At 44.5% G+C, this 144179-nt stretch overlaps 2 protein-coding genes across 4 annotated transcripts; both read right to left on the bottom strand.

Annotated features, from left to right (window-relative positions):
- Positions 1 to 6905: 6905 nt before the first annotated feature.
- Positions 6906 to 95265, bottom strand: TOP1 (DNA topoisomerase I). Of its 3 annotated transcripts, XM_073309736.1 has the most exons (21): positions 95080 to 95265; positions 94310 to 94334; positions 64635 to 64737; positions 43804 to 43930; positions 43195 to 43250; positions 39522 to 39617; positions 38084 to 38159; positions 34016 to 34116; positions 27357 to 27472; positions 24513 to 24634; positions 22713 to 22835; positions 20915 to 21102; positions 20053 to 20197; positions 18810 to 18953; positions 16936 to 17121; positions 15030 to 15098; positions 14088 to 14202; positions 12728 to 12855; positions 11001 to 11095; positions 9728 to 9877; positions 6906 to 8346 (listed from the first exon to the last, which is right to left on the bottom strand). In XM_073309736.1, the coding sequence occupies exons 1-21, from the start codon at positions 95110 to 95112 to the stop codon at positions 8244 to 8246; spliced, it is 2301 nt and encodes a 766-aa protein (XP_073165837.1). In that variant the 5' UTR covers positions 95113 to 95265; the 3' UTR covers positions 6906 to 8243. The 3 variants fall into 3 exon arrangements, 2 of the variants coding, with proteins under 2 accessions (XP_073165837.1, XP_073165838.1); XR_012154700.1 differs by lacking the exons at positions 6906 to 8346; positions 9728 to 9877 and adding an exon at positions 11206 to 12141 and having other exon boundaries at positions 10995 to 11095; XM_073309737.1 differs by lacking the exons at positions 34016 to 34116; positions 38084 to 38159; positions 39522 to 39617; ... (3 more) ...; positions 94310 to 94334; positions 95080 to 95265 and adding an exon at positions 33619 to 33820.
- Positions 95266 to 112554: 17289 nt separating this feature from the next.
- Positions 112555 to 134452, bottom strand: LOC140897163 (uncharacterized). Its single transcript, XM_073309549.1, has 3 exons — positions 134343 to 134452; positions 131795 to 133055; positions 112555 to 113011 (listed from the first exon to the last, which is right to left on the bottom strand). Exons 2-3 carry the CDS (start codon positions 133021 to 133023, stop codon positions 112555 to 112557), a joined length of 1686 nt encoding a protein of 561 aa, XP_073165650.1. The 5' UTR covers positions 133024 to 133055; positions 134343 to 134452.
- Positions 134453 to 144179: the final 9727 nt, after the last annotated feature.

Raw genomic sequence — 144179 nt, forward strand, 5'->3', positions numbered from 1 at the left:
CCTCTTGCCCCGCCAGGTGCTGGGTGCCTGTGGGTGAGAGAGAGACAGACACCTGGCCCCTGCTGCCAGAGTTCTCACTGATGCTTGAGTGCCGAGCTTCCAGCTTCTCCCCACACCCCACCTCCTAATTAACTGTCTCCTCCCAGCTGCATCACTACTCCTTCTCCAGCTCAGAAATTAAATTATGCATCCCCTAAGTCCCCACATCAGTTCTCCCCCGGCCCCAAACCTGCTGCTCCTGTAGCGCCAGTTGCTCTCCTTTCCCTGCCCCCAGACATAGGGTTGCAGGGATGAGGAGGGGGAAGCCAAGAGCTGACGTACCCATTGTCCATAGGAGAGGAGGACCGGAGCTGGCCTGAGCGACTGGGCTCTGTCTACTCTCCCCTCCCCTCCTGTCAGAAGGGAGTCAGGGGCTCTGTCTCTCCTGCTTTCCCCACAACCTCCTCTTGGCTTGGGGTGGGGGAGCTCTGCCTTCTTCCTGCAGCAGCTCTGAATGGTGGCTCTTCTCCAAGAGGTAGGCAAACGCAGACGACATCCAATCAGAGGGAGCTTTTCCCCTAGGCAGGGCTGCAGTTCAAGAGAGGGCTGGAGCTTCTGGCATCATAGCTAGGCTGGGCCCCTTGAGAACTGGGAACACTGTATCTGCTTGACAGCACATGGCAGATGGAGGATGCTGGTGGGGTGCACAGAAAACAGAGCAAGCTGGTTCACACAGAGCCCCAGGGGGAGATTTTCCAAAGCTCCCGAGGGATTAAGGAGCACACGTTTGTTAGCCGACGGCCAAGGATGTTTGGTGAGGTGCCAGCTATGCCCGTTTATACCATCCGTGACTTTAACCGCTAGGACGCACTGTCCCTTCACGGCGGGCAGCCCGGGCTAGGCTGACGGATGCCCCAAGGTCCTAACCACCCGTGACTTTAACTGCTAGAGCTCAGAGCTCCTTCGCAGCGGGCAGCCAGGATTGACTGACAGGTGCCCCAAGAGTTTGCCCCGTGGAGGCGGCACAACTCAACGCTAGGCTCTTAGTACTCTCACCTAATGGCCAGGCTTTAGAGCCAAAACGGCTGAGGTTCTTTAATTGTGTTGGCTGCTTTACAGTAAACCAGAGAAAACAAGTCAGGCTTATGCACAAATGGTTACCAAAATTTATTAAGCTAGATTCTAATCATGTGGTTACAAAATTGCTAGTGCCTACTTATTTAAATGTAGAGATGTTACACACACAAACAAGTTACAAAACTGAAGCCACAATCCCAAAGAAAGAAAACAAAGTATAGAGCTCTATTTCAAAATATGTGTACACTAAAGATAGGAGATCAGGTGTGGGTGCTTCTTACCCTCCTTGCATCTCTCGATTCCAGCGGTGCCAAGCCAGGATCGGTCACTCAATTCCACGGAAAGACGAATAAGGGACAAGGCGTAGGGACCCTCTTAGCTGCAGAAGCCTTGGGAGGCTGTCACTTATCTGACCAGCAGATAGATAGTGAAAAGCACTCAAAAATCATGGTGCTGTAGGTCCCCTACTTATACCTCTGTACTCCTTTATTCTCTTTCTCCTTTCTTATGCCAAATTGAGGCTGGTCTGTCGGGGTGACGCCAGCTTTCGCAAGAGTAGTTTACACTTGCAAAGGAGAGAAACAATAAGTGTCGACTACTGGACATTTCTTTTATCAGGGTAAATATTTTCCCAACTAGGATGTTGGTGTGTGTGCATCACGCTATTTAGTTGGGGCTAAGAGCCATGTCTGTCACAGGGCCTCTGCCTGCTGTGAGCTTAATCCTTGTATCTGTTCCCAGAGGCACATTGTAGCAGCACACCTGTGCTTTCACAGCTTCAAAGGCTGTGCTGGAATATATGTTAAGTGCCCTGTTCCTGCTTCCTCCTGTGTTTCCAGCAATGCTGGTCTGAAGGCGGGGGGGGGGGGGGGGGCTGGCTGTCTGGCTACAACGTTGCATTGACATTTAGTGGGAACTGGGCTCGAGTCCTTTAGGAACTTTGGAAAATGCCTCCCCCAAATGTGGAACTAGACAAGTGCCTCGAGTCACTTTGGCCGAGGGGAAGAGCACACTGCCTCCTGCTGGACAAGTTACTTCCAATATGCTGTGTCCCGAGAATGGCAACAGCTCCCCCCACCCTGGTGCACCAGGGCTCAGAGAGCAACCTCAATGACACACGTAGCTGCGGGAGGATGTGGGAACTGAGCCATGGTTTAGCCTTTGGATGCAAGTCACTTAACCTCTTTGGCCCTGATGCAAAGCCAACTGTCGACAGCGAGAGTCTTCCCATTGACTTCAGTGGGTTTTGGATTAGGCCCTGTGGGGCAGATTTCCAAGTGCTCAGCATCTACCTCTGGAGACAGATTTCCGAGAAGCTCTCCTATTTCTAGAAACACTCAGCCTCCAGCAGCAACCAGTGTGCTGAGACCTGTGTCTAAACACCCTCCCCTTATTTAGCTGCCCAAAAGGGAACTGAGCTTTTGAAATCTGGGCCAGTGTCTCTCTAGTTTCCCTATCTCTGAAATAGGGATAACTGTGTAACCACATAACAGGGATACAAGGTGGATTAATCAGCATTTGTAACAGTGCTTGGAAGATACCAACTGTCAGGGATAGTTCTCTAAATAAGAGGGTCACGGCTTGGTCACTCACTTGCTTCTATTATTTTGGATGCATACAATGTCTTCTCCTCCCCTGACCCTAAAAAATAAATAAATAAAAAAATGTGGTCCTTTGGCAACACTGGGCTTTCTTCACCTGTTTCTAAACTAGCAAAAGCCTGGCACTTGCTTTCATGTCCAGATACAGTTTTGTCAGCAAGTTCGGCAGGAACAAGAATGGGTCTTGCAATCAACAGCCATACACGCAGCAAGCGAAGGTCCAAGATATCACCACCTACAGTATATTTCAGTACCAGAAGTTCACGTTGCCAAGATCTGCGTTCAAACAATGGGCTAGTATCACTTTAAATTATTTCTGAATAGACTCGAACCCCTTGTGTTCTCTCACTTGGCAGCACTGATCACATCAAGTATCATGTTTCATGCTGGAGAGGCCTTGGAGCTTTGTATTTCCTGCTTGCTTTCGAGCAGACAAAAGAAAGAGGGAATCCCCGGTGAGAAGCGCGGTTTCCCTGAAATATGGGGGATGTGCTCAGTAACCTTAGGCACCAGAAAATAATCCACTCCAGAGTCCTCAACTATTGGACAAGGGGGGGGGGGGAGGGTCTGCATATACAGAAAGGATATTTTTATCCCTCCATATTGTTCCAAACATGAGCAAGCCAGAAAGGCTCAGGAAAGCTATTTACAGAAATACGGACGTTCCAGTTCTCTTGGCATGCATTTTCTGCAGCGTGTGTTTGGTTTAAAAGGAAGCCTTCCGAGTAACCTGAAAGTCAAATCGCTGCAGCTACCTACAGACAGCAAATCACAGCAAACAAAAAAGCATGTCTTGAAATATAGCAAAGAATAATTCAGACAGGAAGCCATGCTTTGTCCTCAGGCTGCTGAAAGCATGGACTTACTGAGGGGTTATTCCTAGTAGAACACACTGGATGTTGAAATTGGCTATACTCTGACTCACAGTGTTTGGAAAAAAAAACAAAAAATCATTAGGGTCATTCAGATTTGATGGAAAATGCCTGCAGCCTGGAGGATCATCTGGGCACGGGTGGCATGGTCATCAAAACCAGTGGGTAGCCCCAAAATCATGATGCTTTCCCCACAGATCTTTAGAGCACTCACAAAAAGCAGGAGCATTCCTGTAGAGTATTCCTCCACAATACTCTCAGGGCCCCAGCCCCTCGCAGCAGGCAGCCTGTGGGACAACCACACCTCGGCCAAACCCTGGAATACAAGTGGCACAGTACAGAAGGAAGCCCGACTTTAACTTACATGGGGAAACCCTCACACGTCTTCCTTGCCTCCCCACCCTTCCCTCATGAAGCCAGAAGGGTGTCCAAAAGGGAAATGATGCAATCCCGATCCAATTCCCCCCTGCCTTGGAGTGAAATTTGTCCAAAGCTCTGCTATTCAGCAAATGGAGAAACTGAGGCACAAAGAGGTGAGGACACGGCAAATCAATGGCTAAGCCAAGAATAGAGCACCAGGTCTCCCGACGCTCACCCCACAACTCCACCAACAGACTGCACCATATCAGAGCCTTCAGCATTTCTCCTGTTGTGAGTTCTGCACTGGACAGACTGGAGCAGGTGCTCCGACGTAGCTGGGCTTAGTCCTTTCTCTGCGACACCCCCCCGAATCACACTGCTAGTTTTATCACATCCATTCAAGTTGCTGCACGTTCACTATTTCCTCCCACTAGTAGGTCTCTGAGTGAGTTCAGCATTGGGAAAAAGTGCCAGTCTGGAGCCCTCTGTCCTGCAGCCAGTGGCCGGACAGGCTTCCAAACATGGGGCACAGCCCAAAGCCTAGTGTGTAGGGAGCAGCTGTAGGGGTGGGAGGGCAGATTGGCTTCCTTAGCCTTTCCCCCCGCCCTGAAGCTGCAGATCATATATGGGGTGCAGTGCTGAAGACCATCAATGCAGAACTGGTTGAGACCATCACCAACTCAAACGCTAATGAAGTGGGGCAGGTGGCATTTGCTGGCCTGAGGAAAAATAAGGTACAACTGGAGTTTCCTGAAGTGTCACTCAATTCCCTGTGCTCTGAGCCAAGGGTGGTAAGTTCAGGTCCCACGGATAGAATGGCGGCTTCTATCCAGGGCTGACGCTCTACAGCAGGGGTGGGCAAACTTTTTGGCCTGAGGGCCACATCGGGATTCCAAAACTGTATGGAGGGCCGGGTAGGGAGGGCTGTGCCTCCCCAAACAGCCTGGCTCCTGCCCCCTATCCACCCTCTCCCACTTCCCGTCCCCTGACTGCCCCCCTCAGAACCTCTGACCCAACCAACCCGCCCTGCTCCTTGTCCCGACCGCCCCCCCCCCGGGACCCACCCCCTATCCAATCCCCCCCAGCTCCCTGTCCCCTGACTGCTCCGACCCCTACCCAGACCCCCGCCCCCCTAACAGGCCCCCCGGGACTCCCATGCTTATTCAACCCCCTGCATCCCCTGACTGGCCCCCACCCAGAACCTCTGCTCCATCCAACTGCCCCCTGCTCCTTATCCAATCCCCCTGCTCCCTGCCCCCTGACCATGCCGCTCAGAGCAGCATGTCTGGCAGCTGCACTGCCCGCCCGGAGACAGCCCCACCGCTGTGCTGCCTGGCAGGAGCTTGCAGCCCCGCCGCCCAGAGTGCTGGTGGCACAGCGAGCTGAGGCTGCAGGGGAGGGGCCGGGGGCTAGCCTCTCCGTCTGGGAGCTCAAGGGCCAGGCAGGACGGTCCCGTGGGCCAGATGTGGCCCACAGGCCGTAGTTTGCCCACCTCTGCTTTACGGCCCTGCAAGAGCAGAGTGTGCTGCCCTGTTCTTTGAGACAAGGTGGATGCCCCCTGGTATTTGTTTCCAGTTTCTCTCTAGAGGAAGTTAAGGAACCGAAGGGACTTTTTGTAGAGGGCCAGGAAATCTCCTGTCACCCGGCCTACACTCCTCTTCTACTCCAATAGCTTAAAGCACCCATGGCGGCATGAGCCATTGCTAAACCCATAATGGCTGCTCCATTCCCCAGCAGTGCACCACATCTCCCATTCGACAACTCACTGCTTTCCAACACTCCCACTTATCTGTTCCACTCCCCTTGTATAGCCTGCACACAGACAGGAAAGCCTTCAAGAGACCAGCCTCATCTTGAGACTAAATCTCCAGAGGACAGCCCTGCATTGTACAATGAACTCCCACTGACCGCAGGGGCAGCTCTGTGCGTGGAAAGTTTGCAGGAGTGGGCCCTTGGAATGGAATGATCATTTTTAACCAGACACTCATGTTTTCACATACATACAAATACACTCAAATCCAGGCAAATCCAGTCTTATAGCAAGTGTAAGAAGGGAAGCTGTAGGAGCCATCCAGCATGACGGTGTACAGCAGGTTCAGCCTTGGTGAAAGTCAGATCATCTCTCTGTTGTCTGTCAGCATTACCAAGACTGGAACAGAGGAGGAACAGTCGACTGAGTTAAAATGAAGTAATAATCCTGTATGGCCACCCCTTTTTCTTGAGTCCCCACCCTCCAACTGGACTGCAGAGTGCTGTACACTCCCCCCACCCCCAGCACTGGGATGATATTCAGCATGCCGCAAACACTACACAACAGCTAGGAAGACAAGTGAAGACTAGTTAGCTAACACAATGCACAAGGAACAGTTTATAAAGGCAGCACAATGACAGAATGTCAAGGCAAACACCTTTGACTGTGGTAGAAAATTCGACGGGATCCAAAGACCACTCAATCAAAATCTCAATTTTAGAGCTCATCAAAAATCTGGCCCTTCCAGGCACACAGTGCCCCTAGTACCACACCAGGCCACAGTTTCAGAGGGTAGAGTGCCACCTACTGAATCACCAAAAGCACTTTTTGTAACACATGGTTTTCTTTGAAGCTCTCATATCCATCTACTGACCCAGCCTAAGAACTATGTTTAGTCTATGAGCTGCAATGAGATTACAGCTTGAGGTGTTTTTTGTGTAATGGCAGTGACCCATTGTGCTAGGTGCTGTATAAATACAGTGAGAAAATCTCTGTCCCCAATCTAGACAGACAAAGGGCGGGAAGGAAGTCAGAAGTACGGGTGAAGTGATTTCCCCAATGGTTACACACTAGACCAGTGGCAGAGCTAGGAGTACCCCACAATTGTCCTGACTCCCAGTCCAGTGACCATGTTATGGCAGCTTGCACATGTTGAGGAGGAGGGATAGCATGTTGCTTTGTTGCACCTAAGCCACACCGCTCACTGCTGGAGGCTGCTGTTGGCCCCCGTGGGTAGTTGGATGGAAGAACACACAAACGCCAACGTTCGGTTAAGTTGTAGGAATTTATTTTAAATAACCTACAGTTGATTAAAAGGGAATTCATGATAAAAATAGAAGATACTTGTTGAGGAAAGACTGCGGGAAATGGTCTTCTCACACACACTAAGCTAACAATGCCTCTAAAACTAATGATTATAGCAAAAAAAAAAAAGGTTTCACATTAAAATTCTGCTTTTTAATTTTTAAAATTTTTGTACACAATTACAAAAGAAAAAAATAAAAGCCCTAAAATCTTGATTATTTTTCCTTTTTTGGACCAATGCTCATTTCCCTCGAAATTTATTGACCTGTGAAACTTCTTTTTACACAATAAAATCTTTCAAGTAAAAGAGGGGAGGGGGGTTAAAAAAAAAAAGGGGGGGAAGCAAAGAAAACAGTCTGCCAAACCTAAAAAGTGGGTATTCTTGAAGTGTATAGAGCATGCTCAGAACAAAGGATGATGGGAAAATTGTTTGTCACTGATTTCATTTCTCCTCAAATTCCACACTCATCCCTCCCCCCCACACTCATCCATCCCTCCCCATTTCCCCCCCCAAATCTACACGATCTTTAAGATCAAGAAGAAAAACGTTTAAATATTTTAAAATAATTAGAAGAAATAAAAATTCACATTTAAAAAAGAACACTCAAGTCAGGAAGCATCTTCCCATCATGCTTTGCTTTGAACAGATGTGGTGGGTTGTTTTGCGTTTTTATTAAATTCATGTTCCAATGCCACGATTGTTTTGAGTAAAACCAACAAAAAATAAAATAAAATAAAAGCAGGTACCTCCATGACCATCGTGACAGCTGTGTCAGGTGCGTTGGGTTTTAAAATTTTGTTAAATTCCTGAAATGGGACAGAGGGAGGGGCAGGGGTTTAAGGAGTCCATTTTCTATTAAAATATAGAAGTTATTGCAAAACCCTAACTGTAAAAACGCACCAATATAATTGGATTTTGTATACAGTAGCTAAAGATCCCCCAAGCTCTTCAGTGTAATGATGAATTTGCCTGGTGGAAGGTTGACAAATCCCCCATCCACTTGCCCTGCCTCGAGAGAAACAAAACAAAACAAAACCAAACCAAACCATACAGCTAGAATTTGGATCTCTGAAACATTTTTAAATAAGTTGTCCATAGGACAACTGGCTCAGCTCCTTTATAATATTTCCAGGTTTATCTTTTCTCAAAGATGTTGGTTTCTTTGTCTGATGCTCGCTTGCCCCTCCTTACCCCCTCCCCCACAATTAGGACAAGTAAGGCTCACAGTTTATCAATCTCCCTAAAACCAGGCTTCCCCCCACCCCTTTTTCCATAAAATCCAGCTCATTAAAAACAGGTTAAAACTCATAATCTTCGTCTGCCATGTCAATTGCCCAGGCAAATTTCTCTCGTTGGGTTTTGTTATAAATCTTCTCTACAGGAATCCCCCACTTCTTACACCTGAAGGAGAGAAGGAGACAAAAGTTAGTCACCCATGCTCACAAACATGCTCTCTTAATAGGAGCACCTGTCCGAGGATCATTATTCTTTTCGCTCCAATGCAACATTTTTCCTGTTCTCTCCTGTGCCCTCCTACTCACTGGCTCACACAAAGCTGGTCCCCCCCAGGTTGGATCCTCCCACCAGTCTTGCCAATTCTTGACCAACTCAGCTTGCTGCGAGCTGTCCCACTCCTTAATATTTGCAAAGAGAGGCTAGGCTAGGCTAATCGGGGACAGGACTCCATTGTGCTTGGCCTGGTACACAAAAGGTATACGACACAGTGCTCGTGTCAAAGAACTTACAACCTGCTACTCCTCCTTCCCAATCTCACCCACTACCCACCCCGCCTGCTGCAGATTTACCTCCCTTCCCACAGTCCTCGAGGTCACCAACATGCCAAACTCAAGGGCATAGGCACCCTTATATGTCCCCATCACTGTTATCACAGGTCACGTTTGAGACATTACTGCACAACATCTTTCCGATGCCACATGGCAGGCTCTGCAGCTAGCAAGTCCAAGCTGTTTTAGTCACTCGGAGTGATTACTTTGGGATGGGATTTAACTCACAAGGATAACGCTCAAGTTGCAAACCATCCTGCAAGTGCCAGTAGCAAAGGAGATGTTAGGATGGCTAATGGAGATCACAGGACAGGTGTATCTTTGCTAAGAACCATCCAGGCTGCTGAAGAGTTTTTTATCTTGTCTATATGGATGCATTGAAAGCATAATGGAAATCTCTTGGCACCAGCCACCTCTTCTCAAACAGAAGCCTTTGCAGTAGGAATTTCTAATACCGTAGGCAATTTAAAAGGCTGAATTCACCATTGACTGCAGAATCCCCAACTTCTGTGTCTGACAAAGGTTAGGTTGAGACTGTCCACATCGCAAGCCACTTCCCATACAAAACTGGCATGATCGCAGTGTCTGCTCAGAAGGGGCTCAGGACTGAAATAACGAGCAGGATGAGGTGGCTGGCCAAGAGAAGAGAGATGTGCTAGGAGAGCTGAGGGGGAGGGGAAGGAAGTGTTCACAGCATGCCTGTCTCTAGCCTCTACAGATGCTAAATTAAGACACCAAAATGTAAGAAGCAACAATGTAACAGTCACTGCCCTTTTGGTCCCAGAGACACTGTGGTTCCTGCTGGAAAGTGCTCTTAGAAAAAATGACTGAGGTCGGTCTAAAATACAAAAGATTCAGAGAGTCTGAGATTTCCAGGAGGGTCAAGCTACTGCCTGGAAACGGATTACTAGGCAGAGCTGTGCTAAGCCTCCCACCACTCTGGGACAGTGCACACAGCACAGGGGCAGGCGGGAATCCTTCCCCACATGGCAGCTTACCAGGCAACTGAGATCCTGGGATCCAGGTAGTTGAGTTTGGAGGTGCCCAAGGCAATTTGCTTGTTCTCCTCTCTGTCTGTGGCCTGAACCTCCAGCTTCATCAGCTGCTCCTCAATCCTCTGCACGGCTTTTTTCTTACTCTCCACTGTCCTGTGGATGAGGAAAGAATCAGGGAACTGTTCAGAAAGAGCTAGGCCTTCGTGGGGGTGCATTATTATCCTATGGGGATCCAAAGGGACCCTAGTAACTCGCACCTTCCCTGAAAAGATCCAGTTCTTGGCAAATGATACCAGTCAGCACTGAGGTGAAAGGTGACAACACTTTAAACAGTTCAATACACGAAATCAAGAATCTGGTATCAACTAAAGCTATTTGATAACGTTTTAAGGAGGCAGAATGCAGTTCCCCAAGTTGGAATTTGTCCAGGACTCTAGCGGTAACATTCCTATTCCCGTATAAAGAGAAACCCCAGTTTAAAGCCAGGCAGTCCACTCCTGCATGAAGTGGTATGAGATCATCTATTAAGCACAAGAGTGCAGTATTCAGTCTGATCTGAAAGAGGGTCATTTTTCCTACTCTGTTTGTAGAGTACCCCCTTGAAAGTCTAAGTGCAAGTGTACGCTCCTATCTGGTTTTTGCATTCAGCACCCAACACGCTGCTCTGTAGTTTCTACTGGAGCAGACACTAAGATACCAACCATCTCCTACTCTGTGCACCAGAGGGAAAGCACATTGCTCAGCAAACTGCTTCCTGGGAGAGGTAGGTAGGTAGGGCCTGTGTGGCGGAGCAGAACAGAGAGAGGTTTGGACAAGTCATAACAGAATGATTTCTTCACAAGAGACTGAAAATTAACAGAGTGAAGACGGCCCACTCATAGGATGTGACCTCGGGATTCTGAGGAGTGTTCTGCACTCTCCTGTCACAGACATGCTTCCAGTCTCTCACTAAACCATCAGCCACATGCTGAGCTCATGGAAGCTTTGCGGGTGAGGGTATGTTTTGTGAAAAGCAGAGATCCATGCAGCTGGCTAGTGACCACGTAAGAAGCGGCAATGACAGACTACATCGTGCTCCTCAGCTAGGTGGCCATTTGCTAATGCAGGCTCGAAAGCGTGGGGGGTGGGGAACAAAAACTCAGAGGATCATGGATCTGGAGGGAAGGGGGGAGGTATTTAAAGCAGCACCGCTGAAGTAACAATCCCGTTTGGGGCTGTTGCCCTGCGCTGCCGCGTGAGACCTCTTACAGCTTATCTGCACTGAAGCCAGACTTACTTTTTGGACTTTTCATCCCTCCGGACCTTGGCATCAGCTTTGGCGCTTTTCAGTTCTCTCCTGGCATCGGCTAACTGGTCCTTCTTGGCATCAATCTAGAAGAGGCAAAAACCCAGAGAGCAGGGTGGGAATTAGGAGTCACACCCACAAAGTGTGAACGACTACAGAAGAGGGGTTCACTGACATCCAGGTCAACTGTACAAACCTCCTAGCAGATTCGCCACCTGTATCGAAGGGCCTGGGATTCAACCGGTGAAGTATACGTCTGAGTGGGACACGAGCCTGGGGCTTTAAATAAAACCTCACACACTGGGCCTACATTTTCAAAAGTGACCAGTGACTTAAGACACCATAATGGTGTCTAATTTGCTATGCACTTGCCCTCTGACAATCAAGCCCATCCAAGGTGAACACTGGAAAATGGAGTCACTCCAAATCACTAATCACTTTTGTAAAAATTGGGCCATTGGTATTTCAGATGTGTTGTGCACAGAGACCAGCTTGGGGACAGTGCAGAGGGGATTATCTTTGTCACAGAAAGGGGTTCCTGTGGCATTAGGAATGTACAGTTCCAACCAGAAGGTAGTAAGTAGGATAAAGCCTCTGGTTACTGCTCAGGAATTGGCATCTGAGCAAGGGAACTGAGTGGAAGTATAGTAGGATTTGACAAAGCAGAGCTGGCCAATAGCCCATTTAGTCAGTTAGCCTCTCTGAGTATGCTGGATGCAAACCAATAAAAATTCATCTAAATATACCATACAATCCCATGGAGGGAAATTTCCTGACCCCGGCTTGTGATCAGTTTATGCCCTGAATCATAAGGATTCCATGCTCTTGATATTTTTTGGAAGATTACAAGCACTGAATCTAGACAGTCAGTCTTAGCTTGGGATCTAGTAAGGTTTAAAGATTCCCAGCTCCTTAGTCCTCAACTGCTATTTTGAAACTCTCCTCCTCCTCCCAATGTAACAACTCAAGTCAGTTGTAAAAATCAGGGGTGGGGGCAGCCAGGTTAGGTGTTACAGAAGCAAGAGAACACCCTAATGCTAAAACAGAACACCTTATTGAGAGGGTTATTTTAAAGTCAGGCTGTGAACAGACCTAGCCACATTTTGACCTCATGGCCTTCGGCAGAAACAATCTGTAAAGGAAGAGGTCGAGTTAGAGGAGTAGAGTGCACTGCACGCAAAAGCTGAATTGATACAAAGGTCTACCAGGCCACTCTGAAAGGAGTAGACACCTGCTCTGGTTTCCTTTCAGGGCCACAAATCAGAGAAAAGGACTGTGGTTTTAAGTTAAGTGTCCTCAGCGTGCAAATCAGACTTTGCTGAGGGGAAAATGACATGTTGCAAGGAAGATATTCTAGGGACTTTTTTGGCTTAGAAAGCCAGCTCATGACCTAGGCACCTGGTTGGTTGGCTAGGGGGCAGAAAGTTAGCTGAGAGGTGGCAGATTTCGTTCTATCCAAGTGAAAAAGGGTGCTTGTGTCTCAGACAGTCTGTCCTCAAGTGGAAGATTTCTTTTTAAAAACCAGAGGACTCGTTACAAGACAGAGTGGTTTCAGACCCAGCCACACTAGCACTCCATAGGCAGTGGAAAGTGGACTCCCCTTCAGTGGGATTTGCTACACCGCAATTAGAAGCAAATGATGATACACCCACAACCAAAAGGAAAAAAAAAAAGTGATTTCTAGCTCTGCCTTTAATCGAAAGGAGACTAAAAATTACCTTGGTTTGTAGATTCATCATGGATTTCTCAAAAGTCTTTGGTGGCGCCCTCTGGTGGTTACACAAAATAGCAACAGCTCTGTTGGCACGATTATAGGAAAGGATCTTTGCTGGGATGTTCTCATCCGCTGAAACAGTCGAAAAGCAGGTGAAACGAGTCTGAGAGGTTGAGCAGCCACGGGCATGCGCCGTTGCTTTTACCGATTCATATTCACTAATGAGGCTAAGTTAGTCTGAATTCATCTCTAGTATGCCAGCCCCATTTAAATCCCAAACCCAAATTTTATTCTGGGACCAAGGAGTTAAAGATGCCATTTACTTCTCTTTGTGTACCACAGTCATGAGTAATTTCAGCAGAGAAGAGCTCATCACAGTCAACAATGGAGAGGGACAACATATCTTGCAGTCAGAACAGAGTAAGTCAGGATTGTTCTTGATAGTACGTAACCTTGGGCCTGACACTTAACCGTGCTAAGCCGCCATTCCCCCTTCTGTAGGAAGGACGGTATCTCCTTGCCTTAGAAGGAGGGCTGAACCCATGTCTTGTGCAGCATTTGGATGGATGGCGTTACAAAAATGGCCAAGTACTAATGTTGGCCTGCACGTCTGAAGGGGGGATTTTCCAGGACACAGCCACTCTCCCTCTCTTCCGACCTCAAAGGGTCACTTCTAGAATTTTAAGTTTCATAAGATAAAAGACACCCATCGAGACAGTGGGAGGCAGGTAGGTCCTGGAGACCTAGCTGTGCTGGCTGCAGCACACCTGGAGATGATGGTATGAATGCACCAAGATGGCTGTAGGCCAAGTCTGCATCACCCCAGTCCTGGAGTCACTGGCCCATCCTCAGTGCAAGCCAGTAGCCACAGGGCTGATTTGGCAGCTGTGGATTGGCTAGATTGCAGATCCCTCAACAAACTCTCTCATGTCAGCCATGCCTCTTATGTTGGGGGCTGCAAGGGGAGTAGCATAGATCTAGAATAGCCAACCCTATGCCACCTGGCATTTTAAGGGAATCCCTAGGAAGCTGGTAAAGTCCTCTTTGAGGTTGCCTTGTGCCACTACAGTGGGACAATACAGCCTTGTGAGGGACCAGAATATACTTTCCCAATAATCTAAACACTTCAAGGGAGGTCAAACTTTGGAACTTAAGCCGAAAGAGGGGAGAGTTTTTGGGGAAATCCTAAGCCATGTTTCATCCTAAATAATTTGTCCATCCCGTTCCTAGGGTTTTGGGCCTCATTATCCAGCAAGACCATTTTGTACTCACTGAGGCACCCCGGGGATCCACCCCAAGGCATCACCACCACACAAATCATCACCACAAATGAGGCTAGGTGGTCCCAGACAAACAGCACTTACGGGTAGTGAGTTCTTTTAGCTGTTGCTGTAGCGTGATGGAGGCATTGTAAGTACGGAATACCTTGGCTGTCAGGCCCTCCATAAGGTCTTGAAGATGTTTATTTAAGATACTGGTCTAAGGGAGCAGAAAGAGTTTGAGGTTTCAGTCACTCCAGCATTAGGACTAGAATCCTTCTGAATATTTTCATCCTTGCTAGACTCACAGTCTTGCCATTGGACCAGAGGTTTAACTGTGAATTTCTAGGTACCCACACTATGATCCAGGCAAGGAGAATATGTAACCTATGCCTGGAACCTTGCCATGTCTTCCTTAGGCCAATATAGGAATAATGGAATATGTGGTAGCTACAACTATTGACAAAATGAACAAGGGGCTGGGGCGGAACTGGGCTGTAGATCTGCATTGATGAAGACTAGGGAGGAGGAAGAACCAGCATCTGATGTGATCACTTGAATGAATGGCAAAGCAATTCTTCTTCCTTCACTGTTATACTTTTGGCCCCAATATGTGGGGGTGGGTCTGTCTCACCTCAGTAGAGGCACTCAGCTCCTTCACAGTGTTTAAGCTGATCTGAGTGTGTGTGTGTGGGGGTGGGTAGCAAGGCTATCACCTCACACGTCCCACGCCTCCTCCCCATGCTTAGGCTGCTGTTGCATAGCAACAAGCCCTTAGTCGGAGCAAGCCAGTCTGCTTAAAGACTAAGATTTTAGACCAGTCATGTAAATGGGCACATCCCTATGGAGACAAATGGCCATTGCCTCTGTGCCAGTCTTTGCCAGGCCCACTGGAAGGAGACAGATGAAATCGAGGCCTTCTCTGTGGCAGTACGATTTGCTATTGGCTGGCCAAAACAACAGAGCCATCGTACCACATTCGTCTAATAGCATAGTAAGAATCACTAGGGTTAGAGTAAGGAGCTCTGAAGCAGTATTGCTGCTTACATTGAGTCTGTCAAAGAGGTCATCCTCAGGCTGCTTGTTCTCCATGAACAGCTGTAGATTCTTAAAAACCTACAAGAAAGGAGAAGGGGAAAAAATACTTCACAAGGCAAAGCAAGGAGACTAGATGGCCCTGAGGTTTGGGAATGGGATAGAGAGCCTTTTGCTTCTGGGTTCCCAGTTCAACAGTGCCTGAAGGTCATTACCTTCTAAAGGCTACCTGGTCATCCATGTGAGAAGAGTTGGATCCCATTCCAAGTGGACAGGTATCCACATCCCAAGTCACCACTGAAGCTTGTGCTAACAGTCTCTGCCCTGGCAGCAGAAGAGCCAAGGAGTGAATGGCCCATCTCACACCTCTGAGGTGATCCCTCTAGGTCAGAGCTGAGGGAGACTCTACTACCGCCGTTGCTATTAATTGCCCTGGTTAAAGAGAGAGCCAAGCTGGCACTTTTCCCTGGCAGAACAAGGTTACTCTCGGAGCATCCTTGCTATCCAGTGTGCACCCTAATCCTTCTCCCATTGGGCAGAGTTGCCATCTCAGGCCCAAACAAGTGACGTAAACTGCCTTGGAGCCCTGATACAGCCACATCCCTTAGTTGCATTTGATGTTTCATATAACTACACCACAAGCAGTTACACTCAAAAACAATCAAGGCTTCCTAGATTATGCAGACAGACCATGAATCCCTGCTCTACATGGCTCTGAAATCACTTGAAAATTCAACTTCCAGGCTTTTCAGCCACACATTTTGATAACAAGACGACATCTAATACACAGAGATTTCTATTTCCATAATAATCAATTCCCCCACTGCGAACTCTTAAAGAACACACCCCAAGAGGGACTAATGCCAATGAATTTAGTAACAGAAAAATAGATTTTTCTTTCTTAACCCCTGTGACACCCTCATTTCTATAACAGCAGCAGTTTGAAAAAAAAAGTCAACATTTACTGCTCTTCGCCATTCAACTTGTCACAGCATTACAAACACTGTATTTTACACACTGTGCTATGTGCATAGTTAGTGGGCCAGATTCCTATCTCTTACACCAGAGTAAATACAGCATAAATAACTCCCTGGATTTTGTTTAATGCCTCTGCTTATACTGAATGGATGGAGATTTATTCTGGAGCGATCCAAGTAACAACAGAGATAGAACTGGTGGACTGAATATAAACAAAGCAAATAAATATTGCATGGAACAGGAAGGTCTCAGTCAGCAGGTATGTACTTTGTACAATAGTTCTTAGGTCAGGCATACTTCAGCGAAGCTGCTCCACTGATTTACACCAGAGTACCTGAGAACATGGCCTAGCCCACTGAAGGCAAACATTCAGACGTGAGCTTCAAGAAAAGCAATCCCTAGTATAATATCCAGGCACATGTCCATGATACTTGAGGCATAACTCCAAGTTTGCTTACTGCTACACTAGTAACAATGCAGCCCGGTACTGGCCACCCTGTGCCCTTCATGCTGCTGGGGAGGTTTGGCTTTTGCACCTGTGGATATGACTGTGTCCCAAAAACGTCTACCACCGAGAAAAAAGCAGGATGCTAAGGCTGCAGACTAGCAACCCGTCCACATAATGGCTTTAAAATAACCATTGCTGGTCACATAGGTATGGCATGGATTAAATGGCCACCAGCTCAGAGCATGGAGACCTTAGAAAAGGAGAAAACTTCAATAAAGGTGGTTACTTCACATCAGAACCAGGCAGGTGGCAGCCTTACTCCTCCAAAGCACCCACAGAAAGGGAAGGTCAGAAGATAAGCGATCTTATTTTCTGCCTTCACATTTGGATAAAAAACGACGTACAGGAACTGCCACTTCTGGAGATTTTCCACCAGCCAGTTCCTCCTTTCCTTGCAACACTGCACGGGGACAAGAATGAGAAACATCTCACCCTCTTCTCAACGGGGACTTTGTTGTAGTATCGGATGGAGTCTTTACCGAGGAAGTCAAATTCAACCATGTATTCCTGGCCATCCAACTCCGGATGCAAATTAATGTGTTCCACTCGGAGGGAGCAGCAGCCAACGGTGTCCGCTGTCTCCCCTTCTTCCTTCTCATTACCAGCTCTCAGGGCAAGCTACAAATTGAACAAGAGAAGGGGAGGTGGGCAAATGGAATCAAAATAAGAGGTTTAGCATTTCAAACTGCTCTGGTAATTTATGGATTGTGGGGTCCTCTAGGAGTTTTGTCTGCCCAGTAACCAGGGTATTCCGATTTAGCGGGGTACAGTGTGTGCCTGATCCTTGAAGAGAAGGGGAGTACGGACATTCAGAGAAGCTAAAGACAGGTAACTCTCAAAAGGAGAGGTTTGAAACTTAGATTACTGACATTAAAATATAAATAGTTGGATACACAATGAAGTGCAATGGAAGTTATATGCCTGGAGCCAAAAGAGGGAGAAGACATCAAAAGATACATCAAAATCAGGATAAATAAAAAGTTGATTATATTTTAAACTGGATTTTTTATATAAATTAAAACATTAAAAAAACCCTGTTTAAAATTAAATTTGACATTATGACAACCTATGGTAAGCCCTAATTTACTATAATTAGTAAAATTATTTAAATAAAAAAGAAAGCTTGTGCCTTAGTTACTTTTGGTTTCATTTTAGCTAGCAGTTGCAGAGAGAACATATATTAGTGTTCTTCATTTGCACTAGTTTATTCAAAGGTGAGAGACACTGACAAAGCTGACCAAACAGGAAAGCTTTTCCTCTTCCAATATAGGCATACAAACCAGGTGGGAGAGGATGAAATCTATTAATGCTAAAGACATGGGACCAGATTTTCAAAGATATTTAGACACTTTAGGATATAGATAGGTTCCCAGTGGGATATTAAGAGCAAATAAGCAGGTTTAAAAATAAGAATCTGCATAAGTGTAGATTGCGCTATATGATAGCTTAAATAAATGTATATAGCTATAGCGTATCCTCCTCATTGGCCAAAAGTACCACCACATTTAGAGGCTACATATAATTGCAAACAAACACGTTTTAATATTACCTACCAAGGAGAATGAACCTTTCTTTAGGAAAATAACTAAAAAGTACACATGCAAAACAAGATTAAAAGCAATTATTTACAAAGTTTCCTGCTTGCTAATTTAAATCATGACTAAAATTATTGTGATTTAATTCAATCCACACTGATCAAAATGAGTAATTAATTGGTCACAGAAGCCACACAGCAGTGCTATCACTATTTGGGACACAGTTTTAAATACTACAATTACGTAAACTTGGTGACGGACTACAGTTTTCTTAAGTGTGGCAAGAGGAAATAGCACAGTTCACGTCGGAGTCGTGAGCTTCATAACTAAGTGGTAATAAAAAGCAGAGCATTTCAGTAGGAGTCAGAAACCACTGGAAGCCAAGGGCCATACACCCACCTGCAGAGCTCCCACTGATCCAACTGGGGGACTCTGGAATTAACCTAATTGTGACTTTTGTCTGAACAAAACAGTATTGCCCAACGTAGCCAGGTTCAGTATGGCAATTTATTGATCTGGATTTCCAGTTAATTGGGAGGAAGTGGAGACCAGAGTCACTCCAGGAGAAGACCTCTGGGTCCTCTGAGGACTGGACTTCTAATAGAATAACCAGTAGTTCTCTCAAAGCCCTTCAACTCCCTTATTTAATTTGTGAAGTGGGTGAGCGTTTCTATCAGAATTTTATTTGGGTTTAGGGACAGGTGCCCAACAGCCCAGCATCTTTATTCAGAATGAGGCAGGAAGAGGAAACTGCCAGAAATCAACCCTCACTTTATCAATGAAGTACAGTGCCACAGCTCTCTGTCGCACTTTCATCTCTTTGGACTTCCAGTCTTCTCGATATTGATTCCGTATCTTATCCACACACTTCTTCAACCTCCGAGCCGTCTCGTATTTCTGCCAGTCCTTCTCACCCTGCAGAGACAGTCACAAGAAAGTCAGCACACCTGAAAGTGAGCAGCAGAAGCAGAGAGAGTTCCTACTCAAACCTATGTGCACAAAATCACTGGGAATTCATTGCTCAAAGTTCTGCCTGAACTAAGTTCTCATGCAGTTGCACATCTTTCAGTAGCCATGACATCAAGTGCCTGCACAGAAGTCAGAAATCAGATGAGAGAGGTACTTGGTCTTCCAGGCCCCTCAATGTACAAAGGTACCCCCTCCTCTATTAAGGAGATTGCAATTTTCTTAGCGGTCCTCTTCTCACAATTAGAGACCCACTCAGTAAAGCCATAAAGACAGCAGAGTGAACTCATTTAAAAAAAGATTTGAATAGCACATTAGATGTGTGTGATGATACGGTTACTATAGGTCAGCAGAAATGATGTCCCACCACACACTCAGGTCAAGACTCTTATTTCGCTCCAGGGGAGCCACCGACTAAGTGTAGTGGCTCTCTTAAAAACAGGCAATTTTCCTGCTGAGAAGGCCAAAAAATCTGTTCTACTAAAAAAGGAAATCCAATTACCTTCAAAATCTCATCATTTGTTTTACATGATTTGACAATTACCAGCTATCCGTGCCTACATAGGGGTTTGTTCTTCTCAGAACATCACCTTCGCCTCCATCTTGCAGTGAAGTTACATAACTGGATTTATGCCTTTTCAATTGACTGACACCCAGCACGTAGTTAGGAATTCACTGCATGATCAGGCAGGAGACACTGGGGCCAAACTTAGAGACAAAACTGGCAGAAATTTTCTTCTACGTTTACTCCAGAGCATGAAAGGCTCCCAACTAGGACGGGAACATCCTTTCATCCAGAAATCTGAAAGTACTTCATAGATATTATTCAACACCCCTACAGAATAGCTATTACTCCCTATTTGGCAGATGCGGAAACTAAAGCAAAGTGACTTGCCCAATATCACACAGTGAGTCAATGGTAGAGTAAGAAAAAAGTTGGTCTTGCCTCCCTGTCCGCTGCCTTAACCACTAGATAGCCACACTCCCCCCCTTAAGAGAGTTGGTTAAGATGCAGCATGGCCAAGCAACCTTCCAAATAAACCATTACCTTGATTCTAGAGCTGGGGTTCAACATGATATATTTAATAGATCCTTGGATGTTTTCTGTCCATGACACCAACCAGGTCACCTTGTTATCGTGCCGGACCTCCTTCCATTTGTGACCTGGAGGAGGTGGGGGAACTTTGGAATCCCTGCATAAGGTAACAAAAACAGCGAGAGGAAAGAAGTGGTCTTAATAGACCCCAGGTGACAAAATATAGATGACCAGCAAAGATTAAAGTGTTGATGGACAGCAACAAATATTAAACAAGTCTCTCTCCCTACTCTAGTCTGGGCAACTGCATTTCTGTAGCGGGATAGTAAGATGAATCAAAATGAAAGTCAAAGATCAAGAGATACACAGTCATGGTTATGCTTCTTATGGAATTATTCCCTTTTGTTAACTATTGTGATAAGTAGCATTGTTGGGAAGCTCGTTGCTTTGATTTGGGGATGTTTCTGCAGCTTCACTGGTCTACATGGAGAGGGAGAAGTCTGAAGACCCTACACATTGGTCTGTTGCCTCTTAGGAAACAAGAAAAAGTGGGAGATCCATACATAAAATAAATACCCTTTGGCCCCAAGGGAATAGAACGTAACAGGAGCTGCCCTGCACTGTAACAGCAGATGCTGGTGTTGATCAACACTGAGGTGTGTGGACAGAGCTCTGTGTCTGTCTTATGTAAAGAATGGCTTGTAGACAACTGATGCTTTCGTTATACTTCTCACCCTTCAAAACACCTAAAATGACCAAGAAACCCAACACATGAACTTTTGAATGCTTAGATGCCATGTCAAGTTACATATATGATAAAAAAAGGTTATCCTAACTAGTAAGCAAAGCAAGGTGCAAAGCATCCCATGCTCACTTGCTGCAATTAATGATGATGTCTTCTGGCATGATCCGTCTCTTCAGCATGCCCATTTTGGGATGGTTGCCACGCCCTCTGAAGAGACCAGGGGGTTCAATCTTGAAGTTGGCGATCCTCTCCTTGTGGTTATCCATGATACAAAAGCCATATTCTTTTAGTAACCGCTCATTCTCCTCTTTGATTTTCTAGGAAGACACAAAGCAGGGGGATTGCACTGCACCCAAAGACACCAAGTAGCTCAGTGACAGAACGAAGCAAAATTAATTTATTATTTGTATTGCAGTAGCACCTACAGGCCCCAATCCGGACTGGGGCTCCATTGTACTAGGTGCTGTACAAACACTGAATAAAAGGCAGTCTTTGCCCAGAACAGCATACAATCTAAATGGCAAGACAAACAGAAATAAAGTCAGGAACTAATAGTGAAGGCTACGATTTTGTCACAGATGTAACTGAATTCATGACTTCCAGAGACCTAGTGACTTCAGACCGTGGTGACTGGGAGCTGCAGGGTCTCCCCACTACCCCTGGGGCGGGGGACCTTGGGGCTCCAAGCTGGAACCCCCACAGCTACCCAGCCACTGCAGGCAGTGTGGGGACTCTGCAGCTCCCCATTTTGTTAGGGATATTTTTAGTAAAAGTCAAGGACAGGTCACGGGCTTCCGTGAATTTTCTTTATTGAAACTGCAGGACCTGTCCGTGACTTTTACTAAAAACATCCAAGACAAAATCTTAGCCTTACTAATAGGCTAATGTAATACATGCAACATGTACAATTTTTTCTAAATTTGTAATTACATTTCACTTGTCTCGGACCTATTTCCCCAAACCAACTGCCTCTCCATTCCCCTCTGTCCATGTGCCACAAACATCAAGTTTAAGGACTTTTGATCCACTGCATTTAACATCATGTTGTTTAAAGAAACAAGCTTCTCACTTTGAGACCTAATAACACAAGGTTGAAAGGTATGAAGAAATCAATCAATGCATCCTTAAATGAAGTTGCACCAACTGAGAAGTGGACCAAAAAAAGCCCCTTCTACTCTATTAGTTATCTGGGGTGGGGTGCGTGTCAACCAATATTTATCAAATAAAAAGCTGAAAGCCAGAAAAGCCAGGCACATGCTCTTTTCCATATTGGGAACCTTTGAATCCTGACACCATGGGGTTCAACTGTATTGGGAAAACCATCCCCCATCCAATTAGAGGAGCTCTGAACCTCACCACTTAGGACAGTTAAACTAGAATTACATTACCCAAGGCACTACATGGAACCAGATTTAGATCTTGTGACAAGTTTCTAGTTCTTACTAAAGTGGGTATCTAGGGGTTGTGTGGGAATGGAGGGAAGACATGCAGATACTCCTTGAAAAAAAACCAAACTCTTTGTCCTAGTAACACCGTGGTGCTGAAGGAGAAAGGGCCAGAAATGTTTTATCATCAGAAAGAGAACTGCAGTAGGTGGAGGTTTCTTGCTAAACATTGCTCTCGACATATTACCTATGCAGACATGTTAGAGGAACATAAGTGACACAAGGAATCTCAGGGATGTTACTAGGAAACAAGCCGCTGGCCTCTTAGTCATCACATTAAGATCAGCAGAGAGACAGACTTTTAGCTAGAAGTGCAATACTTCTGCCAATCCCCGCTAGGTGGGGAAGGTTCTAGCAAATCCCTTCAGCGTGAGAGGAGTGACAGACTGCGCATAGATGATATGGCCAGAGAAACGAGTAAAGGATAATGATAAAAAAACACCTAAATGGCTAGAACAGTCTTCTACAATTCCCTAGAGTACCTGTTTCTCTTCCTTGGACATCTGTTTCCTAGCTTCTGACTGAGCTTTGAAATACTGGCTCATCTGGGAGAAGTCACACTTGTTGAGGTTGGTGATGGTACTCTTTTCTTCTGAAGTCATTTCCTGGGAGGATGAAAGTAGAGCTTGAAACCTTCTTATAGTTAGAATAAGGATATTTAATTGCCCCTCCCAGCCCCTAAAAAGGTATCAAAGGGCAAGTGCCGCTAATAAACACAGCTTCTGCCTGTCTATCAAAGAGCTGTCAACTTCTAGTAAGTACTCAACCTAGTCAGGGAGAATGAGAAAAGGATGAAGAGGGTATATGTGGCACACAGAACATTAAGACTGTGTCTGATCTTTGCACGCACGGAGTGTATATTCTATTACACAGCAACCTTTCAAACCACTTAGCCATTCAAGGGTTGACGACGTTACTGGGGGAAGGAGAGGCCGCCAAGGTAACCTGGGCCAGCTGCCTGAATATGCTTATTCTCTTGGCATGCTTATACTGGTTGGGGTGGTGAAGTTCCTACTTCGCAAGACTGAGAAAGGGGCTAGCCTCTGATACAAAGGTAGTGATGGCTCTTCAATTCCACAGTTTCAGTGGGGCAAAGATTCATACAATTCCAAAGCCAGAAGGGGCCACTCTGATTGTCTACTCTGACCTCCTGTATAAAACACAGGCCACAGAACTTCTCCAAATAATTCCTAGAGCAGAGCTTCTAGAAAAACATCCAATCTTGATTTTAAAGTGGTCAGTGATGAAGAATCCACTACGACCTTCGGTAAGTAGTTCCAACGATTAGGAACTTTCATTATTAAAAACATGTGCCTTATTCCCAACCTGCATTTATCTAGCTATGACTTCCAGCAATTGGATTGTGTTATATCTTTCTCTGTTAGCCAGAAGAGCCCATTATGAAATATTTGTTCCCTGTGTAGGTACTGCTAAACTGTAATCAGGTCACCCCTTAACCGTCTCTGTTAAACTAAACAGATTGAGCTCCCTGAGCCTATTGCTATAAGGCATGTTTTCGAACCCTTTAATCATTCTCCTGGCTCTTCTCTGAACCCTCTCCAATTTATCAACATCATTCTTGTATTGTGGACACCAGAACTGGACACAGCCACACCAGTGCCAAATAAAGAGGTAAAATAACCTCTCAACTCAGTATTTCCCTGTTTATGCATCCCAGGATTGCATTAGCTCTTTTGGCCATAGCATCACATTGGGAGCTCACGTTCAGCTGACTATCCACCATGACCCCCCCATCTTTTTCAGAGTCACTGCTTCCCAGAATAGAGTCCCTCATCCTGTAAGTATGGCCTACGTTCTTTGTTCCTAGATGTAGACATTTACATTTAGCTGTATTCACACACATATTGTTTGCTTGCACCCAGTTTACCAAGCAATCCTGATGCTCTGTATCAGTGATCTGGCCTCTTCATTATCTGCCACTTCCCCAATTTTTGTGTGATCTGCAACTTTGGCAGTGCTGATTTTACATTTTCTTCCAGGTCATCGATAAAAACGTCATGATCAGCTCAGCCATGTCACATCACATGCAAGTATGACTTGCAAAAGTTCAACCCTTGTTCGTTTAAGAAATATTTACCAGGAGGCCCTTCTTGGAAAACTACAGCGTAAACAGGAACTTTCAGTGCTGACATCTGAGCCAGCCCTTTGGTCTCTGCCTCGCACTAGCATTTTGTGCACCAAGTCAGAGTAGCCCATTTCTCTCTCTAACACTCAGGAGAAAATGGCCGTGTAGGCTGTCATCTCAGTCCAGGGATCCGTACCTTTCTCCAGTCTTTAAAAAAGTTTTTCCTGAAGATATCCTTTGTAGTGTACTCATGATCAAGCATTTTTGCAAAGAATGTAGCAACTTCTTCTGCTTTGGGGCTCAGCTTCATTACTTTACCTATGAGAGAGGAGGTTTAAAAAAGGTCAGCTGAAGATGTTCATCCCCTAAATCATTCTGTTTTTTGCACTGTGATGTTTCAAGAGATCTTGGAACCCTTCCATGCAACTGTGGACTGCTGTGGATGTACAATACACAGCCAGATTAGCCACCCTATGGAAGTATACAGTTTGTCCTAGTATTTCAGCGAGGTTTTGTTCAGTGTGCTGTATAGCACCACAAACTAGTGTCCCTTGACACTAAGTATGGGATGCAAAGGGAGTAGAGAAGAATGATCAGACTATTGAGGCCTAAAATTTGACTTGCATTAAAATAGTTATTATAACATCTAGATCATATGATATGATAATATGGCTTTTATTCAATTCCATCTTCTGCCTCTCAACATCTTTACTAAGCCAGGAGACAACAAATCATTTAGCCTTCCTATTCCCCTCACACACACACACACACACTGTTTAAAACAGGTCAACTTCCTGTCTATGAATAGGCAGCTATTTCTAGCCAGGAACAGAGGCAAATCTCTGCCAAAGCACGCGCCAGTGACACCCACAAGTAGGGTAGTAAGTGGTGCCAAACACTCATCTCCCCTCGCACAGGAAGGTAAGTATGTGCGAACTCTACCAACCAATGGAATGAGAGATTCAGGTAACATGGGAATACACTCCAGTCTCTCCAACTCCTCATACTCAAAATAGAGTCACATTTAGTTCTTTCAGTGATCGGTGAGGTCATATTTCAGCTTGGTTGCAGGATCACAATAGAGCCTTTCCTCAAAATGAAATCACTGTGAAGAAGAGATCTTTTGGGAGTGAGGAAGAAGAAACTGCTGAACATTCAAGGTCTACCTTTTCTACTGAGCATGCCTCTTCAGTCCCAGATCTCATTGTTGACATCACATTATGCTCCGGCGCTCTCTGAGAAATATTTTGAATGCATCTCATGGATACAGCTAATAGCGAGGAATATTTTAAATCCCAATTGCTTGTTGAAGAGTCAGCACCAGTGATTTTTTAATTGACTCTTTTACCTCACAAAAGTCACTGCCAGAACTGTTGATGTTAACTGTTTATTAAAATACTGGGGAAGTAAAATGTAGTCCTCTTGATTCACTAAGTGAAAGATTTACATTATATGCAAAAATTAAAGTGAGGAAACTATCTGCCCAACCTAAAGAACTTAAGTCAACAAAACATAGCAAAGGAAGGCTCACTTAGGCCAAAGATGATTGAATACGTCACACTAGAAACTAAGATACCAACAGGATTGCTGTTAATTTAATTGTAACAAATATACACTGTTTGTTTACTTATAGCAGGAAGCAGCAAAACAGAAGGTTGTAAAGGAAAAAGGGTTAAGGTTGAAAAAGGTGCCAGTGATCAGCTGGTAAGATGTTTTGGGGGTTAAATCCCATTAAAAATTGCTCAAAAGTTGCCTACAGTTGGCACAGAGTAACTACTGGCCTCGGTTGTTATTTCGTAAACAGAACTGCAGAAACAGACTTGCTTGGATTGAATTTCATCCCTCACTTTCCCTTCTTTCAAAGGCTTGAGCAGTCTTCCTGTGATGGGACTACAACTTCAGTACTATGGAATTTATCAAGAGCCCTGAAGTTAGTAACTCTGCTTAAAAAACAAGAGCAACAGGCTACTTCGGCGTCCACAGCTCCTTTACAGGAGTCTGGTGCTGCAAGTGACTGGGAGCTCTAGCAACAGCTCAGGCAGTAATTATGGACACCCTGTCAGATGGAAGCCGGCATTCTGCTGCAAAAGCAGGACTGGTCCTGGGATGGACTCCTCTACTCAGAGGAAGCTGGCAGGTGGTTGACCAAATGTGGAGTACTGAAGGCTAGAAGTTATTCTAGGGTAATCTCTGAATTGGACAATGTCTCCTGAGCACAGACAGTAGGATGCTGAGCAGATCTCTCACAATAGCGTGTGTGTGAATTCAACACCTCATTTTCCTAGAGATGGTCTTTGGGGTGGCTTGGACATTTGTTTGAACGTGTTACTGATGAAAAAGAATCTCACCACTTCTAATTTTAAAACTTCCACAATGTTTCATGGGAACAGCCCACTGCTTCTGAAGCAATTTTACAGACAGATGCCGCTTTAGAGTGAAAAATTCAATTTTCATCCACTCAAGTACCTGTCACTTAATCTAATCCCTGGTTAATATGTTCCTCCATTTAATATGATCATACCTGCAGGAACCAAATCATCATTTATATTAAAATAAGTTCTGCCTTTTATTCCGATCACTTCAGGCAGGTGTTATAGGAAAAATTAATTGGATATAGAAAGCTGCAATTGAATTAATAATAATAATAATTTTGAAAAAAGAGACCCCAACACTGAATGAGAAGGATGAGGGCCCAAGGAAGACCAGCAATAATGAAAAATAACTACAACAACATGGTGCCTTGGTCAAACGTCGTCACTTATGGTGTAAGCATTATCACATGCTACATGAGCTGTGACATGTACCCTTGTGATCACAGTGAAAATAAATACAATTGCTTATTTCAATCCAAATAGATTCTAACAGAGGTTTCCTTGTTTCTATAAAGCTTATTCCTCTTTTTATGATCCCTGGAATTTGCTTATAGAGCAAATAATTAGCCTGGACCACCACCTCACCCCACTACTTCGCAAGAGAACCCTCATCTCCTATTCAGGATGCCACAGTCTAGCCCAGTAAGCGTGAACCCTTAACAACTTACCATCATAGTAGAACTTGACATTTTCAGGCAGAGGTTCATATGGCGGAGCAAACACAGGACCTTTGTGCTCTAGGAATTTCCATTTAATACCTTCAGGATAGCGCTCTTCCTCCCACCTTTAAAGAGAGACCGACAAGCTGATACAAACTCACCCTCTAGCCATCATTTCAGTGTCTACACGGGAGGGTGACATATAAAAACAGTAAGCAATCACTGCACTGCATTTCAGAGTTCACAATGAGCAGTACACAAGCAAAACCTAGAACACCAACTGCCATCTTTTTGAAAAGCATGGAACAGGCTCCAGACACAAATTAATGCTGTTATGCCAGAGTTATATTCAACTGAGTTGCAGCACGGATGAGATTAGCCCATCATGTTCTTCACCAAACAAATGCATGCATGTGTACTTAAGAAAGGAAAGGACTGAATGCCAGGTATAGTACAGGCTTCTTTACAGCAAACTGTCAGTTTAACGAAGCCCTCATCTAACTTCCAGTCCAAGATCTCTTCAGAACAAATATGGACAACAGCAGCAAATTACGTGATCACTTTCTGATGTGGACAGATGTTCCAGTAAGGATAGACATGACAAAGAGAAATTGATTTTCACTTGTGACCTAAGCAAACTCAGGTGTTTCAGAGAAGAAATACTAATTAATTAATCCCCTCTGTCACCTCGCGCTCCTTTCCTTTTTTTTTTTTCCTTCCATAATAAAGAGAACATGTTCTCTAAGGCAAGCACAAAACAAAGGATAAGGACAAAGGTGCCCTAAGGCTCCTACTGCAATAATTAATTAGGTCCCATAATAACCATGAGGTAGGTATTACTATTTTCCAGCTGAAGAAATTGAGGCAGAAAGGTTTAGAGACTTTTCTGGTGTTAATCAATGGCCAATGACACATCCAATAACAAATTGAAGAGCCCCAAGTCCTGGCTTCCCAGTCTTTTGCTCAAACTACCACACCACACTCCTTCCATACATCTGCACTGATCTTTTGTTATAGTGGTGTCATAAATATAAAGGGAAGGGTAAACCCCTTTAAAATCCCTCCTGGCCAGAGGAAAACTCCTCTCACCTGTAAAGGGTTAAGAAGATAAAGGTAACCTCGCTGGCACCTGACCAAAATGACCAATGAGGAGACAAGATACTTTCAAAAGCTGGGAGGAGGGAGAGAAACAAAGGGTCTCTGTCTGTCTATATGCTGCTTTTGTCGGGGACAGAACAGGAATGGAGTCTTAGAACTTTTAGTAAGTAATCTAGTTAGGTATGCGTTAGATTATGATTTCTTTAAATGGCTGAGAAAAGAATTGTGCTGAATAGAATAACTATTTCTGTCTGTGTATCTTTTTTGTAACTTAAGGTTTTGCCTAGAGGGATTCTCTATGTTTTGAATCTAATTACCCTGTAAGGTATCTACCATCCTGATTTTACAGGGGGGATTTCTTTACTTCTATTTACTCCTATTTCTATTAAAAGTCTTCTTGTAAGAAAACTGAATGCTTTTTCATTGTTCTCAGATCCAAGGGTTTGGGTCTGTGGTCACCTATGCAAATTGGTGAGGCTTTTTATCCAACATTTCCTAGGAAAGGGGTGTGCAAGTGTTGGGAGGATTGTTCATTGTTCTTAAGATCCAAGGGTCTGGGTCTGTAGTCACCTAGGCAAATTGGTGCGGCTTTTTACCAAACCTTGTCCAGGAAGAGGGGTGCAAGGTTTTGGGAAGTATTTTTGGGGGAAAGACGTTTCCAAACAGCTTTTCCCTAGTAACCAGTATTTGTTTGGTGGTGGTAGCGGCCAGTCCAAGGACAAAGGGTGGAATATTTTGTACCTTGGGGAAGTTTTGACCTAAGCTGGTAAAGATAAGCTTAGGAGGTTTTCATGCAGGTCCCCACATCTGTACCCTAGCGTTCAGAGTGGGGAAAGAACCTTGACAAGTGGCAATAAAGTAATTGTTACATACCACTGGGACAGGATCTCCTGCTGAGAAAATAGTCTATTTCACCTTAGCATTTATGCAGCAGGGGGACACTATTATCCTGTCACAGCATTCGATCTCTTAATCACCCAGCCAACTTGCTGGACAAAAAAATGCCATGTTTCTCCATGCTGCTCCTGATTCCTGTATCCCCAGGCCCCTAGCCAGTTTCATGCTGGAGTGAGTCATCAGCTGGGAGAAGACATACATGTACTGGCAGCAACGCAGGAAATGTTGTGCACAAATAAGTGCTGGTTGCTGCAGCCCTAATTAGATAACAGGATCACTGTATAAGAGACAGGTACCATATAAATATATAATAAGGCTTCTCTCTGAGGGAGCCCTAAGTGCTTATTAGCCTATATCCATATAGTGTGACAGGGTCAGGCCAGATGGCTATAGGAGAGTAATAGAAGGCAGATATATTAGCCCCAGGCTAAGTAGGTCCCCTTTCTCTGAGTAAGGTAAAAGGGAAAGTTCCAGAACAATCAGGAACCTTCTGGAGACCATTAAGACAGGCTGATTAGAACACCTGCAGCCAATCAAGAAGCTGCTAGAATCAATTAAGGCAGGCTAATCAGGGCACCTGGGTTTTAAAAAGGAGCTCACTTCAGTTTGTGGTGTGCATGTGAGAGCTGGGAGAAAGAGGTGCTTAAAGCTGAGAGTGAGAACATGGACTGTTGGAGGACTGAGGAGTATAAGCATCATCAGACACCAGGAGGAAGGTCCTATGGTGAGGATAAAGAAGGTGTTGGGAGGAGGCCATGGGGAAGTAGCCCAGGGAGTTGTAGCTGTTGCACAGCTGTTCCAGGAGGCACTCTAAACAGCTGCATGCCACAGGGCCCTGGGCTGGAACCCGTAGTAGAGGGTGGGCCCGGGTTCCCCACAAACCGCCCAACTCCTGGTCAGACACAGAAGGAGTTGTCCTGGACTGTGGGTTCATGAAAATGCCCAAATTGAGGCCTGCTGTGAAGCTCAAAGGCAAGCAAATCCACCCATAAGCGCAAGATCCACCAAGATAGAGGAGGCACTTTGTCACAATAGGCACGGCTGAAATGCAGCCACAGCCAGAGAGGAGACCAGGAATCAACTGGGACATAGCACACTGCTATGATAGGATGATACTGTTTTTGGCCAAAGCACCTTGACCCACCTTTACTTTTACAAGATGTGCAGTGAGATCCTCTGTGTCCAAGCAGAGCAGACAGAATCTCAATTGTTATAAGCCTCAGAGTAAAGACACCAACGAACCGAGGGCTTCCGTTCATGACACTGCAGTTTGTACCATGTGGGTGTGAACTGCAGGGTGGACAAAAGTGCTACATTGTAACTGCCCCACATGTACGCCGCTGGCACGAACTAAAAGGTAAATTTTAGTTCATGTCAATTTAGCCCTCTAGGGCTATGTTAATGTGAACTAGGTACCTCTTAGTTTGAGCCAGTAGGCTCCACATGGGGCAGTTACAGTGCAGCCTTTTGGCAAGCACTGCAATTCACACCCCACGTAGTCCGCAGTGCTATGCAGTGGAGACAGCCTATGTTTCGCACATCTCGACGTATCCAGTTTGCAAGAGCAAAGGCTGAGCTGATCACTTTGAGACCCGAACCTGTAGTACTAGGCGATTTCTAACCTGAAGTTTCCAGCACGGAGAAAAAGGTGACTCCTGAATAGTGGCTATTTGGCGGTGAAGAGGGAAAGAGATAGTCTGCCATGACTAAGGCTATGATTCTGTCACGGGTGTTCTTAGTAAAGACATGGACAGCTCACAGGCAATAAACAAAAATTCACGGCCCGGAACCTGTACCTGTGATTAAATCTTAAGGGGGACCAGGGCCGCTGTGGCAGGCTGCCTGGGGACTGCTGCCCAGGCTGCCGGAGCAGTGACCGATGTGGCTGTCCCCAGAGCTGCTCCAGCAGCGGCTGGTGAGGCTGTGTCCCCCGGGTCACTTCAGCAGCAGCCGGTATGGCTGTCCCCCGGGCCACCTGAGCAGCCGGCCCCAGAGCCAGCTGCTTGGGCAGCCCTGGGGTAGGCCAAACTGGCCCCTGCAGAAGTCATGGAGTTTGTAGAAAGTCACAGAATCCCTAACTTCTGCGACCTCTGTGACAGACACGGAGCCCTAGCCGTTATTGTTGCAATACTTTAGGATAGATTTGCTACTATTACTTTTAATGTTTGTTTGCCTCACTAGTCCCCTCACCAACACCGCTCCTGACATTCCCTTGTAGAGATTTTGTACCACTGAAGCCATCCTACTCTCTAGTGATGTTGGAGGTTAGATTCATTGTTTTGTGGGGGCACTTCTCCGGTTTGGAAGTTGAGCTGACTCCAAAGTGGTTGTGCCTTCAAATAGGCTGTTCCATGCTAGAGGACTTCAGACTGTAATTCTGTGCTCTAGAATCAAATTCATGTTAAAGAATGTGCTTCCTCTGACTAAGTAACTCAAAGACAGCAGCAAAACTATTCAATCCACATTCCAATTAGGGATGCTCAAGACTGGACAGACATCGCTCTTGAAGCAGGGGCGTGCAACTAATGGATAGAGCACTTGACTGGGACCCAGGAGCCTGGGTTCTATTTGCAGCTCTGCCACTAACCGAGTGACCTTGAGCAAGTCATTTCACCTCTGTGCCTCAGCTTCCCTGGTTGTAAAATGGTGATGCCAATCCCATAATCACTAGAATTAAGATGCGCAAGAAGGCAAGCACTAGAGAAAACAACACAAAGAATTCAGATCTTCAGAAAACTGACTGGCATGGAACAAAATCCCTTGAAGAGCTGAGTCTGAAGTGCTACAAGATGGAGATGAAACCCATTTCACAAAAGACATGCTATAAAAAGCTGCAGATGGACCAAGCAAACACCAGCAGAAGGACATTCCTACCAACTGCCGGGTTTTGCACTTTCAAATACAGCTTTGCTCAGCAGTCAGCACAATTTGCTGAGCTCTGGCACAGCTAACTGGAATTATGCTGCCAAGACAGGCAAGTAGAAAGTTCTGTGGCCTTCCAATAAAGGCTTCCTGACAATACTGACTATGATATAAAAGGGGGAAATTAACTAGTAGGATACAGAGACAAAAACCAGGAAGGTTTGCTTGAGATAAAGGCAGAAGAGAGGCTTGTTAGGGCAAGAAACCATTTCTGGATCACCAGTTCTTTATGTACTAATGGTTACATTAAAACTGAAATAGATGAAAGCCAGACCAGAAAGAGGTCAGGAAGCTAGGAGGGAATTCAGAGAAAAGCACCAGCATGTTATGGAGGGGCTCAAATGATACACTTAGGATGAAAGAGTAAAACCTAAACATACAAGGACATTTGGTGATCAGCGTTGCATTTGAAATCATGACAATTGGAGTCAAATATTTGAAGGCTGTAAACACTCTGAGGAAGAGGAGTTATTTTAGGGTGATGCAAGGCATGATGGGGTGAAACTGAGCAATGCAAGGTGAATACTAAGAGGGGTTTCCCAACAAGGAGGTCTAATAAAACAGCACAATAACCCCTCAAAGGGAAGAGGTAGATGGAAGCTCCGAAGTTGAGTCATTCGAAGGTCTTACAGAGTGCTGAGATGACAGGAGTCTGGAAAAATATTTGCATTTGAAGCCAAGCTGTATTAAACTGTAGGGAATGATGAGGGCCAGTCCTCAAATACATGAATATTCATTACCCTACACATACTCTGGGGGACAACACTGGATTGTATCTGAGATGCCAGTACAAAACCACTCGTAAAGAAAAATTCATCCGCTGAGTCATCAAGCTGACAAGTTCTTCAAGGGGAAAACAACACAGGTGCCTCTCATATCCCAGAGCCAGATAATTTTCTCCCTCTTGCACTCAAACTCGAGAATCCTCATTTATTTGTAGATCTATATTTTTAAATGCCAATGTCAGTGAACGTTGAACTTCAGTCACTCCAGTTACATTACTTTTTGGATTCTGCGCAGGGGAAAAATGCTTCCCATTCAAACTGTATTTCCAGATTTGACAGATTAAATCTTAAATGCTTTTAAAAACCTCAAATAGAATGTGTTGATCAGCTTTCATTCATGTGTTCTTTAGGTAGTATCCCTTTTGTGAAGGGAGATTGTTGCACAGCTGAGATCAGACTGTAATAAACGGAGGTGAAAGCCAAAATTATTTCAACTGTATCCTTCTAGTTTAAGGAGTTCCCAGGATCAGGTTTGCCTTTGAAGTGACAGTGCTTCGTCTCCAATTAATATACCTGCACATAACCAAATAAACCTAAATCATCAATAAACGGAGGAGCTTTCATATTGCCTCATGATGGAGGAAACGCCTAGTGTCCGATCACTATGGGTAGCCTCTGTTTTACAGCAGGGAAGAGAATGGATCCATCAGCTTCTGGATCACTTGTTCCAGGATAGGAAGGAAACTAGTTCATTTTAAGGCAGCTCAGAAAAGCTGAAAAATGAATATCGTAGCACTTGAAGTTCTGATTTTTTCAACGTAAAGAATGAATATTCTGAAATGAGATTTTAAAAATGTTATTGAAAATTAAACCACACATTCAGAACACAAACCTTGATATGTGCCAACAGTAAAAGATAGTGGATCTGCAGGTCCCTGTTTATTTAATCTCTAGTCAGAGCACGATATAATGGATTTGAGGGTAAGCAGAGAATGACAAAAGGTTAATTTATCACAGAGATTTTACCATTTCCACTTTTGCTCTTCCTCTTTCTTCTGCTTCTTTTTCTTGTTGTCTCCTTCAGGGACTTTCTTATCTTTGCTCTTAGTTTTCTTGGCTTTGTTGTCCTACAAAGGGAGGACAAGGAGGAAAGGCAGAAGGATTATTAAAACACAGCTACGTTTTATTCAACAAGATATTTTTAAAATAGAAAGACTCTTACTTAGACCATGTCTACATTAGAAAATTTGCAGGTATAGCAATGTCGAATTGGGATGTAAATTTCTGTGACATTTCTGTGCTCTTGAAAGCCCTAGTGTATACATAGTTATACTGGCATAAAAGAGTGATTTTGCCCATAAACCCTACCAGCCCAAAGCACTTTTCTGCTGGCAAGTTGCGTCTACACTACGGTTTTCTCTGCTGGTACAGCTATTTCAGCATAGCTTTTAAGGGTAGACTACACCTTCAAGAGCTAAGCACACCAATTGGAACTGCTCACTCAAAAAATACATTTCACCAGCATCCCTCTGCCAGCAGACTGGGATCCTGGAGCACTGTTCCTGCCCAGCAAGTAGCTGAAATCTCGTCATTTTAATAGCTTCTATTTCCTTTCCAAACAGGGCAGGACCTCAGGGCCGATCTACAATGGCTTTTAAAAAGCACTCGGCAGCTGCTTTGAGACTGTTACAGCTAAACCATGTACCAACTTCTTTGCCTTTGAGCTGTATCACATCATCTGTGCCAATACCAAAAGTTAATAAAGCTCCTTTTTCCATTGATAAATGCATCTGTACGGAAAGAGGGGCGTGCTACATGGATTAGTCTGGGAGCATTAGAGCTGATCTACACTTACAATTTAAGTCAACATAGCTGTGGTGTTCAGGGGTGTGAAAAGAAAAGGAGTACTTGTGGCACCTTAGAGACTAACCAATTTATTTGAGCATGAGCTTTCGTGAGCTACAGCTCACTTCATCGGATGCATACCGTGGAAACTGCAGCAGACTTTATATACACACAGAGAATATGAAACAATACCTCCTCCCACCCCACTGTCCTGCTGGTAATAGCTTATCTAAAGTGATCATCAGGTTGGGCCATTTCCAGCACAAATCCAGGTTTTCTCACCCTCCACCCCCCCACACAAAAATTCACTCTCCTGCTGGTGATAGCCCATCCAAAGTGACAACTCTTTACACAATGTGCATGATAATCAAGTTGGGCCATTTCCTGCACAAATCCAGGTTCTCTCACCCCCTCACCCCCCTCCCAAAAACCACACACACAAACTCACTATCCTGCTGGTAATAGCTCATCCAAAGTGACCACTCTCCCTACAATGTGCATGATAATCAAGGTGGGCCATTTCCAGCACAAATCCAGGTTCTCACACCCCCCCCCACCCCCATACACACACAAACTCACTCTCCTGCTGGTAATAGCTCATCCAAACTGACCACTCTCCAAGTTTAAATCCAAGTTAAACCAGAATATCTGGGGGGGGGGGGGGTAGGAAAAAACAAGGGGAAATAGGCTACCTTGCATAATGACTTAGCCACTCCCAGTCTCTATTTAAGCCTAAATTAATAGTATCCAATTTGCAAATGAATTCCAATTCAGCAGTTTCTCGCTGGAGTCTGGATTTGAAGTTTTTTTGTTTTAAGATAGCGACCTTCATGTCTGTGATTGCGTGACCAGAGAGATTGAAGTGTTCTCCGACTGGTTTATGAATGTTATAATTCTTGACATCTGATTTGTGTCCATTTATTCTTTTACGTAGAGACTGTCCCGTTTGACCAATGTAAATGGCAGAGGGGCATTGCTGGCACATGATGGCATATATCACATTGGTGGATGTGCAGGTGAACGAGCCTCTGATAGTGTGGCTGATGTTATTAGGCCCTGTGATGGTGTCCCCTGAATAGATATGTGGGCACAATTGGCAACGGGCTTTGTTGCAAGGATAAGTTCCTGGGTTAGTGGTTCTGTTGTGTGGTATGTGGTTGTTGGTGAGTATTTGCTTCAGGTTGCGGGGCTGTCTGTAGGCAAGGACTGGCCTGTCTCCCAAGATTTGTGAGAGTGTTGGGTCATCCTTCAGGATAGGTTGTAGATCCTTAATAATGCGTTGGAGGGGTTTTAGTTGGGGGCTGAAGGTGACGGCTAGTGGCGTTCTGTTATTTTCTTTGTTAGGCCTGTCCTGTAGTAGGTGACTTCTGGGAACTCTTCTGGCTCTATCAATCTGTTTCTTCACTTCCGCAGGTGGGTATTGTACTTGTAAGAAAGCTTGACAGAGATCTTGTAGGTGTTTGTCTCTGTCTGAGGGGTTGGAGCAAATGTGGTTGTATCGCAGAGCTTGGCTGTAGACGATGGATCGTGTGGTGTGGTCAGGGTGAAAGCTGGAGGCATGCAGGTAGGAATAGCGGTCAGTAGGTTTCCGATATAGGGTGGTGTTTATGTGACCATTGTTTATTAGCACTGTAGTGTCCAGGAAGTGGATCTCTTGTGTGGACTGGACCAGGCTGAGGTTGGTGGTGGGATGGAAATTGTTGAAATCATGGTGGAATTCCTCAAGGGCTTCTTTTCCATGGGTCCAGATGATGAAGATGTCATCAATATAGCGCAAGTAGATTACGGGCTTTAGGGGACGAGAGCTGAGGAAGCGTTGTTCTAAATCAGCCATAAAAATGTTGGCATACTGTGGGGCCATGCAGGTACCCATAGCAGTGCCGCTGATCTGAAGGTATACATTGTCCCCAAATGTGAAATAGTTATGGGTAAGGACAAAGTCACAAAGTTCAGCCACCAGGTTAGCCATGACATTATCAGGGATAGTGTTCCTGACGGCTTGTAGTCCATCTTTGTGTGGAATGTTGGTGTAGAGGGCTTCTACATCCATAGTGGCCAGGATGGTGTTATCAGGAAGATCACCGATGGATTGAAGTTTCCTCAGGAAGTCAGTGGTGTCTCGAAGGTAGCTGGGAGTGCTGGTAGCGTAGGGCCTGAGGAGGGAGTCTACATAGCCAGACAATCCTGCTGTCAGGGTTTAACTTGAACTTCTGGTTTAACTTGGATTTAAACTTGGAGAGTGGTCAGTTTGGATGAGCTATTACCAGCAGGAGAGTGAGTTTGTGTGTGTATGGGGGTGGGGTGTGTGTGAGAAAACCTGGATTTGTGCTGGAAATGGCCCACCTTGATTATCATGCACATTGTAGGGAGAGTGGTCACTTTGGATGAGCTATTACCAGCAGGATAGTGAGTTTGTGTGTGTGGTTTTTGGGAGGGGGGTGAGGGGGTGAGAGAACCTGGATTTGTGCAGGAAATGGCCCAACTTGATTATCATGCACATTGTGTAAAGAGTTGTCACTTTGGATGGGCTATCACCAGCAGGAGAGTGAATTTTTGTGTGGGGGGGTAGAGGGTGAGAAAACCTGGATTTGTGCTGGAAATGGCCCAACCTGATGATCACTTTAGATAAGCTATTACCAGCAGGACAGTGGGGTGGGAGGAGGTATTGTTTCATATTCTCTGTGTGTATATAAAGTCTGCTGCAGTTTCCACGGTATGCATCCGATGAAGTGAGCTGTAGCTCACGAAAGCTCATGCTCAAATAAATTGGTTAGTCTCTAAGGTGCCACAAGTCCTCCTTTTCTTTTTGCGAATACAGACTAACACGGCTGTTACTCTGAAACCTGAGGGGTGTGAAAAAATCTGCCCCCCAGGGGCACCATCGCTATGCCAATATAATCCCCGGGAAGACACAGCTAGGTCAATGGAAAACTACTTCTGTTGACCTAGCTACTGTTACTCTGGGAGGTGAAGCTCCTACAGCGATGGAAAAAACCTTACATCACTCGAGACTGTATGTACACTACAGGATTATACCAGCATAATGTCCCACAGTGTAGACATGACCTTAGAAAGTTATCTTCTTGAATGAGTCTTAAAAATCACCCATTTATTTCAGGGTAGAAACACTCCTTAAATTCCTATTTGGGCTAATAGGACATCAGACAGATTAGCTTTCATTGTTCTACAAAATACCACAAGCACTCCATTCTTAAATCCAGAAATTATAACTTTTTTCTCACAATTTACCTCTTCCTCCTCCTGTTTCCTCTTCTTTGATTTCTTGATATCTTCTGTTTTGATTTTTTTGGGTTTATACTCATCACTGTAAGAGACACGGACCAGTTAAAAAAAATCACTTCGTTTCCTGATATGCACTTACATATAAGCATGAAGGCTACATGTGCAAATTCACAAACACCTCTGGGATGGACACCCATGCTCCCCATCCTCCCAAACTTACAGTGGGGTCCTCACTAAGTTTTTCAAAAGAAAGAAGAGCACTTTTTTGCTGGAATGGATTCAGAAGCTCTGCCCCTCACCATACAGCCAACAGACCCCTAAAATGACCTTTACAAATCTGAAACTGTGATGTGAAAAATCCTCTGAACGTGCAAAGATTTAGCGAACTTCACTAACTCCAAGTGAGCCAATTCCCAGGCATTAGTGGCCACCCACTGAGAAGAATACCAGATAAAGACTGGAACACTTTACAAGAGACTTTTTTGGGGGAAAAAGCCCATCTCACTCATTTTTCCTTGTCACTGCTAACAATCAGATGTCACTTCACTCCAATCAGCTCACTTCTTGAGTACCAGTTCGTTCAACAATGCCACGATAGTGTTAGTGGGGTCATAATCCTTCCATAACAGACACTGGACTGGAAAGTCACTAAAACTTATCAAGCAGAAGGCAATGGCTGACTTTATAGAAGAAAAGTTCTAACGTCACGTCCATCTTGCTTTTGGAAATTGACAAATACTACACAGTAACAGAAGAAAAATGGGACTGTGGTAATCGTCATTTACTAAGTATGGAAGCATGACTGTGCTCCTCAACTCAGTAGCAGTGATAAGTAATGGCAGTGATTTACTCAGATGGGTCACAATAAGATACAGCTGTGCTTTGCAAAAAGCCCATTTTACTGTGGGACATCACATGGCCTGTAAGTCTTAGGTGTGCATTTTGATTAAATTATTGGGATAACTCACAACATATTTAGACCCTTTTAAAGGGGAATCCATGCCAAGCAGCACAGGCGAAATTAGGGCTGACAAAGCTTTTTTTCTCCTGTGCAGTCATTTCACCGCGCAGCAGAAATTACTGCAGCCACTTAGTGAACGATTATGCCCCTCTTACTCAGATTTACGTTTTACATTCTTAATACCCATGTCCCTTTTCTCTGCCTGCTTTTTGATTTTGTATTCACTAGTTTTGCAATGCTTAACGGCACCTTTTCCTCCTCGACACAGAGCACACCAAAGGATACTTTTGCAAAAGGGCTGCATGGGTACCAGATCAAAAATACACCTAGAACATTCGTAGATATTAAGCATAGCAAATTTATCTTCCAGAAAAAAAATCTGGATCTAGATCCCCAGTCCCACATCCAACTTGTTCATTCTGAAAGGCCCAAAACCCGTCTAAACCATTCTCTTCACACAGGCACAGTACACAAGTTACTTACTCGTCCTCCTCCCGAGGTCTCTTTAGGGGTTTGGAGTCCTCCTTGGGAGATGCATAATAGCCATCATCATCAGGTTCATCTTTAATACGTGGCGGACTAAGGAAAAAGGCAGAGTGTTGTTTGTTTAAATACAGAACAATTAGTCAAATAATTTTTTGAAAACAGAACCGATTCAATGTAAGAAGTGAACTGTAAAGAGATACTGCTGGCTGGTCTTGGAGTGCAGAGTTCTGTATTTCTCCTAGCACCTGCACCAGTGTAGGGAGCTACACCCCTTACACTGTCTGGGAGTATGCAATTCCCCCCACAATTGCTGACTCTATCCAAAAGACCTAAAGCAGTGCAAGGAATGCAGCAATTTTTTACGTGTTAAGGTTAGGGTTCTAGGTTACTCTGAGGCTTATATTTTAAGTAAACACAGTGCAGCTTCCAAAAATTTACAAATGTATTGTTTAAAAACTACTGAAGTCTATGCATTTATGCTGCGAAACAGGGACATCATCAAGTAACAGAAGTCCAGAGTCTTTGTTAAAAACAGTATCTCAAATGAAAAGTTTGATTTTAAAAACAGCATTTGCAAATAGAACCTTGCAGCATTATACTAATTTGTGAGAACTAGATATGATACAGATGAACAACAAAAAATTACACTAATTAGCCTATTTTCAATATCTAAGCTGCAGGAGTGCAACATGTGCATGCTCTCCCCACGCTCTCAAACAGACAACATAAATATTAAATTAGGCATAACATTTTCAGTCTTAATGTGCCATAATGCTAGGAGCAGAAATAATTTTAAGACATTATTTTAAAAGATATTGTCCTTTTAATGAACTTGTTTTTAAATTTCAGTCTTTGCTTTTGTAAAAAGCATTTCACTTATCTTTATAAAACAAATAAGCTGCAAAAGGAATCAGAAATCTAACTACTTCTGAATCGCCCTAAATGCAATTCTGGTCAGGTAAGCAACTCTAAGAGCAACATCTTGAGCTTTCTTATTCACATTCCCTGAAATGATTTCTGTATCAAATTAGCTCAGTTTCCAAGTCAACACTCAGATTTTGTTATTGGGTGGAATGGGAAAAGAGAAATCAAGCAGCAGTCTGCATTGTACATCACCCTCAGAGAGAGACATTCTGGAATCTTAATTTAGCTGGCAATTGTGTTGATGAGGCAGAACAGGACAGTTTGCTCTTTCACAGCTGTATAGCTTCTGTGCCGCTGGCAGATGTAACTCAGAAGACAGAGAACAGATATGTGCTGTTACAAGGAGCCATTTTTATGGCATTATTTATAACTAACCAAGACTTAAGCTTCCAGACGTTTGAAAAGTATCACCATAGGGAAAAAAAGTATTCGTTTACCCTGTACAATTTATTCTCCCTGGAAATAGAGCTCTGTGGCTTTTTATCATCATCACTGTTATTAAAATGTTGTCTGCTTTATACAAGGAATCTTCATGCAGAAACATCTCCAAGCAGTTGGCAATAGGAAATGAAGTTTGAGACAGACAATGCAAAATGGAATAAACGGGGTACCACATTGTTCCCGAGAACACACATCTAGCTTGCCAAGATGTAACCCAGGCCATAATGCTTCCCCCTGCATCCTCCAAATCTTATTTTGGGTAATTTAGATTTTTTGGAAGGTGACATACTTCTAGTGAGCTTGACAATGGAACATTTCAGTGGGAGAAATATAAATTACTTCCCTATTAGCCTGTTTTGGGTTACCAACAGTGAGAGTCTGGGAAAAGTCTTGAACTGGCATGAGGAGGTAACGATGCACTGGTTACACAAAGTGCTGCAGCTGGAACCTGTGCTGAGCCAATTCCGTTAGTATGGGAGGGCCAAGTGTTTCCAGCTAAGGGCTTGTCTACACTTGAAACGGTACAGTGGCACAGCTGCAGCTGAGCTGTTGTAGCACTTCAGTGCAGATACTACCTATGCCGACGGGAGGGGTTCTCCCATCAGCATAGGTAATCCACATCCCTGAGAGGTGGCAGCTAGATTAATGGAAGAATTCTTCCCATCCACCCAGCGCTATCTACACCAGGGGTTAAGTCAGCTTAACTATAGTGCTAAGGAGCATGGATTTTTCACACCCCTGAGCAACACAGCTGGGTCGACCTAACTTTTTAGTGGAGACCAGGCCTAAAACACATACATTCAGTGAAACTATGACAGTGCTCAATTGTCTGACTAGAATCACAGGGTTAGAAGGGACCACAAGGGTCAACTAGTCTAACCCCCTGCCAAGATGCAGGATTTTTTGTGTCTAAACCATCCAAGACAGATGGCTATCTAGTCTCCTTTTGAAAACCAAGTGAAGGAGCTTCCATAACCTCTATAGGCAGCATGTTCCATCAGAAGGAGTTAACAAAAGGTACCGTGCGCTGTATTAGGTTTATGGCAATTGCCACTGGCTTATGATAATTACGGTTTGCATTTCCAAGATATAGTTCTGAAAGGTCCTTGGAGAGGGGCATTTCTCTTTCCTCTACCAAGTCAGAAAAAAGCGTTAAATGCAGAGTCTACATGTTCAAATACTGCTACTTGAGAACTGAAACTACTGTATCAAGAAGAGATACTCAAAATAAGCATATGATTCTAATCAGGTAGAGCACAGGCAGGCTCCTTCTCATGACCCTCCCTGCCACAATTCCACTTCAGACCAAGGTGAGACTGGGATGAATTCTCAGTAGTGCATAAAACTAAAGACAGCCCCCCCCCCCCAAAAAAAAAACCCAAAAAACAAAAAAGGGGGAGAGGGAGGGAGGGTTTGAGGTTTCCAACCCTAGATATAAACTACTTTCAAGGCAGCAGATCTATTTCAATACACAGCAGATGGTCAGGCACCCCAAACTGAAAAACAGTCACAGGACCCAGATTCATGATCTGAGAACTGGATTTAAAGGAGTAAACAAGAAATCTTTATTGTTTGTCAGATGTTAAGAAATAAATGGCACTTCTATTAAAAATTCACAAGTAAATGAACTACAAGTAAATCTAGTGGTGATTGGTACAATTCAATATTCATGAAGTCTAGATGGTTCTTTAAGGATTAGGAAGTCAATAGAGTAGAATAAGTGACAAATTTTCTCAATTTTTTTTGTTAAATTTTAACTAGTGGCCATTTGCTATTTCTTTACAAACTAGGGTTTGAAATCCTAGTCCCTCGATCTTGCTTTCAGATAAGCAAGTACCTGGGGCGTAGCATTATCAACCCCAACTCCAGAAGACAAAATGCATAGAGAGTCAAATGCTTGCCACGACACCCACTTTACAGCAGAGTAAGGACTTCTTCTAGCTCCCAGTTAATACCATTTCCAGGAGTCGGTTCTGCCCAGGGCAGAACCTAGTTTCCAGATCACTGGATGATAGCATTCAAGAATCCATGGTAAGGAACAATCCTGAATGCATAGAATAGACCAGATGTCCTAACAGGTCTTTTCCCATCACTGACTTCTGGGAAGTCAGCCAATTACCCAAAAGTGCATCCATTTGCTTGAGATGGGGGCTCTTTATATGGAGGAAAGAAGTCACTGCAATATCAGAGCATCTGTCTCCACAAACTGGGTGGGAGGGGCCATAACAATTTGAGGATTGGGAAACAAAGCAAAACCATGACAAACTGCTACATCAGATTACAGACCCCAGACTCACTTTCTTACCTGGAGAAACCATTTTCCTTTTCCTTCTTTATTTTTACATCACCAGAAGATTTGCTCTGAAAGAGAAAAGGGGACAGAGAACCTGCAGCAGGAACAAGTGCTCATACTATTTGTAACTTAGTCCTTTTAGCACACCCAGGATGCCTACATCTTTGTTATCAGCTACATTCTGGCCTTCCATTAGTGTCAGTTGGCAAAGGTCAAGTGTAGTTATCAGTACAATATCTGCTACATCTTATACTGGGAAACTGAAGCCTGCTGTTGCATAGAATGAACTTAATCTAAATTGACCTTTGACAATTATGAATCTAAACTTGACATTGATTTCAGAGTGGAATTACAATAGGAAAGATGTAGAGCAAGAACCTTAGTGGTGTAAGTAGGCACAGCTCCATTGATTTCAGTGGAACTGTGCCCATTTACACCAGTTGAGGATATGGCCCCTAGAGACTGTGGCTTACAAGATATTGAGCTTTAAGTCTCAAACTTAATTTGGGGTTAGTTTCCACTATTAGGTAACTAAAAACTAGAAGCAGTTCTTGTGTCTTCATGTAGTGCAACAGTTAAAGCAGAATTGCCCCTTCCCACCCACATTAAAGAACTACCTACCTTTTCTTCCTTTCGTTTCTCCTTGTCTCTATCTTTGTGTTTGTCTTTGTGTTTCTCTGAGCTGCCATCTTTGTGTTTGGTTTTCTCTTTCTCTTTGTGTTTCTTCTCCGAGGAATCTTTGTGCTCACTGCAAGATAGAAGAGTCAGTTCAATGAGGGGCTGTTAAGAGGCTTGACCAACAGGAGCAACTTACAGTGTTAACGGTATGAAACTTACAATCATCTGAAATAAAGTCAAATTAACAGGAAGATACAACAAATCAGTCAGATTCATGGCATTTACTTTCTTCAGAAGGGGAAGAAGGAACACAGGGTAAAACCACAGCCGCTAAGTACTCCAAATCAGGTTAACAGCATCAGTGTGAGGTTGCCAGTGAAAAATCACAACATGATATATTTACCAAGGTCAAACACTTTAGCTTGGCTATTCACTGTTCTTGTTTCTGTTTCCAATTAAATCCTGAAAGGTCACAAGTGAAGCGATACTGATAGTCACATTCCACTCCTCTGTGGACATTTGTTTAGATAGTAAGTAATACATACCAGTTTTGTAGTTTTGACATTTTCATCCAAAGAACTAAATTCACTTTATAAACATTTGGTAGGTGACTATTCCCCTATCAACGGAGGAGAAACTGAGGCAGAGAAAAGTTAGTGACATGCCTAGGGTTACCCTAAATCAATGGAATAAAACTCAGCAGTCCCTAATTCCTAGTTGCTTGCTTGAACGAGGCCTCACTAAACCTCTGTCAAAATCACTATACAGCTCAGCACAATTGGCTTTGTGCTCAGGAGAAGCTCAAGTCAGAATAACGACGACAAGTCAGGACAGGAGTGCAGAGATGTTACTATGCCTAGTTTTAACAAATGCTATGAGTTCATTGCCACTCAGATTCAAGTGCTGCAGATTACAGCATTGTCAATCAAGTGTTCAAAATAATAAATGAGTCTGCAAAGTATGATAAAAAAATCCAAGGTTCTTTTTATTTCCCCTTTTGGTTTCTGAGCCTTTTAGGATACACTCTGATCACATTCTCAACTTTTTCACTTGAACTATGAGGGCTAGATTCTCAGGTTGTTACTTGATCCCAAGAGCTGCAGTCTCATGAAACACACCAATCATCTCAAGACTCACGTTAAAAAAGTCACAAGAGTTGGCAACACAGAATTAGCAGCACGGTTCTTGAAGCCAAGCAGCAATACTACTAGTTCAATATGCCTCAGATAGGCTTGTTTACAAAACTGAATGAAGTCCAATTAAAACACAAGAAAAAGACCATGGCTCCCTGCAAGACAAACATGGGGGAAAAAAACAGTTACCTTTTCCATAACTGATGTTCTTCGAGATGTGTTGCTCATGTCTATTCCACAATAGGTGTATGTGCTCGCCACGTGCACCAGTGCCGGAAGATTTTCCCCTAGCAGTACCGGGGGGGGGACGCGGCGGCCTGACTGGCATGGTATAAGGGGAGCTGTGCGCTCCCCCCACCCTCAGTTCCTTCTTGCCAGACAACACCGACAGAGCGGAAGAAGGGTGGGATGTGGAATATACATGAGCAACACATCTCAAAGAACACCAGTTACGGAAAAGGTAACTGTCTTTTCTTCTTCGAGTGATTGCTCATGTGTATTCCACATTAGGTGATTGCAAGCTATATCTGTTGGAGGTGGGTAGGAGTTCACAAGTTCCCAGGATGGAGGACAGCCCTGCTGAACCCGGTGTCATCCCTGATTTGGGAGATGATCGCACAGTGTGAGGTGAACGTGTGAACCGAAGACCACGTTGGCGGCCCTACAGATGTCCTGCATGGGGACGTGGACCACAAAGGCAGCTGACAAGGCCTGTGCCCGAGTTGAGTGTGCCCTTACAATGGGCGGCGGGGGAACACCCGCCAGCTCATAACAGGTGCGGATGCACAAAGTGATCTGATTGGAAAGCCACTGAGTGGAAATCAGCTGGCCCCTCGCATGCTCAGCTGAGGTGACAAACAGTTGCGAGGACTTCCTGAACGGCTTGGTCCACTCGAGGTAGGAAGCCAGAGCCTGTTGCACATCGAGCGTGTGGAGACGGCACTTCTCACTGGACGTGTGGGGTGGGCATGGAGCAGAGGACCGGTAGAAAAATGTCCTGACCCATGTGGTAGATGGAGACCACCTTCGGGAGGAATGCAGGGTGTGGGCGGAGCTGGTTATATAAAAACCGTGTACGGCGGCTTGGAGGTCAGGGCTCTGAGCTCCGAGACTCGCCTGACCTATGTGATTGCAACCAGAAAGGCCATCTTCCACGAGAGGTGAGACCAGGAGCACATGGCCAGTGGATCAAAAGGGGGCCCCATGAGAGGAGCCAACACCAAGTTCAGGTCCCACTGCGGGACCAGGAGTCTAGAATATGGGAAAAGACGGTCCAACCCCTTGAGGAACCGGCCAGTCATAGCACGGGGAAATATCGTGTGCCCCTGCACTGGCGGATGGAAGGTAGATATGGCTGCCAGGTGCACCCTGACTGACGAAGGCGCCAGGCCCTGGGCTCTCAGGTGGAGGAGGTAGTCAAGAATAAGGGATCGGGGCAGTCACGGGAGAGACACCATGGTCCGCCGCCCATCTAGAAAAATGGGACCACTTCACCAAATAAGTGCGGCAAGTGGAGGGTGTCAAGGAGGACGCACTGAACCTGTTCTGAGCATGTTCTCTCCTCTCCGCCTAACCACTGAGCAGCCACACCATGAGGTGAAGAGCCGCTAGCTTGGGATGGAGGAGGCGAGCCTGGTCCTGAGAGAGCGGGTCCGGGTGGAGCGGCAACAGCCACGGCAGAGCTACCGCCAGGCCCGTGAGGGTCCCATACCAATGTTGCCTGGGCCATTCCAGAGTAATCAGGATGACCTGGGCCTTGTCTGTCTTTATCTTCTCCAGGACCCTGCTGATTAGAGGGAATGGGGGGGAAGGCGTAGAGAAGCTGGCCTGACCAAGACAGGATAAAGGAATCATAGATCGCCTCCCCTCCACAGGCCCCCCCCAGAGCAGAACCGGGTACATCCCAGGTGGAACTATTCGCGACTCAGCAGAACCGGCGGAGTTCCCCACCTTCGGAAGAGCCGGTGGTCCACTTCCGGGTGGAGGGACCACTTGTGTTGCAAGGAAAAGTCCCTGCTCAAGTGATCCGCTCTCTCGTTCCGGGCACCCAGTAGGTGGAAGGCCCTCAGGTGGATGTTGTGGGCTATACAGAAGTCCCACAGCCTGAGGGCTTCATGGCAGAGGATCGGGCCCCGCGTTGTCTGTTGATATAGAACATCGAGGAAGTGTTGTCCGTGAGGACCCTGACTACCTTGCCCTCCAGGTGTGAGTGGAAGGCCATACACGCCAGCCACACCGCCCTGAGTTCCTTGACATTTATATGTAGGGTCAGGTCTTGGGCTGACCACAGGCCTTGGGTCTGAAAGTTCCCTACATGGGTCCCCCAACCCAGGTCCAACGTTGGGGACACCAGCTCCAACGACGGGGCACTGTACCTGAACAGGACCCCTTGGAGCATGTTGTTTGGGGCGGACCACCACCGTAGGGAGGTGATCACAGAGTCCGGCACGGTGAGGACTTTGTCCATCCTGTCTGGGGCCTGGGAGAACTTCGAGGCCAACCAGAGTTGGAGGGGCCTCATCCTGAGTCTGGCGTGACGGACCACGTATGTGCACGCCGACTTGTGACCCAAGAGCTGCAGGCAAGCCCTGGCTGTTGTCACTGGGAATTTTGAAACGAGTCGATGAGACCTTTCAGGGTCTTGAATCTGTCTGGAGGAAGAGAGGCTGTGGCCGAAGCTGTGTCCAGGAGTGCCCCAATAAACTCTATGCATTGGACCGGGACTAACATGGATTTGATGCTGTTTACCAACAGGCCCAAGGCGGTGCATGTGGACAGGAGGTGCCCTTGACCAGCCAATCGTCCAGATAGGGAAAAAAATCTGGATCCCCCCCGCCGCCTGAGGTAGGCCACTACCACCGTCATGCATTTCATAAACACTCTGGGGGCAGTGGACAGACCAAACGGAAAGACCGTGAATTGGTAGTGATTCTTTCCCACCATGAAACGGAGGAATGGCCTGTGCCCCTTGAATATGGGGATGTGGAAGTATGCGTCCCACAGATCGAGGGCAGCATACCAGTCCCCGGGATCCAGGGAGGGGATGATGGAGGCTAGGGAAACCATGAGGAACTTGAGTTTCACCATGTACTGGTTCAGACCTCGCAGGTCCAGGATGGGTCTGAGCTGCCCTTTGGGATAAGGAAGTATCCGTAGTAATACCCCTTGCCCATGAACTCCTTGGGCACCGCCTCTGCCGCTCCTAGTCCTAGGAGCCACCCCACCTCCTGCTTGAGCAGAGCCTCACGCGAGGGGTCCTCCAATAGGGACGGGACGGCGGGTGGTTGGGCAGAGAGGAAGTAAACTGGAAGGCATAACCCTGGGAGATGGTGCTGAGGACCCATCGGTCCGAGGTTAGCCGCGACCATTCTGGGAGGAAAGCACACAACCGGTTGGAGAAAGGGAGCTTTATTGAGAGTGGATCCCTGATGAAGACTGCCTGCTTGCCCTTAGAGGAGCCAGGCTGGGGGGCCGGCCGAGACGGCCTCTAAGGCATCTCTTATAGTCCCGCTGTTTCTTGTGGGCGGCCTCATACTTCGGGAGGGTGGCCTGGGCAGGAGTCTGCTGCGCCTTGAACTTAGGTCTTGCCGGAGCTGGTACATATAGGCCCAGAGTCTGGAGGGTCGTGAGGGAGTCTTTCATGCCGTTCAGCCTTGTATCTGTCTCCTCCGTAAACAGGGCTTTCCTGTCAAATGGGAGATCCTGCAGGGAGGACTGCACCTCGCTGGAAAGCCCAGAGAGCAGGAGCCATGGCACCCATCTCATGGACGCCGCGGAGGCCATAGATCGTGCGGCCATATCTTCAGCATCCGAGGCTGCCTGTAGGGATGCCCTAGTGGCCGCTGCCCCCTCCTCCACTAGTGCCTTTAACTCCTTTCCATTGCGCTACTGGAAGCCTGCAATTGGAGGCTGGTGTCTGCCACAGGGCATTTTAAATTTTAGCCACCCCTTAATGGAGAGGCAAGGCCACCCTACTCATGCCGACGAGGACAGCATGTTAAACAGGGAGTCTGAGGGCTCTTCCATCTCCTCTGCCTGGAGATGGAGGCTTGCTGCCACCCTCTTTAAGAGTTCTTGATGGGCCCTGAAGTCCTCCTGCGGGGTGGAGGGGGGCGGGACCACAATCACCTCCTCCCGGGCGGGGCGAGGAGGCCAGTGCAATGCTCTGGGTATCGGCCGGCACTGGAGGGTCCACCACCTGGTCAGACTCCGGGAATGGTGCCGAGGATGCACGTCCCACCGACTCCTTCCTTGGGGGTCTGGAGGGGGAGGCTGATGGTGCTTCCAAAGCTCTGGCCATCGAGCAAGCTCCCACTGGGGACTGTGCCAGAGGCCACGGTGCCCATTGGTACCATTGGGCTGGCCACAACGCTCGGTGCCACTGCACCTGCTACACCACCGGCGGGGCTGGCTGTTTGGCTTGGCCCATTGAAGGACGGCTACGAATGGAGGCCAGGCTGGCGTACGATCTGCTGGACCGGGAGGAGCGGTGGTGCCAGGATCTACATTGGCCACGGGACCGCGATCTCGACATGGAGGACCAGTACCAATGGTAGCAGCTGCTCCGCAAACAGCCTCAACGGGCAGACCCGTGACAGCGAGACTTGGAGCGGGAGGCCGAGTGGAAACGGTGTCAACAACCATGCTGTGACCGGCGGTCCCCCCCTCCGAGACAAGGACCGTTGGCGGTGCCTGCCGCGGTCCCGTCAACGATTGCTCCTTGAGGATGAGCGATGCCGAGAATCCTGGCTGGACGGAACCCAGCCAACAGTCTGGTAGGTGTCAAGGGCAATCCATCTGGACTCTGCCCTGAGCAGTCGCTGGGTAGCGAACGGCTTCGGGAACGTTCCCCCCACAGAGACCGATACCGAGCCGGAGGCGACTGCGGAGATCCAGCGGTGGCTTGCCTCTGGAGCGTGGGGCCGACCTTGGAGGTGCTCTTGGCACTGGTATGGACATAACGTCCCGGGCCGCCTGGAGGGCTTCAGGCGTGGAAGGCATCCGGACATCTGGACAGGCCTGTTCTGAAGGGGCTGGGGTACTCCGCTCAATGTGAGTCGAAGGCCTGGAGCCCAGTGCGGAGTGAGGACGGCCCAACATGGGTCTAGCCTCTGTCCCAGATTTCCCTCTGTGCCGCTGCGAAGAGGGAGTCTTCCTGGCCCTCTTGGCCATGAATGGGGAGCAGTGTGAACTGGTCGATGGGTCCGGAGGGTTGCCGTGTACCAACGCCACCATGCCAGGGACTGGTTCGGAGATGCATGCTGGAGTCAGGGTCAGCGCCGACTCCATCAGGATGGCCCGGAGCCTAATGTCCCTTTCTCTTTTGGTCCGAGGCTTAAACGACTTGCAAATCTTGCACCTTTCGCTGATATCGGTTTCTCCCAAACAGTGCAAACAGTCTGCCTGTGCGTCACTTCTTGACATAGAACGCCTATAAGGGCCGCACGACTTAAACCCCGGGCACGGGGCATGCCCTGGCCTGGGCTTGCTGATTGACTAAACTAACTAAACAGCTAACTAACTACAGGTACTAACACTGAACGAACTAAGAGTACTGGGGATCGAGCCACAGCAAAGCCGGACCAGAGTAGTTCCGAAGCACCTTCACTGGCGGCAAGAAGGAACTGAGGGTGGGGGGAGCGTGCAGCTCCCCTTATACTGCACCAGGCAGGCGCCACTCCAGGGGTCACAGGGGGCACTCCCCCCCTACGGGTACTGCTAGGGGAAAAACTTCTGGCACCGGTGCACGTGGTGAGCACACACACTTTTGTGGAATACACATGAGCAATCACTCGAAGAAGAATAACTGGATTCCCTTTCATGCTGGGGATGGTGAAACACCAAGTGTCTTGCCTGTCCTGACAGTTTACAGACTCAGTTCCATCAGGACTACAACTCCCATAACGCACTCTCTCTTTTATCACTGTTTATTCTTCATTGGTTTAACTTAGAAAGATCCCTGGCCTTAAAGAAACACTTTCCATCACTCCTTGGTACTAAACCCTGGTCTACACTAGGACTTTAGGTCGAATTTAGCAGCGTTAAATCGATGTAAACCTGCACCTGTCCACACGATGAAGCCCTTTATTTCGACTTAAATGGACAGCACTCTCAATTCAGATGCACAGTTGTTTGCCGTTGCTCTGATGCAGGGAGGGGCGACTGACGACATGGCTTACAGGGTTGGCTTACAGGGAGCTAAAATCAACAAAGGGGGTGGCTTTACATCAAGGAGTATTTCAGGCAGACTTCACGGAGGGTTCCAATAAGAAATGGTGCACCTAAGTTATTGTTCTTATTGGAACAAGGAGGTTAGTCTGGCCTCTGATTGATACATGACTAGATTTACCTCGCTGCGCCTTCTCTGTGAGTGACTGCAGTGTGACCAAGAGGAAATGAGCCCCCTAGACGGGAGCTGGGGTGGGGGGGGGGGGGTTTGCAAATGAGTACAAAACAAATCTGGTCTATTTCTTGTTTTGATACACTCCATCTATCTTTTACATCTTTGGCTGGCAGCAGACGGTTCAGAAGGACTGCAAGCCATCCACATCTCATGGCTGCTCGGCAGAAGATGGTACAATAGGACTGCTAGCAATCCGTATCACCTGCCTGCTCACCATAAGATGGTTCAATAGGACTGACTGCAGGACTAAAGAGAATGACTTCATCAAGTCACTCCAAATTTAGTCCCTGCACCCATGTCTGCCCAGGCGCTCCTGATTGACCTCACACAGGCGACCAGGAGCACCTTGGACATGACTATGATGACTACCAGTCCTATTGCACCGTCTGCTGCCACAAGGCAATGGGTTGCTACTGCTGTGTAGCAATGCAGTACTGCGTCTGCCAGCACCCAGGAGACATACGGTGACAGTGAGCTGAGCGGGCTCCATGCTTGCCGTGGTATGGCGTCTGCACAGGTAACTCAGGAAAAAGGCGCGAAACGATTGTCTGCCCTTGCTTTCACGGAGGAAGGGAGGGAACGGGGCCTGACGATATGTACCCAGAACCACCCGCAACAATGTTTTAGCCCCATCAGGCATTGGGATCTCAACCCAGAATTCCAATGGGCAGTGGAGACTGCGGGAACTGTGTGATAGCTATCCACAGTGCAACGCTCCGGAAGTCGACTCTAGCCTCGGTACTGTGGAAGCACTCCGCCGAGTTAATGCACTTAATGCACTTAGAGCATTTTCTGTGGGGACACACACACCCGAATATATAAAAACGATTTCTAAAAAACCGACTTCTATAAATTCGACCTGATTTCGTAGTGTAGACATACTCTAAGCTGTGTATCAAACATAAGCTACTTCACTTTCAAGGTCCTTCACAGCCTATCCACACACTATTTAGATCTCGTTCAGTATTGAAAAGTCAGCTCCCACCTGTGATCAGCTTAAGATACCAGCCTTCACTGCCCATTTGTTAAATTTTCAAACATGCATCTTTGTACTTTTCTTCCATGCTGCCCTTCACATAGGGAGGAGCTCTCCATAAACATCCACAAAGCCATTCATGGTTTTCCTTCAAATCCCTCCTTAAAAACTTTCCTTTGCTTACAAAAATCTTGATAAAGGTTGTGCTGCTGGTGTGCTGAGACAACAGCCTATCCTACTGGCTAATACGGTCTCACCGTTTGCTGGTACTCCCTCATCAATCTGTCCATATCCATCTGTCATCTCTTCATGGACACTTCAACTGTAAGCTTGTTTGGGGCAGGGGCTATCTTTTTGTTCTGTGTTCGTACAGCGACTAAACAGTGGGGGTCCTGGGCACTACAATACAAATAACAAAAAACTAATAATACAAAGCTTTATGAAAACGTACGCAGCTTCCTTATTTCAGTCATTTAACACTCAAGTGCAAGTAAAGACACTGAATGGTGACACACTGGAAAAAGTCACGTCTAGAATGCAAGATGGGAGGGAGCATTTTGGAGACACAAGTTCTCCAGTTCTCCTTTGTTACTACCTAAACAAATAGGGACATGCAGAAATCGGGCTGCAAGTCTAAACACTACAAAAAGACATGACGACTGTTATTCTGCACCCAGAAAGGTTGTGAGTGATTAAGAGATGAGCATCTAAAGTTACAATATACCAATTTGATCACACCTGTAGGACTGCAGAGAAAAACCTGACTTCAACCTCATCCTGCAGCCTGTACGCATACAACTCCCATGGACTCGTCAGGAGTTGCACTTGATAAAGGTCTAGCCAGAGGACCAGGCTCAAAGTGCCATATTGTAATATGCGCCTCTGTCTCCAAATCCAAGCAGTTAAGGAGGAAGATCCCAGTTCTGAGGGCATTCACTTTACGCCAAGCAACATTTAAATGGATTTTGAATCTACTGCACACAGTACAGTGCCGAGCACTGGGAAATTGTCACTGCATTAGGACAGCCTCTCCCTTTGCTGGTTCAAAACAGTAAGAATGAAAAGCTTATATTACACTAGCAGGAGGTGGCCATCTCACTAATTCAATACAAGCATCTCACTATGAAGTCTCCAGATAGAAGTCCGTTTCCATTTCTCTCTCTAGTGACAGGATTAGACTAGTGGAACAGCGTACAAGAGTGCCTAAACACTGAAGGAGATTAAGCATTTCTAGAGTGCCATAAACAGATATGCCATACCAAGGATTGTCTGTTAGTACAGACTTAAAGACCACATACTGCAGATTACATTGTATACGCTATGTGATCACGACAGCAGCGCACACAGAACCCCGAACTGAATTTGAAAAGTCAACTGGATGCCTGCTACTGCTACACTTGTGTTGTTACCTCAGATACATTTCCCAGCTTCGGTATCCTAGAGGGAAAATGAAAAAGACGACAAGCTGATGATTCTCACATTGTTCGTAAGCTTAAATTTCATAATTATAAAAGTGCAAGAGAGGGATGATTAAGGAACCGCCCAAGTAGAACAGCAGAAAACTATTGCAACAGATGCCTTGTGGGTTTAGAAGACAGATGCATGTGGAGGTGCCAGTCGGGTGAGAAAGGTAATACAGCTATTTACCTCCCACAGTAGGGCTTCAACCTAGACTTGTGTCTGCAAGTCTACATTGTTCTATTTTCTGACCACCAAATTCTAGTCACCCCGCATTCTTCTATGGGTTTGTTTTTAAAATCCCACCTGCAATTGCATGGCTTACTAAATTCATCCAAATACTACAACAGCTTTTACAGCAGTTTGTATCTATGAATCTCAATGCACTTTAAACAACAATGATTTAGTTCCGTGAGATAGGGAAATGGTGTTGTCCCTATTTCACAAGAGGCAAAGGATCAGAAATTAAATGTCAATATTTTCAAGAGTATCACACTGCTTCTGGGTGCCAAATTTGAGACCCCATACCTGTAGGCCTCATTTTCAGAAGCGCTAGACACTTACGGCTTCCACTTCTGTTGTGCCCAAGGTCTGCAGCTGGGAAACCAAAAATTGAGGTACCCCAAAATAAATCAGTTGCAACTCTTGAAAATGTTGGTTTGAGTGACTTGTTATTTGCCAAATACAACATTAAGGAAATTAGTTAGGGAAGTGGATTGGACTGAAGAATTTATGGATCTAAAGGCAGAGGAGGCCTGGGATTACTTTAAATCAAAGATGCAGAAGCTATTGGAAGCCTGCATTCCAAGAAAGGGGAAAAAATTCATAGGGAGGAGTTGTAGACCAAGCTGGATGAGCAAGCATCTCAGAGAGGTGATTAAGAAAAAGCAGAAAGCATCCTGGGAGTGGAAGATGGGAGGGATCAGCAAGGAAAGCTACCTTATTGAGGTCAGAACATGTAGGGATAAAGTGAGACAGGCTAAAAGTCAAGTAGAGTTGAACCGTGCAAAGGGAATTAAAACCAATAGCAAAAGGTTCTATAGCCATATAAATAAGAAGAAAACAAAGAAAGAAGAAGTGGGACCGCTAAACACCGAGGATGGAGTGGAGGTCAAGGATAATCTAGGCATGGCCCAATATCTAAACAAATACTTTGCCTCAGTCTTTAATAAGGCTAAAGAGGATCTCTGGGATAATGATAGCATGACAATTGGGAATGAGGATATGGAGGTAGATATTACCATATCCTAGGTAGAAGCGAAACTCAAACAGCTTAATGGGACTAAATCGGGGGGCCCAGATAATCTTCATCCAAGAATATTAAAGGAATTGGCACCTGAAATTGCAAGCTCATTAGCAAGAATTTTTAATGAATCTGTAAACTCAGGGGTTGTACCATATGATTGGACAATTGCTAACACAGTTCCTATTTTTAAGAAAGGGAAAAAATGTGATCCAGGTAACTACAGGCCTGTTAGTTTGACATCTGTAGTATGAAGGAGAAAGTAGTTAAGGACATTGAAGTCAATGGTAAATGGGACAAAATACAACATGGTTTTACAAAAGGTAGATCGTGCCAAACCAACCTGATCTCCTTCTTTGAGAAAGTAACAGATTTTTTAGACAACATGGGGAATTATTAGTTAAATTGGAAAAGATGGGAATCAATATGAAAACTGAAAGGTGGATAAGGAATTGGTTAAAAGGGGAGACTACAACGGGTCCTACTGAAAGCTGAACTGTCAGGCTGGAGGGAGGTTACCAGCGGAGTTCCTCAAGGATCAGTTTTGGGATCAATCTTTTTATTACTGACCTCGGCACAAAAAGCGGGAGTGTGCTAACAAAGTTTGCGGATGATACAAAGCTGGGAGGTATTGCCAGTTTAGAGAAGGACCAGGATATCATACAGGAGGATCTGGATGACCTTGTAAACTGGAGTAATAGTAATAGGATGCAATTTAATAGTGAGAAGTGTAAGGTTATGCATTTAGGGATTAATAACAAGAATTTTAATTATAAGCTGGGGACGCATCAATTAGAGGTAACGGAGGAGGAGAAGGACCTTGGAGTATTGGTTGATCATAGGATGACCATGAGCTGCCAATGTGATATGGCCGTGAAAAAAGCTAATGTGGTCTTGGGATGCATCAGGCGAGGTATTTCCAGTAGAGATAAGGAGGTTTTAGTACCGTTATACAAGGCACTAGTGAGACCTCACCTGGAACACTGTGTGCAGTTCTGGTCTCCCATGTTTAAGAAGGATGAATTCAAACTGGAACAGGTACAGAAAAGGGCTACTAGGATGATCCGAGGAATGGAAAACTTGTCTTACGAAAGGAGACTCAAGGAGCTTGGCTTGTTTAGCCTAACTAAAAGAAGGTTGAGGGGAGATATGATTGCTCTCTATAAATATATCAGAGGGATAAATACCGGAGAGGGAGAGGAATTATTTAAGCTCAGTACCAATGTGGACACAAGAATAAATGGATATAAACTGGTCATTGGGAAGTTTAGACTTGAAATTAGACAAAGGTTTCTAACCATCAGAGGAGTGAAGTTTTGGAATAGCCTTCCAAGGGAAGCAGTGGGGGGCAAAAGATCTATCTGGCTTTAAGATTAAACTCGATAAGTTTATGGAGGAGATGGTATGATGGGATAACATGATTTTGGTAATGAATTGATCTGTAAATATTCATGGTAAATAGGCCTAATGGCCTGTGATGGGATGTTAGATGGGGTGGGATCTGAGTTACTCAGGAAAGAATTTTCTGTAGTATCTGGCTGGTGAATCTTGCCCATATGCTCAGGGTTTAGCTGATCGCCATATCTGAGGTCGAGAAGGAATTTTCTTCCAGGGCAGACTGGAAGAGGCCCTGGAGGTTTTTCGCCTTCCTCTGTAGCATGGGGCACGGGTCACTTGCTGGAGGATTCTCTGCTCCTTGAAGTCTTTAAACCACGATTTGAGGACTTCAATAGCTCAGACATAGGTGAGAGGTTTTTCGCAGGAGTGGGTGGGTGAGATTCTGTGGCCTGCGTTGTGCAGGAGGTCGGACTAGACTATCATAATGGTCCCTTCTGGCCTTAGTATCTATGAAACATCACCGGTGGAGCCAGAAATAGGTCTCTCAGCTTCTGACCTTCAGGCCTGGGTCTTTACCCTAAGACTACCCCTTTCCTCCCTTTGCTTTTTGGCAAGGCAACTTACTTCTTACCCTCCAACACCTTTAACAGTTGCCTCTCATTGCTCTTCAGAGCATGAAGCAGCATGGGGAGGGAAGGCTCAAAGATCCTAAGCATCTTGAGCGTTAGCCTGCAAAACCCATTTCTAAGTAACAGTGATATAGGTGGTGAATTCTGAGATTCCCACCACCACCACAACCTTTCTTCCCATTATAAGGCTAACAGAAGCTTCCCCAATAAAACAAAATTCCATCTGCTACTTGTTCTGAGGCAAGAAGGAAAATGTATTTCTTTCTCCCATTCATAAACAGATTGTTTGCCACACCTACACATTCTCTGGGCACCAAAACACAGCTCTGACTTTACAGACAGACAAGTGGGTCTGAAATCTGATGCACTAAATAGCAAAAGCAGGCTCATGCCATCCTGCCTACCTGAAGAGCCTGATTTATGCCAGTGCCGATGTGTTTCGCTTGGGAACATGCTGGTGTTGTAGACTTCAGCCAGTAATCCTAGCAACAGTAACAAGAGGCACATAGTTTCCCCAAACGTACCTATTTCAGCCAGAGAACAGAATGACATTGGCCTGGCACGTGTTTATCAGGCTAGGACAGCAGTTCTCAAACTGTGGATTGAGACCCCATTTTAATTGGGTCACCAGGGTCAGCATTAGACTTGTTGGGACCCAGGGCTGAATCTGAAGCACAAGCTCCACCTCCACCCAGAGAGGTGGGGCTCGGGCTCTGGCCCCTCGCCCCCTACCCAGGGTCATGTAGTAATTCTGTCAGAACAAGATCACGGTTCAATGAAATTTGAGAACCCCTGGGCTAGGATATCTAGGGAAGCCTCCAGGGGAAACACTTCACAGTTTGGAAACTATAACAGAAGAGGGCAACATGGTATCTCTTCCAAGGCACCATCCTTAACCTTCAGAATAGGTCTCAGCCTTCCATCGGAACGCTACTCACAAGGATGCCTAAAGCTACGATTAGGGTGGATGTGTCACATTTTGAAGATCAGAGAATCCTTTTCTGTCCATTTCAGACTTTACACACTACTTGTTTCCCTCTTTACAGAAAGATGTTATGTGATGCAGCCATAGGATTATGACATGTAACCTATTTCCTTACAGCCCTTTGTATCCTTCCTTTTGTCACCGCAGTTGCATCCTTCCCTGCAGAGCTAGCCAGATTAAAACCCAAAAGTCAGACTGCGAAACCCACTGAAGAGGATCAATACAAAGTATAAGGCCTTATACCACTACAGCTAACCCCCCACCTTCCTGTTCAGGAATACATTGTACTGTCTAAGCATATATATACACCCATATATGCACCCACACTACAAGGCTGTATGGGTGTAATTATTTCAGTAAAAAAGGTCACCCTCCCTAAACAGACACAGTTATATTGGTACAACATTTGTGCTTAGACCAGATAAATGCTGGTTAAAGAATAGGCCTGCTTAAACAGTAGTCTTGCTGCAACAACACTTGGAATGCGGCAGGAATGTGTCCGATATCTTGGAGGAAACAAGAGAAATTAATTTAACACCTCATGTAATAGGCACACATCAGCCAGTGCCCCACAGCATACCACCAGCTTGGTTTCCTGTCTCTCCTTTTAGAAGGTTTGTATAATACAATATCTCAGAGGGTTTTGGGGAGACAGGGGAAGAATGATGGAAATGTTAAGTTCCACAAAAGAAATCTGTCTCCTTGAAAACTCTAGCAGTATTCCCTCGTTGAGCTGCCTGGAGGAAAATGTGATAGAGGGTTTTTTTTTTAAAAAAAAAAAATTGGGGGAGGGAGCGGAGAATGTGCATCTGGCAGCAGCTGCTTATACTGTGATCAGATGGAAAGCCAGAAGTGGAAAGTGTTTCCAAAGGATGGCAGATGTGCACATACACAGCTTCCTTCTTCAAACCACAGCAGCTTTGAGTACTTTAAACACTGCATTCTCCAGGTGCCATTTATGTACATCAACAATCCTCTTCCTCCCCTTCCAATGCCTTTTCTATCCCAGCTTCAGATCACAAACAGGGAAAGATGCTTTATCTGAAGCATCTCTATTTCCCCTCTAATTTGCTCAGCTGTAATTAGCTTGTAGTAGCACGGCTGTGTATTTTCTACTATTAAGCATCAGAACTAGTTGCAAACAGCACTTCAGTGTGACAACTGATATCTGTCAGAATCCAACTGAAGCTTAAGTAATCGACAACTCTCAATTTATAGAAATCTTAAACCAACAGGGATAGTACAGAAGTTACACTGCCTGACTTACTGCAATGCTGTTAGAAAGCTGTGATTTCATTCAGACCAATAAATACTGTACTAGCAAAGGTCAAGTTTTCAGCTGGCCTGCAGTTTTGTATTCTCATTGTTAGAGATGCACCACCTCAGAGCAGAAGTGGGTGCAAAAGCCTGTGTGGGCCCAAATTACACAGCTGAGCTACCAGTTCATGAGAAACCGATCCCATGCCTGCTGAACTTCCACAGACAATGGATCAGGTCCTTAGTGAGCACAGTATTTTGGAAATAAAACAGAAGGCCAGAGCTGTAATCATCAGTTGGAGACAGATGAAAATGAAACCTCATGAGTATGTAAGCTCTTTGGGACTGAGACCAGGCAGAGCATGCATATTCTAGGCACTACTGGAAAGTAACAGTTTTACTACTAGAAGTCAGTTTTTCCACCAGATAGCAACCCAAGGTCGATTGTGGACACAGGGAGGGAGCCAACCCTTTTTGGTCTCCCCCTCTACCCCCAGCAAGCACAAGGAAATTTTCAAATGACCTTTTTCCTCTACATCTACAGATGACCAACCAGATTTCCTCCCTCTTCTCCTTCCCTCTGTCATTTAGATAAATAGCTTGGGAGACAACACATGAAATATGGTAAAGAAAACAGGAGAAGCCCCAGAATTTTCCATTATCTGAATTTACCTGTGTATGAGAGACAAGTAGCTCCTCTCCCCATCCCAATTCTTGTTTTTGGCAAAACAAAATCAATAAATCACCACTGAGAATTGGGTCTATAATCCCTACTACACCCTCAACATTTGTTCAAACGCAGAAGATAGCAAGAGACGTTTTGTAACCACAGTGAACATGCAAGCTGGAGGAGGATTTTTCTGAAGCTGCGACACTTGTCATGCTGACAATTTGGATCAGTACTGCCAATGTGGGGGTGGGGAGTCTCTTCACTCCATACACCACAGTACCAGTTTTCTGCTGACTTCAATTTACAGAAAGCCTGCATTCCATGCACAAAACCCAAGACACACGGAAGAAAGAATCTCTTGTTACTTCAAGATTAAAAAACAACAACTGATCTCTGTTAAAGGCTCTGATTCAAAAAGGCCCATTATTTTACCAAGTCTTTTTGTTTGATAAATGACCTTTGAAATACCTGGTTTCAATGTATCACAGATTAATTTACTGCATTTTGCCTTTCCAGGCAAAGAAGTCTATATTTAATGTATTCATTATTCCTTTATCTGGTATTTATTTACAAAAAGACTTCTGAGTATTACTCAATACATTGACGTAGATCTATTCTTTGATACAGAATTTGCTTAAGTAGGCTTTGCTGTATTTATTTATTTTTAAACAGGGCAAAGAAATAAATAAAAACCCCTGAAATGTACAAGAGTGCTATTTTCCCCCAGTTTACTACATCTGTACTTGAGTGGTTAGGATATAAAACTGTCATCTAGTAAGTGGGAGAGGATGAAACCAGAAAGTGAAATTGAAGAGTTATGCATACGAGGCCAGCACTCTTCTACCACATGAGATCATGATTATCTATTTTAGGTATTTTAAAGCACTTATCACTTGGCAGCTCAGAACCATGATCCGACCTCCCACTCACACAAAGACAAGACATAGAAATTATTTTTATGCATGGGAATGTTTTTGCCCTCGACAGTAGTTTATAAAACAACCTTGTTTAAGAGAGATGATAGAGCTGCCAAATTATTAGAGACAGACAGACATGGAGAGCATAGGTCCGCTTCCTCTACAACCAGGAATTGTTCCTAATTGCACACATTCAATTATAAATTGTACCTTTTGGAGCAGGGAGATTAGTCTGTGGCCCCCCGCCTCCCCCATCATCTCCCTTATGAAAAAGGAACATCTATTGATGTGTTATACACGACACATTATGGAGGTGCTAAAGGCAAATCTATAGTTAAGGCTGACTTAAGTTTTGCACTGAAAGAAAGTATTCCACTTCTTATGTATGAAAAATACAAAATACACACGTCCTCCACAAGATTACAGCACTTAGCCGAGTACAGAAAGAATTTTCTGAGAATTTATAAGCAATTCTGTTAGTCTGAGTTAAGTTTCTTAAAGGACCCATTTCTAATTTTCACACCAGGCGTCAGACCTTTTCTGGTCCCTAATGATCTTAATAATAGAGCAACACACTCTTCAAACTCCCCATATACTTAACACTCACTGAAATCGCATGCATTAGCTAAAATCGATTTTTTTAAAAAAAATACTAATAGCTATGTTTGCAGTTATACTTCATAGGTAAAGTTTCTCCTCCAGCACAGGCAGACACATATGTACTACTTCAGAGTTCTTTGGGGAATTCTATCTCCCATGGTTCTCAATGGGACTGAAGTCATGGGCTTCCCTTGACCAAAATGGACCATTCACCAGCTCTTTTCCACATCCTGATAACAGAAGGGTTACCATCTTCCCTAAGGGCAGCCTGGCTTCACTCCAATATAGAAAAATGAGAAGTGGTGGCCATTTTGCAACGCAGCATTTCTTCATGAGTTTCTGGGAATAAGTCCCATCCCCCCCCCGCTTCAGTCTCTAAACAGACTGTTTATCCTAAAAATAATATTTTCAAAACCTACCTGTTGCACCAGATATATTCAAAACAGTAATAGTAAGAGGGACAATGAAAGGTACTTAAAATGAGCCCCAGCCAGTCCACATCCAGTCACCAAATCAAACTTAAAGAAATCACCAAGAGTGTCAACATTGTTTAAATAACCATAGTTTGAGGTAAATTATGACAATTCCAATATGAAAGAATTTTTTGTTTCCAGGAAAAAGTTACAACTTCTTCAGGAGTTTTTATATGTTCTGCTCTCACTGCTCTGACCCTGTTGTCCTCTTCCTTGAATCCCCTTCCCTAGCTGACTTTCATCCCTTCAGATTCAAATTTCTCATCCTCACCCAAGAAGCTCTACATCTTTGCACTGGTTTCTCTCCCTACTCATCATCTTGCTTCTCAATTCCCCCCCAGTCCTCTGACCTTTCTACTGTGTCTCCTCCTCCCACACTTAGATTCATGCCTTCTGTTATGTCTCCATTGGAAGTCTCCTCACTTCTCATCCACCATGCCCCCTCTTCTTTTAAATCTCTTATTTCCATGAATCTTCCCCCAATAGTTTTCCTCAACACTGATCTCTCTGTGCCCCTTCTTCTAAAACTGCTGCCCCATATTTTGAGCGCACTTTATAGGTCAGGGATTATTATTTAATCAAGGTTTTATATAGGCGGTGTATATATTATGGAATTGTACTGGTGAATACTAATAAGAAAATTTGGGAAAGAAAACTTTGCATAATAAAAGGCAGTTGTTTCCACAAGTCAGTCATGTCTGCTTTAAAAATCATTTTATTTGATAGAGCGAGCAGCTGCTATGCCGTGCATGACTGAGTGTGGACAGGGGTAGAGTGTGGTGTTTTTTAACTGCTCCTCAAAAAAAAGTCCTGAAGTGTTCTTAATGTGAGTGTAATGTTATTATCCCAGGAATATCAGCCTGCAGTCACGACTGACTGATACAACAGGCCAAATATATTCACCTTCAGGGACATATTTTGAAAAGGCTGAAAATGCACATAAGCACATGTACCTGCAACTTGTGTGCACAAACTGGAGAAGTGAACTGCAAAAGGGAAGTTAGGTGCCTCACAGACCACTTGTACATAGGAGAGGTAGGTCAACAATATTAGGTAACCATTCACCAAAACTAGCAAGAATTTGTTGTACACACTCAGATGTGCCAGGCTTTTCAAAACCACAGGCTGCAAGTACAGCATGTGTACCTGTTAAAGAACTCACTGATTTTTTTTTTTTTTTTGACACAAGAGCTTTGAAGTATTGCCCTCAGGACAAGCAAGTTACATAGGCAGGAGTGCTGAAGGCTTTAGACATAATGGGCCAGACTGTGATGCCTGTAGTCACAAGAGACAGTCTATATATCATGAGTAGTCCCACTGACTTCAGTGGAAACACATGTGGAGTGAGGTACTATATATAAAGCCTGCTGCAGTTTCCACGATATGCATCTGAAGAAGTGAGCTGTAGCTCACGAAAGCTTATGCTCTAATAAATTGGTTAGTCTCTAAGGTGCCACAAGTCCTCCTTTTCTTTTTGCGAATACAGACTAACACGGCTGTTACTCTGAAACCTATACAATGTGAGTAAAGCTATCAATCTGACCCAATGTGAGCTTAATTTTTTTCTCGCCCACAAGAGGACCAAGAAGCAGTCTCTACTAGTAATCACTTTCAGTATCTCCATTATAACCTACCCATTCCACTTGCTCAACTTCAAGCTGCCCAAATGCTATTTAAAAAAAAAAATATAAACCAATAGTTATGAGCTGTTTGAGAATTAGAATTGGTGAAAGATTTTTCCACTTAAAAAAAAAATCTTAATCACTTCCCCCCCCCCCCCCCAAGAGAAGGCAGCTCAAAACATAAAAGTGAGCTTTCAAACTTCAAATATGGAAAACACATTAGGATGTAACTGAAGGGCATGTGCTTTGTTAACTTCGCAAAAAAGATGGTTTTAAATTTAGGTGAAAAACATTTGGAAATGTAGAGCCAAGAATGCACAAAAAGAAACTGTGTTAAGTAGTAAGTTGAGAAGCTACAGACTGATGCAGTGCCAATATGTGAGCAACGAGCAGAACATGAAGTAGTAAGATATTTACTATAAAAAAATAAACTTAAATAATAAAAATAATCACAAGAACACCAAGTAGTAAGTTTGCAATATGAACTTGGCCACAATGCACCAAAATATCTGACATTTCTGAAATTCTAAGATGCATAATGTAATGTTTTTGTTAATGAATACACACACAGTACCACAAAAAACCAAAAGTATCAACAGTACTGAGCTAAAGTTTGCACAGTTTGGCAGTTAGTAGTTATTTCTTCAACTGATTTTTTATTACACCAATTTACATTAACACTGATCTCCATTTTTAAGATTATGTGAATTAACCTGTACATGTAAGAACACCTGCACTTAGAATCATAGAATCATAGAATCATAGAATATCAGGGTTGGAAGGGACCCCAGAAGGTCATCTAGTCCAACCCCCTGCTCGAAGCAGGACCAATTCCCAGTTAAATCATCCCAGCCAGGGCTTTGTCAAGCCTGACCTTAACAAAGCCCTGGCTGGGATGATTTAACTGGGAATTGGTCCTGCTTCGAGCAGGGGGTTGGACTAGATGACCTTCTGGGGTCCCTTCCAACCCTGATATTCTATGATTATGACTTATATGTGAGCATTCTTTTAAACACTTAAAAATAGCAATACTGTGCATATTAATCACCACATTAACTCTTCTTATGAAGCCTTGACTGTGGGTGAACAAAGGTTTTGGCAACAGTGACCTGGCAATTGATTTTCCTCACCTATTGCTGTGCTTAGACTTTTCCCGGTCTTTTTCCTTGTCTTTCTTGTGCTCTTTGTGCCGGTGTTCTCGGTCTTTGTGTTTATCTTTGTGTTTGTGAGAATCTGTAAGCAGAAGAGGAAAGGAATTAAGAAATAAAATTGGGAGTAGTGAACTGTGTGTCAAGTCATCAGCTCCCTCATGCAGCTTTGTATTTATTTTGCTGTTAAAGTATCCTTCACAATAAAATACAGGAACAAAATCTCAGCTTTGAAAGGTCTTACTGTACTAATTTGACACATCATTGCGTTGGGACAAATTAACTCAAGATAGCAGCAGCTGCATTTATATAGAACTTTTGTTCCAACAATTTTGAAACGCTTTACAAACATGAAATCACAATTAAGTCTGGCCTCCTGGATCTAACAGTTAGGCCACACTGCCTCCAGCAGCATTTAATACTAGAGAAGAGACCTTTAAGGAACTGCAGTATACTACTCTTATCCACATGGTGAGTGGGTTGACTGGCATAGAACAAGGCAAAAGCAGCCCACAATGGAAGGCTGTGAACCTTCTCTCTCAGTTTTCTGCAGCAGAAAACAGCTCTTCTTTTAGAGTCCACAACAGCACAAAAACATGCAACTGCCTTCAAGAACAGACTAGACAAGTAAGATGCCTCTGACAGCATTTCATGATATGCACGTAGTAGGTCCCAGGTGGAAGCCCAGCTATGTAGATCAAGGCTAGTCCAAATAGCAGGAGGCTGAAGTTTAGACAAATACAATGGTTTAATAATTTTATTTTCAAAAGTGCCTTCTCCCAATCCCCCCAGTGCTTGTGGTACTGTGCACTACGATTGGAACAAAGTCCTTTAAAAATACCAAAACAAATAGATGGCCCAACACAGGAAAAACAGGGTTTGGGTCTTTTGTTTGTTTTTTAAAGCCTACCTCCAGTAGAAGATCCCATTGTCCCAAAGAGGAGATTTTAAAAGTAGCCAAGGTTTCAAGTACAATTTTGTTGACTTGAAGTAGAGAGCCACCTAATTTTTGTTGGTTTCTTCAGTGATTGCTTCACAGGTTGAACTGCATGCTATATTGTTTACAGTAAACACATATGCAATGCATCCACAAGAAATCCCTCCCTCCCCCTCATTCTAGGTGCACGCTTCTTAATGCCACTAACAGGTTAAGTAGCTCTCTTCAGGACATCTATTTATCAACTAGAATGCTGTGCCAACTTTGATTCAGAATAGATGGAATAAACGCCAAACCTACTGTTTAGCAGCTCCATTTGATTTCTGATGATAGCCGCATTTCCATAGTGCCTTGTGTCCCAGGATCTCAAAAGTCCTCACAAACGTATTAATCCTAACAACTCCCCTGTAAAGCAACTATTATACCCAATTTAAAGATGAGGACACTGAAGCACAACAATTTAGTGACTTTTTTATAATCAGGTAGAAAATCTGTTGCATGGAACCTAGGCCTGGTCTACGCTACACAGTTAGGCACCTTAGGTCAATCTAATTATCCCCCTAATTATTCCTGTGTCTACACTACAGCCTTGTTCCCGCAGATGTAAGTGCCCTACTACCCCAACACAACAATTCTACCTCCATGAGAGGCGTAGGGCTTATGTCAGTGTAGTTAGGGTGACGCAGTGTCTGTGTAGATGCTGCTTTACTTATATAGGCTGTTGACTGTCTTGTCAATTTCAGGGCTCCTGCCGTGAAATTGACAAGAAAGGGGAGCAGCTAGAGCCCAGCTGCCCCCTCCCCCCCTTCTATGGAGAGCTGGAGCCTGTGGGAACACTGGCTGTCTTGTCAATTTCAGGGCTTCTGGAGCCTGAAATTGACAAGGTTGCCTGGCTGATGGGGAATGAAGAGAGGCAGAGAAACCCCAGGCAGCTGCCACCCATCCCTCCCCTGCTCCTGGAGGGGAATGGGTAGGCAAGGGAGGGGTCAGCCCATCAGGAGCCTGTGAGGCAGCCAGGAGGTGAGAGACCAGGCTCTCAGCTCCCCACCAACTGCCCCTCTTAGGTCGGTGGAAGCGGCCCTACTGAGGACGTGCACTACTGACTCAGGGAAGGTAGCATGGACATGAGCTACCATAGCAATTACTGCGGTGGCTGTAAGTCAACCTAATATAGGTCAACTTAAGTTTCTGGTGTAGACATACCCCGAGTCTTGTGCTTCAAACACAAAATCATTCTTTTTCTTGCCCAAAACTGGCTCAAAGATCCTCAAAACATTCATTGAGTTATAGCACAACAATACTAACAAAATAATAAGCCAACAAAAGTTCAACTTAATCTATTGTTACATGTACCTTCAAGTACTGTAATAAAGAGGCATAAAGTAATGTATAACATTCCAAACTCCCCATTTGGCTTCTGCTCCTTTCCTTGCTTCTGTTAATTCAAAATCCCTTCCTAACACTCCTCAACCTAAGGTCTTATCAAATACATAAAACCGCATTAACAAACTTACAGCTCAAGCAAAGATGACCTAATCTATGACATTTTGGGTCACAGAGTGACAGGACATTTCTGGATTTTAGTGCTGCAGCTTAAACTGTGTAGGAGTTTTTAGCCATGTAAGCAGCAAAGTATCCCAGCCTGCTGAAGCCTTACAGCAATCTTTCAGCAAATTCTAGGCAGGTATATTTACAGTCTCAGAACTGCCAAGCAGGGATTTCTTGTTGTAAAAAAATACATCACACATTTCCATGGCAGTATGTGCCAGTCTTGTAATTTTTCAATTCAGTCACTAACTTGAAGCCCAAGCAGTTTGGAAACTGCTGGGGTGTCATTCCACAGGACCTTTCTCAGGGATTCTTAAAGCAATGACTGAAGTAAACCACCACCCATTTACATGTGACAAATGGACTAAATCAATTACAACACTGCTGTACATAAAACTGTGTGAACTCACTTATTTTATATTGCATCTGATTTTCAAAGAGGCACACAGAAAAAATGTGACACCACAACCCTATCAACTGTCTGCCAGCTCCCTCAATTCCGAAGTTGGAAAATATTTATTTGGGGCTGTGCTATTGAAACTATTCTTTTTTTGCCCAGAGAGCAGCAAGATTATTTATTTTTTTGACTGGGGAGGAAAGGGGGGACAGCACTGTTCTCCATCTTCGCACCAGGACTCTCTTCCAACCAAGTGCATTTGCTTTCCATTTAAAACGGACGTTTGTTATTGGCCAGCTCCTGTTGGAATTATTGGCAGGGCCACAACCAGTAAACACCTGAGTCAAGCTTAGACAGGAACTCTCTCTGTGTAATTTAGAACTAACTCTGTGACTTATCACGGGAAGCAAACACCACAAAACACATATACTGGAGAAGATGGGATTTCATTACAAAGTTTTATTGAAAAAGATAACACCATCGACTACTTCTACCCAGGTGGTCAGGAAATCAAAGAAATGCTCCTCAAAAAGAAAGAAGTAGCTATAATCCTAGCTCCCAAGCTCTTTCCTAGAGAGCTAGTCTGCAGATGGATGTGAAGAGAGGACTGGCTCATTTTCAGGCACAACAGCAGGGGGTACAACAACAGTGGTGTCTCTGGACGGTGGGACTAATTCTGCCTCTGAACGTTCACGTCCCTCCCACTTCTGTCACTTCCTAATACTAAGAGGTTGTGGGAGGGTGCTTTAGTGGGAAGGCTGGAATATTGCCACGTGACAGAGACCAGATGGCAGATGGAAGTGAGCGGGGAGCAGGCGGCGGTCTGTTCTGTAGGGATTAAGGGAAAAAAGGGGCAAGAGAACTTTAGGCAAACTCACTCAGAGATGGAGAGGTACCTGCCTACGGAAGTGGAGCAAGGCCAGGATGGAGTGTACAAACACTGGAAGTACAGGATGAAGAGGACAGACGCACAGAGTAGCCCTGACTCTTAGTGAATACCATTTTAAGTGTCAGAATTGATGTATCTGCACTGATCTCTACAAGCAATTAGATTAGGATGGGGACTGCTCCCAAAATAATCTTTCTTCAGAAAGAATATTTCACTGAAGTATAAATTCCATCAAAAGACAAAATAAAATCAAGTCTATCAAACTCACTCATGTTAAAAAAAGCTAGAGGGTGGGATACTGGATTATTCAGAAGTAGCAGGATAAGGAAATATTTTGTTTGTAGGTCATAAAAGTCAGTCAGTCAGTCAGTCAGTCAGTCAATCTATTTACAGGTGAACTGCAGCTGCGAGTCATTACTAATGGCTATTTGTTGGCTTGCCTGAAACAAGTTCAGTCATCTCATTCCAGTTCAGGTATGAGTATCACAGAAACCAAGGTAGGCAGAGAGGACATGGAAATTGAATTCCACTGGTTCCTAGATGTGATTTCCCAACCCTAATCAGCATCGGGGCAATTAAAGGAAGTGTACACAACTATCACCTCTTCTGTGGACAGACTGGTTTTAGACTCCAGTCGCTTTAATTCCAGCACCTACCAGCAGAGGAAAAAGATATTTTCCAAAATAGCTTGTATAAAAATTGCCCAACTGGACAGACTTGATAAATCCATCTTCCCTTTAGATCCCTTGGAGTAAGGAATTCTCCTTGATTCACAATGGTGTTTGGGGTTGTTTCCGTCCCCCTCCCCCCCCGCCATTCATTGGCAGGGAGGGGTAGAGAAGGCTGGTACACTATGATATAGCATTATTCTAAGAATGACTTGAAGCAAGCGGATTTTGGTTCAGGTGCTAAAAGGGTCCTTGGAGGTTAGACTGAAAACTTTCACCACATACATGTTACAGCTCAAGTAATTGTGGCAGTGTAGCCTTTTTAAACAGTCATTGTCCCACTGTCAAAAACAAAACAAAAACTAAACTATTTTACCTTAACAGGCACCAGATTAAGAGGGTTTACTGTAGCAGAAAGTTGGACATATACAGATTAGATCAGAAAGAAAACCTAAACCATAACATTTAGCAGTTATTCAAGATCTTTAAAGTGAACAAAGTGACTTGGTTACGGAGGGAGATAATTTACCAGCCGAACTGTAATCCCATTTATAAACTTTGCTCTGGGGAGGTTCTGGTTGGTTTTTAAAATGTTAAGAAGTGTATGTTACAAAGAAGAGATTCAGACAGCTTTCTACAAGTACAAAAGCAAGAAGGAGCAGAAAGGCAGTGGCAGGGCCCCCATGCATCTTATGAAGTACCAGATGTATAAAGAGGAAGCGAGATGGGTAGCAGAGGGAGGGGGACTGGGATCTAGAACTCCAAATAGTTAGAATCTTTCTGCAACCCCAAACAAGTCACCTAAACTTTACATACTTCAGTGTAACCAACTTTAAAATGGCAGTAATGCTTCTGTACTTGCAGGCATTTTGAGAACTTTAGTTATTTATAAGACATTGAGTTCTTCAGGTAAAAATACTATAGAAATGCAAAGTTTGATCATGAAGTTAAAGTAATTATGAGACTACACCATGTTTCTGGATTTCAATTATGTGGGATTGGCATGAAGAGAAGAGATGTACTTGGCAAGGAGAGTGGTTGCTGTTCTAGATGGGAAGGAGATGGTTTAAAAAATAACAGTCACATCCAGGTATCACTGACCATACAGCCTGAAAGAGAGGCAGGAGCGAGGGCAGAAAAGAGTAATCAGAAGAAAACAGCAGCACCAGAAGGAGGTGGAAGACGAAGGTGTTTTCCAGATCTCTGCATATGGTTGGAGGTAAAACTGGAATTGATATACCCAATTGGCACTTCTAAAAGATGAAATATGGATTTGTGGATAAACTGGACTGGGATGAGCTTCCTGTGAGACCTATGATAAGTCGCTTAGTGCCTCAATTTCCCCAACTGTGGAACAGGCATAACAATTCCTACTTCAGAGAGGTGCCATAAGGCTTAGCTCATTAAATGTTTGAGATGAAACATACCAGATGAAAAGTACCATATGAAAAAAGTACCAGATGAAAAGTACCATAGAAGTGCTTAAGAAGTATTCAGAGTAGCAGCCGTGTTAGTCTGTATTCGCAAAAAGAAAAGGAGTACTTGTGGCACCTTAGAAACTAACAAATTTACTTGAGCATAAGCTTTCGTGACTGAATGCATCCAATGAAGTGAGCTGTAGCTCACGAAAGCTTATGCTCAAATAAATTTGTTAGTTTCTAAGGTGCCACAAGTCCTCCTTTTCTTTTTAGAAAGTATTATAATTCATGAAACAGCCACATATGCCCATTTTAAGACAGATTCTGATTCACCTTAAATTATGTGGGACTGGATAGTTCTCTGGATTTTAAGTGGGGAACCATGCCAATTTTTGCTCCATTAGAAACACTGGGGAAGATGAAAACAACGTTTGCTCAATAAGAAAAACTAGATTGAAGAAGAGAGTGGACTTTTATTTTCAAGCACTACTATGTCCCAAGGAAGAAAATAGTTTTAGAGCTGTTGAAGCAAATTTACTAGGCTCCTACTTGCTCAGTTAGAAGCAACATGCTTAAAAGGCTTTCTTTCAAGAGCAGCCTGAAGTGTGACCCTTAACCAATCGAGTTCGAAAGTATTCCTACAATGAACACTACTCCAGATTACCTCTAGCCCACAGCTAATAAAATCACATCCATACACAGGGATCAGGGAAGAACTGGCTGGCCTCAATGAAATGGGAAGACGCTCAGTATTTCTAAAGCCTATTAGACTCTTTTGCGGTCTAATTAAAACAATACAGATCTATTCAGACCCATTTTATTTCTGCTCATCTCCAGTTCAGATTGGTTAGTTTAAAGGGGTCTGTTATATTCCAAGTGATGGTTGGGGTAGACATCTCAGTTCTCCCTTCCTTAAACTGGATCACAAGACGGAAGATTTCCACTTCACTGTGCAATAATTATAAATCAAAATAAATGCTGGAATAAACTGTAAGGAGAACACAGAAAACCCCACACAGGAGATAACAAGCCTCAGAACCAGAATAATGCTAACGACTGATGCTGCTTTTGAAACTCAAATCATCTATTTTCTAGACCCACTAGAACAGAAAGAATACAAAAATAAACCAGTGATAATTTCAGGATAAACAAGGTAGATTGGCAGAATAATCAAAATAGGAACTTCCTAAATTAACGAGCAGCATGACAGTGCTCCCAAAGTGTTTTTATTTTTCTTAAGTGAAGACGACAAGGAAATCTAGCATCTCCAGTCTAAATCCCCCAACTAGAGACACACAGACTCCAAGAATCCTCTGCCTCTAGATTTCCTGTTCATTAAGCAGACCCAGCAGGTGACAGACAGTACTGACATGTATGAAAGATGGTCATCAACGGTGGAATATATTGGCTACAAGACATGGAGCGGAGTCTTGCTCTCCCTGAAGGCAGATTTTATCAGTGAATGTAATGGGAGCAGGATGAGACCTATGGTCTTGTATCCTGCTAAAAGTCTAACATGGCCCTGTAGTTAGAGTTCCAGAGTCCCCAGGATTCTGCCCCTGGTCAGGTACAATGGGATAAAGGCAGATACCAGGTACTTTTGTGGCACAGAATTTTGATACGACACTGTCTTTTCAATAAGGGAAAGAATCCATAGAATCAGCACTTTTTGTTAGTCTTAGATTTTAAACCCCCTATATTTCCCATTGCTGTGCTTTACCAGTCGTCCCGTCTCCTTCACCCTCCCCCAGGATGGGCCACACAGACTCTGAAGAACTAGAACCAGCCACTCTAAGGTCTTGCCTACACTGCACCCCAGTGAAGACTACGAGGGTAAATTCTCACTCACACTTTAAGGTGCTATATAAACAAGACCCTTCATTTTTGGTGTTCACTTTGTTTACAATTTCCTGCCAATATATTGGTGATTATTACAAAAATTAAAAAATGGGTGAAAATCGGTTTAATTGGCCAGAAATAAAGAGCGAGCAGTGATCACTAATACCCACCCTTTGTGTGACTGAAGACTCCAGGATACCAAAAGTTGAAGAAGTCAGCCTGAACTCAGGTTACACTGGAATTTTAATAACGTGAACAAGCCCGTAGCAGGTTACATTGGAATTTTAATAACGTGAACAAGCCCGTAGCAGGTAGGTATTTTAGCAAGAGGCAGTGGGAAAGTAGCCAGTCCATAGAGAGGAAGGATGGCTTAGTGGTTAGGTCACTAGCCCAAGACTTAGGAGACCTGGGTTCAAAGTTCCTGCTTTACCACAAACTTCGCGTGTGACCTTGGGTAAGTCACTTAGTAAAATTATGTAAAAATACCTCCCTACTGGTCAGGGATATTGTGAAGAGAGATGCATTCAAGATTGTGAGATATTCAAATACTACAGGAATGAGTCCCATGGTCTGGATTTGGTCTAGGAGCCTAAGAAATTTACATTAGGAAATATTTAGGGCTGTCAATCACAGTTAACTCACACAATTAACTCAAAAAAATTAATCATGATTAATTGCACTGTTAAACAATAGAATACCAATTGACGTTTATGAAATATTTTTAGATGTTTTCTACATTTTCAAATATATTGATTTCAATTACAACACAGAATACAAACTGTACAGTGCTCACTTTATATTTATTTTTTATTACAAATATTTGCACTGTAAAAAACTAAAGAAATTGTTTTTTTCAATTCACCTAATACAAGTACTGTGGTGAAATCTCTATCATGGAAGCTGAACGTACAAATGTAGAATTATGTACAAAGAAATAACTGCATTAAAAAATAAAACAAAAATGATAAAAGGAGGTTCTCTGGGGGCATTTTTTTAAATCCATGAAGTGTCAAATCTTTACCAGAATATTGAGTTCCTCCCCTCACCCCTGAAGTTATATTCCTCACCTCTGAGCTAAATGCAGCAAACAAGCACAGCAAGAACAATTATACCTACTGAGAAACCAAGGGCCGGGCAGTGGTTTATGTAGGATCACACACGAATGGAATTTTAGTTTAAATGTTGAAGAAAAATAGAATTTGGGGGATTAGTGGGACAATGTGAAAGACACTTATCCAATTCTGAGTTAGTACAATATCAGGCCAGTCAGACTTTGAAATGACCCCTTAATACAAAGCCAAAGCTTTAGCAAAGAACTTTTATTTCATTCTTCATTGACAAAATATCCCAATACATGCTAGTGACATTCTTTCTCCATACAGAGAAAGAGGGAGAAAGAAACACATGCAAATAGGAATACAAAGGAAGTGCCAGGAGTCTTTGGAGTCACGCTCACAGCAAGAATGACATGCAGTAATTACAAGCACTTCCTCATCTATATAAATTCTGCTCTTCAGTTTTCCAGAAGTGTTCCCCATGCAGAAGCTATTGCAACATCACAGCCACGTTTAGACTTCAGAGCAATCAGCCAACTGCAGGAGATAATGTGTCCTTTACTTCAGAATCAAAAGCAAAATGGCCCAGTTAACCCTTCAGCTCCTGGATGACTGTGTAAAGTCCTTTGTTTTTTAAATCAGAACTCTTGCAAGCTAAGTGCAGTGTAAACCATCACTAGATGAAAAGGATGGCTTCTTGGCCATACACCTAAGATTTAGTGTAGTATCAGTTGGCACAACCTATATCAGGGACTATTACTATTTATTGACAACTGAGTATTTGGCACTGCACAAATGCAGTGAGAGGAAGACAGAACTTTATGGACTGTATCCTATCCTTGTCGAGGCACAGACTTAACCTAATAGGAGTTTTCCATCTTTATTCACTATAATGTAACTGACTGCATACCTCATCATTAGAAAAGGTGAGGAACGACACAGTTCCTAGCATCAGTCAAATTTCCAAAAAGAGATTGAGAATCTGAAGAAAGTTTTGGTTTTAATGGTACTTCAACCAACAGGAAATCTGCTCTATTGTCAAGAATAATTACACTGTAACAGTGTTTGTATTAAACTAGAAAAATATTTTCACTTGCTCTCCGTACAGCACAAATATCTTAAATGGCTAACATTTTTGGACACACTAAAAAGATATTTGTAAAGCTTTCATTAAGCCCTGTTTCAGCAGCAGGGCCACGCTTGTGTCTCAAGAGCGCCTCAAATAGTGCTCGTATTCATACTAACGCAAGGCAAGGACATGTCAGATACCTCTGTATACCTTGGGCTTGATCCAGAACAGGGTGTCCTCCAAGTAAGAACTTCACTGAGGAACAAGAAAACACAGGGTGAAATCCAGAACACAGTGAAGTCAGCGAAAAAACTAACTTCATTAGGGTCAGGATTTCACCCATGGTATATACAGGGGAGCCACTCTAGACTGAAACATATGCAACATTCCCAGTGAAGAGATTACAGTGATATATGATTATTTTTTAAATCTCTCTCTATAGAGAGGTTGTAGTAGGCATGACTCGGCCTCAGGCATTACTGGTCTCCTACATACTTTGTCAAGAGCTGCAAGGAGATGCACTATTGGAAATAGTTTATAGCTTCATTGCTGAGCATGATCAGAGTATGAATTGTGGCTAAAAGATCAGGATGGGCTTAGTAGAAATTCAAGTTTTGTTTTTGTTTTTAATTCTTTTTGCAGGTCAATCCTGTTGTTTCCAGAAATATAAGATTATACTCTGATCCTGCAACCGAATCCACTAGTGCAGATCCCTGCATCTATGCAGAAACCTGCTGACATCAATGGGACTCGCTCCACACAAGAGGAGCCATCCACATGCTGATCTGATTGGGGCGAAAGTTTGTCTAAATTTGTTCCAGAAGAGCTAGACAGCCCCATTAAGTTATCTCACTCGGCGCTTGTCTTCACTACAGAGTTAACTCAGGTTTTTTCTTGAGTACTTATGTTCTTACTGCCCCAACACCGCACATTAAAGCCCCTCTCACTTATATGGTGATGCTTTATACCTGAGCTAGCGGTCCCATCAGGGGTATTATTAACAACTATGCAGTGTGACTGTTCTCATTCCAGCTACACCAACTGAGTGTCAGTCATCTGAATCAACTTTGCAGGGAAGACATACCCTTCCAAAGGGAAAGAAATGCAGTCCACTATTTTCTCCACTATTGGGCATTGTAAAACTGTGTTCCTGTTTTATATCTCAGCCACTACAGACCATCTCCAAGCAAAGCGCACTAAACAGTAAGATGGAGTAGTGGTTCAGTGCTGACTGAGAAGAGGGCACACCGCTTTCTGAAGTGGCTATAATTTCTTTGGGGGAGGAGGGGACAAGGATGCAGGGAGAAGTAGTAGTCAGACAACCTTAGCTTTGAAGTTCTGTGCTATTACTGTAGGTGTTAAATCATTAAGCAATAACAAGCACAGCTCCTAGATCTCAAGGAATTACTATTCCTGGGGGAATTCTGCCCCCCCCCCCCCAAAATTCTGCAATTTTTATTTGTCAAAATAACACTACATAATCATGAATCACCAGTTTCAATTATTGTGGTAATTTATTTCAAAATACCTGCCAGCAAGTATATCTGTAACAATACAGACACACAGAAAAAGTCACACAGGTATACAGAATTAAAGAAACCCCTATGACAGCCCAGTTCTTGTTTCTCTGCCCCTCCGCCTCCCCCCCAAGTCCAGCTGCAAGGACCCCAGCCAATACACCTGAACCCGCTCCAGAACCTAGCTGTCTCCCCCCCGCCCCCGAGCCCAGACACCCATCCCCCTATCATCCAGGGATCCAGAAGGACACAAAGTCTGTTGCTGGGTCACAGGTTTGTGTGGAGTTTCCTGAGCCACCATCCCCTTCCCTCAAGGTGTGCAGGGAGCTGCAGCTACTCAGAACTCTCTACTCTCTCCCCTTCCCCCCGCCTGCAGTGTTTTCTGTGTGTGAGCTGGGCTCTGATGGATCCAGCGGACCCTAGCGGCGGCCAGCAGCACTGCAGCCCATTTCTAAGGGGGAAAATGAAATTATGTGCAAAAAAAACCACATTAATTTCTGCACTGCACAGTGGCGCAGAATTCTCCCAGGAGTAAATTACTGAAGTAAGCCCGAGCAATAAGGGCCGTTTGTTATTCTCTTCCAGAGGAATCTGAAGAGAAAAGCAATCAACCGAAATAGCTTGTTTGCACACAAATATTTGTGAGATGGGGGAGAAAGAGAATAGCTCTTTCCACATGTGCATTTGGGGACAGAGATGGGAAAGTTATAGGGGGTCATTTAACAATTCTGGTGGTTATGTCTGTTGTCCTTATAGTCAAAACATGCAGTGAGCAGTTTGCATACGCAGTCAGTTTTTAAACAATTTGGTTGTGAATTTTAAGTGTTAGGACGCTCAGAGCTTTGAGTGGCTGCCTTATGATGATCTTTACATAAAAATCAAAATTAAGTGCATGTGTATTTTAATGTTTTCACATCCACTGAATGCTCAGGAAAGATGACAGTTTGAAAGCTCTAGACACTGAAATCATTTTACTTGTTTTGTACCTAGACATACATCAGAGGAAGCAGCAGCACAAACCTCTCCTCCATTGCCCTGTCAATGTGTTTCAGACTGGACGGGACTGCTTCTAGGACTGAGAGCATACCTTCATTGTTCTCTCCTGAAGGCAGGAAGTCATAGCTCACAACCATTCAGACTAGCAAACTGCTGTTTATTCAACAGCATCAGAAGAGAAGTCTCTGAAAACAGCTGCAGTGATTTCTGAAACTCCAGAAGCCAGATACTCTTAATATGTCAATAGAGTGTAGATGTATTTCTGTTAGGCCATTCGAAAGTTTTAAAGAAGTGTACCTATTTTTCTTTAAAGCTATCTGCTTCCTTTGGGAGATAAGAAGAGCTGCCTTAAGTCAGTTTTACTTCTTAACTTCAGATCACTGTTTTGGAACAACCACCACTAAGTATTAAGGGTCCAGGAAGGAGTAGATAGTGAGATGTGGTACAGGTACAATAAAAAGGAATTTTTATATATTCTTAGAATATCAATAAGTGAAAAATTATTCTTGTGATGCACTTTTAAGATTATCTTAACATCCCATCCCAAAATAAAGTTCTCCCTGAATAAGAGACAAAGTGGGAGGCTGGATGACAGAATAGGTCATAACACTAACTTTCACTTGTGGAGATCTGGTTTCATCCCCCTTTGGGAATGAGCTAAACCTAGTTTCTAAAGGACATTTGTCTACATCACATAATTTGGATGTCTATTCTATATATATTTTTTTTAAACGTGCTCTTCACTGTAGTATTTCAGCGCCTGAGCTCCTTCTCTCTGCTCAAGAGAAATATTCCTGACTGGAGTAACAAATCAAGTGTGAGGTGCAGGCTTTTTCTTCACCGCCAAAAATGGTGTTTTTTAAACTCAAGATAGCTATCTTGATATCAAAATGCAATTTCTTGCAGTGAAAACATAGCCAAAGATGACTGTTTTCTAAAGCTAAACAATATTAATTCCTCAGTTTACTAAGAAAAAAGAATAATGCACCAAGCCTAAAAACAAAAAAGAAGTACATTTACATTAAATAATGCTGTATTTATTACAGCCAGAAGTTCCCTAAAGGTTGCTCTCTCAGTGGGCTATATACATCTCAAAATCAGCCCTGTCATACAAGATTAATTTGGAATCAGAAATTATCCAGAAATGTCAATAGACATTGCATTTTCTGACATCCCCTCCCATCGTCTCATCTGACTCAGAGTAAACAAGGAAATGTTTGACAATCAATATCCAGGTTATTGCCCTTTAGAAACACCAACCTGCTTTCAGCAACTTTTTTTTGCCAATTAATCGCAGATAGAGCATCATTGCAAGTTGAGATTCAGACCACAGGATTTAGGAGATCACATAGCACTAATTCTAACAGTAGCAGCACTGTTCAAAGTAATATTTTGATTTTTCAAACCCTGCTTGTGTCCCCCCTCCAAAAATTTTTTTTTAAACTGCTCAGTCTTCAGAACCAATTCCTGGCATGTGCCATTTTCAAATTCCTGAGCTGTAATCTGATTTGGGGACACAGAATAACAAAAATAAATAAATAAAGAGAAACCTAAAAATCCCACAGAAGTACTGATCCATTTTTATATCTCCAACCACTACACCGATACCCTTGGGTGAGTTGGTCTGAATCTTTAATCTGCTTTAAAGTGAAGACTAACAAAAAAGGTTTTTTACCCTCCTCCCAAGCAGTGACCTATCCTGGCTGCTCCTAGGTGCTGCCCCTCCCTAAGTACTAGCTCCACAGCTCTCACTAGCTGGGAACTGAGGCCAATGGGAGCTGAGGGGGCGGCGCCTGTGGGCAGAGGCAGCACACAGAGCCACCTGTTGCACCTCCTCCTAGGAGCAGCGGGGACAGGTCGCCGCTTGCAGGGAGCTGCCCAAGGTGAGCGCCCCCTAGATCCGGCACTCCGAAACCCCTTCCATGCCCAACCCGCTGCCCCGAGCCCCCTCCCGTGCTCAAGCTCCCTCCCTCTCAGTTAACCGGAATTTCTCACTTACCAGCATCCGCCATTCCCGCAACATGCTGGATAAAACAGCTTTTATTGTATTTTTTTTCTAACACGAAATTATTCAACGGTTTCTGCTGTATTTAAAGAGTGAAAACTTCCTTAGTATAGTGAAACACTATTTCCAGAGATGAACTGAGATTAAGCAATCAGGCTAGTGCACAAAAGAAAGATGTTCTAGCATGAAAAGACACTACTAAAACTGTACTTACTAAATAAAACCAGCATGCTTATATCCGCTCCATTCGAAAGCTAAACACATTTGCCAAGTGCAAAATGCTAGACACTTCTCCTTCCCACACTCATTACCCCAAGCTTTATAATGATGATTAAAAGTGAGATCCAAAAAGTTTTTCACCATCCTCCCAAAACGTTAACACTAGCTAAAACAGCTCACAAAGGAATACTGGGATTGGATATGGACGGCTTGATTTGGGGCTTGCTGTCTTTGGTTATGGCTAAAGCAATGGGCTCCTGGGCACTGGAATACCTCGAACTCTCTAGAATCCAGTGTAAAGAGAAAGGTAACAAGATGAAGAAAACCCCGTATTTACAAAGGGAAAACAAATTTTTAAAAAGCTAGCCTTGAATTTAGCAAAGAATGCAATCATTTAGTTTATCGTGAACACAGTTGCACAAAGATAGATTTCTCAAGAACAAGAAATCATTTTACAAGAAACAATTCAGCTAATGTATTCTTCCAAAAGCAATCTATGTGAAATATAAGCCTTAGATGGATTATATCTATACTACATCAAGGCCTTGAAAATGCTCTTCCTTAGTGCCTGATGATTCTTTGTCATTCTAATGAAGTAAAGAGATGAGCTATGGACAAAATCCAAGAACAGATTAATTCATGGCTGATCCAATCAATCCTATGGATACTGAAAGTAACTCATTTAATCTCACAAAACAATGTTATTGGGCAACAAAACTGGAGATGACATTCAATGTTAAGTGCAAATTTAAGCCATTGGAAAATATAATCCAACTATACATACAAACTGATGGGGTCCATAAATGGCTATATAGCCCAGCTTCTGGCAGTCAGAAATTTAAGGACATCCAGAGCATGGGGTTGCATAGGGACCATCAATAACTGGGTGTCCCTAAACCTCTGACTGCCAGAAGCTGGAACTATATGATGGGATGGTTCTCTCAATAATTCCATCTGAAGCATCTTGCACCAGCCACGGTTGGAAAACAGGATACTGGGCTAGATGGACCATTAATCTGACCCAGTATGGTCATTCATATGTTCTAATACACTGTGCACTGAACAGGTCAGTTTCAGTGTGAAGACAGCTCTGAGAAAAAGCTGATAGGCTCATGAGAAAGATAAATGCTGTTGAGTGTGTATGCTTTAAGATATATACATAGGGACATGTGTGGAGAAAATAGGGACACTTTTTAACTCATTGAAAGGAATGAGTGGAACAACAGATACTGGACATAGGAGGCACAATCTCTGAGGAGGTAGAGCTGTCACCTCTTCCTTCAACCACGAAGCCTGGGGCTGATGGACTGTTAGCAATTCAAGTGTTTCAGCTTGCAGGAGCAGCATACAGGGCAAGAAGAGAACCTAATAGGAGATCCAATTCAGCACATCATCAAACAGAGGAAACTGCAGACCGGGGCCAAGCATAGTCACACCCCCATTAGCTACTTTCCCCCAGTAAGAGACAGTTAACACACCCAAGTATTTGAATGCTTGGCACTTTTTGTATTGGCATATTTCTTCTTTAGAGTTTATTTAAACAGACCATATAAACCTACATGTGCATTTAAGATTAGTGCCTACATGTAAGTATCTGAGGATGCAAACAATACAGCAAGATGCCAGTTAATTCTTTATAACTAACTAGAATATTAAAAAAACCAAAACATTTCTGCAGCTATAAAAATAAAAGATTGCATCTTTGATTTAAACCTATTTTAATAAAACATAGCAAGCTGTCCTAACAAAAGGCCATTCAGCACATACAACAGGGAGTATGACTAAGATGTGCCTCTGTGTCCTTTGAAGAGATTCCTGAGTGGTGGTGGAGGCCGGCAAGGAAAAAGTCTGGAGAAGAGAAGACTCAGAGGGCACATAACAGTTTCAAGTACATAAAAGGTTGTTACAAGGAGGAGGGAGAAAAATTGTTCTCTTTAACCTTTGATAGGACAAAAAGCAATGGGCTTAAATTGCAGCAAGGGTGGTTCAGGTACGACATTAGGGCACACTTCCTAACTGTCACGGAGGCTGTGGAATCTCCATCATTGGAGATTTTTAAAAGCAGGTTAGAAAAACATCCGTCAGGGATAGTCTAGATAATACTTAGTGCTGCCATGAGTGCAGGGGACTGGACTAGATCAGCAGTTCTCTACCAGGGGTCCGAGGCCCCATTGGGGGCCGCAAGCAGGTTTCAGAGGGTCTGCCAAGCAGGGCCAGTGTTAGACTCACTGGTGCACGGATCAGAAAGCTGAAGCCCTGCCACCCGGGGCTGAAGCTGAAGCCTAGGCTTAGCGAGGACCCCTGTGGCATGGGGCCACGTGGAACTGCCCTGCTTCCTACCCCCCAATGTTGGCCCTGGCTTTTATGTGCAAAAAAGACAGTTGTTGTGGCACAGAGGGGCCATGCAGTTTTTATAGCATGTTCAGGGGACCTCAGAAAGAAAAACGTTGAGAACCCCTGGACTAGATGACCTCTCGAGGTCCCTTGCAGTCCTACAATTCTAAAGAGAATGCACAACATTCTCAGAGCGCATGCAACTCAGCTCTCCTCAGCAAAAAATATCCCAGACAGCTGGGGAGGTTGCTTTCCCCTGCTGGAACAAACCAATTCAAGGATGACAGCCCGCAAGCACCAGACACAGGGGAGTAGTGCTACCCCAGCTCTGATTAGTATCTGTCTCCCCCTACTCTAAGGAACAATCACACTCACTTGGCTGGCCCAGGACAGGGAAACACTGGAGAAAGAAAACTTTCAGTTGTTTTAAAATAAATACATACATACATCCATCCACACACTTGCAGCACATGCACAAGTGTGCATGGACCTATTGTCTCTAGAGCTGTTTGCAGAGTGCGTGTAAGTTTCTGAATAGGATTTGCTCCTCTTCTTCTTCTACTTCTTCTTCTGAAATAAAATGCTTGAATACTTTAACTTCTACTCCCAGCTTACACAGTCATTCATGAACAACTCTACAACAAAAGGACGTATTAGATGGGAAATACTAGTAAAAAAAGTGATTCGTTTTCATATTGAAGACATTTAAAGTGAACAAGGAAATGTTACAAGAAGAGATATATCTCTTTACGTTATCATTTTTAATAGCTTTAATTGCATGCTGAGTCTGCAGCAAAGGAGCAGGTGGCTTTTTACTCCCCATCTGGTGGTCGTTAACTCTGCCATACTAACCTTGGAGTAGGTCATTAATATTGCTCAATTCCTCCATTTTGTGTATACTGCTCATGTTGTAATGAACCATAGTGTCACAAGGATCTCTCCAAATAGCTCATGCTTCGAGTTTCCCAGAAGACTGCACTTGTCTAACCTGTAAACATAACTTCCCAGGCAAGCTGGAACTGGAACATGCCCATCCCGACTATTTCATTTTACCTCTCTAATAAGGTATCCTACTCATACTTGCTATGGCTTTGCAACAGCACCAGTAGATGAAAGTATGCTGGATAGATGCTAGTCACATTCAGGCTCTGAAACCCACTCCGCTCCCTAGGCTTCAGAGCCCAAACTCCAGCTCAAGCCTTTACATAGCTACTGTTAGTACTGTAGCACGAGCCCAAGTCTATAGACCCAGGTTCTGAGACTCACTGTTTCAGTTTCTGCTTGCTATGTAGACATACCCTAACACTGTCCACAAGAGTGCCAAGTACTAGAAACTATGGTGGCAGCTGGTGTGATCTGAGAACCATAACACAAACTGGACGTGGACTGAGAATACACAACTTGTTTCACACAGACTATTATTCTCCATTCAACGGGAGTAACTTTCAGCTGACGTTGGTCAGCCTCAGAACAACCCACTAGAAGAGACTCCAAAATTGAACATCAATCCTCCAAACCATCCCACCTCCCACGCACATTGGTAGTCCATTATCTACACCCTTCTTATTTGGCATTTACGCAAGTTTAAGAGTACGTGTACTTCTGTGTTCTCAAACTCTGCTTGCAGACATCAACAAGAAAAAACAGAAGCCATTCTCCTGCTACTTATGCAATACCAAAATAGTTTAAGTCCACAGATTCCTTACACTTCCAATTAAAAGACCACAATGTTACTCAACTATTTCTCTAACTATCTAAAAATCAAACTTTACTCACCTCCCAAACAGGAATGTATACTGAATGAGATATGTTCCATCTCCACCTGCAGCAGGTTTTTTTTAGGCCACATCTTAAATATCTCTCAAACAAGAAACTGCAAATTTAGAGTAAGATGAACAACTGTTTCAATGCATTTGGCCCTTATTCAAATATTGCAATATAAAACCTGACCAAGAATGCATTTTTATGAAAAATCTTCAATATAAACCTTGCCAATATTTAGAGGGGAACAGGAAGAGAACCTAGTCCCACATGAACATATTAAAGTGGAATTTTAAAGCAGAATTTTAAAAGCAATTGTCAAAAAAATTAAGGCCGATAGAAGTAGCAACACAAGGAGAAAACCAGGCCCCAAACAGTCCCCACCTAGCAGCTTCAGTTTTCATGTGTCAAGAGCAGCATTAGGCTGTAGAGCACAAGTAACAAATGTCAAGACACATAAAAAGCTATCTATACTTCGGGACTGCTAAATTCCCATTAATTATTTTGCTAACTTTTACCATGCAGCTGCACTTTAATGTACAGCTGATGTGTAATGAAAAATATTAAAAATATTCCACAGCTCTTTCCTGGTGGTGCTTTACTCTGAACATTTGAACAGAAATGAGATCTTAAAAGTCCCACATCTACACAAGAGCGTAGTCCACCAGTACTTTAGGAAGTCTTAAGTGGTTAGACCTGGTCCACGGTGGCCTGGCAAACAGTGCTCATACAAGTACTCTGAATGGGGTCTTACACAGCTTTAGAGTAACTGGTTTTATACACAGCTTTATCCACAATGTAGATGAGGCCTAGAAATTCATTTACTCCTATGGTTCATTCCCTACCTCAAATTGCATAATCCTCCACTGGTGAAATTCCCAAATGGTTGCTGTGGAAGTTTATAAAACATTGCAAATCAAGGACTAGGACTTTAGCAAGCACAATACATAGCAACAGGGGATGAAGTATTTAGACACAGAGATCCTATTTCCATATAAACATCTTAAAGTAAGGCGAAAGTAGTACAGAAAATAAGAGATGTAGAAATAGTAGAATTGAAAAATAGTCTTAAATTCTCCCTGAAATCTTAGGTGCTTTTTAAATAGTCAAGTGTTTTAAATGACACTAAATACTACAGCTGTCAATATATAACACACACACACAATTAATAAACCCTGACTATACAGAATATCTTTGGAGAGGACAGATGTGTGATCTAGATGATCCTTCTGGCCCTGAAATCTGACTCTAAAAGATGTCTTGACCAGGATGTGTAACAGAGATTAGTGAAGTTGGGTGTACACTATGGTTTCCTTAAGAAGAAAATGATCTCTATTTACTGTTTTAAAGAAGTCTGCTAAATGCAGAACCTATGAAGTTATTCATAGGATAAAATTCCTATCTTTAACACAAGCACCCATCTACATGAACTTTGGTGATAAAATGCAGATTCACTCCTTCAGAGGGGCACCATGAAGCTCATTCAGCAAGCCTCTCAGTGTACCAAAGGTAGTGTCTCAATAAGGCTGAATGTTATTTTTACAGCCAACTGTTGTAGACGTGACAGTTTAAAAAGCACACACACAAAACTGTACTAAAGTCATGATGGTAGCAGATTATTTGAATGCACAAGTGGGTTTACGGTTGGGATGACCAAAAAATACCAGCCAGGAATCTAAAAAGATACTCACCAGGATCTGCCTGGGAAACTATTTTTGGCCCTAAGAGAGACTGACAGGAACCCTTTAATACAACAACTTTCTATTGTCTCGGTGCATTCCCCTCTTTATGCTGCAACTATCATATTGTCCACAAATTAGCGCCTCCAACTTCAAAAAAGTATTTATATAATTTAACTAGATGCACAGATGTGTTTTTCTTGAATAAGAGTTGTTCCCTGAAGCCCAATGACAAGTAACAATGACTGGCCTCGCTACGTCTCTCCCCATATCTGAGCCTGCACTGCCCCCATCCCACCAGGATAAGTATTTCAAACAGATTATGCTTTCCCCAAAGCTTTCCAAAGGCAAGAGGAAAGCATGTTCAATGCTGTCTGACCTTGTAATTCCTTTATGTTGGAAACTAGCTGTTTCCAACTTCCCAGCAGTTGCCAGGACAAACTACATTTTCTCCGGCTAAACTGAACTGCTGTAGAGGCTGCTTTCAACTGAAAAAGCCATCAAGATTTAAGCAACAGATTAAACAAAGATTCTTCCAAACGAAGCTCATGAAAGCTCATGCTCAAATAAATTGGTTAGTCTCTAAGGTGCCACAAGTACTCCTTTTCTTTTTGCGAATACAGACTAACACGGCTGCTACTCTGAAACATAACATTAAGAGGTACTGTTCTGCAATTTGTCTTTGACAAGGGATAAAAAGAACAGAAATACGATATGTTAATATCTGATATCTGTGCTGTAAGATGATGGAAAAAATATTCTCCCTACATATTTGAGAGCTTACAAGTTTCTGTCAGTAGCAATGCTATTCATTTAAGGACCGTCACTTCCCTGATCATCTTTGCTCATTCCAGATCCCATCTTCTCCCCTTCATTAATTGTTAAAGATGACCTGCCAAGGGCTTAACAAAGAAAGAAGAATGTGGTTTGTTGTCCTTTTTTGCTTCTTTGAGGTATAAAGGTCTAAAAGGCTGCTCACCCCATTCCACTTGCGACTGACTACCTTACCAATAACAGGAGAGTCAACTCTGGTCTCCACTGGTTTGGGTGATCTGAGAAGGATGTTTATTGTTAGCTCTAACACAACTTTTATATTGAATATTATTGTTAAACCATCGGAAGATGGTTTAAAAAAAAAAACATTTTTAGCCAAAATTTTAGTCCCTGGAGTTAAGTAGGTATTAACAAAAAAACCCCAAAACACAAAAAAAGGTATTTAAAAGTCTGGTTAAATTCCCTTTCCCTCTCAATTGCTCAACTTTCTGTCTTGGATCTGATGTCACAATTCTGTAAATATTTAAGTCATCGTGGTATCCAAACAGGACCTGAATTTCTCAATTTAAAAACACGGGCACGCATGCACACACCAAAGCCAACCAATAACTTCCAGGCATTCTTTATATATCACAATGCATCAATTTCACCCCCCCCCCCTTTGCAAGTCACCTTTTCAAGGACACATGATCCTACAGGGTCACCAGTGAACAGGAACAGCAGCAGCTACAATTATTAGCAATTAAAAAAAATGATGTGCATACAAACACCACCACTTGGGCCAGATTCTGATCTCAAAGTACGGTAAACCTGAATAACGCTGAAGTCAAAGGCATTATTCTGAATTTACGTCAGCCCAGGGAGTTTTACAAACACTATGCTAAGAATGTGTTGGATCAGAGGCTCTCCAACTTTTTTACTGGTGAACCCTTTCACGCAGCAAGCCTCTAAGTGCGACCTCCCTTATAAATTAAGAACACTTTTTTTATATATTTAACACCATTATAAATCCTGGAGGCAAAGTGAGGTTTGGGGTAGAGGTTGACAGCTCGTGACCCCCCATGTAATAACCTCGTGACTCTCTGAGGGGTCCCAACCCCCAGTTTGAGAACCCCTGCGTTAGCTGCTATAGACTTGTTCACACCAGGGAATTTAAAAACAAAAATTCCTTACCAGAGCTACGACTAGTTCAGCTGAACCAGTGATGGGAGCCCTAGAATGAGCAAGTCTCCCCTTGCCTGGCCAGATGAGGTTTTTAACTACTGTATCAATTAAACATGCTTTTCAGCAGTTTAACTAACAGCTGTAAATGCTGGATGCTACCAGAGGCATGTACGGTGGAAATTATTTTTAATAAAAGTTCCCTAGAGCAGACAGTCAATAAGAGTCCGAGGACAACAACAAACGATTAATGCCATTCTCCTTCACAGATTTCATTGTAGTTGACAGAACCTACATTCTTCCACCTTTTTATTTGTCTTCTCCTAGCCCTTCTTGCTGTAAAGCAGCTTTACAAATATAACCCAGAATGCTGCTGTCTTTTGACTCTCCAATCAAACTGAAACAACATTAAGAGGAAACCCTCCTGAAGTTACCTTAATGGGGAATTCATTTTGAAGTCTAATTATGATACTTGCTTAAATGCTGACATTGCCGAACAGGTTATAACCAACAGTCATTCGGGGGGGGGGGGGGGGGGGCATGGTTGCACATATTTGTCACGTGTCACTTGCCTGTGTTAGTCAAATCAAACAGGACACTCTAGGGGAGTAAGGCTGTAAACACTGAATATGTAACAATAGTCTCTTTCATATCTGGATAATTAAGACACAGGATAAAATTCCTTAAAAAGATGTAGCTAAGAATATATATAATGCCATAACACTAAATAGCATTCGACTCCTATCGTGTGGATTGTGGGACTTTCTTATAAAACTAGAAGTCACAAAGGCAGTTCAAAGCAATAAATATTTCTTAATGACCGCCTGCCTAACAAGGATATCTAGTATTAAATTAGCAGAGCCAGCTCAAGCAGAATTGAAAGATAAGAAAAATCAGCAAAGATTTGTCCTCAACATTTTCCAAGGTGGGATTATTTCTTATTCAAAATTTTCCCTTTCAAAAAGAAAGAAGCCACCTGTATCTCAACACGGCCTCTCTCCTTAACATGTAACAACAAAGGAGACATGTAACAACAAAGGAGCAATGACAATTTACACTAGCTGAGGATCTGTCTCCAGCGTCACTTTCATAAACAGAACAGGGGCTTGATGCAAGGAGCTTGGGTTATTTCAGCAGGTATTGCTTTAACAAGCATTCTGGGAAGTCACTAATAGAAGAATTTGGGTCAACGAGATGTGAAGTACTTGCTATAATTACATATCATTGCCATTTGTACTGACCACGCAGCTCAAGAGGAGGCTGGAATTCAGTGGTCTATCCAACAAATAACTGAAGTTACAGTTGTGCTGTTTGGCTTGCTAAAGTTAAATTAAAATTTATGTTATAAATCCTTGATAAACTGGATATCTAATTCAAATGTGAAGTCATGCACAGATCTGAAACTTTGCATAAAAGACATCTCAGCCGACGAATGGCTTTTATGGGACATAAAAAATGAGGCGGCCAACACTGCAGATAAACAGAAGTTACCTTATAGTGTTTTTCCCCCCTCTCATTGCTACAATGTTAAGACGTATTTTATCAAAGCAGAAAGTCTGTGGGCCCATTAGTCCCTGACACAGACCTTTAATCATTTTAGGGAGTTTTGCTGGGACACAACAGAAACAAAATTGATTGAGCTTAATAGAAACGTGTATCTCTGCTCTCCCGTCTTGCACCAAGTTTTAACCTGAAAGCTACCCACATATACACCAGAAAAATTAACACAACAGATTTCAACATCAATAATGAAACAGTAGTTTTACTCAGCATAATGATGTTTAAAGGATATTACCAGGAGCAAATTTTTAAAATTTACATTTCACTAAATTTAATTTGCAGTTGATATTTCTGAGACATATGTTAGGAATAACCAGCTTGCTACAGTGTTTCATTTGTAACAAAGCCTGCAGCATTCCTTATAGAACTATGCTACAGTATAAGCGCCAAACACTGCAATAATGCTATCGTAAACAACAGTGTTTGGGACCAATGTTGTGGGATACCATAGGTTTAAAAATAACTGTTGAGTTAATATTAAAAAGTGCTTTTAAAAACCAAAGATGAGCAGTTTTCATCAAGTGTTGCAAGCAACCCCAACTGCTGCTGATCTGAATACAGGATCGGTGTGGCCCTTATAAAAGTGCCTGCATTGTGAAAACATCTCAGTTAGGAAATGATGGCACTGCAATTCTTACATTTCTTAGGGCTCAGAACATGCATTTATCACAAGAAGAGAGAAGGATATTTGCAGACAAGCAAGACAAATGTTTAAACGTTTTAAAAATGGTATTAAAACTGTGTCTTTTTAACGTCAGATATTCTGGATTGTGATCCAAGACAGCCGACTACATCATGCTCCCAGGGAGGTCAATGAGAGTTTTGCCTCTGAATCCAGAGAGTGGAAGAGAGGCCCCAGTATGAGACTTGGCTTCAAGTTTACTAGTTTTTACAGGTTCATTTACTGCTATGCAGTGCCTGCAACAACATTGCTTAGGTACATATAGAACTAAATTCCATAGGGAGTTCTGCTCTTCATTAAAAAACTACACCTGCATGACATCCAACTAAACAGAGTCACGTACAAGCTTATTCTTTAAACTAACTATGAAGTACCTTATAATTTTCAGTCAATGGGATACCTAAAAATGGCTTTGAGAATCTTGGAGTTTTTCCATCTTTTTAAGTTAAGATCAAACAGGTAAGTGTAATAACACGCACATATTTGCAGAACAGGAAATGGAGGCAGAGAGATTAAGTGACTTGCCAAAGGTCACTTTCTGCCAGTGACTTAGCAAGCAGGAGTCCTGAGCGCTAGTCTACTCCTCTTAACAGGGTACAATTACTCCCCACTGTAGTTTAGAATACATTTTAATTTTAATACACTTGTTATTCACAAGTCTTCTGGAAGAGATTTAAGAAAAAAAGATTTTTCCTAATAATTACAAATATATTAAAATAGAGAGCAGACTGACATTTCCTGAACTCATTACTTTCCTGGCAACATTAGCAACACTCAACTGCTACCAGTGCTGTGTGCATCAAAAAAATTAATAAAATATCTTGTATAATCTTATTTTTCTAAGAAAAAACTTAATTAATATTTAAGTTTACTCCTTTCTGTTGAGTCACGTTTTTCGCATGCCCAACTCTGTCAGCTTAAATGAAATGTGCATTTCATGCAAGATAGAACACCACATACTAAAGTGGCCTTTGAATGTCCATCACTTACAAAGCATTTGCTCAACTCCAATGCCATTTAATTTTAAATTTCTCTTTTCCATTTCTCACCCCCTTTTCAAGTGCTCCCCCCACAACACAAAGCTGCCTCTAAACTGTCTTATTAATGCTCATGATAACACTACAAAACTGTCAATTTCTGACAAGATACTTGCTTTTCCACACTTTTGGCATTTTTAAAGTTAACTATTAAACGAAGCACTTCTCACTCAAGCACATTCAGCTTCTAAAAATAAGCTTCCACACAGCCAGACAATCAAAATTTGTGCTCAAGTCCAGTTAGTATTTCACCGATTACTGCAGTGACGTTGGCCTTAAATCCCATCTTAAGATATTTAGTTAAATCAACAAAAGGGGAAATTCACTGAAGGGCCTCCTCTTAACAATTTTTATGCAAAACCACCATTAAATTTTAATAGGAGTTCTGAACACAGAATAATAGGCATGCAAGACATAGTCTTATACTGCAGAAATAAAATTGTGGGTGTTGAACATCTTAGATGCTCCATATCCAGTTTGTTCATTTTACAAACAAAGATTTTTCTAATTGCTATGTTCTGCAAACACAAGAGGAGAACTGAAAGTCAAGATGGGTTCCTTCTGGCCCATTAGCAATAAGAGGTTCTTCAACTGGAACTTGGTTAACAATGCTATTGATTAAGCTAAAGCCAGAAAAGAATCCAGCTAGTAGTTCTTGCATACCGAGAATGTCTCTGTAGGCTAACAGGAGTAAAAAGTAGTAACATCTGTTGAATAAGAAGGTGCCATTTTCATAAATGTACTTTAAGATATTTCCTACTAGGAAATAAACTTTCTTTATACTGCATTCAGATCTTGAGGATGGTTTTTTAGTTCTTTTATAGCACTACTCATCTTTACATCTCAAAGCATTTTACAAAGGAGGACAGTATTATCCCCATTCACAGATAATACATACGCTTCAGGTTGGTGTTTTAAACAGCACACCACTTACAAGATTGTCAATTACTATTTTCCACTGAATGCATCCGATGAAGTGAGCTGTAGCTCATGAAAGCTCATGCTCAAATAAATTGGTTAGTCTCTAAGGTGCCACAAGTACACCTTTTCTTTTTACACACACAGGATCCAATCACTTCACCCACTTCTAAAACCAAAGATGGCAAATTCTTAACAGTGCACAGCAACAACAGAAGACACTTCAGGTGAAGAAAAATATCGTATCCTAATTAAATGGCAGGGGGAATTTGGGTAGTTACACAAAATACAATTACCAAAGGTAGAATGGTTTGGGACACACTTGTTAGGAGTGGCGTGGATTTTTAGTGATCAGAATGGTCAGCACTTCCATTTTACACTTGACCTTGATTCTAGGACCCCTTGATGCTAACATCATGCTACTCTATCAATTTAGCCCCTATTAAAAGATAATAGTGCCAAAAATTGAACCACCAACATCCTTGAACATTGGATGTCTCCCATTAACTAGAGGATCCACACCCACCTAGCTTGGGTTGTAACATCTGAAGTGATTACATTACAGTGGTATAGTCATAGACATAGATTCCAAGTTTCCTGTCTTAATAAGAATAATTACAAGTGTTTAGCTACTGTATTACCGACAAAAACCATAGAGTTCTTTGTTCCAACAGTAAGTATGTCTGCTTAACGCTTATATAGTATGTGGATTGAGTAGTCAATACCACATTGACTCTTTCAGGACTAAATACTTCCCTTCACTCTTTTAAGTGTAAATAGTTGTGGGCCCTAAGCTTCTGTCCAGGCCCTGCCTCCTAACAACAACATCAAACAGCTCTATACAGTCTCATTAAAGTACAAACCAATTTTAAGTGCTCAGAATAATGTATATGGGATTCTTTCTACCCATTTCTACTTCTTGCAACTAACTAGGATCCAAACAAGAAGTACATAAAAGCCCAGACTCCCATGGCCATAATAACAACACGTGATAATGTCTGACACAGAAGTGAGAGGTACTACTGTACAGTGGAAGCAAGAATGAAAGAACCTTAGAGAGAAGAGACAGCAGGTTCCTGAAGTAGGTTCAGCTTTGGTGGCAAGGTCAGAAAGGACATGGACTATCAACAGCGTTACTCCCTTAACAAGCCTAGCAAATGCAGCATTCAACACAGAAGATTTTGCCTTTCTGTTGCTTGAGAAAAACTACAATGAAGACTAATGACAGTCAAAGGAAGACTTGGAATCATGATGGGAAGGAAGAGTTCTATGACACCTTCATCGGTTGAAATTCATCAGGCATATCTGATTCACAAGTTATATACATTTTGTCTGAGATATGTGGTACATGCTTACTTTAAATCTGTGTACTAGACTTCCTTCAGCAGTTGTGAGATGACAAGAAAAACCCACAGAGTCAGAAGGGTGTCAAGTGCTCTATGTCCCTAAACCACTCCTAATTGGTAACAATAAAAATAGTGTACAGCCAGCCTTAATATGGGGGGGGGTGGAGGGGGGAAACACACACTGTTAAGATTGTCCACTAGAAGTATGACTAGGAGAGTCCATTATTTCACATATCTAAATCAGCATATAAGTGGAGCTTTTTCCTCAAGAAAAAACCTTACCCTTAAGCAAATATTTCCTACATAGGGAGGTTACAAATATTTATAGACATACTTATACTAAAGTAATTCTAAAAATTCTTATTACAGTTCCAGGGAATGAATTATCTTCTCATCTTCCTTAAAATAATTATTTATTAAATATTATTTTATCTGTAGAGGGGAAATTTTTTTTAAATAGCATATTTGTATCTGCATACTTCTGTTATATACACATTTACATTATCTATAAAATGCATTTATGTGCATGAATATAAAAAGATGTGCATACACAAATATTTTATATTTGTGAATATTTACATGTATAGCAGTTTGCAAAGCAATTAGGCATCAAACATATTGTCCAGAACAACAGTCCAATGACTACAAATGCCAAGAACCCAGCATAATAAAAACAGTATTAATGCAATGGGATTGGGAGGCAAGATGAAAACACCTTAATAAAGAGGGGGAGTGAACGCAAACACTTTTAGACAACAGGCACATCATCCTTCCCCCCCCCCCCCAAACCTCCCATCCCCATTACTTAGGGGACAGACAGAGCTCTTCAAGTAAATCCAGTTGTTTGACAGTGACATATGCATGCAGAGGCAAATTGTACCTCCCCCTCTCGCCCCCCCTCCACTTTTAAATATACCAGTTTGGAAAAAAACCAAAACCAATATGTGACCCAGCAGTATGCAAAAAATTGGTAGCCATCCTCCGAAATGCAATCACCTACAGGGATCCTCCAACCTATTCACCAAAAATGAACAACCAACTTGCAAACTTTCTGAAGTGATGCTGACTACCTTTCTGGAATTGCTTACACTCCTTTTTAAAAATAAAAAAAATGCAATTATTTAAATTAAAATTTTCTACCCAATAAGGTAAAGTTAGATCAATTAAACAGCAAAGAAAGAAATAATCCTGGTCTTAAAATGGATGCAGCAGAATCTTTTAAAGAGCAACATGTTGTAACCACCTTTCATTTTAGGGGATGAGAGGAATTGACTGAAAGAAACAAAACTGAAGAGGAGAGAGAGGGGTGGGTGGAATAAAGGCTGCTTAGTGATTTATTTAACCTAAAAACTTTGCCTTTCCCCTTCTCTGGGAGGGTATGTGGGTCGGGAGGTGATGATTTCTCCCGTGTTTCTCTGCAGGAGGCTCCTGCTCGGCAGCTCAGGGTAGGAGGAGAAGGAAAGAAAGAGACACACACAGAAGAGAGAGGAGAGAGAAAAAGAAAATGGCGCAGAGACTAAGTCCTGACCGTCGACAAGGCGACTTTCCAGGGAGGAATCGGGGCCCAAAGGGGACCCCAGGAAACCCGGAGGGACCGGATCTGGGGCCTGCATTGCCCCCACTAGGAGAAGAGGGGGTCGGGTGGAGCCTAAGCCCCTCGGAAGCAGGAGCATTTGGCAGCTCGATGGGAACAATGGGGCCGGTGAGCGAGGAGACGGGACTTAGTCTCTGGGACGCCATGTCTGTCCTTTACCATCCTCAGTAACACAGAAGAGGGGGGGAGCGAAAAGGGGAGGTAAAGTGGGGTAAATCGCCCCCAAAAGGCGGGGGTGGGGGGCAGAGACTCACCGTTCGCTCGGAAATCCGCCTCGATCTGCAAGGACAAGTGGAAGCGAGTGAAAAAAAAATCATGTAGGTTTTCAAAAACAGTAAAAGAGCCTGATCCAGGGGGCAGTTTTAAATGAAGAGGAAGGAAATCGAATCACAGTCCGTTTCCCACACAGACACGTATTGGGAGGGGGGTCCCCCCCCACAAATCAAGGGCGGGCGGGCGAAATTCAGACTTCCTAGCGCCCCAAAGTTTTAACCTCCCCCCAACCTATTTTAAGTCCCCCCTCATGCTTATGTACCCATTCTCTGGGGCACCCCTGCCCTGGTACCCCTTCCCCCGCATGAAAAGGGGGGGCACATTCCCATCCTCTCTGGATCTGTCTTTTAAAGGGAAGGCAGGAGAAAAAAATCCCCCCGTGTGTGGCTTGGCTGGGATTTTTTTTTTTTTTGGGGCGGGGGGGGAGGTTACAGACCTTTATGTGTCTATGGGGAAATCACCAATCACAGAGACTGGAGGAGCCCGCGGGGCAGTGATCAAGGCATCCCACCCTAAGTGTCCGAGGGCAAATAGGGAGGGGGAGCCAAGGGGGTTAGGGATCCAGAGCTCTGCGAGGGGGAGGGCCGCCCCCACTAAGGTGATATGGGGGTGAGGTCACCCCGTGGCCCCAAGGGATACTGGGGGGCCAGGGGCACCTCCAAGGGCCTGAGGGGATTTTGGGGGGCTGGAGGGCCCCACTGGGGCCCCAAGTGCCTGAGGGGATATGGGGGGGTGCGTGCGGGTCCCTCACCTGGGAGTCGTTGTGCAGCTGGTCCCCGCTCATGCCGGCTGGTGGGGAGGCCTACACAGGAGCAGAGGCGCCTGGGAGCAGCAGAGTCTGAGGCCGAAGGGAGAGTGCAGCCCCCTCACTCAACACAGCAGCCACTTGTGTAACAGACTAAGTCCTCATTTCCCCTCAGTGCGCAGGCGCCGCTGCTTTTAAACCGGAGGAGGGGCTGGTACGGGAGGGGGAGAAGGAGGAAAGGAGTGGGTTCCGATATTTGCATGCTCATCCTCGCCTTGTCCCCAGCTCCAATTAGAAGAGAGCTTCGGTCATATTAGCATTCCAGCCACGCCTCCTCTCGGCTCGCAGAACTCCGGGTTAGATTTGCATGAGAGCCACGCCCACCACCCCTCTCTGCGCAATTTATGAAAAAAGCCGGTTTGCTATTTGCGTACGCAGCACTCTTCCCCCCTTTCAGAACGCCGGGTGCAATTTACATATCCGGTCCCGCCCCTCCAGCCCTCTCTCCAGTCACGAAGGAAAGGCAGGCGTTCATTTGCATATCCTCCCACGCCTCCTCCGAGGGAAGACTGCTGCCCGCCCGCGGTGGAAGGGACGAAAGCCCGTCCCAACGTGCGCGTAACGCTCATGCGCAAGAATTCCTCTATTTGCATGTGGGCCCCACTCTTTCTCTGCAAGGCCCACTGACTGTCAGCCCCAGCTAAGGTTGCATTACAAGGGCAGAGGAGCCAGGTGCCAAAGCTGGAGGGCAGGAGCAGGAGCAGCAACTTTATTTTCCGACCTGCCTCCCATACAGCTCTTCTCAGCTGCCTCTGACCCCAGTACACAGAACAGGGATCAAACATCTGCTGGGGTGATGGGGGCGTAGGGGGGAGAGATCAGGATGGGAAATACATGAGCCCCTCAAGCAGGCTGAGAGAAGGCTAGCAAGAAGTGGATGGGAGTGCATGGGGTTGCACACATCCATCCCCTAAGGAAGCCAAGGAAATCTCCCATCCCCCCAACTTTCCCTCTAAATTAGCCCATTTCCTGGCGCAGGAAGGGTTTGATTGTAATCCTACTAATTGCTCATTTTCAAAGTCATATTTTATAAATTAGATTGAAAACTCTCTGGGACAGGGACTGTGACTAACTGTGTGTTTGTATAACGCCTAGCCCACCACTTCAGCTGTTTGTCTTTGCTTGCTGCTGTGTTATGGTTTATTTAAGATTGTGGACTTTTTGGAGTATGGACAAGTCTTCCTATATTTTAGTAAACTCCAGGAGCAACTCTAGCATAGCATAAATAATTGTGATTGTTTTATTTTCTGAAATCTTTCTCCAAAATGTGGCTTCTTATATATTTTGGCCTTGATTCTCCACTCTATTACACTGGTTTTCCACCAGAATAGCTCCACTGCAGTCAAATGAATAGTGCTGATGTAGACTGGAGAATCAGGCACTGACACTTTCAATCTAAATCTGTGAAATGTTCAAAATCAAATTGTGAGATAATCATAGCAGTACTGGCTATAAGTGGAGGTGGGTGTACTGGAGAACCACTGAGCATATTACCAAACTTCATTATTTATTATGTGTGTTGCAGTAGCACCTGGCTGCTAAGGGCCACACTGTGGTAGGTGCTGGACAAATGCACAGCTAGACTTGCACTGGGCTTTACGGCAAGGGCCATAATCAGTAGTGCCTCATAGGTTGGATCTTTTCTTTTGAAAATGGGATCAATCAGCCAACAGATTTTTTTTGTAGTGTAAACAGTCCCTTAAACATAATTTCCTATATGGAAATTGAAGGAGAATGAATCTTATACCTTCCTATAAAGAAAATCTGAAAACATTTGTTTGTGTTCTGCAACAGTTCATGGCCTCACCAAAGGGGCTTTCTCTCTGATCTACTGAAAGGACAGTTTAGTATATGTGGCTGGTACAATATCTCACTGGACTGCCTCAAGTCTTCATCTTGGAGTTTCCTTCCAGGGTTACTACATGAAATGTACCTTTCCCCTGCTCCTTTACACTACTGGATCCTTGATTTGACATTAAAATAATCCTGTGCTGCCAGGCTAAATGAAGAGCTCAGGAAATACATAGAAATGTGAGCAGGCAGCAGCAGCCACTACCTATTTGCTATGAATATTTATATTCCTGTAAGGGTAAAACTCTGTCACTTTCTCACAATCTTCAGAAGAGGATGTGAGTACTCCCCTTTTACCAGCCCCAGCCAAATATTTCTGGCTCCAAATCTGTTTATTATGTCAACTGATTTAGTAACTGATAGTTTTTAAAATATATTCTAATGAACTGGCTGGACTGTGTAGCATGGGCACTAACAAAGATTCTCCTTTGGTTCAAGTGGAAAGAGCATTCATATTTGAGTTCTATTCCACAGTCACGCTGAAGTTCTGAATGACCCTGGTGGGAGCATAGGAATAATCAGGAACTCATAGGAGTCCAGTGGTTTGTTACACTATTTGCATTTTGTTGCAGCAGGACATTTATCTGGTGCCAAAATTATAGGATCTAGGCAGCCTTAGAAACCCCTAGAGATACATTTGTTTGAAGCAGCAGTTTAATTTACTATAAGAAAGTAGTACAGTAGGGCCAGTTTTACTGTTCTTGAGATAGTTTCTATCAGAGCTTGAATGGGGGAGATTTGGAGGTACAGAATACCACTATCACCTCTTCCAAGTGCTATCTTGTGCTCCAGAATCTCTGCTTGGATTTATTTTTTAAAGCAAGTTTCTAGTCCTTCCGTTTGCAAAGAAAACCTTCAAAATGTGAAATGAGTGTAACCATTGCAGAGACATCTGCCGACAGCCTGAAACAATAGCACCAAGAGGTATGAACCTTCCCTGAGGATGACGGCTATGTTAATACAAACTATGTACCTTGAGGAGCACACCAGCAGGGTCTGCTCAGGTCAAGGAAAGTGTAATATATTAGAGGGCTCTACAAATCAACCCCTTGAGTGCACTTTGTTGGCACGGTGTAGAGAAGCCATCAATGAAGTGTGAAGTCAAAGCCCAATAATGATCATTTAAATGCCAACATTGTTGACTCTTTTACTGCTGATCAAAGCATTTAGTGACAACTCCTTCTGGCACCTTAAGTGGCTGGTGCTTGGATGATAGTACCACTCTTATGACTCCCTTCTCAAAAAGGAGGGAAAACACAAGGAGCCTTGCAGAGCCCAGCAGGACATCTGAGTCTTCTATGGGGGAACTAAGCCCAAGGAACCCAGCAGAGATCATATCTTGGACATCTGGATAATCTACTGTGAGTGACACATCATCTTGGTGTCTCAAGTGGGTGGACCCTGTTTCATGGAAGAGTACCACTGCCCTTTTTCCAATCTGCTCCTTGATCCTTGGGGAGACAGGATTGGAATAAAAAATTACTCACGGGCAGAGGCCATAGAAGCCTGATATTAAACCCCATCCACACTGGAAATTGGACTGTGTTCGCTGAACCACGTCTCTGGTGGGAGTTGGCATCTGCAGAGAGACAGCAGAAAGTTTCTAAGATCCATGAAGATTTTTTCCCATAATTGTTCTGTCACGCTTAGCCATGTTCTGATGCTTGGTAACCTGCCATGTAGACTCTTCAACACACGCAGTGCCTACCCTGCTTTGAATCAGGTACTTTATGATCCTTACCCATTGTTGCAAATTGGCTCAGAGTGCACCTTAGTTTCATCTTCCCATTTCTGGATGTCAGGAGCCTCCACCAATTACCAGATATAAATGTAAGACAAAAGGACGGTCATTGAAAAGATATTTATAAGCATACTAAACTGTAATGCCTTTGCAGTTACTTCTGCTGGAACAAATTTAATAGAAAACTCACAAAATCCCACAGGATCCTGCAACATCCTACAAACTGCACCAAGGGAGTCTAGCAGTTTTTAGTTACCCCTTTTTACCTAATTTACAAGCACATGTCCATTTATAAACATGTCCATTACCCAAGTAAGTGGGAGACTATTTGACTATCTATTATTCAGGACTTGCTTTGTTATTGCTGGGGAACATCCATTCAAATGAATGGAATGTCAGTACAAGAAATGTCTAATTTAATTGGACATTTCAATTACATTGACCAGCAGGGAAGTGGTTAACGTTAAAGTGTGATTCTGACAGCTTACAGAGGCTATGATAGCTCAATGTAAATGGAGAAGTCCACACCTCTAAGTGCTATTTTTTCAATCTGTCCCTCTGCTGACTCAACAAGACAGCAGTGCCTCATCCAAGGGGCTAACTTTGAAAAGAAATAGCTGGAAACTATATTTTTAAATGAAATCATAATTCCTGGTGAATTCAAAAAAATCTGCAGGAAACCCTAAAATCTTCAGATTGCCTGAATTTCTATTCTCCAGGCTCCTATGTATTTGGATCATTTGGTTCTGTGGAAGTATATGATAAAGGTCTCTCATGGCACATCTGAAAGAGGGAGGTGGCACCTCAGTGTCCTGGCTAAAAAACCCAAACCAGATTCTAATGCAGAGGTGGGCAAACTATGGCCCGCGGCCCACGTCTGGCCTGCAGGACCCTCCTGCCCGGCCCTGGAGCTCCTGGCCCGGGAGGCTGTCCCCCATCCCCCGCACCTCAGCTCATTGCACCGCCGGTGCCATGCTCTGGATGGCGGGGCTGCGAGCTCCTGGGGCAGTGCAGCTGCAGAGCCGCAGCCTGACCCGGTGCCCTGAGCTGCGCGGTGACGTGGCTGGCTCCAGCCAGGCGGTGCGGCTGTAGCGTCGCCAGCCACCGGTGCTCCAGGCAGTGCGGTAAGTGGGCATTGGGGGTTGGATAGAGAGCCGGGGAGTTCTGGGCGGTGGTCATAGGGTGGGGATGTGGATAGGGGTCGGGGCGGGAACAGGGGGTTGAATGGGGGCAGGGGTCCTGGGGGGGCAGTCAGGGGCGGGGGGGGCTGGGGTCAGTCAGGGGACAGGGAGAAGGGGTGGTTGGATGGGGCAGAGGTCCTGGGGGGGCAGTCAGGGGCGGGGGGGGGCGGGGTCGGTCAGGGGACAGGGAGAAGAGGTGGTTGGATGGGGCAGGGGTCCTGGGGGGGCAGTCAGGAATGAGAGGACAGGTTGGATGGGGTGGCAGGGGGCAGTCAGGGCTGGGGGCGGGGCGGGGGCGGTCAGGGGACAGTGGGTGGTGGATGGGGCAGTCGTCCTGGGAGGGCAGTCAGGAAGTAGGGGGGGTTGGATGGGGCGGTAGGGGGCAGTCAGGGGCGGGGGGGGGGGGCGGGGTCGGTCAGGAGACAGGGAGAAGGGGTGATTGGATGGGGCAGGGGACCTGGGGAGGCAGTCAGGAATGAGAGAACAGGTTGGATGGGGCGGCAGGGGGCAGTCAGGGCTGGGGGGTGCGCGGGCGGTCAGGGGACAGGGAGCAGTGGGTGGTGGATGCGGCAGGAGTCCTGGGGCAGCCATCAGGGGACAGGGAACAGGGGAGGTTGGATGGGGTAGGAGTCCCAGGGGGGCCATCAGGGGCGAGAAGCAGTTGGGATAGGGGTCGGGGGCTGGGCCACTCCTGGCTGTTTGGGGAGGCACAGCCTCCCCTAACTGGCCCTCCATCCAATTTTGGAAACCCAATATGGCCCTCAGGCCAAAAAGTTTGCCCACCCCTGTTCTAATGTCAAAGAGTCAAATCCTGCAGTCAGCACCAGTCCAAGTAACTGGGCTGTGCTCTGAGGAGCTCTGCAAGGGCTGCAAGAAATTCCCTTGTGGCTGCACTGTGGTCTCAGGGCTTCTGCAGTAGCTGTGCCACTTCTGCTGTGCCCTCCTCCGCAGGAGAAATAGCTCCTCCAAATCATCCTCATCTGTGCAGCAGAATTTCTGCCATCAGCAGCCTCTCCAGCTGCAGAGAGACGGGCAGGATTTGTCAAATGTAGAAAGATAGCAATAGCCACAAGGCCAGATTGCGGCTTTATAACACAGCGCAGGCAGGATGAGTGTAGAGGGGACATACCGCAGCAGGCTGCCCCAAGAGGACGTCTGGGTAACACCATCAGATTCCCTCTTGTGGATTCCCAGCAGCACACATGGCACTGGAAGCTCTGCTATCCTTCAAAAGGGTGCAGTGCAAGTTGGTAAGTGTGGAGAGTGTTAGGCTGGTGGCGCTGAGCTACTAGCAATGAGCAACACCCTCCCTCAGGGGGCCTTGGGACACCAGCTGGATGAAGTCATAATAGGGGTCAAGGGGGTGAAAATAAGGAATGCCTAGATGCCGCCTGTTCAATGGAGAAGACCCTGCTCTCCATTTGCTGGAGCCTGCAAATGTGGCAGCCTGTCCTCTCCTTCCCCTGCCTAGGGATTTAGATGCCTCTGATGAAGTGAGCTGTGGCTCACGAAATCTTACGCTCAAATAAATTGGTTAGTCTCTAAGGTGCCGCAAGTACTCCTTTTCTTTTTGCGAATACAGACTAACACGGCCGCTACTCCGAAAGATGGGAATGGGTGCATGTAAGGGTTACAATTTTATTGTAGATTTCAGAGTAGCAGCCGTGTTAGTCTGTATTCGCAAAAAGAAAAGGAGGACTTGTGGCACCTTAGAGACTAACCAATTTATTTGAGCATAAGCTTTCGTGAGCTACTGCTCACTTCATCGGATGCATTCGATTTATTGTAGTTTACTATTTAAAGTGGCTTGCACAGTCAGGGAGTCAATGAAGTAGGCAGGATCCATGGCAGATTGTTGTGTTTCAGATGTAAGGACAAGATGGTAAAAATTTAAAGAAGGCCCCATGGTTCATGCAGCACATTAAACCTAAGTTATAGATCTGAACGTCTAGAATTATTCAGCCCTTTATCTCCTGCCCTTGGTCCAGTACTGCATTATCATTACAGTATCACCTGTGCTAGGTATTGTTTGTATTAAATTCAGTTTATTGTACACTGCTTCCAGGTTTCACTGATTTTATATTTTAGTGTGTATATTCAATTTCTATTCATTCTAGATTAAAAAACCAAATATCCAAATCTTTGACTCTGTTCAATAGTGCGAAAAAGTGTGAGTGACAATGCATATTTACAGAGTTGCCACCTCTCATGATTTTATCATAAGTCTCACAACTTTTGGTGTATTTTCTTAAAGTCCCAGCTACTGGAATCAAAAGATTGCATGAGAATCTCAACTTTGATTTAAAAGAAAAAGTAAGTTTCTCGCCCTCATGGTTGGAGAGAAAAGCTTGTAAGTGTGAAGAAAATGCATCTTAAAAAGCACAGAAACCAGATGCCAAAGAGAAAGAACTCAAAGTGTCTTGTTTAAAAATAAAATCTCATGATTGGAGGGATGTGGGAGAGGCTGACCCATGATTTTTGAATGCTTGGGTTTCTCAAATCTTCATGTATCTATTGCCAGTGTCCATTTAAATAATGTCATTAAGTATCCTGAGACACCTACATGGTTTGCTGGATTCTGAATCAGTGTAGTCCTGTAAATTGTCACTGGAACAAAAGAGTTGTACAAAACATGAGCAATCAAATATATTACTGCCCTCATTCTTTATTAGGATGACCTGCTCAGAAATATTCATACCCATTATGTTTTGAAACTACATGAGCACAGTGCTTTCAAAAGCTCCTTGTTTTCCACCTTGATAAACCACAGCAATAATTCAGTTTTATATGTAGGGAGCAGGAGAAAATAGAAGCAGAACTACCAGGTGTCATTGTGCGAGGTAACTTTCAAAGGCCAGCTTTAATTACTGAGTTGCACCTGGGAAGGGAAAGGTTTGGCATAATCATGGGTAATTACTAGTTAGGGAATAATAGCTGATAGTGGCTTGCTTTATTACATGAACGTTTGCATATACTGTCATAGTTTGCTATTATTATTATTATTATTATTATTATTATTGGAGTCAAGAGTCAGGTGGAAAGAAGGATGGTACATAATAGAGGAGTGAAACCAAACATTTTTAAATCAGATTATGAGGGAAAAATTATATTTGTCATGAATCACTTAAAAGGCATTATGCTTGTGAAATATGTTCCGCAATTTTGTAATGAACTGGATAGTGTATGTGTTAACACTGCCTTCTACTGGATAAAATCAGAACTCTTCTGTGTCACAAACTCCATACTGCTAACAGATGAGACGATTCTCCTTAATGTGAGTTCAGGAAGCTACAAGCAGTGCATTGATGCAGCCAGTCCTCCTAGCTCCATCTCATAAGTGTAGTGACTCATATTTGGAAATTACACCATAGGTCCTGCTGTCAGCAGTAGTACTGGGCATTATGAGGCAGGCACTTCAGGGGTCCCAGAATGCACTGGAAAAGCCACCATTGCATGGTATGTGGTGCAACACAATGGCTCTGTTACAATGCTGAAGTGTTGCAATTACAACTGAGACAAGAAACTACTTAATCTAATCAGTGTCCCTAGAATAGTTCCCTTACTTTACTGTCCAAATTTGGTTAGTCAGTTTCACTTCTTTTTTTTCTAATCAATTTCACTTTCTATTTCTCATGCAATATCACCCTGCTGCTGGTGGATTCACAACACTGCAGGGAAATGTTTGTCTAAACATTATTTTTATATTGGGCTTTATATAAATTGTTTTTTTAAAAATGAATCCCTAAACCTAAATTTGGTACCTCTACTTAAAGACCACTTAAGTAGAGGTACCAAAGTACAATAGGGTAATATTTTGTATCCAAGTACAATAGGGTAATATTTTGCCCTTCAACAGCATTTTCCACCCAAGGGGGAAATAGAATCCCCATTTTGCAGGTAGGGGAACTGAGTCACAGAGAGATTAAGGCTGAATTTTTCAAGAGTAACCACCAGTTTCTTCTGCAAAAAAATAACCCCAAATAAAAGAGCACTTTCAAAAATGTGGCTTTAAATAACTTGGTCAAGGTCACACAGCAAATCAGAGCTGAAAATAGAAACTTGGTCTATTCTGAGATTTTAGCTACTGGTGCAGCTGCATCAGTACAAACCCCTAAACTGATTAACTTTCAAACGGGGGCAGTTTGCCCCCATTTGAAATGGAAGAAGTATCCATTCAAATGATAGCTTACAGCAGCTTTGTTTGCCCGCTCTAGGCAGCTGCAGCAGTAGCTGGCTACCAATGGCTGCAACGGGGCCAAATCCCCAATGTAAAGAAGGCCTATTTCCTAATCCTATCCTTTAACCACAGAACAGCTTTTCCTCTGCTAGTCCTGTGGAGCCTCCCACACCGGGCAGGCGACACCTGCAATTTGATAGGCTGGTTTACCCACAGGTTTTCCTGATGTCAACTGTGACCATGAGCCTCCTTTCAAAATAGCTACAGGTTTACGGTTATATTTTGACATTGTGATGTGACATCTTGATATCAGCATGCCATGCTGCCAATGCTGTGCAGGCCTTGGGAGGGGAGTTCGGACTAATGCCCAAGACCTACTTCAGCTTGATGGCTTTGAAATATGCTAAGGTCAGCCAGTAGATCAATCCAGGCAATAGGGAGGGAGCTAACCTGTGGGGAACAGTCTTTCACTGGCCAGGGTTCTTATGTGGATGGATACATTGACTGAATATAGTGGCATGAACACTTCAAAGGGATACAGAGCCCCATCTCTGCAGCCTGTAATCATGGAGTTCCTCTTTCCCCATTTAATAGTTATATTGGCTTTAGTGGAATTACACAGTAAGTAAAGACTACTCTCAGGACTATGGGGTTCACAGGAAGAATGGTACAGTGGTAAGGGCCCTAGCTGCAGGAGACCTTTGGCAAAGCAAGAACACTGAACACAGACTTCCAGTTGGACAAATCACTTAGGCCTTGTCTACACTAAAAAGTTTTTCCACTTTAACTATGCTGGCATAGGAAAAGCAGCAAAATGAACAAACAAATAAAATCCTAGTGTAGACACAGTTAGACTGGTATAAAACTGCTTATATCAGGATAACTTCTGGTTCAGGAAGCAAACTAAGGGTATGTCTTCACTACCCGCTGGATCGGCAGGCCGCGATTGATCCAGTGGGGATCAATTTATCGTGTCCAGTCTAGACGCGATAAATCGACCCCTGAGGGCTCTCCCATTGACTGCTGTACTCCAGCTCAGCGAGAGGCACAGGCAGAGTCGACGGGGGAGCGGTAGCAGTCAACTTACCGTGGTGAAAACACCACAGTAAGTGGATCTAAGTACGTTGACTTCAGCTACGTTATTCACGTAGCTGAAGTTGCGTAACTTAGATCGATCCCCCCAGTATAGACCAGGTGTAAGATATATCAGCATAAGCACTTTTATACTGGCATAACTGTGTCTACATTAGGACAAACATACACACGCAACAGACATATCTCAGCCTGTAAATCTTCTAAGTGTAGACCAGGCTCAAGCCTGTATGCCACAATTCCTCCTCTGCCTCACAGGGCGGTTGTGAGTATAAAGACATGAAAAGCTTTTGAGGTGCTCAGATACTAGGTGATGGGGGCCATGCAAGAGCCAGAGAGGGAGGATCAGATCCATTGTCAGGTTTAAACCCCTAGGCCTGATTCCTCACTCCAGTTTTACACTTGATGTGACTACATCGTGTGATCAGGGTCACACGCTGGTCACTGACAGAGCCAGAAATAGACGTGGGAGTCATGATTCCCAGTCCAGAGCCCTAGACAATGCTGTTTACTTATGAAGAAGTGTGTGTGGCTGGAGAGCCACTGACATTACTAGATTGTTCCTGTCTCTGACTTCTGGAATGAAATGGGCCTGCTATCAGAGTAATTTAAAGGCCTATTTACTGGGTTGCCACCATTCATCCTGCAGGAAAGACTTGTCAGTAGTGTCACAGTGTTCCCATTGTCCCACAGCGGGCATCAGACTTACTGGACCACATCTAAGTTCATACTATGGCCCCTTTACAATGCTTCTGTGGAGCAAAGGAACTAATTGGGCAGCTGAGGATACCCTCGGGGTGGAGGAATCCCAAGGTGGCATAACTGGCTCTACATAGCCTACTCCCACCCCTGGAATGTCATGGGATGCCTGGAAGGAGGGAACCTGGCTGTAGTGCTGCTACCCTTGGGGGTCACTGCAGATGGGTACAGGGCCAAACAAGAGCATGGCAGCCTCAGGTATCAGAGGGCATCAAGAGGTATAAAACCATCTTTTTACCCCTCCCTCAAATCCTATACCATGTACGCAGTGCATCTTAGTCAGATCCAAGGTTTGGGGCCACTGGCTGAGTCATGACAGTGCCATGTTGAAACTCAATGTCTGAACAGGACAATGTTGTGCCAGTCCCAAAAGATTTTTCAGAACATACTAGTATCTGTGAGCCTAACCTCCAGATTATGGGATGGCCCAAGAAAAACTGGTACAGCCCTATTACTATTAAAAGGACAATAATTCTGCCAAGATTCAATGATATAGTGGCATTTACAGGAAGTCTTTTTTAAACAAACCCCATCAGAGCATTTAATAAGCCATTGTCAGGTTGATTTAGGCCCAGCATTTTTATTTTTATTAAAGGAGATAGTTTTACAAAATCTCAGATGGATAGAAGTATTTCCATCATTTTAAAAAATCCATTGAAAACCATTTTAGTTGGGATGTAAATGTTCCCCAGCAGAGCTTGTATCCCAAATATTACTACACAGAATTAATAAATCCCAGAAGTGAAACTGATTATAAACACATGTGAAACTGACTAAACAAGATTCATTTTCCAAAGAAAAAGTAACGCACAAAGCTTAAATAGCATTAATGCCCACCTCAGAACAGGAGTGAAGCCCCACATAGTCATGAGATTAAAATAATGAGATTTTTAAAAATAATAAATGGTGGGTTTTTTACTGATCTATTTTTGAAGGCAATTCAGGCACTTAGGAGCCTAAGTCTTATTGAAAGTCATATGGGAACTTTTGAAAATTTTCCCCATAGTCCTTTGCCCAAAGGCTCACCATCAGACAAACCTGGGGCCAGTTCTGCCAGCCCTAAGTGTTCAAAAAAAAGGCATGTCCCCAAAACAATGAGATTTTAATACTAAAACTCTGGGCTCTTCTTATTGTTTTTTTGGTTATGAAGTTTTTAGGGCTAATGTTTTACATCTTTTCTCTGCAACCAGAAGGGATAGAAACTTATGTAGACAAGGCCTAACATAGTTGCACTGATTTCATTTTAAGAGTTCAAATTACTTTGGTTAAAACAGTGCAATTCCCCGTGTGGACACTCTTATTACAGTTTAGCTTTAGTGAATTCCTAAACCGATTTACGATAAACTGAAACATGCCTGGCTTAAACTGAATTAACAGTGTCCGAAGAAGGTCTTGTAGCAGTTGAACTAAGTCAGTTTCAAAATCTCACCTTTACTTAAGCTGATGCAACTTTCTCACAAGACCTGTGATACAACTGTGAGAGTTGGCAACGATGATATGGCATAAATGATGACAAAGGAAATTCCATATGTATATTTATTACTTGCTATTTGTATTGCAGTGGGTCCTGTGAGCCCCAGTCCTGGATCAGGGCCCCACTGGGCAAGGAGCTGTACAGACTCATAATGAAAAGAGTCCCAGCCCCAAAGAATTCAGATACAGTGACAAGCATGGAATAAGTGTGTAAGTAGTAGCTATGCAGAAATACTTCCTAAATTAATCCAAGTTGTTATACATAGCATTGATGAGGACTTTTTTTATATAAATACTGCCTCAATCCTGCAGCACACTCTGCGCAGCTAGACCCCTGTGCCTAGTTGGAGAATCAGTGACTTTAGTGGGGCTCCACCCATATGCAGGGGGACTACATGCATGATTCTTCCTGCTGGATTTGGGCCTCTGCTTTAAAAGCAAAGAGCATCTCTTTGTGGGTGTATTTCCCCCCCACATCTAACATCACAGGAAAGCATAGCAGCAACCTGTGATTCAGAAAGGAGCCAAAATTCCAAGGCTTACATCTGGATTCATCACATGGACATTCAGTAATAAACAAATAAGCAGGGTTACAGGTATAATAAGGTTTCAGAGTGGTATCCGTGTTAGTCTGTATCAGAAAAAAGAACAAGGAGTACTTGTGACACCTTAGAGACTAAAATTTATTTGAGCATAAGCTTTCGTGGGCTAAAACCCACTTCATCAGATGCATGCAGTGGAAAATACAGGAGTGGGGCTGTCATAAAAAAAAGGGAAGGGTAACCACCTTTCTGTATACAGTGCTATAAAATCCCTCCTGGCCAGAGGCAAAAACCTTTCACCTGTAAAGGGTTAAGAAGCTAAGATAACCTTGCTGGCACCTGGCCAAAATGACCAATGAGGAGACAAGATACTTTCAAATCGGGAGCAGGGGGAAACAAAGGTTCATCTGTCTGTGCGATGCTTTTGCCGGGAACAGATCAGGAATGCAGCCTTACAACTCCTGTTAAGTTAGTAAGTAATCTAGCTAGAAATGCGTTAGATTTCCTTTTGTTTAATGGCTGGTAAAATAAACTGTGCTGGATGGAATGCATATACCTGTTTTTGTGACTTTTTGTAACTTAAGGTTTTACCTAGAGGGATTCTCTCTGTTTTGAATCTGATTACCCTGTAAGGTATTTACCATCCTGATTTTACAGAGGTGATTCTTTTACCTTTTCTTTAATTAAAATTCTTCTTTTAAGAACCTGATTGATTTTTCATTGTTCTTAAGATCCAAGGGTTTCGGTCTGTGTTCACCTATGCAAATTGGTGAGGATTTTTATCAAGCCTTCTCCAGGAAAGGGGGTGTAGGGCTTGGGGGGATATTTTGGGGGAAGATGTCTCCAAGTGGGCTCTTTCCCTGTTCTTTGTTTAAAACGCTTGGTGGTGGCAGCATACGGTTCAAGGACAAGGCAAAGTTGGTAGTTTGGGGAAGTTTTTAACCTAAGCTGGTAAAAATAAGCTTAGGGGATCCTTCATGCAGGTCCCCACATCTGTACCCCAGAGTTCAGAGTGGGGAAGGAACCTTGACAGGGGCATAATGAGCCTTGTACCTTGGCTGAAGATCTGCCATTGGAGGCCTCTTTCTGCACAGTTTACATGGCTGATTTGCGTCCATGAAAGCAGTTCAGAGTGTGCCATAGTGCCAACCAAATATGACTCGGAGAAGAAAAAAGGAGATGAAACTGGCTTTTTCAAAAGCCCACACGTCTGCCTCAATCCTTAGCACAACTGCCTGCTGGCTCTGGCTTGCTAGACTCATCGTCTTTCTCTGAGCCCAAGGGAGATGTGCCTGCTGGGGGAGCAAACAGAGGCTCTCTAGATCAGGGGCGGTGAGTTATATGGGCCCGTGGTGCCCGGGCTCCAGGAATATTCAGGGCCCGCGGGCCCAGCTCCACCAATGTTCGGGACTGGGTCTCTCCCCTGGCCCCGTCTGCCACCTCCACGCACCTCCCCTGAGTGTCCCCTGGCTCCCGCTTGCTGCCCCCATGCGCATCCCCTGGGTCCCGGAGCATCCCTGCCTCTCCCCTGCAGCTCCATGCTGCCTCCGCTCTGCTGGCTCCCAGCATCAACTGCCATCACAGGGTCCTAGCACACCCAATCACTCGTGCCAGGGCAGGCTGGCCTTCTGCCTCAGACTCTTCTCTTTTCCAGAGGGACCCTCCACTAACACAGGGGGCCCCCCCGCCCACAGTCACCACTCCTGCCCCAAGAGGCAGCCCCACCCCCGACTCCTACGGAGGCTACAGAGAGGGGCAGCAGCAGGGGAGGAGGTGCAAATGTGATGGCAGCCCATCACAGAGTAGGCGAGGGGGCTTCCTGGACCTGAGAGGGGCCCTAGGAGCACATGCAGGGACAGTGGTGTGAGGTGAGTGTGCTGCCGGTGGGGGTGAGGGCTGGGGGGCAGAAGGGGGGAGTCCTCTCTGGCCTGCCTGCACCCAAAACTCCTCATCCCCAGCCCTGCCCCACCCCAGAGCCTGCACCCTCAGTAAAAGCCCTCACCCCTCTCACCCCAACCCTCTGCCCTAGTCCTGAGCCTCTCCCACACCTCAAACCCCTCATTCCCAGCCCCAGCCAGAGTCCTTATCCCCTCGCACCCTAACCTTTTGCCCCAGCCCTGAGCCCTCTCCTGCATCGTGAACCCCTCATTCCTGGCCCCACCCCACAGCTCTCATTACACACCCCAACCCTCTGCCCTAGCCCTGAGCCCCCTCCCACACCCCAAACCCCTCATCACCAGCCCCACGCCAGAGCCCTCACATTTTTACATTATTTTTAAATATATATATATTGGCTTACAAGGCAGGGGGGCGGGGGGGGGGGAAGGCAGGACTTGGACCTGTTCTGGACACCACCAAAAATTATACAAACCTCCCACCCCTGCTCTAGATATGCTGTGATAGTCCTCAGCAGTACCTCCCGATGCTTAGTTACTGAAAAGGAACTATCCTTCCAGACATCTCTCAGGGCAACTCCCATAGTAGGGAAGATTTTAGAAGGAAAATATTTAAGCCACTTCAGGACTACATTTGGGGTGGGAACATGGGACAACTGTCATCTTCCCCCAAACACTAAGGGAAGTTGCAAACTATGAATTCAATCCCCCTCCAGCTGGAAACATTAGCAAAACCACAATGGAAACAGGAAAAGGCGTTTTCTTTTCCAAGTTAAATGCCCACCTTTGGAGCATGCAAAGTGCGGCCAGTGGAGCCTTAAAACAAGCCCCATACTTGCCCTTTCCTGTTCATTGAGGGATAAGGATGAAACTGATCCATGGTGGCTTTTTATTGCAGTTGAACTCTAAATCAAAAGCAATTTCTATTCACGTATCACGGAGCAAACAAGCAGGACGAGGCAGCACGGTCATGTGTGTTCATTTTTGATCATCACATTTAGGACAATGATAGATGCAGGTGAGGTATAGCCTCCGGGCATATGACCAATATAGGGCCTGATCCAGTTGTAGTCAGTGGAAATCCTCCCACTGACTGCACTGAGCTTTGACTCAGACTCTTTGCATCCAATGGTCTCCTCTTAATGAGCCAGAGATAAGAACAGAGTAACACTAGAAAATGTTCTGCCTGCAAACTGGATTAAAATGGTCTGCTTGGAAAAGAGGAACAATATCTATAAGGGCTAAGGGTGAAATCATGGCTCCCTTGAAATTAAAGAGAGTTTTGCCATTGACTTACATGGAGCCAGGATTTCATCCTAGATATTTATCTAGAACCTAATACAATACAGTGTTTGTATTATTTGATACTAATTATTCTGACCTATTTCAGAGAGATGGTGTTAATGTGTGCACAGAGCTTTGAGAATAGCGAAGGCTCTATGAGTGTTAATGATGTGGATGACTTATTTTTATTAGTTTTTAAAATACTGTGTTGTGAGTGCACCTCAAATGCTTTGATAGGCACTTTTAAAATAATAAAGTTGTGATGATTGTTGTTACAGGAACCTTTTGGGCCTCGGGAGGTTGGGCAATAAGTTTCTTCCAGTAGGAAAAAAAATATTTTTTTCCCCTTATGTGCACAAAGCAAAAATGACTGAGGGGTTTTTCCTTGAAACTTTCCCGAAAAATTCCCCCTATCATTACAGACTAAGCTAGGAAAATTTCAGCCCCAAAGGAGAATTCATCAGAAAGTGATGGGCAGGTGAAATCAGGTAGTTAATAATTAAGGACTGGTTATAACCTAAGACTCAGCTTTGAAACCCTACATTTAGGATGTTTGAAATCCAAACCCTCATCTGCATCATCATCACCACTTCAGTGGACTGAGCCAAAACCCCAAGTCCAAACACCTCTGAACTTCTGGGTGTTTGAAATCTGCATGTGACTTTTATGGTTTGTGCTCACCTAATTATTAGACTTGAAGCCATTTAGCAACTTGAACCAGTCTGTTCTATAGTAAGGGTGTGCTATAAAGAGACTGGGGCAGGTAACAGTTTTCCTATCCTGTGAAAAATTTTAAGATATTGTCCTTAATTGTGATGAAAATTTGAAATATTAAAACAAATTTTCACCAACCAAAAATTAAAAAGGACTGTTGAGGTCAAAACATTTTATTTCAATATTTTTGAAATATTTCATTCTCAACAGTCTTTGCTTTTTGTTTTAAATTTATTCTAAATGTACTAAAATTTCAAAACAAAAAAATCATTTTAACTTGAAAAACCAAAACTTTCCTGCTTGAAAATGTGGAAACAGGATGTTTTCAAAATTTTGTTTCCATTTTTTTTTTTTGGAGTTGGAAGATTTGTCAAAACTGATTCTGTTGCATGACCAGTTTAAGTTTCAACAAACTGGCATTTTTCTGTGGGGAAAAAAACAACACATCACATTCACTAAAAATTCCCAACCAGCTCTACTAAACAGGTGATCTAGAAACCTAGCCAAGAAACACCAGCTATTCTAGAATGTTACAGTGGATGCAACCTATGATTTAGTGAAAGGGGGTGGGAGAGAGACAGAAATGAAAGGTCTGATTCTGTCCCCAACTCAGGGCCGGTGTAACCACTAGGCGAAGTAGGCGGCTGCCTAGGGTGCCAAGATTTGGGGGCGCCAAAAAGCGGTGCCCCCCAATTTTTTTTTACACTATTGCTTACGGGCAGGTACCTGATAGTCTCCAGCACTCAGGCCGCGCCAGGGCCAGCAGCCTCTTCACCTCGGAGTCTCCCCCACTTGCCCGGGGGCCACTCCTCCTCTCAGGCTCCCCGGCTGCTGCTGCCACGGCCACCCAGGAGGGCGCGGGTGGGGGGCTCCGCCAAGGAGGAGATGCAAGGGCCCAGGCTCGGCTGGGGCCCTGCACCTGCTGGCCAAGAGCAGACCAGGAACTGGCTGCCACTCGGGGGGAGCTGGGCGGCCCGAGCCCAAGGTACCTACACTCCCCGCCTGCCTGTGCTGCTGTGGAGGCTGCCGCCGGCCTGGGCTCAGGCGCCCGGTTCCTGCTGCTCTCGGCCAGCAGGTGCAGGGCCCCAGCTGAGCCTGGCCCCTTGCGTCTTCTCCGTGGCGGAGGCTGTGGCAGCAGCGGCCGGGGAGCCTGAGAGGAGGAGTGGCCCCTGGGCAAGTGGGGGAGACTCTGAGGTGAAGAGGCTGCTGGCCCTGGTGCAGCCCGAGCACTGGAGACTGATATGTACCCACCCCTACCCCATCCTGGCACCACCTGCCCCCCAGCCCAGTGAATGTTACCTGCCCTACCAGCCTCAGTGCCCTGCCCATACTGTCAGCCACCCCAAGCTCACTGTGACACCAGCACCCCTTGGCAAGGAGGGGCCCCCTGATCTTCACAAACAGCTGTCACCGCAGGCCTGACAAACTCACTGCACCTGTCATAAATATAAAGGGAAGGGTAAACACCTTTAAATCCCTCCTGGCCAGAGGAAAAACCCTTTCACCTGTAAAGGGTTAAGAAACTAGGATAACCTCACTGGCACCTGACCAAAATGACCAATGAGGAGACAAGATACTTTCAAAGCTGGAGTGGGGGAGAAACAAAGGTTCTCTCGGTCTGTGTGTTGCCTTTGCCAGGACCAGAGCAGGAATGCAGGTCAGAACTCCTGTAAAGGGTTAATAAGCAATCTAGTTAGATATGCATTAGATTCTGTTTTGTTTAAATGGCTGATAAAATAAGTTGTGCTGAATGGAATGTATATTCCTGTTTTTGTGTCTTTTTGTAACTTAAGGTTTTGTCTAGAGGGGTTCTCTGTGTTTTGAATCTGATTACCCTGTAAGGTATTTACCATCCTGATTTTACAGAGGTGATTCTTTTACTTTTTCTTCAATTAAAATTCTTCTTTTAAGAACCTGATTGCTTTTTCATTGTTCTTAAGATCCAAGGGTTTGGTCTGTGTTCACCTATGCAAATTGGTGAGGATTTTTATCAAGCCTTCCCCAGGAAAGGGGGTGTAGGATTTGGGAGGATTTTAGGGGGAAAAACATTTCCAAGTGGGCTCTTTCCCTGTTATATATTTGTTAGATGCTTAGTGGTGACAGCAATAAAGTTCAGGGGCAAAAGGTAAAATAGTTTGTACCTTGGGGAAGTTTTAACCTAAGCTGGTAAAAATAAGCTTAGGGTTTTTTCATGCAGGTCCCCACATCTGTACCCTAGAGTTCAGAGTGGGGAAGGAACCTTGACAGCACACCACACATGTCTTACAGGACACTTACCCACAAAGAGGAACGTGGAAGGGATTTACACAAGGCTGGTAACTTGTCAAGAGTGAGAATCTTTGTGAGATGTGTGCATGGGTAATATTTAAGGAATAATGTATTTACCATAAAAGTCTGCTTTACAGACTTGGAGTAGAGATTAGTCACCAGGGGCTAATGGCCCTTTGGGGCAAGGGGGATTTGTCACCCTGCCTAACCTGGCTGGTAATGCAATGCAAGGCTCAATTGTTTAGCTTTGCACAATAGTAAGACTTTGAATGGGACACCATCAGAGGCAATGGCAAACAACTGAAATGCCTTAAAGGTAAAAAAGAAACATTACAACAGCCCTTACCCATTCTGACAGGCTGTTTCTAATGCTAAGTTTACTAGTTTTCAGAGGTTGTCAGGGGAAGGGGAGGGGGAACGCAAGGTGGAAGTTTCGCCTAGGGCGCAAAATATCCTTGTACTGGCCCTGCCTACTACAGCTCTTTATAGCCCTTTAGTGGAGTAGAAGGGGTATAAACACCCTCTAGGATATATCCTTTATGTAAGGGTCACCCCCGAATAGGGCTGGCTGAACCCTGTGCCATCCTCCCCTGCAGTCCCTGGCAGAGAAGGATGTAAGGGGGGAATATCATGGGAAGAAATGGGAGTGGCCTGTCATCTGGCCACTTTGATTCAGGGTTTGTTTCTATTAGACAATTTCCACCATTGTAACTAGATCTATTTAAACCCCAAGATGATCAAGATTCAGGTTGTGTTGGTAGATTACCCAGTTAAAAGCAACCCATCTCAATGGGATTTCAATCAATTTAAACAGGTCTACATTAGGTGTTCATACCAGTGTAACTAGATAAATTTTAAATGGATTTTGTTTACCGGTGCAACTTTTCTAATGTAGACAAGCTTTTAAGGCAGCCACCACTGCCTAGGCTCTAAGGGTATGTCCACATTGCAAGGTAAGCCAGAGTTCAAACTCATGCTCAAGCCTCCCCCAATCTACACATAAATCATGCTAATCCAGGGTTTAGTAGAGACATTATTTTACTTCTGTATTTGGCACTGGTGTGACCACTGCTGGAATCTAATGTCCAGTTCTGATGTCCACAATTCAAGAAAGATGTTGATAAATTGGAGAGGGTTCAGAGAAGAGCCATGAGTGTGATTAGAAAACATGCTTTACAGTGAGAGACTCAAGGAGCTCAATCTAGTTATCTTAATTAAGAGATGGTTAAGGGGTGACTTGATGGCAGTCTGTAAGTATCTACTTGGGGAGAAAGTATTTAAGAATGGGTTCTTCAATCTAGCAGAAAAAGGTATAACACAATTCAAGGGCTAAAGGTTGAAGCTTGACAAGTTCAGACTGGAAACAGTCAATTTTCTTTTAACAGTGAGGGGTAATTAACCATTGGAACAACTTACCAAGGGTCGTGGTGAATTCTCTATCAATGACAATTAGAAAAACTCCCGATCTTGATTTACAAAGATCTGCTGTAGGAATTATTGTGGGGAAGTTCTGTAGTATGTGAGATACAGGTGGTCAGACTAGATGATCCTAATGGTCACTTCCGGCATTTGGAATCTATGAATTATGAATCTTCTGAGCTGCAGCACAGAATCTGACCCTACAAGCCCATTAGCTACAGTTTAAGATAAAAGGATCCTGCTACTTCTGAGTTCCAGGAATTAGCAACAGCAGATACCTGGGAACCATAGGGACCTTTGTCACAGTGCAAAGCGGGGGCAGGGTTCATTCATAAAACTGCTGCTGGCCCAGGGCTGGCATTGTGGGGGAGTTGGATGGAAGAAGGGGAACATTGGTTACTTTGTTACAATGAAGCACTGCATTTGAGTACACATGTGGGAGGAAGGTGAACAGAAGGGGAAGAAGAGTTCCCCTCATTAAATATGTATCCCCAGTGCCCTCTTCCCTCCCTGTAAAGTTCATGTTTTAATCATCTAAACCTCTGAGTTAGAAACCTCTGTCCATTTCTCCACTTTGAGAACCTACCCACTTGCGATTACAGCTACAGGCCACAAGCCCAGCCCGCGCCCCCGCTCACGGTCTCCTTTATTTTCTTTATGGAGCTCAATGCTGCACCCCATCTTCTACTGCCCCTCATCTCCCTGCTAATTCCAGATGCCTCTTATGCAACCAGCTCACCACCAAGAAGCTGAAGGGGGAGATGGGCAATACAGAAGTGATGCATCCTCTGTGCTGACAGAGTAGCCTGTTATCATAGGTGAGTCTATAATGCAAGCGGCTTGTCATACAGGTGGAGGATTATTAAGATGACTCAGGAAAGAAAAAACCCCCCGAACTATTGGAGGCATAGTGGGACAGAAAGCTGTTCATGTCACTGTGGCCTAGAGGACAGAGCACTGGACTGGGACTCATGAGACTGGGCTTCTACTCCTGAAAGCCTTCACTCTGGGCCTGTGTAAAATTTAAAGGGCCACGCAGTTCAGTGTGCAATCTAGTCAATGAACAAAAAGTTAAGTGAGAGGTAATTTCAGGGGCTAGCCCCTGTTCCTGAGCCTCCCACCAGTTTGTGCTATTACAATCTCCCATTTAGAAAAAAAGAGGTTATTCTCCCTTCTCAAACAACAGGGGAACAGGCTAGAGGCCCCATCCTGCAAACACTGACACACTGAGCTAGACTCATGTGAGTCGTCCCATAATTAAAATTATACATGTACATGAACATTTCTAGGGTTGGGCCATAGCTTAGAGCAGCTCTTGGCAGGTTGCCAACTCTTACGACTACCTCCAGTCTCGTGATAATTAGTGTTTTTCTTTAAGCCCCAGCTCCTTTGAATTGTGAGACTCCCAGCTTTCTTCTTTTTTTTATTAAAGTAAGTTTCTTGGTTGCAGAGAAAAGCTGGAAAATGTGACCCCCTAAGGGCTCAAACCCCAGAAGGCAACTAAAAAGGCCCCACACCACAGCTGTGTTATTTCTTTACACTTCATGCTTGTTAAGCCAATGTTGTGAATTTCGGGGCCTCATTCATGGTTTTTTTTTTTTTTTTTTTTTTTAAAACCCTTGAAGTTGTGACATGGTGATAAAAATGCCTGCTGCCTTTGTTGGTTCATGCACCCATCAGTGGAGCTGCAAGGGTGGGAGACTTCCTGAAAACTGTCAGCATAGGCTCAGCCTAAGAAGCTAAGTTGCCGATCCTGCAAACTGCGCCCCTTGGTGGGTGGCCCACTGGACCTCCGCAGGACTTCTGTGTGGGAGTGGGGACCTGCCCCTGTGCAGTAGTTTGCAGAATTAACACCCAAGCGATCAAAATATTCTGAGGTGGTTATCCTGCTAAACATGGCTTGTGAGCCATGCACTAGCCCTGAGACAGCAAGATGTCAGTAGGGCATCAGATCAGGTCATAACGTCAAGTCTGGACCGAACACAGGGATGTTTGTGAAAGGGGATGTGGGAGGAGGTCGGTACAGAGGAAGCAGGCTGGGCATTTCCTGTACTGATACTCACTGCTTGGCACTGTCCTCTGGGAAAGAAAATAAAGACAGTAGCTGGAAAGAAGAGACTCAACCCTGAGAAATTAACGACACGACATTGGGTTTGCCTCCCTGCTTCCATTGGGTTCTATAGAAAAGCAAAGAATTAATGTATTATTTTCAGTATATTATTATTTGTTATCTGACTGGTGAAGGAGCTCCTGAATAGAAGGGGTAATTTTCTCTGCAGCCTCAAATGCAGTGGTGGGGAAGAATGCACAATACACAGTTTGCACATTGCAGCTTGGGAAGCCTGTTGGAAACAATGCCCTTACAGTGTTTCAAAGGATTTATTTAAACCTCCCCTGGTTCTGGCAGCCATGTGAGCAGCCATGGCACATGCTTAAGGGCACTTGGGATGAGAAGCAAGGCCTCCCCCGTGAATGGTGTGTTTGGGAACAGGGGCCAGATTGATGGCCACACGGACTGAAATTCTGTGTTTAGCCACAGTGCGTTCAGCCGGCCCTTCCAATGTACCTCAATCCTAACCTTGAGGGACCTCTGAGGGGGAGCAGGGAGTTTGTAACCTCTTAAGATGGCAAATGCGGCCAACATGTCCCAGTGGCAACATGGACATCTGTGCAGTAGAAACAGGGTGTTAGGACCAAGATGTAGGTGGTCTGGCCTAGTAGTCAGAGCATGAGTCAGGTCTAGTGGGCAGAGCAGGTCTCCAGGCTGGGGAAATGAAGCCAAGGGTCAGCACCAGAGTCTACTACCAGTTACCAGTGCCAGGAAACAGGTCAGGAACTGAAGCTGAGGGTCAGAGCCAAGGTCAGATGCCAAATGCCAGAGCCAAGGGTCAGAAGTCAGATGCCAGGGTCAGAGGCAGGACCGGTCACTGAAGATTGGAGGTGAGGTGTAAGGACAGGAGGCAAGGTGTAAAGATCAAGCATGGTGTAGGAGCACAGTGGGAACAGAAGTGAAGGCAGGAGCCAGGAACAAGGCAGTCACAACAGGAAAGCACCTTGTTGCTCAGACAAATTTCCTGTTGCTCTTCCTGGCTTAGATAGTGTAATTGGATCAATTGGTGGAAGTCGGCGATCCTCCAATCAGAGCTGCCATGGGTGGTCCCTTGTCTGGGACTATAGCATTAGTAGCTTCTCAGCCCACCAAGTTACAGTAGTCACTGGGTGGAGGCCAGGATGTGGCAGCTGTCTGGGTTTAAAAAGTGGGACATCACACAGGGCTGAAATCAAATCCTCTCACTTCACCTCTGGGCTAAAGCACCAGAACAAGGATGAGTGATGCTAACGACACTTCTTGTGTGTGCATATTATATATGTACACACACATGTGTGCACAAGAAGTGTAGCTAGCATCACTGAAAGCTGAAGATTGCCCTGAGTGGAAAAAACAGTCAGCTCATCAAGGAACTAAACAGAACAGTTGAAAAGGCTAAAAGACTGGCTTGAGAAAGAAGGTGAAGAACTTGACCACCACTTTCAAAAAAGTGAGTTTTTTCAGAAAGTTGGATTACTATCACAGAACTCAATACCTGTAACAAGTCAGCTACACAATGCTCAGGGGAACGATATAGTAGATAAAGATTGAAAGCTGGAAAAAATGTTATCTATTGAATGTGAATAGTCAAGTTGACCCAGCTGTGTTTAAGGCTATTAACTGCAAAGGCAATAAAGAAGAATACATATTGGAAGCAGAAATTGAAGCCACAATCAAGTCCCTGAAAACAAGGCACCTGGCCCAGATGATATGCCACCTGAAGTGTTCAATATGGTGGAAGAGGCATGGTCATGCTCTTTTGCAAACTATTTAACCTCATTTGGACAAAGGGTGAAGTTCCTGAAGTCTGGCAACACTTAATCGTTGTTCACTCAAACAAGGTGACCTGACAGATTGTGACAACACCAGAGGAATATCTGATAAGCATTCATAGCAAACTATTCTGGAGAGTGATTCTTGGCCAGATTAAAAGAAGAAGAGCAGAGGAATCCTTTCTGAGTCACAAGCTGGCTTTAGACCTGGACGTTCTACCATAGATTAGATATTTGTTTTTCCATCAAATCCTGGAGAGAGAGAGAGTTCAGTGAATCTGTGTTTTGCACATGTGTTGACTTTAAGACAACATTTGGCTCCATTAACAGAGGGCCTTTGTGAAAGATACTCAGCTTGCTGCTAAAACTGTACCACTTGATTCAAATACTGCAGAGCGTGTATAGCATAGCTTGGTGTGTGGTATGAGTCAATGGTGAGCTGACAGAGGTTTGAAGTGAAAACTAGAGTCAAACAAGGATGTGTACTCAATCCAATACATCCTGCTCTATATTTAGCAACATCTTGTTCAACTCCCATAGTAACACCAGTGAAGCCTTCCTACCCACCAACTGTTGGATGTCCTCCCCCACACACCGTCTTCTTCTCTATCAACTGGGGACAAAAAGAGTGAGGGGGTTGGAATACCTGCCAATGAGCGCTGTTCCGGGTGCATGAACTCTACCTCTGCCTACCCGGGACATGACTGAAAACCATCACCTCTTGATTAACCTCCCCAGAATCTTTATTTTTCCTAATTTAAAAAAAAAAAAAAAAAAGGTGTCTATCCCTGAAGTGAAGCAAATCCAGGCCACGGTGGGGCTTCAGAACTCAGCAACTATCTTCTTGTGGCCTGAATAGACTCTCCAGACCGAGGTCCCCAATCTGTGTAGCTCCATTTCTTCAAAAAAGCTAGCTGATCTACACCAGCTGAGGATCTAGCCTACTGTTCCCCTTCTGTTCATGCCATTTTCAAAATTACAGCATTAGCAGCAGCCACTAAATGTGGCAGCAAAAATCCAGAGATTTTGGAGGCAGCCATGTTCCAGACCTCAGGCTCAAAGGCTGTGGTTAGGCAGGTCTCAGTTACTCCCCTCCTTCAAACATCCTACTGCCATATTCACAAAACACAGATCTACAAATCCACTGTCTGCCTGATGGATTGTCGATGGATCAAATGCTTATTAGTTTGGGAAGTGAGTCCTCTAGTGGACAAACCATGAATCAGAATGCAAAACCCACCTGAAAGCTACCAAACTCCTGCTGAAATAACGAACTCTGTGCTGGAGTGCAGGAGGCCTGGGGTTGATTTCGGGTTCTAGTCTCTCATTCCTGGGTCAGTGCAGAGTCTGTCCTTGCCCAGTGGACAAAGACAGTAGTGGGAGCTAACTTTCTTTCTGCAAAGGATATAATTTGGTTAATTACATTCTGCCTTCTGTTTCCAGTTTCCCCCTACATGTTCAACTGGCTATGGAATTCTTCACTTCCTGACCTAATCTGTTGTGCAGCGTCACTGTGTGCAGTTATACAGCTGCTGTGTTCTACCCCAGAGGTGGCTGCACTTCAGTGGGGGTGAAATGATTTACTTCATGTACATGGGACAAATTCTGCTTTGCAAGAAGCCACTGCAATTCTCACTGACTCCAGTAGGTGTTGCACAGTAGCCCCTGAGGGCAACACTGGGGTCCAACTATATATGCCCCAAGCCTTGCTAGGGAAACAGTCTTTGTGACTGTTCATAGGCACAGTTTGACTTCTATAGCTGTGGGGGCAAGGGGCTTAATAATACAGATGGGTCTAATTTTGGCATTTACCGATTGTTAGTGGAAATTAAATTACAATGTACTTGAAATCACAAATGCAATTTACATTCATTATTTAATCACCTTTTTTATTTAAAAATAATTTGCCATGTTTACCAGCTACCACTTAAAAAAAAATCAACATTAGCATAAAAACAAAGTCTTGAATAAACAGAACCGAGCACTTCCACGTAACAGTGAATCATGTCTCCCTGGTTTTAGACGTACATCAACATTGACTTCTCTGGGAGCTGAAAGCTCACAGTACCAACTCTGTGTAGAGTCACTGGGCCCCATTCTCAGTTACACAAAGGCCCCTTGACGTTGCTCTGGCGGCATACAGGGCCTTAAAGAGGGAACAGCCAGCCCCTCCTGCACCTGAGGACAAAGTGGGGCACCCTGGGCAATGCAGTGCTGCTGCAAAGACTTTATGCTCCCCTGCACTCTTGGAGGGCAGTTTTTCTGGCCTGGCCTTGCTCCTTCTCTCAGCCCACCTCTCTGTGGGGGGGTGGGTGGGGGGTGGAGGGAGGTGACTGGAATGCACTGTGCTCAGCTGTTCTCTTCTTCCCAGGGCCCCGGGGGAGAGAGGTGGGGAGAAGCAGAATGTAATGATTACCCCCTCTCCATGCATCTGATTGTAAACGGAGAACGTCCATATTGCACCAGGCACTGGGGTTCAGTACTCACTGCTGGCGCGCCTCTTCATGACTCACCTGGGGATTAGTTCGCCACCAGTCAGATGCCCCTTCCTGCGTCGCTCAGCCTGTTGGCTCAATCTCACCCTACAGGAATCAGGGCAGCCTTTTTCTGGGACTCCCCGGCTCCCCATTTGTGGCCAGAGGGCCAAATCACTATAGTCCTCCCTTTCCAGGACCTATCAAAGTCTCTCAGGACAAGCTGTCCACCTATCCTTCCAGGCAGTCCTCTGTCCACAGGCTGTGCCACTTGCCCAGCGGCTGGTAGGGGAACCCAGGTCCACCCTTTGCTCCAGGTTCCAGCCCAGGGACCCTAAGCTCCATAACTATAGTCTACTTACTCCCAGAGCTGGTTACTACTTTCCTGAGCTCTGGTCTACTCCCTACTTTTAGCCTCTGGGTTTACCACCTGTCCAAACTTTCTCCATGCCCTGTGACTACTTCCCTCTTTAGCTTCTTGCCAGACCCGGTTATCTCCAATGCTCCTCCTTCCTGTCAGGGAGGAACCGTTGACTGCAGTCCCTTGCTGGTTTCAGCTTCCTGATGTAAGCAGTGTTAGGGTGAGCTCCACCCTGACATCTGGTGGTGAGGTGTGGCAAGTTGTGGAAAAGAACTTCAGGGGCCAATCTCATTTGCATAGGCACACCCACCCCACCTAGAATGAGGCCATAGCTGCCCAAATGGTCACTCTGGCTGCTGTGGGATCCCCAGTGTCTCTGTTTTTGGGGCAGGAAGAATAAATTGTTATTACCCTGATTATGGGAACTGTGCTTGGAACTGTACTTGGCCTTTTGTTATGATGGAGGGACTCACCATCAACTAAGAAGCACTCGCTAGGCAAGGGTCATGGGTTCCAAAACTCTCTGAATTGAGAGAGGTTGGGGATAGGTATTAATACTTGGTGGCATGGGCCCCTTGGTGAGGGCCTTACATGCTAATTGTACTTCCTCCTCTCTCCACTGTGGAATATCAGAGCTAATTTTGATTTCATTAGGAGTCTGGTTACAGGCTGCTGAGCTCACTTGGGGCTAAGGGTGCACCAGCACTGAGGCTCCTCTACTACAAGCTGAATTCACCAAAGAGCTGAACTGACTAAGAGCTGAAATCACTGAGCGTTGTGTTAAGTAGTGGGGGAGCCTGAAGATATATTGTGGGTACATTTGCAGGATGGCTGGAGTGCCTTGTGGACAGGCTGGTGGAGCAGTTCATGGGACGGTGGGAGCTGCTGGTGGGCTGCTGAGCAAAGCAGTTCCTGGGGCGGCTGGTGGGAGCGGAGCGGAGGCCTATGGAGCTGTGGGGCGGTCAGCTTCAGATCATGTAAGGTGCCTTTTACCCCCGCCCCCATCTCCACCCAGGTTGGGAGGTAAAGCTCTGCAGATAAACTTTCGAACTCTGGGGCTGCCCTGACCAGGGACAGAGACTTTTGGGTCATTGGACTTTTGGGACTTTGGGTGATTTGGAGTTGCTGGACTCAAGAACCAAAGGGAAAGGACATGCCCCAATTTGCTTGGGGTGGGTTTTTTTGCTCATGGGTTGTGTTATGAATCCTGTTGGCGGTGTTTCCCCAACATAATGCCACATTGATTCTCTCTGTTATTAAAAGGCTTTTTGCTACACTCAGACGAGGTGCTTGCGAGAGGGGAAGTATCGCCTCTTGGAGGCGCCCAGCGGGGGTGGTGTATATTTGTCCCAGGTCACTGGGTGGGGGCTCGAGCCGGTTTGCATTGTGTTATTGGAATGGATCCCCTAGATATTGAACCCGGCCCTTGTTGCTGCCAACTCTGACGGGCAGAAGGGTTACATTAGCTTAAAAGAAACCCCCCCTGCTCCTGCCCAGGTGAGCTTCATCCTTAATTCAGCATTATTGAGCCCAGTCACACACAACTAATGCTTTCCAGTTCCCTGGGGGCAGCCCCTGTCTGGGATGATCAGAGGGGAAGCACGTAGCAGAGGCATTACCACCTCAGGTGACAGTATGGGCGACCATCATTGCACCCTAACCCCAGGCCCTTGGCTGTGCTGGGGGCAACCGGGGGTCACCATCATTTACCAGTGCAGAGATTACTCCAGGTGCAAGTGCAGCTGGCTGAAGCTGTGTGCTGCTCTGAGTCCCATGACCTTTGGGGCCCTGGAGTGCCACTTATCATAGTTTTTGGTCCTATGAGTGCTTCTCTCTGGGTCCTAGCGCTGTCTGTCTGAAAGGAAGCTCCAAGTATACCTTTCCCCAGGGTCACAGCATGGGGAGCCCTACTGGAAGACAGGCACCATTGCCTCTCAATGCAGCCAGTTAGCAGCCCTAAAATGAGATGCTGAGCCCTGGTGACCTGCCATTATTTAGGCTCATTTGCAGAGGGGAAAGTAAGGGTAAGAGGGGGGAACCAAAGCCCTTGACCCTCCCCCTCTCCCCTCCTGTTGTAGCTCTGACCTTTCATTGTCATTGCTGGAGGCACTTCTTGTTGCCTTGGCTGCAAACAAGGGTTCAGGTCAGCGAGACCCAATTGGCATTTAGGTCCTTGCATTTGTCACAGTGCTGGCTAGACTGAAATGGGACATTCCTACCAGAACGGCCTTCCCTCTCCTTCCCCCCGCACCCTGACTATCCTTATTGTTCAGTGACACCTGGCTTGTGCAGAGGAAAACAAATTCTAAGGGGAAGCCCTTACAACAGGAAACATGGATTCTCTTCCTAACAATCCGTGTTGTTCCCTGGCTCGGATGTGCTTGGTGGAAAAAGAGAGATGGTTGCCTGTTCTTAGTGCAAAACTGGAGCTGTCATTTTGTCATGGAGCATGACTGGAGGGGCTGTCTCGCCCATGCCTTGTGTCTTGCACCTGATCCTCCATCACCCTGAAAAGTCCTTGCCAGTGGGTGTAAAATGCTGCCAAATCAGAACACTGGCATGTTTACCCACTTTGCACTAGTATAAACGAGGGCACAAGGTACAGGGTGATAGAGAATGGGCCTGTGATATGAAATGCATTGAGTGACAGGGGGCTTGGTGCAGGTCTTTGTGGTTTTTTCTTCATATATTAATCCTTTGTTGCTGGCCTCTGCTGCAGCATAGAGATGCGGGTGGCATCCAGAATTTTGGCCTTTCAAAGGTGATGTATCCAATACATCACCCTTGAAAGGCAATGTCCCTTGTATTGGATACATCACCTTTGAAAGGCCAAAATTCTGGGTGCCACCCTCATATCTATGCATCAATGAAGTGGTTTATACGGGCATGCAGTCATATCTTTTTAACTAAAGCTTTGAGATGTTTGGTCATGACCAAAATGGCAACAAGATGGAGATGCGTGAATTTGTGCTGCCCAGTGTGTGACTGTTCCAATCCTCAGATACCCAGTAACAGAAAAACATGATGCTAATCCTTGTACCATAAAACACCTGGCTAGGTTTTTATATTTCCAGTTTGATTTTTTTGTAAAATCAAACCTTTCAGATGAAATATCACAAATAAGTCCCCTTTGGTGTGCCATTAACCCCACCTTAGTGTCCTAGTGGTCAGAAAGAATTTAAAAATCTAATTTGCTCTTTTCCATTTAGGCAGCCTGTTTACTTTCTGCATTTCATTTCTTTTGGAGGACAAAACTAGACCGGTCAGTTTCAGGGGTTTTTTTTTGGTTAGTTTCACTCTCAGGCACTGTCTTCACTGAAAAAAACAGGTGCATTTTTACTTTGAGATAATGTGTTCCCCAGGAATTGAAATTATAGGGGGGGCGTTAGAATTTATGGGGTGGTTTGGAAAGTAACTAAATTAGCAGCACTGCAGGTAACTAGCTGACCACTGGGGGGGCTGATGGGGTTCAGGGGGGTGTAGGGAAAATCCAGTGGCACAGGTACTTTTTACCTCAATGGAGTTAGCTGAGCTCAACCCCATGCCCCCCACCTGAGGGTCACCTTGACTAGCTACATTGAAGTAAAAGTTACCTGTGCCTTGTCCCCACGAGGATTTTACACTGCTAGCTAACTCAGTGTAAAAACGCACCTTTTTTACACACACACACATAACCTCAGGTTCTCATGCATTAATGTGGTACTGCTCAGTTTGGGTTCCGAAAACACACACATGCACACAGACATCTATGTAAAATTGGACACCCTCCACTCATCTCTTTACACTGAAATAACAAAAAATCAAGAGAACATTTTATTCACTTTGTTTTCTAATCACTTCGACTCCCTAGCCCTTCCCCCCAGAAGAGTCGGTGTTATTCCATTATTAAAATATTGTGGAACAAAAAATATGTGATGCTGAACACTAAATTTCTAAAAGGCTTTATACTGAAATTCCATGTAACAAACTCATTAACAGATGTGCTTGTTAATTCTCAGACAAATTCATTCTGTAATCAAAGAGCAAGTGCATTTGGGGAAGTCATGTTGTATCATTCACACATAAGAGAGGTTGAACCCTAGCTTCAGGCTCAAAACAGCCTTAACTATGGAGTTGCAACAAGCACTTCCATAATAACTATCCAGCTCTCCGTCTGTCTAGCTAATCACATACACACACACAGATAGAGGTTTTTAAGTGACAAGCAAGAGGACATGGATGCTATTACAATTAGGGAGAGGGATATACAAGTATATACACACAAGAGATACATACGTACATGATGGATACCCCCCCCCCACCCTCTGGATATACAAGTTGCTACAAGCCTACTGGGCAAGTTGCTTCACCTCCCCACACCTCAGTTTCCCCATCTGTACAATGGGGATAATGACAGTGACTTCCTTTGTAACGTACTTTGATATCTACAGATGAAAAGTGCTGTATCAGAGCTGTGTAATAGTATTAGCATTATTATTACAGTAGAACCTCAGAGTTATGAACACTAGAGTTACAAACTGACCAGTCAATCACACACCTCATTTGGAACCAGAAGTATGCAACCAGGCAGCAGCAGAGACAAAAGAAAGCAAATACAGTACAGTACTGTGCTAAAGGTAAACTACTAAAAAAATAAAGGGGAAGTTAAAAAAAAGATTGGACAAGGTAAGGAAACTTTCTGTGCTTATTTCATTTAAATTAAGATGGTTAAAAGCAATGTTTTTCTTCTGTTTAGCAAACTTTCAAAACTGTATTAACTCAATGTTTAATTGTAAGCTTTTGAAAGAACAACCTTAGCGTTATGTTCAGAGTTACGAACATTTCAGAGTTACGAACAACCTCCACTCCATTCTGAGGTTTTACTGTAATACAGTTAGGGATAAGGGCAGAATTAGATATAGCAGGGAAAGAACAACATCATAGGCAAAATGTGTTAAAATGAAAGCTGCCAGAAGTTCCTAGGGCCAGGTTTAAACAACAAACTTTTGGGGGCATAGCTCTGTTGGTCAAGGCGGTGATGAGGTGTGATTTGTGGCTGGCAGAGCTGTGCCAGCACAAGCCCCTAGTGCCAATGCAGTTATAGCAGCAAAACTGAACTTTTGCCAGTGTAGCTAATTTCACCCAGGGGGGCGAGTGGGTTTTGTAAAGCTTCCAGACAAGCAGGTTAATTCAGTCACTTAATACATGTTGTCAAGGTTCCTCCCCCACTCTGAACTCTAGGGTACAGATGTGGGGACCTGCATGAAAAACCTCCTAAGCTTATCTTTACCAGCTTAGGTCAAAACTTCCCCAAGGTAACAAATATTACCCCCGTTATCCTTGGAATGGCCGCTACCACCACCAAACTAATACTGGTTACTGGGGAAGAGCTGTTTGGACGCGTCCTTCCCCCCAAAATACTTCACAAAACCTTGCACCCCACTTCCTGGACAAGGTTTGGTAAAAAGCCTCACCAATTTGCATAGGTGACCACAGACCCAGACCCTTGGATCTTAAGAACAATGAACAATCCTCCCAACACTTGCACCCCCCCTTTCCTGGGAAATGTTGGATAAAAAGCCTCACCAATTTGCATAGGTGACCACAAACCCAAACCCTTGGATCTGAGAACAATGAAAAAGCATTCAGTGTTTTACAAGAAGACTTTTAATAAAAAATAGAAGTAAATAGAAATAAAGAAATCCCCCCTGTAAAATCAGGATGGTATATATCTTACAGGGTAATTAGATTAAAAAAACATAGAGAACCCCTCTAGGCAAAACCTTAAGTTACAAAAAAGATACACAGACAGAAATAGTTATTCTATTCAGCACAATTCTTTTCTCAGCCATTTAAAGAAATCATAATCTAACACATACCTAGCTAGATTACTTACTAAAAGTTCTAAGGCTCCATTCCTGTTCTGTCCCTGGCCAAGACGACTACAGACAGACACACAAACCCTTTGTTTCTCTCCCTCCTCCCAGCTTTTGAAAGTATCTTGTCTCCTCATTGGTCATTTTGGTCAGGTGCCAGCGAGGTTACCTTTAGCTTCTTAACCCTTTACAGGTGAGAGGAGCTTTCCCCTGGCCAGGAGGGATTTCAAAGGGGTTTACCCTTCCCTTTATATTTATGACACGCCCCCCAAATCTCAGCTAGGGTGAAACACTGGCTGGGATTTCTTCCTGGAGCTCTAGGAAAACAGAGTTAATAAGACACATGCATCTCTAAATATACTACCAAGTACATAAAGACTAACAATATTTTCCACATCTCAAGGACGATTTTAACCAGTTGATTCTGGGAAACTTTCACGGGAGAGTGCATCAGCCACTTTGTTAGAAGCTCCTGAGATGTGTTGGATGTCGAAATCAAAATCTTGGAGAGCTAAACTCCACCGAAGAAGTTTTCTGTTAGTTTCTTTGACGGTGTGAAGCCACTTTAGTGCAGCATGGTCGGTTTGCAGGTGGAAACACCGTCCCCAAACATATGGGCGTAGCTTTTCCAGAGCGTAGACAATGGCATAACATTCTTTTTCAGTGACTGACCAGTTGCTTTCCCTCTCAGACAGTTTTTTGCTGAGAAACACTACAGGGTGGAATTCTTGATCAGGTCCTTTCTGCATTAAAACTGCTCCCACACCACGCTCGGATGCATCTGTGGTTACTAGGAACGGTTTGTCAAAGTCTGGGGCCCTTAGTACAGGGTCAGACATGAGTGTCGCTTTAAGCTTGTTAAAGGCCTTCTGACACCTTCCGGTCCACTGAACAGCATTTGGCTGTTTCTTTTTGGTTAGGTCTGTCAGTGGGGCAGCGATTTGGCTGTAGTGCGGTACAAATCGTCTGTAATAACCGGCCAAGCCTAAGAAGGATTGAACCTGTTTCTTTGACTTTGGGACAGGCCACTTTTGGATAGCATCCACTTTGGCCTGTAGGGGGCTGATAGTTCCTTGACCCACCTGGTGTCCAAGGTAAGTCACTCTGTTTAGGCCTATTTGACACTTCTTAGCCTTAACAGTTAGTCCTGCCTCCCTTATGCGCTCAAGGACTTTTTGTAGATGTTCCAGGTGGTCTGCCCAGGAATCCGAAAATATGGCCACATCGTCAAGGTAGGCGACTGCATATTCTCCTAATCCCGCTAGGAGACCATCTACAAGTCTTTGGAAAGTGGCGGGTGCATTTCGCAGCCCGAAAGGGAGTACATTAAATTCATACAGCCCGAGATGTGTGATGAAGGCTGACCTTTCCTTGGCAGATTCATCTAGCGGTACCTGCCAGTACCCCTTGGTTAAGTCCAAGGTAGAGATGAACTGGGCCCTTCCCAGTTTCTCTAATAGTTCATCTGTGCGTGGCATGGGATAGTTGTCTGGGCGAGTTACAGCATTTAGCTTATGGTAGTCCACGCAAAAACGTATTTCCCCATCTGGTTTGGGAACTAGAACCACTGGAGATGCCCATGCACTTTCAGAGGGGCGGATTACACCCATCTGTAACATATCCTGGATCTCCCGTTCTATAGCAGTTTTAGCTTGAGGAGACACCCGGTAAGGGTGGACCCTAATTGGGTGAGCATTACCTGTGTCAATGGAGTGGTATGCCCGTTCAGTCAGTCCTGGGGTGGCTGAGAACGTTGGCGCGTAGCTAGTGCACAGCTCCTGGATCTGCTGTCGCTGCATACGCCCAAGGGTCATGGAGAGGTTCACCTCTTCCACACCACCAGCACATTTCCCTTCGTAGTAAACACCTTCAGGCCACTCAGCGTCGTCTCCTCCCTGGGCTGTAAACTGACAAACCTTTAATTCTCTGGAATAAAAGGGCTTTAGAGAATTAATATGGTACACCTTAGGCTTTCGGTTGGAGGTGGGGAATGCTATGAGATAATTAACAGCTCCCAGGCGCTCCTGGACCACGAATGGCCCTTCCCACGATGCTTCCATTTTATGGGCCTGGAGCGCCTTTAAGACCATGACCTGGTCTCCTACTTTGAAGGAACGCTCTCTGGCATGTTTATCATACCAGGCTTTTTGCTCTTTTTGAGCATCCTGTAAGTTGTCTCTAGCAAGGGCTAAAGAGGTTCGGAGGGTGTTTTGTAGGTTGGTTACAAAGTCCAGAATGTTAGTTCCTGGAGAAGGTGTAAATCCCTCCCATTGCTGCTTCACCAACTGCAATGGCCCGTTAACCTCACGGCCATATACAAGTTCAAATGGGGAAAACCCTAAACTGGGATGTGGTACAGCTCTGTAGGCAAAGAGCAACTGCTGCAATACTAGGTCCCAATCATTGGAGTGCTCATTTACGAATTTACGTATCATGGCCCCCAAAGTTCCATTAAACTTCTCCACCATGCCATTTGTTTGATGATGGTAAGGAGTGGCAACCAAGTGATTTACCCCATGAGCTTCCCAAAGGTTTTTCATAGTTCCTGCCAGGAAATTAGTCCCTGCATCTGTGAGGATGTCGGAGGGCCAACCTACCCTGGCAAAAATGTCTGCTAGTGCCTGGCACACACTTTTAGCCCTGGTGTTGCTTAGAGCTACTGCTTCCGGCCATCGGGTGGCAAAATCCATGAAAGTCAGTATGTACTGCTTTCCTCTGGGTGTCTTTTTCGGAAAAGGACCCAGAATATCCACAGCTACTCGCTGAAATGGAACTTCAATGATGGGGAGTGGCTGGAGAGGAGCTTTGACCTGGTCTTGGGGTTTTCCCACTCTTTGGCACACCTCACAAGACTGGACATAGGTAGAAACATCCTTGCCCATTCCCTCCCAGTGGAATGACCCCCCCAAACGGTCTTTGGTCCTGTTCACCCCAGCATGGCCACTAGGGTGATCATGGGCTAAGCTCAAGAGCTTGGCCCGGTATTTAGTTGGAACTACCAACTGTCTCTGAGGATGCCAGTCTTCCTGGTGTCCCCCAGAAAGAGTTTCCTTGTATAAAAGTCCTCTTTCTACAACAAACCTGGATCGATTAGAAGAGCTGAGAGGCGGTGGGTTGCTCCGTGCCGCCGTCCAAGCTCTCTGGAGGCTTTCATCTGCTTCCTGTTCGGTCTGGAACTGTTCCCTTGATGCTGGAGACATCAGTTCCTCATGGGATTGTGGACCTAGGCTTGGTCCCTCTGGAAGCGATATAGGGGATGGAGCTGTTTCTGTTGACTGTGAACCGCTCTCCGCTGGTGCACTATGTTGGGATTCAGGCTCCGGCTGAGCCTCTTGTGTAGGGTTATCGGCTGCTGCCAGTTCAGGTTCGGTGGGGCCCTCTGGTGTTGAGGTTGCAAGTACTGGATTCAGTGCTGACACGGGGTCTGGTGTTGGTTGTTCGGCTGGTTCCGGTTCTGGGACTGGTTCCGTCTGGGTCTCTGGGACTGGATCCACTACTGCTGTTGCAGACATTGGCCTGGGGTCCAGGTCCATCACCTCTGACTGGGTCCTGATAGAAGTTTCCGGAACAGAGCTAGGCCTCACGGCTTGTTTAGCCTGGTTGCGGGTGACCATTCCCACCCTCTTGGCCTGCTTCACATGATTGGCCAAGTCTTCCCCCAACAGCATGGGGATGGGATAATCATCATAGACTGCAAAAGTCCACATTCCTGACCAGCCCTTGTACTGGACAGGCAACTTGGCTGTAGGCAAATTGAAAGAGTTGGACTTGAAGGGTTGAATCGTCACTTGGATCTCTGGGTTGATTAAATTGGGGTCCACTAAGGAAGCATGGATAGCTGACACTTGTGCTCCGGTGTCCCTCCACGCGGTGACCTTCTTCCCGCCCACACTCACAGTTTCCCTCCGCTCCAAGGGTATCTGGGAGGTATCTGGGCCTGTGGACCTCTGGTGTGATTCCGGTGCAATGAACTGTAATCTGTTGGGGTTCTTGGGGCAGTTGGCCTTTACATGCCCCAGCTTGTTACACTTAAAACATCGTCCAGCTGACGGGTCACTGGGACGAGGAGGGTTGCTGGAGAACGGGGTGGTGGGACGATAAGGGGTCTGGAGGGTTCTTTGGGAGGTAGGTGGGGCTTTGGGCGGCCCCCGGTAATAGGGTGTGGTCTGGGGTGGTCCCTTCTGGTCTCCGCTCCAACTGCGACCAGTTTTCTTCTTCTCTGCCACCTCCACCCATCTGGCTCCAATCTCTCCTGCCTCGATTACAGTTTTGGGCTTCCCATCTAGGGTGTATCTTTCTATTTCCTCAGGAACACCCTCTAAGAATTGTTCCATTTGCATTAGGAAGGGCAAATTTACTGGAGATTCAACACTTGCTCCTGATATCCAGGCATCCCAATGTTTCACAATGTGGTAGGCATGTCGGGTAAATGACATGTCTGGTTTCCACCTTAGGGCTCTGAACCTCCGACGAGACTGCTCGGGTGTTATCCCCATTCTGACTCTCGCCTTGGATTTAAACAGTTCATACTTGTTCATGTGTTCTTTAGGCATTTCAGCTGCCACCTCAGCTAAGGGTCCACTGAGCTGCGGCCTCAGCTCTACCATGTATTGGTCAGTAGAGATGCTGTACCCAAGGCAGGCCCTTTCGAAGTTTTCTAAGAAGGCCTCAGTATCATCACCTGCCTTGTAGGTGGGGAACTTTCTGGGATGGGAAGTGGTACCTGGAGAAGGATTGCTAGGGTTTGTTGGTATATTCTGCTGGGCCTTTATCCTCTCCACCTCCTCCACATGCTTCCTTGCCTCCATTTCCCTCTTGTGTGCAGCCTCCTGTACCTCCTTCTCCAGCCGCATGAGTTCTATCTGTCTTTCATGTTCCCTTTGTTTTTCCTCAGCCTGAAATTTGGCTAATTCCAGCTGTAGTCGAGCTGAGGATTTGGTCATTCTAACCTCTCTGTTTTTAACTAACTTTACACCTGAGGTTTAGAAATAAACAAACAAAACTTGGCTGTAAAATTTTGCTGTGCTGGAATAGAATACCTATTCTCTGATAGTGATTGTCAGCCTACAGAAAAAGACAATTCCCTTGTCTCTGCTCTGGGCCCAAATTAAAGCAAAAAACCTCCAACTACTTGGAAACCTGCTTACCCAGCCCAACGAAGAAAAAAAAAAAAATTCTTTTCAAACCTGTGCTCCTTGTAAAACAAAAAAAAAAAATCAAAATCCTAAAAAAAACCCTGCCACTTTTGTCTCCAGGCAAATGGGTAGAGTACACACCCCCTATTTACTTTTAGGAAGAAAAGAAAAAAAAACAACAAACCTCTGGGTTGGAAGACTGTGAATTTCCCTGCAGGAGTTAAGTACCCTGCCTCCAGGCAAATGAAACCTGCAATTCACAAGATAATCCCCTTTTGTCTCTGCTTGGCCACAAAGCAGAGAGAAACCAAGCTGCTTTCAGTTTCAAAGCTGCCTTCTGGACTTCCTAAAAATTCCTTTTTAAAATCTGTATTTCTAGTTCAAAAAATCTCAACTGGATCTCAAAATGATTTCAGGTTAATCCCACCACTGTGCCACCATGTCAAGGTTCCTCCCCCACTCTGAACTCTAGGGTACAGATGTGGGGACCTGCATGAAAAACCTCCTAAGCTTATCTTTACCAGCTTAGGTCAAAACTTCCCCAAGGTAACAAATATTACCCCCGTTATCCTTGGAATGGCCGCTACCACCACCAAACTAATACTGGTTACTGGGGAAGAGCTGTTTGGACGCGTCCTTCCCCCCAAAATACTTCACAAAACCTTGCACCCCACTTCCTGGACAAGGTTTGGTAAAAAGCCTCACCAATTTGCATAGGTGACCACAGACCCAGACCCTTGGATCTTAAGAACAATGAACAATCCTCCCAACACTTGCACCCCCCCTTTCCTGGGAAATGTTGGATAAAAAGCCTCACCAATTTGCATAGGTGACCACAAACCCAAACCCTTGGATCTGAGAACAATGAAAAAGCATTCAGTGTTTTACAAGAAGACTTTTAATAAAAAATAGAAGTAAATAGAAATAAAGAAATCCCCCCTGTAAAATCAGGATGGTATATATCTTACAGGGTAATTAGATTAAAAAAACATAGAGAACCCCTCTAGGCAAAACCTTAAGTTACAAAAAAGATACACAGACAGAAATAGTTATTCTATTCAGCACAATTCTTTTCTCAGCCATTTAAAGAAATCGTAATCTAACACATACCTAGCTAGATTACTTACTAAAAGTTCTAAGGCTCCATTCCTGTTCTGTCCCTGGCCAAGACGACTACAGACAGACACACAAACCCTTTGTTTCTCTCCCTCCTCCCAGCTTTTGAAAGTATCTTGTCTCCTCATTGGTCATTTTGGTCAGGTGCCAGCGAGGTTACCTTTAGCTTCTTAACCCTTTACAGGTGAGAGGAGCTTTCCCCTGGCCAGGAGGGATTTCAAAGGGGTTTACCCTTCCCTTTATATTTATGACACATGTTATTTCCACACTTTTCTTGATATCTGTGATACAAGTTTAACGTCTGTTAAATGCCCCAATTAACAGGTAAGTAATCCCATTTAGACCCAGCTATCTATTCTATTAGCTTGTTCATTCAGGGGCCCAAATTCATTCAGGAAAACAATGAAAATAAACACTGAAATATAACATTGCCGCCTCACATCAAAGGGGACTGTCAGCTAAACCTTCTACCAGATCAAATCAAAATAAATAGTCTGAGGCCCCGTTTGTAACAACACAAAATGTTGGGACTCACTGAGCAGCCCTGTACAAATGCATAAAAACTTGCAAGTGAAACTGACTACTAACGGCTCTGAAACTGACCTCTCCAGTTTCACTCTCCCAGCTCAGTTAAATGTAAAATCAAGTAAACCTCCAGCCCAAAGAGTAAAAAGCAAATTATGGACCCACTTCTGCAATCCGATATTGGGGGCGGGGGCAGGCTCTTAAAATCAGAGCCTAATAAAATAAAACTCCAGAGGAATTTTAAAAATCAAAGTAGCTTTTGCTAAGTAACTCAGGGCAGAGATTTCTATTTAAAATGTCTATATTATTATTATTTGTATTGTGGTAGCAACTAGGAGCCATAGTCATGGACTAGACCTCACTGTGCTAGGTGCTGTACAAACACAGAGCAAAAAAGACAGCCCTTTTTTAAGGAGCTTACAGTCTAAGTATGGACCTGTTTTCAGTGAGGCCTCAACTCAGTGGAGCTTGGAGCATTAGCACCTGTGCTTGCAGTTGGAAGACTCTCACACCTCTGGGCCCAGATGATAGGGCTTTGCCTGGGAAAAGTCTGTGACTTATGTGTGCAGACGCTAGTGCACATGCAAAGCTGATCACTCACAAAAAGAGGCTGGGGCCTGAAAACCAGGCCTATGATTCTTTTCTTGATTTTGTGCCTTTAAGAAAATAACAAACATTAGAAGACTGCAAGGAACTTTGCCAGGACATGCACCATCTGGTATTCAGGCAATACAGAATCACTTGCCTTAAACTGCACCCCCACCCCCAAACCCCGTTGCTTTTGTTTTGACCAAGCTGGTCATCTCAAAATGTTTTTTCTGTTTAGCATCTGTAGCACTTTGCATTTCCAAAGTGCTGTATGGCCAGTAATTAATTATTTCCCTGTGAGGAAGGTAAACAAGGAGAGTGAGACACACAGAGGTAACTGACATGCCGAATACATCCAGTTAGTGCTAGTACTGGATTTAGAAGAACACAAAAGATGCTGGTTCCCAGTCCTGTGCTCACTCCACCAGGCTATGCTGCCCCTTATCTGTATTCTGACAGATCATTGGTGACACCCCACACAAAGCCCACAATCTATAGTTCCAGTAAGACAACCTAACTGACCCTAACAAGTTATGGGGAAAGAGTTACATTTTGTGACATGTATCACAGTTACCAGTTAACTGCACACATGTGGCATTGGGCACAGCACTCAGGATCTTCAGGTTCAAAACCCTCTGCTGTTTACGCTAAAGAGAAATGTAGGCTAGCAATAGTGTTATGGTGCAGTGCACCTCTTCTGCAAACACACACACACACTTTGCAGCAGGAAAGAAAAATGAACTGCAGATGACAGCTTCACACAGTATTGCTTTTCTTCCCTTCTTAAGACTCGCAAATACATTCCTCTTCAAAAGTGTGGTGATGATCCCCAGTTTCACCTGATGAGACAGGGCACCACTTACAAGGCAGACTGTGACAAGACTTCCTCCTCATGGGCTGATTCCCAGGTTGCCACCAATTTCCTTTGCTTTGACGAACAGTTAGTTCGTGTCAGGTAATTCAGTCTTATGGTAGAAAAGAACAGTTCAAAAAACCCAACAGTAACAAACCCTGAAACCTTCATATTCTTTCCTCCTTGAATACTCTTCCTCCTCAAACTACCATTGTCTCGGTGGCAAAAAAAAAAAAAAAACAGCCCAAGAGGCTCTCAAATGTGCTAATAGTTGCACAGGCCTCTTGGGGGCATTTATTAGTCTTCAAAAGTTGTTCCCATGGCGATGACCTAATATGCCATTCTCCCTTCCCTCCATTTCCATAGCTCTTCTACCTGACACACAGAGGGACAAAGTTTATTAAAACAAACTCAGGTCCTTGTTCCCAAATCTATTTGGGAGGAAAGAGCTACACAAATTTTAACCCTTTATGGAAACCTACGGTAACAGGGTGTACTCTAGCCCTTTAAGGGAAGCTATATGTCAACCTCTATATGTGGCCTAGCTGCCACTGGAGAGGGACAGAGGTCCATACTGAGTGGGAGTGGCTTATAAGAGCATGACCCAGTCCTGGTTCAGCATAGAAAAATGGAATTCTGAGAGATGGCATTCCCAGAGGGACCCTGGGCATTGTAGGCTGCTGCTCAGCACTCTGGGAAGGAGTGCTAGGGTATATAAGCAGCAGCCTTCGCTCAGAAAAGTGAGAGACCTGAGCTAGATCATGCCTGTGGAGGGGCTGTGAAGAAACCTAGAGACATGCAGGTGAAGAGAAAAGAAAAGAACCTCAGGTAGGAGAAATCCGTGTGAAGGAAAAGGCCTGGAGCAACACAGTGGGAGGGTGGGCTTGAGGCCTGGTGTTGATGGCATGGCACCTGTGTTTGTTTAGAGGCTCCGGAACTAGTACCTTCAGAAAAAAGTGCTGAGTACAAGGTTTTGGTTCTGCATCAAATCCAGAACCAGAAGGAACCAGTTGTCCTGAATGCAACCCAAAATAGCCAAAAATCTCATGAGAAGTGCACCTAGGCTTTTAGCAGAGTTAAATCTAAAACAACCACATCTAGACACCTGCCTCCTTGCCTCATCTCTAAGAAACATATAACTGATTGCACAGTCTCAGTGTTGCCAGGCCCCACAATTTGATCAAGAATCTTGAGTGTTTCTTTAAATCTCAACTGCTAAAGCCAAGAGATGACAGGAGAAGCCTATGTTTCATTTTTTTAAATGTTTAATAATGTGACTCCTTAAGCGTGTGTTAAAGATGCTATGAAAAGATAAAATGTATCTTTTCTGATTCCATGCAATCCTAGTCTTTAAAATGTCTTTATGATTAAGGCATGAATTGTGAATAGCTAGTATTGCTTTTGCTAACTCATGAGAAAAATGAATTTTTCTGAAATCTTGCCGATAGGAATATTGGCTACAATCATTCTTCTGAAAGTGGTGTGAAGAATCATTTTACTTAACTTGCTAGCAGTCATCATTTTATTAGTCATTTCCTAGGGAACGGTGACTGTTCCCAGGTGGTTTTCAGTAAATATGGGCTCCAACTACAAAGGGTCCAATCCAATGTCTACTGAAGTTAATGGCATTCTTTTCATTCACCTCAATGGGCATTGATTTCGGGCCATAGTTCAGATCCAAAGTTCAAGGGTTGCTCAGGTCCAAGGAGTTGGTTTGGTCCCAGCTCCCATATTCAGTTGCTTCCACTGAGAGAGATGAGTCTGAGCAGGAGTTTTCCAGTCTGACTGTATCTAAAAAATTATTCCATGCCAAAAAAATGAACATCAATGCAACGTTAAGGTTACAAAATCAAGCTCTCAGAAATCAGGACATTTCAGAATCTGGGATGGAATTTTCAAAGAGAATTAGGCACTCAGCTCTCATTATGTCTCAGGGATTTGGGCACACAACTCCCTTAGTTTCCTTTGAAAATCCCAGTCTTAAGTATGAATGATCAATGTTCCAACCTTAACTCTTCTCCACATCACTATACCTTTAAATATGGCTTTGCCTGATATCACTATATCACTATATATTCTCTTTATTTGTCAAAATTATACTATGGTTAAATCTGGAATTTCACATACAACCATACATTCAATACACATACTGTATATTGTTCTAGCACAGAACACAGACTGTTCATCTAATCCAAACAAACTTCAAATTTGGCTCAAACCCGAGATCTCAATAAATTTGTTAGTCTCTAAGGTGCTGCAAGTACTCCTTTCCTTTTTGCGAATACAGACTAACACGGCTGCTACTCTAAAACAAACCATGTTTGAGGTTTCTAGCTTCAGTCACTTTTAGTTTTCTGAGCACCATGCTTCTAACTGTCTCCCTGTAATTTAACACTTGGAAAAACTAAATAAAGGCTGAAGTGGTTTGGTTAAGACTTACTACATTTATCTTTGCGTTGGGGAAGAAGATAGAAACAGTCAAAAGCATGAGGGGACCTGAGACTAGAGGAGAAGCACTCAGAGTCCATCTTCTCCCTGCACTGGTTGGCTGTAGGCTGTGGTGTTTGCTGTTCAGACACTCTTATGTCTGGGCCCAGTCCACCCTCAGGGCCCATATTCCAAAGACTCTGCCATAATTTTCCCATGTTAAACCACCAGGAAACCTGGCAAAGGAAACCTCTACTAGTATTTCTTCAGTGTGACTGTGCTGGTCAGTTAGCTAGCACTCAGTGTTCACCTGTCTGTCAGTGGTCCCTGGTTTCAGTTCCTTCAGGGTCTGTTGGTTTTGCTCTTTGATTTATTCTAAGGGGAACAGCATGCCCATGGGCTGAGGCCAAGTAGCAGAGATGGTGAATGGTTTAAAATCTTATTAAAGTCACAAGTGAATGGAGCTTAATGGTCTCTACAGGCTTCAGGGAAACACCATGGCATGACTGGAAAACAACACAAGCTTAAAACAGCAGGATGCTGCAGGTCAGGAATGAGTGGCCCCGGCAGAGCAGCCTGGGGGAATCTTGCATTATGCCTGCCCAGGCAGTGCTTAGCTCAAGTCATCCCTTCACTAGCATCACCCACCAATTTGTCTGGATTCTTAAGCTCCCTCTTTGTGGCTGTGGCTGCTGAGAAATCCTGAAGGGCTGATTTTTTTGCAGCGGATACATTCAGACGCCAGGCTGAGGTCCATCTAGAGCCCACCATTTCACCTCATTCACTAAGGCAGACTCCTGGTTCATGGTGACCTCCCACTCGGTGAGCCAAATCCTAGATGATGGTCAGGAGAGTCCTTGGGCATAGCAGAAACGGGGGGAGCGGGATCAGGCTTGGTGGAGCTGGCACAGGGTGCACATGCTGTGTCTCTTCTGAAGCAGCGGTCCATGGAATTTCTCTTCGCTAGGTAGGCTGGGGACAAGGGTGGTAAAGGCACAGCAGCCACATGGGGTTGCCGGCTGCCTGAGATTGCAGTAGGTGCCTTGGAGCAGCTCCATGGCTAATGAGTGAGATTCAGTCCTTCCCTGACCCCGCCACTGACCTCCTCTAGAATGCATCACATATGTTCTAGCAAAAAGCTGGAGCGAGGCAGCGTGGTCTAGCAGTTAGGGCCCTGGACTCTGAGACTGGAGTTCTGTTCCTGGCTCATTCACTGACATGCTGCTTGAGACCTTGGACAAGTCACAGCCCCGTCCTGTGCCTCAGTTTCCCTTCCCCATATTTGAACTATCTGCTCCTTGGGCCAAGGTCTTGTCTCTTTCTGTGTGTTTGTCAAGCTCCTAGCACAATCCTTACCCAGGAAAGAATTTTCTGTAGTATCTGGCTGGTGAATCTTGCCCATATGCTCAGGGTTTAGCTGATCGCCATATTTGGGGTTGGGAAGGAATTTTCCTCCAGGGCAGATTGGAAGAGGCTCTGGAGGTTTTTCGCCTTCCTCTGTAGCATGGGGCATGGGTCACTTGCTGGAGGATTCTCTGCTCCTTGAAGTCTTTAAATCACGATTTGAGGACTTCAATAGCTCAGACATAGGTGAGAAGTTTTTCACAGGAGTGGTGGGTGAAATTCTGTGGCCTGCGTTGTGCAGGAGGTCAGACTAGATGACCATAATGGTCCCTTCTGACCTAAATATCTATGAATCCTGCTTGGGGCCACCAGGTGCCTCTGTAATATTTATTAATTCTTTGTGTTGCAGTAGCACTAGGTGCCCCAGTCAGGGACCAGGACCCCATTGTGCTAGGGGCTGTACAAACACTGAATAAAAAACAGTGCCTTGCCCCAAAGAGCTTACACTCTGTGTATCAGACGAAAGATGACAGGTGGATACAGACCGATGGGGGAGTACAAGGACACAGCAAGACATCTGCTGTGTGTGTCAAGCAGTGGTCTTAGTATTTGGGCTACCCAATCATTGTCAATTTTTTTGTGGGCATTACAGCAAAGGAGAGTTTTACACAGCCCATTTGCTCTGACCATTGGCAACATGAACATCCAACATGAGAAAAAAACAATTACCATCAGTATTAAGGTGATTCAGAGCTGCACATTTAAATAAAACCAGAGAGAGACCAAGGCCCTTAGAAAACGAGCTGTCTGAAGGGTAGTGTCTGAGAAACTGAGTCTTCCTTGGCATTTGCACTGTCCAAGGAGTGAGGAGGACATTGATGCTAATTCTGAGCCTAGGGACAAAGCCTGGAAGCATCTTTCCTTGTAATGCTGTTTGCAGGAAGAGGAGTTTCCCTGAGGGGAGTGCTGGGGAGGGGGGAAATAGAAGCAGGAGGTTTCAGCACCATCTTGTGGCAACACAATAAATTGACATATTTATGGCCCAAGTTCCTCAAAGCAGTCTCCAAATTTTCACCATTTCAGCTTTGGATTTTTCCAGTCGCAGAGACACGTGGCTTAGCTGCATGCAAGTCAGGTAAGGAGATCCCTAACAACCTGATCTACATGCATGAATCTCATCAGTAGACTTTGGCAAATAAAGGTTATCCAAAAAGACCAGTTCTTTGGCTGATAGCCTCATTGACTTCAGTAGTTCCATTAAAGTTAACCTTATGAATGAGGGTCTACAGGATGAGGGCCTAGGAGGAGTCTGAAGGGTGATGACCAGGGATATGGAAATTGGGAATGTTCAGGATTTTAAGAAGATCTTCATCTCTGTTAGTCTCCCCCAAGCCAGTTCTAATCCTTAACCACACTTGTACTGGTAACTCTGAATACCTTCATTCCTGAATTTTTGGCATAAATGGGCTTTAGGCTCTTAGGCACTCTTGAAAATCCCATTAGGCACCTATCTGCATCTTTAGGCACCTGAACGCCTTTGAAACTTTGGCCCCAGGGCTTTCCACATTCATAGCATGCTGAAAACTTCATCTTTGAAGGGCATTTCCCCCAAGGAAGCAAAATGACAGCTGCCATCTTGGCTAACAAATGAGATTGAACTGGGGACCTCTAGAGCTAAATGTGACACGCCCTGCCTCTGTAACTGACTCATATCCTCTGAGGGGGACCTGTACCTATCTTAGGTACTTACCCAGCCCCAATTACTGTAGTATCTGAGACCTCACAATCTGTAATGTATTTACCCTCACCACATCCCTATGGGGCAGCACAGTGCTGTTATCCCCACTTTACAGATGGGGAACGAGACACAAAGAGGCTAAGTGACTTACCTGTGGTCATACAGGAAGTCAGTGGCAGAGCAGGGAATTGAATCCCGGGGTAGGGGGAGGTTTCCCCTTTCCTGAGTGGGTTACACAAGCACCTTAAGCAAGGGACTGGTTTCATGCAGCTCCTGGAAGTGGCATTTTATCCTCTGCTGAAGGGCTCTTTTGTAGTTTCTTACAGCAATATTCGTTTGCGAGGCCCTAGTTCGGCAAGGTAACTTCAAGATACTGCCTGTGGGGTTCAAGTTGGGCACTTGCTCCACTATCTTGCAGAACTGGGGCCTAGACTGCCAAAAAGCTAGACATCCCTGCAGTTGAACAAGTGCATACTGAAGCCCTGCACAGTGAAACACAGTACCCAGTGTCACTGGAACTGCCGGACAAAGCCCATGTAGTCTGTCCTAACCCTGACAGCTCTGAACCTGCCCAATGATCCTGCCCCCGACTCTCCCCTGGCTATGTTGACTTAAGTTTGTGCTCATTCAGTCCCACGTACTGGTTGAATTCTCTGTGGTTTCGGCCTATGCACCGCACCCCACGGAGCACACAAAATACAACGTGTGTGTGGCTGCTTCTGCACTGGGTGCTGGGATGTGATCCCCCGTCCCCCACAGATGTAGATGTACTCGCACCAGCTGTCGTCTGACCTAGCACACTAAAAATAGGAGTGTAGCCACAGGAACATGGGCAGTGACAGCAGCAGCACAAGCTGGCCACCTCAAGCATGTACCCAGGGGGTTCAGGCGGGTTTGTACTGAGGGTGGCTCCTGCTCGCTGCCCATGCTACTGCGGCGATGCTGCTATTTTCAGTGTGTACGGGAGCCAGGAATCACACCCCTAGCTCCTAGTGTAGACGTCGCCTCAAAGACTGACTCCCTTTGTATTGGAATAGTGCATAGTCCAACGTATCAGGATATTTCTTTTTCTGTTCCCCCCAAGAAATCCTCCTGAACGCCCTCCACTCCCAAGCCCAGCATTCATTGCATCAATTGCCATGTTAAGTGCCAGCTCTGGCTGAGAGCTGGCGTGGGCAAACCATAACTTGGGGTTCGTTACTGATTTATACTGAGGTTCCACAGTTCCAGTGAACACTTCCAAATATTGCTTACTTTTGCACATGCCACTGACCCCTCCCTTTGCACCTTGGTGCTGCTGGCAGTGGCTGCTGCCGAGTCCCAGGCCTCCCCTTGGCTCAGTTTGATTGGAGAGAGAGTGACCCCTGACTCTCATTCCCACCATAACACTGCCAAGGGTCCTCAGCTAGAACTGATAAGCATCCTCACAAGGTTGATGAGACAGCTGGTGGCATCACACAGCATCACCATGTTGTGTGAGAAGCAGCATGGTCTGTGTTAGCAGTTGGGCGTTCTGGTTTCTATTGCTAGCACTGTTGCTATCTTGCTGCGACTGTGGGCAAGTCACTTAATGGCTCTTTGCCTCAGTTTCCCCACCTGTAATGCATGGAGGATAGTGCTCACCTACCTTTGGAAAGTGCTTTGAGCTCTAAAGATAAAAAGAGCTACATATTATTATTATTATTTATTATTATGAGCCATTTCCCTCCAGGGCACAACTGTTCCAAGGGATAAGGGGGCCAGGAAAATATTACAGCAAACCTCCAGCAGATGATGCTCTTGCTCTTCAAAACAGCCCCTCTGCCTCCCAGAAGATGGCTTCCTCAGAGCCTGACAATAAATAGTTCTGGATAGATTGTCAGGCTGTGTGATTTAGGGCCCAGAAATAGTGAAGCTGTGGAGGTTTCTCAAAAATGTATTTTTATAAAATGAGAGAAAGATGAACCTAGGTATTTTTTCCCACCCTTCCTACCAATCCTCTGCCTACTAGGTCTTAGGGACCATACCTGAAGGGCTATTTTAACCCCTCTGCTACTGCTTCATGTGCCAGCTATGCTGAGGCCCCCTGTCCTATGCTAATGACTACACCTGCCGTGTTACAATGTGCGAGTGGCTTCGGCATTATTAGTATGGTGATGGAAAACAATGATTGTGTTGTCCTAGGGCCGCAGAGCACATCAGAGATACTATCTGATCCAGCTTCGCAACACTCCTGGAAGATAGGAGTGTTCCCCCATGACTGAAATGCAGCTGCCTCTGGGTGGAACACAGCAACTGTCTAACAGCTCAGAACAAGATTGCATGACTGAGGAGGGCAGGAAATGATGAAGCCCTTATCCAGTTGATACTGCAGGGGGGAATTGAAAGAGGTGG

This window comes from Lepidochelys kempii, chromosome 13 (genome assembly GCF_965140265.1).
Source record: "Lepidochelys kempii isolate rLepKem1 chromosome 13, rLepKem1.hap2, whole genome shotgun sequence".
Taxonomy (NCBI): domain Eukaryota; kingdom Metazoa; phylum Chordata; order Testudines; family Cheloniidae; genus Lepidochelys; species Lepidochelys kempii.

Excerpts from the sequence above, each read along its gene's own strand:
- LOC140897163 (XM_073309549.1), bottom strand. The coding sequence starts at position 133,023 with ATGACCAAATCCTCAGCTCGACTACAGCTGGAATTAGCCAAATTTCAG. Across the intron at positions 113,012-131,794 it reads CCTGTCCAGTACAAGGGCTG|GGGCCACTCCTCCTCTCAGG; the intron begins GTCAGGAATGTG and ends CCACTTGCCCAG.
- TOP1 (XM_073309736.1), bottom strand. The coding sequence starts at position 95,112 with ATGAGCGGGGACCAGCTGCACAACGACTCCCAG. Across the intron at positions 43,931-64,634 it reads AAGTCTAAGCACAGCAATAG|TGAGCACAAAGATTCCTCGG; the intron begins GTGAGGAAAATC and ends TCTATCTTGCAG. Across the intron at positions 12,856-14,087 it reads GCTAAAAGAACTCACTACCC|CGGATGAGAACATCCCAGCA; the intron begins GTAAGTGCTGTT and ends CGACTGTTTCAG.